Source organism: Mobula hypostoma, chromosome 19 (genome assembly GCF_963921235.1).
Source record: "Mobula hypostoma chromosome 19, sMobHyp1.1, whole genome shotgun sequence".
Classification (NCBI taxonomy): domain Eukaryota; kingdom Metazoa; phylum Chordata; class Chondrichthyes; order Myliobatiformes; family Myliobatidae; genus Mobula; species Mobula hypostoma.
Window position 1 is genome coordinate 33,315,968 of NC_086115.1, and position 141,828 is coordinate 33,457,795.

At 43.1% G+C, this 141,828-nt stretch overlaps 2 protein-coding genes across 6 annotated transcripts; one reads left to right on the forward strand and one right to left on the reverse strand.

Moving 5' to 3' along the window:
• Positions 1-330: 330 nt before the first annotated feature.
• stambpl1 (STAM binding protein-like 1) lies at positions 331-64,146 on the forward strand. Of its 5 annotated transcripts, XM_063071636.1 has the most exons (12): positions 331-598; positions 20,072-20,164; positions 38,824-39,041; positions 39,187-39,262; positions 42,968-43,063; positions 47,509-47,866; positions 53,789-53,913; positions 56,086-56,223; positions 56,504-56,616; positions 60,894-60,993; positions 63,538-63,642; positions 64,020-64,146. In XM_063071636.1, exons 2-11 carry the CDS (start codon positions 20,129-20,131, stop codon positions 63,592-63,594), a joined length of 1,317 nt encoding a protein of 438 aa, XP_062927706.1. In that variant the 5' UTR covers positions 331-598; positions 20,072-20,128; the 3' UTR covers positions 63,595-63,642; positions 64,020-64,146. The 5 variants fall into 5 exon arrangements, with proteins under 5 accessions (XP_062927706.1, XP_062927703.1, XP_062927707.1 ...); XM_063071633.1 differs by lacking the exon at positions 64,020-64,146 and having other exon boundaries at positions 63,538-63,984; XM_063071635.1 differs by lacking the exons at positions 331-598; positions 64,020-64,146 and adding an exon at positions 987-1,302 and having other exon boundaries at positions 63,538-63,984.
• A 41-nt stretch (positions 64,147-64,187) lies between these two features.
• On the reverse strand, positions 64,188-71,625 carry acta2 (actin alpha 2, smooth muscle). Its single transcript, XM_063071638.1, has 9 exons — positions 71,510-71,625; positions 69,972-70,116; positions 69,074-69,202; positions 68,828-68,938; positions 68,176-68,260; positions 67,924-68,085; positions 67,010-67,201; positions 66,052-66,233; positions 64,188-64,864 (listed from the first exon to the last, which is right to left on the reverse strand). The coding sequence occupies exons 2-9, from the start codon at positions 70,098-70,100 to the stop codon at positions 64,721-64,723; spliced, it is 1,134 nt and encodes a 377-aa protein (XP_062927708.1). The 5' UTR covers positions 70,101-70,116; positions 71,510-71,625; the 3' UTR covers positions 64,188-64,720.
• Between the last annotated feature and the right edge of the window lie 70,203 nt (positions 71,626-141,828).

Consider the following 141,828-nt stretch of genomic DNA (forward strand, 5'->3'; position numbering starts at 1 on the left):
GTCGTTCAATACTTTTCGGGACCTTGCAGCCAAGTGATACTAAGTTACTGACGAAGACAGTAACAGTGTTGTATGGTATTCGCTACGATTTTTAAAACGAAATGAAAGACGTAAATTTTTGACGTAAACAGAGAGGAACAGGACAATGCACAGAAAAGAGGCCACGAGAAACACAGGGAAATAAACTGCATACGCATGAAATCGGGACGTTGTGAGAAGTTACTCGATATGAGGTGAACCAAACCGAACCGAGTAAACCCCGGGGATTGGCACCGCCCGCGGTGTCAATCAGAGCGGTTTCAGGAGGAGGGGAAGCGGAGGGCGGGTTGGAGCGGGCTGCCTTGCTGTCGCATCTTTTCCGCTGCTGCAGGGGCAGCTGCTGGTGATGGAGATGGAGAAGGGGAAGGGGGAATGGAGCATGGGCACGGCTCAGTGTTGAGCGGGAATGGAACTACCGATGCGGCAGTGGGTTCAAGCAGCTCCCGAAGGATCTGAACCGGACTATCGCTGAATAACCCGGCCCGGATCGGCCCCGCCGGACAGATGCAAACCTCCTGCCCGCAGTCCGTCCACGTTTGTTCGAAGAGAACAGTGTCAGGTAGCGACCGCAGCTTGCACGTTTATTTGCGGTGTAGTATGATATCGTTCAACCATAACTAGCAATTTAACAAATAAAAGAAGCCAAAACATTTCTACAGCTGGACAGGAAAAGCCGGGAACGCTTGGTTTTGATTCAGTGATGCAAACTCATGTTGTGTGGCAGTTTTAATCTGCGGCAATTTTGTTTATGTGCATAGAGGAAATCGCCTGCATTTATTTCAAGGCGTAGATTTCGCTTGGCTACAGCCAATGAGCAGAAAAATCAACTCCAAGCAAAGAATCTTTTGTTGATGTTTTCGTATCGATGTGGTTAAAGGATTGGGTTACTGCATTCAATGACGCCAACTGTGATTGCGCTAAATCCGTGCATTTTAAATGGATTCACAAAAAATATGCATATTGGAGTGGTTTGATGCATTCGGTTACTCAACCTCCCATATCAGTACTTGGTTACACCCATTGTAGATATTGGTGTAATATTGGGTAGGCGAGATCAATAACAAAAGAATTAGGGGTACTAGGCGTGTCACGTGACTTCCAGCAGGAAACTATTGTGAGTTTTGTATCTCAAATGTTCTGGACTGGATGTTTAGCCTGCAGTCAGTGTGTGTTACACCGATACTCCAGCAACGTTTCTCTAAACCGGTTTTAATCTTCGTCCCGAGGCGTGAGCGTATGAAAGGAGCAGTAAACTCTAAAATAGTAAGTGTCTTGCGTGAGATGACCTTTGCTTTCGAATAGGGCAAACATGCGTCGCCCTTCCGTTTGTTTGCCGAGGGAAATCTGTGGTGTGCTGTTGATTGTTAAGATTACCGGGCGTGGAAAGTCGATTGCTCTCAGCACTATGCCTTAAGTGAACTCAACGCAGGGAGAAGCAGCATGTGGATCTCAAACTCTTGATGCTCGTTTTGTTTCTGTAACGTTTGTTCAAGTGTGAATCTGCCTAAGTGACGTTCAGATTGAGCCATCCAAGACAGGTGAGGCGGCCTGTTGTACACTCCCTGGGGGCGGGGGGGAAGGAGCGATGAAGTGAGTGTGTAATCGTATTAGATTTGAAATGCGTTAGCAAAAGAGCCAATACAGATAAGATTGAATTAATCAGGTAGATTCAGAATACCCTTGTGTTACTACAATCAAATTAGTGTTATATACCATAATACCAAATGAGGGTAGTGTAGTGATTAGTGTAACAGCCAACAGCTCCAGCAATCGCAGTCCGATTCCTGCTGTTGTCAAAAGTAGTTTGGACGTTCAAACTACCCCACCTCCGGGTGCTCGGGTGACCGTTCGACGTAGGGTCGGTAAATTGTGGGTATGCTGTGGTGACGCTTGCGGGCACACACAGACCCTCAAGCTGTTTGTTGTTGACGCAAATAAGCCATTTCTGTGTATGCTTCGATGTACATGTAAACAATAAAGCAAACCTTTAAATCCTTATGGATTTGTACAGGGAATGATTCAACAGATTCTCAAAACCAATAGCATGCTGAATTAGTTCTACTTAAAAATTCTCAGTGGTACCACTCAGGAGTGATTGATGCCACAAGCATATTATAATTGATTTTAAAAATGAATAGATCTAATGGGAATTACTGTAGGCATGAAATGGTACTTTAAGTTCAATAATGGCATATACAGCCACTTTGGATAGCTTTGTGCACAATTTAGTGGGAATTAGGATTTGAAATTTTTTATTGCATATCAAATTTGAACATTACATTGGCATTGTTCTCCAGCTGGTTTTAAATGTGTTGTGATATTAACCACCTGAATGCATTTATATTTCTGTTAGAATGTGAGTGATGAGAATTGGAACACTGGTTGAAATTGGATGTAGTTTTGAAGAAATTAACAGTGTTGAATCTGGGCATGAGCATACCCAGTTTTTTTCAAAGTATGGTACATTTAAATGAAATGGTTTCAAAAGAGTTTATATACATAAAATTGTTGTGATTTCAAGAATTATTTCAAGTGCAGCTTGTCATTATCAAAAGCATTTTAGTGAAAATAGCAGAATCGGATCTTAAAAAAAGTGATCTGGTTCAGTTTGTAGTTGAGATCACTTCATGTCACTCTCAGTCAAGCCCTCCACTCCCCAAGTGCTCAAATATAGAATGTATTGGGGTATGAGGTGCCTCACAGTAATGAAGAGAGTGTCACTAGTTATGCATACTGAGTTTGATTGATTATGGTCTGGTGCTGTTAGGCGTGACGTAGAGTTGATTCATGCTTCTGTAGTCTTTTTTTTCTACTCTTTGTTGTCTTATCATTTCTCTTGAAGGTGTCAATTTGTGAGTGGTTGTCATGGTAGCTCTTCAGTACATCATTCAAGTGTCCATTTTGTAATAGAGGACCTGAATATGCTGTCTCTGTCAGCCTTCATGCATGGAAATGGTGGCACTCTGAATGCTTGAACTCTTTAATGAGTTCACTGAACATCAGAAAGAAGCAAAGACTTCACATGATTGTTTTAATCTGGGAGGCTACCCTTGTTGAATTCAGCACTTGATGTGATCTTCTGGTGCAGCGTTGAAGGAACTTAGTGTCCCTGGGTTGCTTCCCTTGGTAGAGGGAATCCTCAGAGGAACTTGAATAAAATTGTTTCAGGTTGCAAAGATGTATTTAAATAATGATGGCTTAGAATACGTGACTAAAGAGGAAGCATTTCTGGTGGCAAAACAATTTGCTAACAGGATCACGTAGATTTACGATAACTGACATAAGAACCAGATCTGCCTTTAAGGATTTTTTTTTTGACATGACTGTATATTTTAGTGCAGTCTGGTACTCCGGACCTGTGGTCTCCAAGGCCTATATTTCCTGAACTTGAGGAAAATGAATGAGGATCTCACTAAAACATAGTAAGCCCTCATGGGGCTTGTTAGGCCAGACGTTTGATGTTTACCCTGGTTTTGGTATTTGGATTGAGTGGCACCAACTCTGGGGGAGAAAAAGAGGTTAGATATCCAGGACAGAGAGGAGAGGAGATTTTCTTTGTGTGAGTGGAACTTCCCGGTTGGCTGCAGAGGCTTGTCTGCTCAGCGCGTTCATTTGGATGTTAAGGGTTAATGCAGGAACTTTGGTTCTGAGCTAAAAAATTGCTGCAATTTATTTTGAATGCTAAAGGGGTTGAATGACCATTTTCTGCTTCTGTTTCTTGTGAGTCAATCCACGCTGATGATCAAACATTAATGTTAATTTTTAATGATTTCTGTCTCCAGAAATGTCAGTATTGTCACCTGGTTGTGTGAATTCTGCTGAAATTACCCTGCCACCCAGGCTATTAATAATCCCATTACAGCTGCAGCATCTCTACAGATCAGAGACAATCTAAATAGCCCTTGGGTGACCTTCTAATGCAGCATTTCATTAACGCTCACCAATTCCTTGTTTTTATTCAGTCAGGGTTAAACTGATATTATTTGTCTTTGTCAAAGGTATAAGTGCACTTTATGTAGATTTGATAGTTAATGGTGTGTTTTAAGCCTGTTTAATCTTGGTCTTTCTGTACTATATCTTGTTTAATTCTTCATTGTCATCTTGTTTAGAAGGATTACCCAATGCAGAGAGCCTTGGGTCAAGCATCAACTAGATAGAGTGCAGTTAAGCACAGGAGTGCATGCTATTGTGAGGGAAGTCCCTTTTCAGCTGTAAGCCACTCTCTCTGCTTTTTAATATGGATGTCATGGATTCTGTGATGGTATTTGAAGTGAACTCTCCCGTACACTGATCAACATTCTTAGCCAACCAGTGCCACAAAAACTGGCTTGCTCATTTGCTGTTTTTGGCTATTCAAGTCATACAGGAGATAACACACAGCCCTTTGACCTTGCTGACCATTAAATACCCATCTATATAATTCCATTTACCTGCACTTGTCCTCTGCCTTCTGTGCCTTGGCATGATGGTAATTGGACCATTCAAAATTTAGACCATAACACATAGGAGCAGAATTAGGCCATTTGGCCCATCGAGTCTGCTGTGCCATGGTTGATCCTTTTTCCCCTCCTCAGCCCCACTCCCCGACCTCCCCCCTCCCCTGATAACCTTTGATGCCATGTCCAATCAAGAACCTATCAAGCTGTACCTTAAATGCACCAAACGTCCTGGCCTCCACAGCTGCCTGTAGTAATAAATTCCACAAATTCAGCACCCTCTGGCTGAAGAAATTTCTCCACATCTCTGTTTTAAATAGGCACCCAACTATCCTGAGGTTGTGCCCAATATCTCCGAAATTGAAAATTTCGCTGAGTGGTGTCATAGCAACAACCTCTCACTCAATGTCAGTGAGATCAAAGAATTGACTGTAGACTTCAGGAGAGGGAAACCAGAGGTCCATGAGCCAGTAATCATCAGAGGATCAGAGGTGGAGAGGGTCAGCAGCTTTAAATTCCTTGGTGTTACTATCTCGGATGACCTGTCCTGGACCCAGCATGTAAGCATAATTGTTAAAAAAAGTGCAGCAGCACCTTTACTTCCTTAGAAGTCTGTGGTGATTCAGTGTGACGTCTAAAACGTTGACAAACTTTGATGAAGTATGCAGCGTATACTGACTGGCTGCATCACAGCCTGGTATGGAAACATCCATGCCTTTGAATGGAAAATGCTACAAAAAGTAGTGGATTCAGCCCAGTCCATAATGGATGAAGCCCTACCAACCATTGAGCACGTCAACATGAAACACTGTTGTAGGAAAGGAGCATGCATCATCAGAGATCCCCTCCAACCAGGTCATACTCTATTCTTACTGCTGCCATCACAAGGTACAAAAGCCTTGGGACTTCCAGCACCAGATTCGAGAAAAATTACTACCCCACAACCATCAGACTCTTGAACAAAGGGGATAATTACACTTATTTGCCCATCCATTGAGATGTTTCCACAACCAGTGATCTGACTTTAAGGACTCTTGTTATCTCATATTCTCGTTATTTATTGCTATTCATTTATATTTGCATTTGCACAATTTGTTGTCTTCTGTATTCTAGCTGATCTTTCATTGATCCTGTTAAAGACCGTACATCTTTGGAATATGGAGGGGAACCAGAGCACCTGGAGGAAACCCACACAGTCATGGGGAGAACGTACAAACTCCCTACAGGCAGTATTGGATTTGAAGCAGAACCCAGGTTGCTGACCTGTAATTGTGTTATGCTTACCTCTATGGAACCATGCTGTTGTTAAGGCATTGGAAAAGGTGTAAAGTAGACTTACTAGGAAGTCCCAGAACTGAGAGATGTACTCCACAGGTCCTCCCCAGGTTCTGAGTCCCTGACTTACAAACAAGGCTTGGGAGACTGGCAAGACGGACGGGGATGGCTTTGCAGGTTGCTGCGGCACTGAGGGCATTTTCTGCTGGGTGAGAATGCGACACCTCTGCGTGTCTTCCCTCTCCCTCCTCCCTCCTCCCCTAAAAGCCACAACAATGAAGATAAGGGTCAAGCCGATCAGAGCTGCTATTGCTGAGTAGATTCACTCATTCATTCACTGAGTCGGTGGAGTCAGCTGACAACTGCTCACCCCATGCTTGTTCATTCTGTCCCAGCTGTTGCTGTTTCTGTTTCTGTTCCGTTCCAACTTGTGGAAAGTTTGAGTAATGAACAGTTCTTAGGAACCAAACTCTATCACAACCTGGGAACTACCAGGGAAAATTGAAGACACTGGGACTTTTTTTCCTTCAGATAACAGTGGAGCTTTTTTTAAAAAAAAGTTATTTATTTTATTTAGAGAAACAGCACAGAATAGGCCCTTCTCGCCTTTTGAGCCTTGCCCCTGACAGCCCCAATTTAACCCTAGCCTAATCACAGTACTATTTACAATGACAAATTAACCTATTAACTGGTACGTCTTTGGATTGTGGGAGAAAACCGTAGCACCTGGAGGAAACTCATGTGAACATGGGGAAAAAAGTATAAACTTTCTTACACAAGATGCTGAAGTTGAACTCCGAACTTGTAACAGCGTCGCACTAACCACTGCACTACTGTGGGTCGTGAATGGACTGATGAGGAAGTACAAAAGATGTTTCAAATTGTAAATGGAACCAGAATTAGGGCTTTAAGTATAAGATGATCACTAGTAGCAAACTCCTCTCCCAGAAAATTTGAGCGTGACAGGGGGCAGAATTGAGTGTGGTTGATATTACTGAGGAGGGGGTTCATGGGAAGGTGAAAGCTCTAAAGGTAGATAACTTACCTGGAGGAGAAAGAGGTGGCTGAAGAGACTGGAAGCGTTAGTAGTGATTTTTCAAGAATCATTAGATTCTGGAATGGTTCTGGGGGACTGGAACGTTGCAAATATCACTTAAAGAAGACAAATGCTATATTAGCATTTATTTTGAGAGGACTAGAAAATAAAATCAAGGATGCAATGCTGAAGCTTTTAAGGCATTTGTCAGGCTGCACTATTGAGCAGTTTAGCGCACCTTATCTAAGGAAAGATGTCCTGGATTTGGGGTGGGTTCTGTGGAGATTCACAAGAATGATTCCAGGAATGAAAGGATTAATGTATGAGGAGCCTTTGATGGCTCGGGGCATGTAGTTGCTGGAGTTTAGAAGAATAAGGGGCGATCTCATTGAAACCTATCAAATACTGAAAGGCCGAGGTAGAGTGGATGTTGAGAGGATGTTTCCTGCAGTGGGGGACTCTAGGGCCAAAGGACACAGCCTCAGCATAGAAGGATGCCCCTTATAGAACAGGTGAGGACGAATCTCTTTAGCCAGAGGGTGGTGAGTCTGTGGAAATCATTACCACAGGTGGCTGTGGAGACCAAGTCGCCAGGTATACTTAAAGCAGAGATTGATAGGTTCTTGATTAGTAAGGGCATCAAAGATTACACATAGATGAAGAATGGGGTTGAGAGAGGTAATAAATCTGCCGTGACCGAATGGTGGAACAGACTCAAATCGGCCGAATGGTCTAATTCTGCTCCTATGTCTTACGGTCTAAAATGGTCAAATTGTAGATCTTGTTGCCATCGGTGCAATTTAGGGGAAGCAAGATAAATGTGAATGGGTGAAGAATAGAATATGATAATGGGGTTTGATAAGGAAAGATGAATGGATTATTAATAAAGGCATGAATCAGTAGAGTTGAATATTTATGGGCTGTGGAGAATACTGTGTAATAGCTTGATTCAAACCTCAAGTACCTGTTTTAGTTCTGGGAACGTGTATATTATTGGGGGAGGAGGTGGGAGAGATGTGATCTCTCAGGCACTTGGGCAATGCATTATTTAGTTTGCACTTACTGGGTCCTATGTAGTGATGTCAAGCTGATAATTTGCTTCAGTAATATTGGTTGAGTGATGAATATCACCTAGAGAACATGACCAGATGGAATAATTTAAGGGTTTGAAGTTGATAAACCAAACTTTAAATTCAGCAACATCAGCAGAATCAAAATTATGACCCTCTCCCTTGTGCCTTTTTATTTTGATGTCGAAACTTGGTCTTAAGAAGTGAACTGTAAAATTGATTTAACTGGAAACGTGGTAATCTTGTTCTTGAGTGGTCCTACTGCAAAGATGTTCGTGGAGTCATTTCAGGACATGTCTAGGGTTTGTACCCAGCTAACGGAGTAGTGCGTGTAGATCACCAAACAGAATGTGGTTTGCGGCTGTTTGGAGGGCAGTTGTACAAGTTGGTTTGCCAATCCATTATTTTGGCTCCTTCACTCGCTCAACATTTCAAGGGACAAGGTACTATGTGATCCAGGTGTTCCCCAACCCCTTCTTTGCCCAGGCAGGCTTTCTGATAGAGTTCAAGAGTAAAAAGCGTTGTTTGATGATTTTTTTAAATGTTTCTGAAGTCCAGGTTTCTGAAGCAAACTCTTTAATTTTTCGGTTGCTGTTGTATTAATAGAGAAGTCCAATGTGGATGGTGCGGAGTGAGGTGAGTTGCTTGGGGGATGTACTGGTGGGCTAGCTCCAGTGGGCTGGCTAAGATGGCCATTCACGGGTCTGGGCATTGGACAGTCAAGGGCTCTGCCTGAGCTGATGGCCTTCCCCACTTCTCTGGTTACATTCGTGCCTGAGTGTCCCTAGAGAGGGAGCATGCGGTTGCTCTGGGCGCAGTGGTGTTCTGAGAATGAATGGTGGGCCCTTCAGGGAATTGAGTATTTTGTGGATGATAGTAAATGCGTTTCAATTTGCAATTATAAAACGTTTTGAAAAATCACTTATTGTGTGTTTTTTGTGAGTGAAGAAACTTCTCTAGTTTTGTAAGTAATTTAAAAAAGAGTACTTCAGAGATCAAATGCTCATCCTTACACTAATCCTGCTTTAACCCATTCTGTTATTCCCACATTCCCATGAATGTGGCCAATTGAGCTATCAATCTGTAATATTTGGTCACGGAAAGCAAACTTCAGGCAGACTGCATCAGAGGTCATAATTGAACACCGGCCAGCTGACGCTGTGAGGCCTTGGGCCTAGATTGTGCTTTATCTGATTCTTTCAAACTTATTCACTGGATACCGCAGGAGCGTCAGGAAATGGTTATTATATTTAAGTCGAGATTTGTTTTCTTTGTATTTCACTCGGTCTCCACCTGCAAATTCATCACAGGATTGTTTTGTTTAATTTCAGCTTGGTGGAAAATTTTATTTTTATCTCATGTGTTGATCTTTAAGTGGTGTGCCACTTGGGAATTTATTTACACAGCCCTTTGTTATTGTGATTTTTCAGGCCACATGTGGGGAACTTGAAACAAAGGGCAGCTATTATATTACAGCAGTTTCATTTTAAACAAAACATCTATTCTGGTTGGGGAGAAAAAAAATCCATGTTCCTTTGTTCATCATAGTGTGAAAAATGGCAGCACTTTCATCATTATCATTGAATAAATCTGAGCTGTTTGGGAAATGAGCACTTTAAACAGTTTCACTTTGGCTGCAGTTTTTACAAACATAAGAAGATTTTACGGTCTGGAGTCAAAGTGGTACAAAAGTATACTGAAAGGTTGAAACAAAAGTAGGCTGTTAGGAGAAAATATTGAGTTTCTTTGTTAAGAAAATAGCCTATCTGAACAGTTTGCATCTTTTTATAAACTTGCAGTAAAATTGGAAGATTCAAGCATTTTTTGTCATATCAGATGAAGAAATTATGGCCTTGAAGTTTCTCTTATCTAATATTACTATACTTTGAAGGTTTTTAGATACCTGCTAGTAAAGATTATTTTTCAGATGTAAGGCAGCTGACGCGGTGCATATTGCAAAGACAAGAGCACCAAGTCTGCATCCTCATCAAAGTTGCTGGTGAACGCAGCAGGCCAGGCAGCATCTCTAGGAAGAGGTACAGTCGACATTTCGGGCTGAGACCCTTTGTCAGGACTAACTGAAAGAAGAGATAGTAAGAGATTTTAAAGTGGGAGGGGGAGCAGGAGATCCGAAATGCTAGGAGAACACAGGAGGGGGAGGGATGGAGCCAAGAGCTGGACAGTTGATCGGCAAAAGGGATATGAGAGGATCATGGGACAAGAGGCCTAGGGAGAAAGACAAGGGGGAGGGGGGGAAGCCCAGAGGATGGGCAAGGGGTATAGTGAGAGGGACAGAGGGAGAAAAAGGAGACAGAGAAAAAGAATGTCCGTATATAAATAACGGATGGGGTACGAGGGGGAGGTGGGGCATTAGCGGAATTTGAGAAGTCAATGTTCATGCCATCAGGTTGGAGGCTACCCAGACGGAATATAAGGTGTTGTTCCTCCAACCTACGTGTGGCTTCATCTTTTATAGTAGAGGGGGCCGTGGATAGACATATCAGAATGGGAATGGGACGTGGAATTAAAATGTGTGGCCACTGGGAGATCCTGCTTTCTCTGGTGGACGGAGCGTAGGTGTTCAGCAAAACGATCTCCCGGTCTGCATCGGGTCTCGCCAATATATCGAAGGCCGCACTGGGAGCACCGGACGCAGTATATCACCCCAGCCGACTCACAGGTGAAGTGTGGCCTCACCTGGAAGGACTGTCTGGGGCCCTGAATGGTGGTAGTGAGGGAGGAAATGTAAGGGCATGTGTAGCGCTTGTTCTGCTTACAAGGATAAGTGCCAGGAGCGAGATCGGTGGGGAGGGATGGGAGGGATGAATGGACAAGGGAGTCGCGTAGGGAGCGATCCTTGCGGAAAGCGGGTGGGGGGGAGAGAAGGATGTGCTTAGTGGTGGGATTCTGTTGGAGATGGCGGAAGTTACGGAGAGTAATATGTTGGACCCGGAGGCTGGTGGGGTGGTAGGTGAGGACAAGGGAAACTTATTCCTAGTGGAGTGGCGGGAGGATGGAGTGAGAGCAGATGTGCATGAAATGGGGGAGATGTGTTTGAGAGCGGGCTCCATCCCTCCCCCTCCTGTCTTCTCCTATCATTTTGGATCTCCCTCTCCCTCTCCCACTTTCAAATCTCTTACTAGCTCTTCTTTCAGTTAGTCCTGACGAAGGGTCTCGGCCCGAAACGTCGACTGTACCTCTTCCAAGAGATGCTGCCTGGTCTGCTGCGTTCACCAGCAATTTTGATGTGTGTTGCTTGAATTTCCAGCATCTGCAGATTTCCTCGTGTCTGCATCCTCGTGTTATTTTCCCCTAGTTTGTTCTTTGTACTGTGAGTTAATCAGGGTCATACAGAATAGAAACAGGCCCTTGGGCCCATAGTGTGTGACACGCTACGTGGACTAATGACCTGTAATTCCTTTTGTCTGCTCCTGGTCCATATCGCTTCATTCTCTGCATTTCCCTTGTGCCTCAGAGCCCCTTAAATACATCCGTTGTATCTGCCTCCACCTCCATCCCTGGCAGCACACTCCACACACTCAGCACCCTGTTTCTAAAGAAATTTGCCTTGCACATCTGGTTTGAACTTACACCATCACCTGAAATGCATGCCTCCCAGTATTGATCCTGGGAAGAAGATACTGGATGTCCCAGTATTCCTTGGCTCATTACGGTAGCATTTTCAAATCTCATCGAAGTTGAACTTCTTTTAATGCTATAATGAAAGAGATGTTTGGCATTGTGTGTAGGCGCGCATGCTTTCAGGTAACGAGGTGAGTGTGGAATGTTGGCCCCGATCCAGTTTGTCAGCAGTAAGTCTCCCAAGAGGACCACAGCCGTGGAGGATTGCATGCATCAATGACCCAGAGAGCTGGGTTGGCTGGAGTTGGGGCCTTGTGCTTTGGCTCTTGGTAGGGTCCCTCATGCCAAACAGGTCAAAGTGTAGAGGCCAGACTAAGTCATCCACCTCGTTGGACTAACTATCCTGACTGGTAAAAACAAAATTGTAAAGAAGAGTCCTTTTACATCTGAATGCGACAGTATACCGGAGTCTCCACCTGGGGCTTGTATGGCTGACAGTGCCGAAAACCAGGAGGAAGCTCCTGGCATGATGAAGGAAGCCCTGAACACTGCCAGGGATGGAGGATCTTCATTGCAGCCCGAAATGCCAGCACTGTAATGAGCAGTTAGTAAGGATGCAGCAATAAGGCTGTTTCACAAAGCTCCCACTTTATTCCTTTCATACACTTACGTCTGTAGTTAAATCCTAAAGCAGAGAAGATGCACATTTAGACTTGAAGCAGTGCTATACTTGCAGTGCACAACGTCTGCAGAGTAGAGTAAAAGACTAAAGATACAGGACAGGATGTTTAGAGATGACGGCTGGTGACAAATCAGGATGTTACATGGTGAATGGATGGCTAAGCCAGGTCATGATATTAGTGAGTGAAGAGTGCATGCAATGGATGACTCTGAACTACATGCACAAAAGAAATAGAAGCTGCAGTTGTCCATGGGAGCCTTTCAAACCTTATAAAGTATTTTTTTGGGACCAAGATATTACTGCTGAGGTCAACATGTGTTTGCGCCTTCCCAGTGCCTCTTGAAGTGGGTGGTATGCTAGGGCATTTGTGAAGATGTTTAGGTCAAGTCAGATGAGGATAGCTGACTTCCATTGCATCTTCCAGTCAAGATGGCGCCAACGACAGGCGACATCTTCCAGATACTCCATGAAACTGTTTCTTTTGCTTCTTTTTCCATTTTTAAATGTCTTTCTGGTGTTGTAAGAGCCTGCGATCAACAGTTTGAAGATCGATTGCGTGGCTTGGAATCTTGTCTCTGAGGAGATTCTAGGGCGAGAGGCACGAGGCCAGGAAGCTTAGAGACGGGGCACTAGCTCATGATCAACTCCATTTCTGACCGATTAAAGCATTGAGGAAGATTGAAATATTGAGGCGAGCGAGTGTTCTGCCAGCCTCTCGCTCACTGCTGCCGGGGGAAGGTGTCCGCGTTTGACAGCCTCTCATGAGGGTGGTTGACTTTGTTTGAGCAGCCTCCATAGTTTTCTTTGCTTCATGGCTGTCTGGAGAAGACGACTCTCAGAGTTATATATTGCATACATACTTTCATAATAAATATACCTTGAACTTTGAAACGCTAGTGTGATCGGTAGGTTTTCAGAACAAGTTATTGGCTTTTATGTCATTATTACTAATGATTAATTTGTTTTTACAATCCAGAATATAAACTCCACAACAACCACAGTGGATGTGAAATTGGGTCTCTTAATTATTAATCTTGATTCACTTGACTGCCAGGCCTCTGGATTATTATCCCAGTGATGTATTTATTGCACCATCATTCAGTAAAATTATTGTTGGTCTGATCTTGGCAACTTTTTATGTAGTCCACATATCCTTCTGTCTCAGTTTTGCCTCAGGTCTCCAAGATAGAGAGTTCCAAAGATTCATGATCCTCTAAGGTTTTCTTATCTCTATACAAAATGGAGGTTGTTTTATTATGAAATCGTGCCCCATGTGCTGGTGTCTCCCTTCAGCGGAAATAACCTCTCGCCTCTGATCCATCAAAAGCCTCTGGACAGCATGTTGTCTCCAGTTAAACAGAGAACAGCACAATACAGGCCCTTCGGCCCATGATGTACGTACCTCTTAACCTACTCAAGGATCAAGCTAACTTCCTCCTACATAGCCCTCCATTTTACTGTCATCCATGTGTCTAGCTGAGAGTTTCATAAATGTCTCTAATGTATCTGCCTTTACTATCACCTCCCGGAAGGTTGTTTCTGTGTAAAAACTACTTGCCTCTGGCATCCTCCCCCTACTATACTTTCCTTCAGTCACCCACCCCCCACCTGCTCCAGGTTTAGTTGTATCTTCCCTGGGGAAAAGTCTCTGGCTATCTACTCGATCTGTCTGTCTTATCATCTTGTACACCTCCATCACGTCATCTCTTATCCTCTGCTGCAGGGAGAAAGCCTTAGTTCACTCAACTTTTCCTCAAGAGACATGCTCTCTATTCCAGGCAGCATGCTGGTAGATCTCCTCTGCACCCAAAGCTTCTACCTCTTTACTATAGTGCAAGAGAATCTGCAGATGCTGGAAATCCAGAGCAACACACCTCAAAATGCCGGAGGAACTCAGCAGGTCAGGCAGCATCTACGGAGATGAAAAAACAGTCGATATTTCAGGCCAAGACCCTTCATCTTGGCCTGAAACATTGCCTCTTTTCCATAGGTGCTGCCTGACCTGCTGAGTTCCTCCAGCATTTTGTGTGTGGTATATCCTTCCTATAATGAGGCGACCAGGACTGCACCCAATATCCAAAATGTGATTGAAATGCTGTCTTTATTTTCCTTCTTCCTAAAATGGATAACATCACATCACATCTCCATCTCTTTAAAATTTTACCCACTTGAGCTATTTGAAGGACTGGGTGCTGTGTCTTTATTCTATCTTGATTTATAAGATGCTGAAAGTTTGACTTCCACTAAAACTCCGGTTGCTTATAATGTAGGCAACATGGTATCATTACGGGCCAACAGTATTTGTGTGGCTAGAAAACTAACGTTTGGAATAGAGTAACTGATTGTAGCTCCAAGGCTGTATTCACAGACACCTTTTTATATTGCTGAAGTAGTTTTGTTTGGCAAAAGAGCTGTCAGACATCAACTTAAATTGTGACGAGACTGCTATTCACTGTCTTATGTGCTATCTTATATTTTTGATACTGTTTCTACAGCTGTTTTAATTGTAAAAATAGGCATTTTAGTTAGTAACAATTATAAACAATATATACAATATATTTTTAGTTTTGCCATTTGATGTTAAAGTCTCTGAGAGTGAGATAGCCAATACTGCAAGAGTAATCATTCTTCACATAGCTCCATATTTTTAAGCCATGCTGCAATTTTTTTAGTGCCCTGTAGTTTTTGGTACTTGGGGCATTTGGATGTTGATGAGATACTGACTGTATTAACTCAATTATTTATGCTTGCAGACACATTTCAGGTTTAAGGGAATAATCTTTCTCACTGGCAATTTGCCTCGAGCAGCAGATGGTTCTGCAGCTGTGCTGTGACCTTCATTGACTGATGGGTGGAAAGAAGTTTTATATTTTGCAGGCTGCAGATTTCCTGTCATCTTCTAATGCTGGTACCTTATTATCTACACCCTTCTGTGCAATAATGACATAGCCACAGAGTTTCCTCTAACTTTTAAGTTATTACTTCCTTTTTTTTTCTGAAACTTTTTTGCCCAAATCAGTAAAACCAGATTTAATAATATCTGTAGACAGTCTCTCAGTACTGATCAACTTAATTTTGTCAGTTAAGGTTGAAGTTTAGCTTTGTCACGTATATTGAAGTATACAGTAAAATGTATTGTTTGCGTCAAATCAAAATTAGTGAGGATTGTGCTGAGCTGCCTGCAGTGTTGCCATGCTTCCGGCGCCAGCTGAATGTGCCCAAGATTCACACCTCTTGCGTATGTGAGAGAACCAGTGCCCCTGGAGGAAACCCATTTGGTCACAGGGTGAACACACAAACTCCTTAAGAGACAATGGCAGGAATTGAGCTCTGATCTTACAGCTGGAGCTGTAAAACATTGAGCTTACAGCTACGCCTCTGTGCCATCCTACTTAAAATACCTAAAGCAGGGTTCCAACCTTTTTAATGCCATGGACCCCTGTCATTAACTGAGAGGTCCATGGAGCCCAGGTTGGGAACCACTGACTTAAAGGATCTGCAGAACTTTCTCCCCTCAAGAGATGAGAACTTTTAAATGTTATCTGTCTTTCCAAGTTTCTCTTTACTTTTTGTTTCTGGTTTGCATGTACTTGTTGCTTTCTTATGTGTGTGGAGACCCTCTCTCACTCTTTCTTTCTCTGTTTCGTAAGTTCTTTTAGTATTCCATTAATTATTTTCAAATACAGATTCATAGCATACAGGTGCTGCATCAATTTTTTTTCTGAATATTTAGATTAGATTATGTGGACATGCTGTCCTCTTTTATTGTCATTTAGTAATACATGCATTAAGAAATGATACAATGTTTTTCCAGAATGATATCACAGAAACACATGACAAACCAAGACTGAAAAACTGACAAAAACCACGTAACTATAACATATAGTTACAACAGTGCAAAGCAATACTATAATTTGATAAGAACAGACCATGGGCACGGTAAAGTCTCAAAGTCTCTCGAAAGTCCCATCATCTCACGCAGACGGTAAACCTCCAGCGCCGCCAACTTGCTGATGCAGCATACTGGAAGCATCCAACCACAGTCCGAGTCTGTCTGAAAACTCCGAGCCTCCGACCAGCTCTCCGACACTGAGCACCATCTCCGCCGAGTGCTTCAACCCCAGCCCCAGCAACAGGCAATAGGCAAAGCCAAGGATTTGGGACCTTCCCTTCCGGCGATTCTCGATCGCACAGCAGCAGCAGCAGCGAAGCAGACATTTCAGAAGTTTCTCCAGGTGTTCCTCCGTGCTTCTTACGGCTGTCTCCATCAAATCCAGATTGTGCACGGCCCCCTAGTTAACACATACGATATTCATTCGGGACGGCCGCGCACGCTGTGTCGCACCGCCATCTCCTCCTCCCTCCTGAGAGCCCATTTTTTGATTTTAAGAGCACGTAGTAGAAAGATTTTAAAAAAATCATTAAGGATCTGAGCAATAAGGCCAGCCTGTGTCACCCTGTACTGACTGCCCAGGAGAAGGTGAAAGTGAGACAGCTTCTTGAAGTACTACGTACAGTCCTTCTCATAAAGGGACTTTGTGCGCTATTAGACAGGCGGTTCCAGGATATACACCCAGTAAAGATGAAGAACTGGCAAAGTACTTTCAAGATAGGAAAGGTGCACAACCTTTGGTAATGCAATAATTACACTCTAGCTGCCCTGATTATCCCAATTTACCTGCCTAACTCTATGACAGACATTCTCATTGTTCTATCTATCCTTTCAGCCTCATTCTCTGCAATGACATTTTTCACAGTTCTGATGAATGCTCTTTGATTTCATTTTCCAGAGTTGCTGCCTGACCTGCCGAGTATTTCCGGCGTTTTGAATTTATCTCAGTGTTCCAGCATCTGCAGTTTTGATTTTCCTTAGTTCAGATGTTATTTTCAAAATTTACATTTGATTCCATTTTCAATTTTTTTGCTCAGTTTTTTTAAAAGAATTGCTCAATTGTAATGGTGCAAAAGCAAATCGCCACAAAAGTTGGGCATCTGGTATAAAACGGAAAATGCTGGAAGAATTCAGCATATCAGGTAGCACCTTTGAATGGAGAAAGAGTTTACATTTCAGAACTTAGATGTTCGAGATAAAAACAGGTTTTAAGCTGGAGAGTGTGGGTGATGAGTGAGATGGCAAAAGGGAGAGTCAGTATTTCTTTGTTATTTTTAAGATTATTCATGTGAGGGACGTCCCACAATACAATTTAATCTTATCATGTTACTCACTGCATTATCTTCTGTAGGTTGAATAGCTAGAATTTAGGTTAATCTGACTTGAGACACAACTGTGCTTCTGCCAAACCTTGTTTTTCAGAAATAACTTTGACCTTGTACGAGGTACGTCTCTTCTTTTTGTGAATAAGAAATCCTACACTGATTCAGATTATCTGACATCACTTTGATCTTGTACTTTATGATTGACTTCCATCAGAAATTGATTTAGCCTTGAGGCATCTCTCAAAATGTGCCAGTTGTTGTTCCACATAAGTCATGTAACCTTTTGAGGTGGTATTGATTATTAAGCTGAGAAATGTGGTGCAGATCAAGGTTTCATACTCAGTATTGAGGTGAAGGAGTGTTAATAGCTTCTGGTGCCCCAGTCGATTAGGCTTCTGTTGATTTGAGATCTTTAACCTCTATTTGAAAGCTGAAGTAAGTAGTTTAATACAGCAACCAAATTCTAGAACCTTCAAGAGTACAAGGCTCTCTTCTGCATTACAGTGGTTTCAGATCAGGTCAGGAGATTTTGGATCCATTGTTACCTTGCCTGAGAGTACTTGCTTCTCTAGTGGGCTTGCATCTAGTCATGTGGCAAAGAGGTCAGTTGCCTTTAACTCTCTTCCCACGAGTTACATGGAGGTCTCTGCAACTTCAGTATGAAAGCAAGAATGATCAGCGCACGGGAGTACACTAACAGCAGAGGAGCCCACAATATTAAGCTTGCCAGCCTGACTGGATTTAAAGACCGGGTAATATGGACTTGCGCAAGATTCATTATGTCCTCCGTGGCTGCTCTGATTGAGAGGGTGAGCACAAGGGTCCTTCTCAGCCAGGTGAATAGAAAGGGATCTTCCTTCATGTGGTTGCCGCTTGTGACACAGCTCAGGGACTCACTTGGAGTTCCTTTGAATATTTTATTATGACATTAAACTGGAAAGAGTCCAGAGAAGATTTATGAAATGCTGCCAAGACTGAAGGACCTGAATTATAGGAAGATAATGGCAGGTTAGGACTTCATTCCGTGGAGCATAGGAGATGGAGGGACAGCTAAAAACACATAGTCGTCTTCCCAGGAAAAAGGACTTAGCAACCAGAGGACATGGGTTAAGAGAGGTGAAAGATTTAAAAGGGACCTGAGGGGCAACTTCCTCACATGGATGGTAGTGCATATATGTAGTGAGCTTCTGGAGAAAGGTACAATAACAAACATTTGAAGATATTTGGATAAGTACATGTATCAGAGGAGTTTTGGGGAATAAGCATCAAATGTGGACAAACGGGACTAGTTTGCTGGGCACCATAATCGGCATCGACATGTTGGGTTGAATGGTGTGTTTCCATGCTATGTACCTCTATGTCTCTATGACTTGCCATGGGGTTCCATTGACACCCTTTCAACCCGGCCAAGCTGGGCTGAAACCTTTTATAAAGTTGACGAAAATTGGTAATATCAAGGCTTAAAATTGACCCTGATGAGAGGAACATTGAATAACACGAAAGGCCTGGATGATAGAGAGAGGTGGTAACCCAGTGTGGCAGTCAGAGAAGAAACAAAGGTCTTAAGACCCATGAGCATGTTTCCTAAGCCTTTTATTTTGTTTCCAAATTCATTATAATATTGTCACACGGTGCCTTGCGGATTATTTACACAAAACACCGTACTGTTTATACATAGCATATTGTTTGATTAAAGGGTGCCAGGTTTTTGTTGTGTTCTGATGATCCGGGCAGATCACAGTCCATGTTTGTTGTGTTCACTAGGGGGAGAAGGTGCACAGGTACCGTCCTGCATTGGCTCTGTTCTTATTCATTGGCCACCACATGTGACAAGCCCTTACAACGTTCCTTTAGCTGTCAGCTATCATTTATAAGCCGCTGTTTCTGATTTGTGCATTTAATACTATTCAGAACATCTGTAATGCAAAGTCCAGTGTTCATACTCCCTTTACCTAGCGTCACCTATCACTTTCCAGCTTGTACTCATTTCCCTGCCCCCACCTTCTTATTCTGGCATCTTCCCCCTTCCTTTCCCATGCTGATGAAGGGTCTCAGCCCGAAACATCGACAGTTTATTCCTCTCCGTAGATGCTGCCTGACCTACTGAGTTCCTCCAGCATTAAGTTGGTATTTAAATTTGAGGTCTTCTTTCGGTGGCTGGTGAAAGGTGAGAAGATGTTGAATCTCTGAAATTATCTACTCCAGTAGGTTGTAATGGTGAGATCATTAGTGTTTTAAAAGAGGAAGAATTTATCCCTTTGAAAGGGGTTGAGGGCAAGGGGGGCTATCACAATCAGGAACAAAATCCTGGGGCAGGTCAGCCATGATCATATTGAATGACAGAGCTGGCCTGAGTAGCTGAGTAGTCTACTCCTGCTTTCCCCCGTTCCTGCAGCCAGGATGTTGATGTAGTTGATGTAGTTTGCATTCTTCTGTCTGACTATTTGTGACATTGAAAAGTGCTCAAAACTATTATAGCGGAAACAAAAACTATAAAAACACAATTCAGCTAATTATGCAACAGATTAGGATCTTCTCTAATGTATGCAGTGCATGTTTTTATTGTCTGTTTTTTGCATAATTGGTTGAATTGTGTTTTAATGAGAAAATGTTTTGCGTATCTTGATGTTAGTGTGATCATGATTTAGAACAATTCTTTGCCTCTGTCTAAACAGAATTACAACAGAACTGTTTGAAGAAGAGAATCTGCTAACTTTTGCTTTCTTCCTCATAGGTGAGGTGAGGAATCGAGGCGTTAAGAGGGAGCTCCGAAACTAATTCACGTACAGATATGGAGTTTGATCAGCCTTTTACATTCATCTCTCTGGTATTACTTATGTATTAATAATCATAGAATTAAAATTTACCAAAGTTGGCATCCAACCTTCTTTTAGAAATCTTTCAAACTGCCTTTACAGGATTTGTTGGGAATGTTTGTTCCTAGATTAGTTAGTCAGAAATACTGCTGTGGCAGTTTAAATTCTTCCCCTTGAATGTAATGATCTTGATCAAATTGCACTGGATTATCTCTCTTCCTGTTGGTGTTCATCTTCATGGTGCAATTTACTCAAGAAGATTTAGTGCAAGATGTAATTAGATGACATTTGGCTTTAAAGATTGAAAACAAAATGTGCGTTGTTAAAAGATGGAAGTAATAGAACGGGAGAAAAACATTTTTACAAGTCTAGTTTAATTCAGATAAACAATTGTTTTGGAAAGACCTTTCAAAATTTTCAATTCACCGTTGTATTTTTTTAAAGGGCGATCCATCTGACGTTGTTGACAATTATTTCAGTAGTTTAGAGAATTTGTGAGGGAAAAATTCCATTTATCTGCTGTTTGATGAAAAATTTGAGAGATTTCCTGTGCAGTAAATTACTAATAGCCTGCTGTCCAGGAATTCAGAATTCCTAAAGGCTCTGTGTCTGGCTGGGGCCAGATTATGTTTACTGCTCTCTTCCTCTCGCGAGAGACACAGTTCCAGTCCATCATTTCTACTCACCTGAGCATCAGTATTCATGTTCTCTTCAATGTAATTGAAGGGAATATTTTCACTTCCATGGCATTAGTGTGACTAATTGTTTAACTTGGCAAACAAATTATTTCTTCCATCACTTCTTTCCACAAGGAGCAGGTTCCTCTGCTTCCTCCTTGCTCTAATCTTTTGCTTCAGGAATTAGCCTCTTGGCTTCTCTCAGCATTGCTTTCAGTACACTGTTCTTTTGTTGTCTGGAGAAAGCAACATATTTCAGATGAGCTCTGACTAGAATACTCCACTTTAATCACAAACCTGTACCAGTGTTTTCCTGTCAAATCCACTTAATATTTGGTTTGCTTTGTTGTTGTTTCTCTGCTTTGCTGCTGGTTTTTCTGAAGACCTTTAGCACTCCTATTGATTCATCCTTAGTTAACTCAGTGTCATTCAAAGTTCAAAGTAAATTTATTATCAAAGTACGTATATATCACCATATACAACTTTAAGATTCATTTTTTTTTGGACGTACTCAATAAATCAATGGAAGACCACACCAACAGAGTGGAAAACCAGTGTGCGAAAGATAATAAACTGTGCAAATACTAAAAGAAAGAAATGATAATAATTAAGCAATAAATATCAAGAACATGACATGAAGAGTCCTTGAAAGTGAGTCCATAAAGTTGTGGGAACAGTTCAGTGATGAAGCAAGTGAAGTTATCCCCTCTGTCTGGTTTAAGAGCCTAATGTTTGAGGGGTAATAACTGTTCTTGAACCTGGTGGTGAGAACCTTTGTGATGTTAGCAGTGAGAGGAGAGCATGACTTGGATGGTGGGGGTCCCTGTTGATGGATGCTGTTTTCCTGTGACAGTGCTCCATGTAGATGTTCTCAATGGTGAGGAGGGCTTTAACTGTGATGCACTGGGCCATATCCACCGCTATCTTGTAGGATTTTCCGTTCAAGGACATTAGTGTTTCCATTAGTGATGCAGCCAGTCAATATACCATCCACTGCACATCTATAAAAGTTTGTCAAAGTTTTGGATGTCATGCTGAATTTTCTTTCAGAGTTTAGCTGTTCTTCGCTTTCTCTTGATGTGTGGATTATTTTAGACTTGTCTGCAGTAAGTTCCATCTGCCCTTTTCCTGCTATTTTGCCCTAAGCCATTCTTATAAGATTTAAGAGCAGTAGCAAGCCATCTGGCCCATTAATTCTACTCCACCATTCAGTAAGATCATGGCTGATCTTGCCGTGGGCTCAGCTTTACCTACTTACTTCTTCCCCATAATCCTCAATTCCCATACTATGGAATAATCTATTTAACAATATCTTAAATATATTAACTGAGGTAGCTGGTACAGCTACTTAATTCTCAATTTCTCAGCTTTTCCCCTTTGACACACTGCCTTCGTTTCTGTAGGTGCAGTAAATAGGCCAAGTTTGCAGGGGTTTTTTTTTGTGAATCACTTATGTGAAGGAGAGGCCTGCATACTCCAGAGGATGTCAGTCTCCTCAGGAAGTAGAGGCGACTCTAGCCCTTCTTGTACACAGCCTCTGTGTTGGTGCTCCACTCAAGTCTGTCAGCCAGGTGCACTCCCAGGTACCTGTAGGTTCTCACCACATCCACGTCCTCACCATCAATAGTAACAGGGAGTAGTGCAGGCTTGGTCTTCCTAAAGTCCATCACCATCTCCTTTGTCTTACTGATGTTGAGCTGTAGATGATTCAGCTTGTACCATTTGACAAAGTCCTCCACCAGGACCCTGTATTCATTCTCCCATCCTCCCTTTATACTCCCAACTATTGTTGAGTCATCAGAGAATTCCTGCAGATGACATGACTCTGTTGTATCTGAAGTCCGAGGTATGCAGGGTAAATATGAAGGGAGCCAGTACAGTCCCCTTTGGCACCCCAGCATTGCTTATAACGTGGAAAATATTTCTCCCTTTTTGTAACGCACAAAAATTGCTGGTGAACGCAGCAGGCCAGGCAGCATCTGTAGGAAGAGGTACATCGACTGTACCTCTTCCTAGAGATGCTGCCTGACCTGCTGCGTTCACTAGCAATTTTTATGTGTGTTGCTTGAAGTTCCAGCATCTTCAGATTTCCTCGTGTCTCTCTTTTTGTATTTCTTTTTCCCTCTGCTGGCTAGTTCTTGTCATCAGTCGTGTCAACTAGAAGATCAATCTTTTCAGTTAAGTTTATAACTTATTGGCTGAGTCATGAACAGAGTTATTTGTGAAAAGTGCAATCCAGTTGTGAAAGTCAGAAAAAGATTACAACATCTTATTGATTATACTAGTTGTACTAGACATCTTGGCACATGGCCAAGTGGTTAAGGCATTCATCTAGTGATCTGAAGGTCGCTAGTTCGAGCCTTGGCTGAGGCAGCGTGTTGTGTCCTAGAGCAAGGCACTTAACCACGCATTGCTCTGCGATGACACCGGTGCCAAGCTGTATGGGTCCTAATGCCCTTCCCTTGGACAACATCGGTGGCGTGGAGAGGGGAGACTTGCAGCATGGGCAACTGCCAGTCCTCCATACAACCTTGCCCAGGTCTGCGCCCTGGAAACATTCCAAGGCACAAATCCATGGTCTCATGAGACTAACGGATGCCTATAAATTAGACATTTTGAACTGCTTATACAGAATCAGAGTTGCATTGCTTGAAGAGGGATGGGCGCATTTGTTGTTCAGCAAAAGCAGAATGAATATTTCTATAAATTACTGAATTTACTACAGATAAGTCGGCCTTCAAGTCACTTGCACTAGTTAGTCTGGATGAATTAACGGGAAATACCCTTCTGTGTCGCCAGTGCTCAAACATTTATAGTTAAAATATCTCTGTCTGTGATAGTAAACGCACCAGGTTGGCATTCCGTCTCAGATGGAGTGCCTGTACTCCACACACAGGCCTCTTGGAGCCAAATACAGACTTCCACTGCGATGCAGTTCTGGGTGATTTTTTTTTTTGCCTCTGACTTTAATGTTTTATCTTGCACTTGGATCATAGAACGTAGAATTATACAGCACAGATCAGGTCTCTCGGCTCATGCTCTTATGTTAAACTCATTAAACTAGTAATTAAATGCCGAACTGAACTAATCCCTTCTGCCTATGGAGTCCTCAGCCCGCCATTCTCTGCACATTCATGTGTCTCTCTAAGAGCCTCTTACATGCCTCTATTGTATTTATCTCCTCTACCACAGCTGACGGTGCATTCCAGGCACCCACCACTCTTTATATAAAAAAAACTTACCCTGCACATCTCCTTTGAACTTACCCTTCTCATCTTAAATGCAAGCTCTCTAGTATTAGGCATTTCAACCCAGCGGGGAAAAAAGATGATACCAGATATCCATGAAGAGATGTACCACCCAGCCCTGGTCTGCTGCCTGCTCTGGATCTTTTCATTGCCAACTGCCGACGGAACATCAACTGTCTTGACTTCACCATCCCTCTCTCCAATTCCAACCTCACTCCTTCCATGTGCTCTGCTCTCCACTCCTCCCGTACTAATCCTAACCTTGCCATCAAACCTGCAGATAAGGGGGTGCTGTAGTAGTCTGGCGGACTGACCTCTACCTTGCTGAGGCCCAGCAACAACTCTCAGTCACTTCCTCTTACTTACCCCTCGAACAGGATCCCACTGAGGAGCACCAGGCCATTGTCTCCCACACCATCACTGATCTTATTAGCTCTGGTGATCTCCCATCCATTGCTACCAACCTCATAGTTCCTGCACCCCACACCTCCCGTTTCTATCTCCTACCCAAGATCTGCAAACCTGCCAATCCAGTTAGAACCATTATATAGCTTTTTGCTGACCCACTGAATGCATATCTGCATATCTCGACTCAATTTTATCCCCCTGGTTCAATCCTACATCCATGACACTTCACATGTTCTTGATTTTTTCAATGATTTCCAGTTTCCTGGCCCCGAGCATCGTACTTTCACCATGGATGTCCAGTCCCTATACACCTCCATCCCCCACCAAGAAGGTCTCAAAGCTCTCTGTTTCTTTCTGGACACCAGACCCATCCAGTTCCCCTCCACCACCACTCACCTCCATCTAACGGAACTGGTTCTCACTCTCAATAATTTCTCCTTTTGGCTCCTCCCACTTCCTTCAAAGAAAAGGTGTAGCCATGGGCACTCGCTTGTTTGTCGGCTGTGTAGAGCATTCTATGTTCCAAGTCTACACTGGTGTCACACTCTAACTTTTCCTATGCTACATCAACAAATGCATTGGCGCTGCTTCCTGTCCCCATGTGGAGCTCGTCAACTTCATCACCTTTGCCTCCAACTTCCCTGCCCTCAAATTTACCTGGTGCATTTCCAACACCTCCCTCCCATTTCTCGATGTCTCTGTCTCTGGAGACAGCTTATCTACTGATGTCTATTACAAACCTACAGACTCTCAAAGCTACCTGGACTATACCTCTTCCCACTCTGTTACTTGTAAAAATGCCATCCCCTTCTCTCAGTTCCTGTCTCCACCACATCTGCTCTCAGGATGAGGCTTTTCATTGCAGAATGACCTCCTCCTTCAAAGAAAGGGGCTTCCCTTCCTCCACCATCAACGCTGCCCTCAACCACATCTCTTCCAATTTGCGCATGTCTACCCTCGCCCCATCCTCCCGCCACCCCAGCAGGGATAGCGTTCCTCTTGTCCTTGCCTACCACCCCACTACACTCCGCGTCCAGCACACAATTCTCCATAACTTCCACCACCTCCATTGGGATCCCAACACTAAGCACATCTTTCTGCTTTCTGCAGGGATCGCTCCCTACGCAACTCCCTTGTCCATTCATCCCTGGCACTTATCTTTGCAAACGGAACAGGTGCTTCATCTGACCCTACACCCCCAGCCTCACTACCACTCAGGACTCCAAACAATGGTGACACTTCACCTGTGTGTCTGTTGGGGTCATGTATCTGGTGCTCCCAGTGTGACCTCCTGTATATCAGTGAGACCAGATGTAGATTGGGAGACCACTTCGCTGAGCACCTACGCTCCATTTTTTTGTTTTTATTTCAAAATATACTTTATTCAAAAATAAATATATACAATAAACCATTCAATAACTTTCCATCCTTTACATACGTTTCCATTAAACTCAGTATATATCCGTACTTATGGCCACCCCCGTGGCACTCCAGTTGTTGACCTTACCACATCATTGTTGAGGGGTATTCTCCCCACCACCCGACCCCTCCCACTCCCGCGGGTGAAGAAACCTATACCGTGGTCCTTCCCCACCGGGCCCTTGCGGTGCCAGGAAAAATGGGATCTCCCAGTGGCCACCTATTTTAATTCCACCTCCCATTCTGCTATGTCAATTCATGGCCTCCTTTACTGTCGCGATGAGGCCACACTCAGGTTACAGGAGCAACACCTGATATTCCGTCTGGGTAGCCTCCAACCTGATGTCATGACTTCCGGAATGTCCGGTAATGCCACTTCCCGCCTTTACTATTCCTCATCCCTATTTACCTCTCTCACCTTAGCTCTTCATCTGCCTATCACCTCAGTCTGGTGCTCCTCCTCCTTCTCTATCGCCTTCTGTCCTCTTCTGTCAGATTCTCCCTTCTCCAGCCCTGTATTTCTCTCACCAATCAACTTCCCAGCTCTTTACTTCCCTCCCGCCGCCCGGGTTTCACCTATCACCTTGTGTTTCTCCCTCCCATCCCCTCCCCCCCACCTTCTAACTTCGACTTCTCATCGTTTTTTTCTTCCAGTCCTGCTGAAGGGTTTTGACCCAAAGTATCGAGTGTACAGGTTTCTCCCGCCATCCGAAGGAAGAGCGTTCCTATGAAACGGTTCGTAAGCCGAAATGTCGTAAAGCGAAGAAGCAATTACCATTTATTTATATGGGAAAATTTTGTGAGCGTTCGCAGACCCAAAAATAACCTACCAAATCATGCCAAATAACACATAAAACCTAAAATAACAGTAACATATAGTAAAAGCAGGAATGATATGATAAATACACAGCCTATATAAAGTAGAAATACTTTTCCACAATCATTACTGACTGTTTTCCGTAGGGAAAATCTCACACAAGTGCCGTCGGCAGAAAATCTCATGCAAGCGCTGTTGGCAAGAACACTCTCCCTAGTAACGTTTAAGCTATGAAGTTGCCAAATCATACCAAATAACACGTGAAAATACACAGCCAATATAAAGTAGAAATAATGTATGTAGAGTGTAGTATCACTTACTGGAATTGGAACAGCTCTGAGCACACTGATGATGGTGTGTTAGGCTGAGTGGGAGTTTGGGTGGTGCATTGGCCCCCACCCTCCAGGCCGCCGACCGATACATTGCCGCGAAGCACGCAGGGCTCCAGCGGTAGCCGGAACACACCGCACATCTTTAAGAAAAAGCCGAAATAAACAAGCTAATTAATTAGGTGCCGCCCGACACGTAATTGTCGGCCCAGATCAATGCCGATTTCCAATTGCGTCGTCTCTGATCTGGGCCGACAATTACGTGTAGGCGGCACCTAATTAATTAGCATGTTTATTTCGGCTTTTTTCTTAAAGATGTGCTGTGTGCCTCCCGTCTACCTTTGCATTCTCCGCCAATCGGTATCTGTCCGTGGCTTGGGTGTTGGGGTGGTGGGACACTGGGGTGTCATCTCATCACCTGTTTCCATTAGAGCAGGCAGCTCATCTTCTATCTCTGCTCGCCTCGATGTCGAAGGTCGAGGTTCGTCGCCTGCTGTGGCTGATGTGGAAGGCTTGCTTGATTGCTGTGCCTCACGCATTTTTCTATCACACAGTTCTTTAATAAGGACTCAAACCATCCTGCAAATATCTCCTAAACCGACGTACCCTTTCAAAATTAAAGTCGTACTTTATCATTACTCATTTGGTTTCAATTGTTATCCTTTCCTCTCAGCTCTTCATCTGTCAGTTCTTGGTCATGGGATGCCAAAACCTCTTCAACATCATGTTCGTCAGCTTCCACAAGCCAAACTCACGTTGTCCTTACTTCATTCACCATGATCAAAACGCTTAAATATGTCTAGTTTTATGCTAAGTGTAACACCCTTACGAGCTCTTTCAGGCTTTACCGATACCTTAGAACTCATCTTGCAAACGGCTGCTCACAGGCACGTGTTAAAGCAATGCCGACGAGAATGCGGGGGAGAGCAGCTGCTCGGGGCGCGCTCTGCCTTTTATTGCGTGCTGAGTTTTTCGCGTGCTGATTTTTTATCATGCGCTGAATTTTTTTTCGTAGCAGTGAAAACACCTTCTGAAAGCGAAAACAGGGTACTAATGTAGGTCTTTCGTAGCAGTGAGGTTTCATAAAGCGAACGTTCGAAAAGCGGGGACACCTGTACTCTTTTTCCATAGATGCTGAGTTCCTCCAGTATTCTGTGCATGTTACCAGATATCCATTCTATCTATACCTCTCATAATCTGATTAAATTTTGTTCAAGCCTCCTCCACTCCAGAGAAGACAACCCAGTTTTGTCCAATCTTTCCTGACAATCTTCCCTCTCCATTCATTCTGGTAAACCTCTTCTACACCCTCTCCAAAGCCTCCACATACTTCCTGTAATGGAGTGACCAGAAATGAATGTGAGGGGGATCTGAGAGTGCGCACGTTGACAATGATGTTAAGAAGGCGTATGGTGTGTTGGCATTCATCAACAATAGGATTAAGTTCAAGAGTCGTGAGAAGAGAGTGCAGAGGAGATTTACAAGGATGTTGCCTGGATTGGAGAATAGTTTGTCTTATGAGAATAGGTTGACTGAACTTGGCCTTTTCTCCTTGGAGCAATGGAGGATGAGAAGTGACCTGATAGAGGTGCATAAGATGATGAGGGGCATTGATCGTGTGGATAGCCAGAGGTTTTTTCGCTGGGCTGAAATGGCTAACACGAGTGGGCATAGTTTTAAGGTGCTTGGAAATAGGTACCAAGGGGATGGCAGGGGTAAGTTTTTCATGCAGAGTGGTGGGTGTGTGGAATGCACTGCCAGTGGCGGTAGTGGAAGCAGATTACAATAGAGTCTTTTAAGAGCCTCTTGGATAGGTACATAGAGCTTGGAGAAATAGAGGACTATGCATTAGGGAAATTCTAGGCAGTTTCTAGAGTAGGTTACATGGTCGGCACAAAATTGTAGGCTGAAGGGCCTGTAATGTGCTGTGGATTTCTATGTTCTGTGAATGTAATACCTGTACTCCAGATTCAGCCTAACCAGACTTTCGATGAAGCTTTGAAAAGATATGAAATAACTGGAAAAAAGAAACAGAAGAAAATTTTAAATTTTATGGAAGGTCCCAACAACAATGTAATGTTGCTGTGTGATTCTTCAAAAGATATGCTGGCACCACTCAAAGTCAGTATTTCCTCACTGGGTGCATATCTTTCTTTATCAGATTCTGCTGGGTTTGTTTAGTCTCTTTGTATAATGTATATTAATTGTTTCGATGTAATCTACACTAGCCAACACTTGAAGCTGGTATCCTTGGTCTCAGCTCCAGAATTGGATAAAAGATGTTTAGATCATTGGGGCAAATACTGTACCCTTGCAGGCTGATGACATATTGGCTGTGCGTTTACTAACAGAGGATGTCTTGGTAGCTGGGCTAAAACTACTTTTCAAGTTGAGCAAACGAGAGAAAATGTACAGATGCTGGAAATCCAAGCAACACACACAGAATGTTGGAGGAACTCAGCAGGACAGGCAGCATCTGTGGGAAAAGTTGGGTAGTTAACCTGCATTTGAATTTCCATAATGGGGTGCTTTGATCATTTCAAAGCAAACGTTGGGTGAGTTTTTCATTCCAAATGGGATGGCCATGTGAGAGGATGAAATTGACAAGACTGTTGAGTAATTTGCTGTGAAATTACCATGTGGACAATAAACTGGAGCGCCACCTGCTGACCAAGCTTTGCACTTCATTCAGGAGGCAAGTGCGTAGGATTTAACGAGAAATGGTTTTAAATCATGTTTTTAGTGTCAGTGTTTAGTAAAGTGCATTTTTTAATAAGATATCTATATTCAGTAAAATGAATTATTAGGGCAGGGATTAAAATCCCTGGCTTTTTAGCCTGATACAGCTAAAAAGCGGAACTGCTTCCAAGATCAGTACAGTAAACAAGGATGTCTTAATGCATTTAGACAAACTATTGCTGCTTAAAATTGATGGAAGCAACTCTGACTGGACAGAAGTGCCCACAGAGGAAGTGTGGCTGTGGATCGGGATTAGAAGTGCGCTTTAGGAAATGAGGTTTTCACCTCCCAATACTGACTATCTTGCTGGCAAACGTACAGTCTCTGGTAAATAAAATCGACGATCTCAGAAATCAGAGGAACATTAGGAGCGCGTGTGTCCTTTGTTTCACGGAATCCTGGTTAACCCCTTCCATACTGGATGCAGCAATTCAGATTGATGGGTTTACTATACACTGTCAATATGGATCGATGGAGTCTCTCAAAAGCAGAGGTGGAGGAGTATGCCTCATGATCAACTCTTGGTGCACAAATATACTGTATCAGTGCTGTCCCAATTCTGCTCACAAGGCCTGGAATATCTAGCGGTTAAGTGCAGTCGTTTTTACCTACTACAGGAGTTCTCCGGGGTAATTTTGGTAGCAGTATACATTCCACCTCAGGCCAATGTCAATCAGGCTTGAGATAATCTGAGCAATGGGATCAACGTGCACGAAACAGCGCATCCTAACACCTTCACCATTGTTTTAGAAGATTTTAACCAGGCCTGTCTGAAAAAATCATTAATTAATTACCATCAACAGATCACTTGCAATACTAGAGGAAACAACGCATTGGACAATTGCTACTATGCTATTCCACGCCCTCACTTCGGGAAGTCTGATCACTCGGCTGTACTTCTACTCCCTGAGTATAGACAGAGACTGAAGTCTGCAGCACCAGTAGTGAGGACGAAGAAGGTATGGACAAGGGAAGCACAGGAGCGTCTCTACAGGACTGCTTTGAATCGGTGGACTGACTGTATTCAGGGATTCATGTTCGAACCTGGATGAGTATGCTGTTGTCGCTACGGACTTCATTAAAACCTGTGTGGATGAGTGTGTGCCTACAAAGACTTACTGTACATTCTCAAGCCAAAAGCCTTGGATGAACCAGGAGGTATGTCGTCTGCTGAAGGCTAGATCTGTGGCATTCAAATCTGGCAACCCAGGCCTGTAACAGGAAACCAGGTATGATTTGCAGAGGGCTATTTCAAGGGCAAAGAGACAATTTCGAATGAGGTTGGATGCAACATCGGATGCACGACAACTCTGGCAGGGCTTGCAAGACGTTAATTCCTATGAAGTGAAACCCAATAGCATGATTAGAAACATAGAAAACCAACAGCACAATACAGGCCCTTCAGCCCACAAAGCTGTGCCAAACATGCCCTTACCTTAGAAATTACCTAGGCTTACCTATAGTCCTCTACTTTTCTAAGCTCCAGGTACCTAATGGCAGCAATGCTTCACTACCAGATGAACTCAACGCTTTCTATGCCCACTTTGAAAGGGAGAATACAACTACAGCTGTGAAGATCCCTGCTGCGCCTGATGACCTAGTGGTCTGTCTCAGAGGGCGATGTCAGGCTGTCTTTTACCCTCGCAAGGTGGAAGGTCCCGATGGAGTACCTGGTAAGGCTCTGAAAACCTGTACCAACCAACTGGCGGGAGTATTCAAGGACATTTTCAACCTCTCGCTGCTATGGGTGGAAGTTCCCTCTTGCTTCAAAATGGCAACAATTATACCAGTGCCTAAAACGAATAACGTTACCTGCCTTAATGACTATCACCCAGTAGGACTCACATCGACAGTGATGAAATGCTTTGAGAGGTTGGTCATGACTAGACTGAACTCCTGCATCAGCAAGAATCTGGACCTGGTACAATTTGCCTATCACCACAATAGGTCAACGCCAGATGCAATCTCAGTGGCTCTCCACACGGCTGTAGATCACCTGGACAACACAAACATCTATGTCAGGATGCTGCTCATCGACTATAGCTCAGCATTTAATACCTTCATTCCCACAATCCTGATTGAGAAGTTGGAGAATCTGGGCCTCTGTACCTCCCTCAGCAATTGGATCCTCGATTTCCTAATCGGAAGACGACAATCAGTGCCGATTGGTGATAAAATATCCTCCTCGCTGACAATCAACATTGGTGCACCTCAGGGGTGTGTGCTTAGCCCACTGTTCTACTCTTTATATATCCATGACTCTGTGGCTAGGCATAGCTGAAATGAAGAAGAAAGCTCATAACTCTCAGTTGAATCATCGGGACACCGTCGTGGTGGCGTTTCTGTAGCAGGCTTCCTTGTTTTCACGAGGCTGAGTTGCTAGCTCGACGCTCAACCCAGCACAGATGGAAAGCGTGCAAAGGAGCCGGCTGGGTTCGAACTCGGGAGCCTTCGCTCCGAAGTCTGGCGCTGTTGCCACTGCGCCACCAGCCGGCATATTAGGTTAGATTAGATTAGATTCAACTTTATTGTCATTGTGCTGAGTACAGATGCAAAGCCAATGAAATGCAGTTAACATCTGACCAGAAATGCAAAGAATAGTGCTATTTACAAAATAACTGCGAATAAACAGTAAGTGCTACAGCATACAAATATAAAAGTACTGAGATGGTACAATATGGGTGCAATACTGCTTAGCGCTGTGATGAGAGGTTCAGCAGGGTCACAGCCTCAGGGAAGAAGCTCTTCCTGTACCTGCTGGTGCGGGAGTGGAGGCTCCTGTAGCGCCTACCGGATGGGAGGAGAGTAAAATGTCCATGGTTAGGGTGAGAAGCATCCTTGATAATGCTTTTCACCCTGCCCAGGCAGCATTTATGGTAGATATTCTCAATGGTGGGCAATTAGGTACCGATAATCCGCTGGGCAGTTTTCACCATGCACTTGAGTGCTTTGCACTAACAGTAGTAGTGAGGTCGGAGATGGTATTAAACAGGAAATTAGAAATGTGTGCAATAAAGGAACAGCAGTTATAATGGGTGACTTCAATCTACATGTAGATTGGGTGAACCAAATTGGTAAAGGTGCTGAGGAAGAGGATTTCTTGGAATGTATGCGGGATGGTTTTTTGAACCAACATGTCGAGGAACCAACTAGAGAGCAGGCTATTCTGGACTGGGTTTTGAGCAATGAGGAAGGGTTAATTAGCAATCTTGTCGTGAGAGGCCCCTTGGGTAAGAGTAACCATAATATGGTGAAATTCTTCATTAAGATGGAGAGTGACATAGTTAATTCAGAAACAAAGGTTCTGAACTTAAAGAGGGGTAACTTTGAAGGTATGAGACGTGAATTAGCTAAGATAGACTGGCAAATGACACTTAAAGGATTGACGGTGGATATGCAATGGCAAGCATTTAAAGATTGCATGGATGAACTACAACAATTGTTCATCCCAGTTTGGCAAAAGAATAAATCAAGGAAGGTAGTGCACCCGTGGCTGACAAGAGAAATTAGAGATAGTATCAATTCCAAAGAAGAAGCATACAAATTAGCCAGAAAAAGTGGCTCACCTGAGGACTGGGAGAAATTCAGAGTTCAGCAGAGGAGGACAAAGGGCTTAATTAGGAAGGGGAGAAAAGATTATGAGAGAAAACTGGCAGAGAACATAAAATCTGACTGTAAAAGCTTTTATAGATATGTAAAAAGGAAAAGACTGGTAAAGACAAATGTAGGTCCCCTACAGACAGAAACAGGTGAATTGATTATGGGGAGCAAGGACATGGCAGACCACTTGAATAATTACTTTGGTTCTGTCTTCACTAAGGAGGACATAAATAATCTTCCAGAAATAGTAGAGGACAGAGGGTCCAGTGAGATGGAGGAACTGAGCGAAATACATGTTAGTAGGGAAGTGGTGTTAGGTAAATTGAAGGGATTAAAGGCAGATAAATCCCCAGGGCCAGATGGTCTGCATCCCAGAGTGCTTAAGGAAGTAGCCCAAGAAATAGTGGATGCATTAGTGATAATTTTTCAAAACTCGTTAGATTCTGGACTAGTTCCTGAGGATTGGAGGGTGGCTAATGTAACCCCACTTTTTAAAAAAGGAGGGAGAGAGAAACCGGGGAATTATAGACCGGTTAGCCTAACCTCGGTGGTGGGGAAACTGCTGGAGTCAGTTATCAAAGATGTGATAACAGCACATTTGGAAAGCGGTGAAATCATTGGAAAAAGTCAGCATGGATTTGTGAAAGGAAAATCATGTCTGACGAATCTCATAGAATTTTTTGAGGATGTAACTAGTAGAGTGGATAGGGGAGAACCAGTGGATGTGGTATATTTGGATTTTCAAAAGGCTTTTGACAAGGTCCCGCACAGGAGATTAGTGTGCAATCTTAAAGCACATGGTGTTGGGGGTAAGGTATTGATGTGGATAGAGAATTGGTTAGCAGACAGGAAGCAAAGAGTGGGAATAAACGGGACCTTTTCAGAATGGCAGGCAGTGACTAGTGGGGTACCGCAAGGCTCAGTGCTGTGACCCCAGTTGTTTACAATATATATTAATGACTTGGATGAGGGAATTAAATGCAGCATCTCCAAGTTTGCAGATGACACGAAGCTGGGCGGCAGTGTTAGCTGTGAGGAGGATGCTAAGAGGATGTAGGGTGACTTGGATAGGTTGGGTGAGTGGGCAAATTCATGGCAGATGCAATTTAATGTGGATAAATGTGAAGTTATCCACTTTGGTGGCAAAAATAGGAAAACAGATTATTATCTGAATGGTGGCCAATTAAGAAAAGGGGAGGTGCAATGAGACCTGGGTGTCATTATACACCAGTCATTGAAAGTGGGCATGCAGGTACAGCAGGCGGTGAAAAAGGCGAATGGTATGCTGGCATTTATAGCGAGAGGATTTGAGTACAGGAGCAGGGAGGTACTACTGCAGTTGTACAAGGCCTTGGTGAGACCACACCTGGAGTATTGTGTGCAGTTTTGGTCCCCTAATCTGAGGAAAGACATCCTTGCCATAGAGAGAGTACAAAGAAGGTTCACCAGATTGATTCCTGGGATGGCAGGACTTTCATATGAAGAAAGACTGGATGAACTAGGCTTGTACTCATTGGAATTTAGAAGATTGAGGGGGGATCTGATTGAAACGTATAAAATCCTAAAGGGATTGGACAGGCTAGATGCAGGAAGATTGTTCCCGATGTTGGTGAAGTCCAGAATGAGGGGTCACAGTTTGAGGATAAGGGGGAAGCCTTTTAGGACTGAGATTATGAAAAACTTCTTCACACAGAGAGTGGTGAATCTGTGGAATTCTCTGCCACAGGAAACAGTTGAGGCCAGTTCATTGGCTATATTTAAGAGGGAGTTAGATATGGCCCTTGTGGCTATGGGGATCAGGGGGTATGGAGGGAAGGCTGGTGCAGGGTTCTGAGTTGGATGATCAGCCATTATCATAATAAATGGCGGTGCAGGCTCGAAGGGCCGAATGGCCTACTCCACCTGTTTTCTATGTTTCTATGTTTGCGGTCCGATACGGGTCACTTGCTATACCACACTGAGATGCAGTTGGTGAGTATGCTCTCAATGGTACAGTGGTAAAAGTCCGTCAGTATCCTGGGACAGAGGTGAGCTTTCTTCATGCTCCGCAGGAAATAAAGGCGCTGTTGTGCCTTTTTGATCAGGATGGAGTTCAGGGACCAGGTAAGATCCTCGGAAATGTGGACACCAAGGAATTTGAAGCTTGATACACACTCCACTACAGCTCCGTTGATGTAGATGGGGACATGAGTGTGGCTCCTCGCACGCCTGAAATCCACAATACTCTCCTTGGTCTTCTGGGTGTTAAGGGCCAAGTTGTTGGCACACCACGTGGCCAGTTGCTGGACCTCATCCCTATAGGCCATCTCGTCATCCCCTCTGATATAGCTCAAATATCAACTATAAATTTGCTAATGATATAACCATTGTTGGTAGAATCTCAGGCGGTGACGAGAGGGCGTACAGGAGTGAGATATGCCAACTAGTGGAGTGGTGCCGCAGCAACAACCTGGCACTCAACGTCAGTAAGACGAAAGAGCTGATTGTGGACTTCAGGAAGGGTGAGACGAAGGAACACATACCAATACTCATGGAGAGAGTGAGCAGTTTCAAGTTCCAGTGTGTCAAGATCTCTGAGGATCTAACCTGGTCCCAACGTATCGATGCAGTTATAAAGAAGGCAAGACAGTGTCTAAACTTTATTAGGAGTTTGAAGAGATTGGGTATGTCAACAAATACACTCAAAAGCTTCTATAGATGTACCGTGGAGAGCATTCTGACAGGCTGCATCACTGTCTGGTATAGAGGGGGTGAAGGGCTGCTATACAGGACCAAAAGAAGCTGCAGAGGGTCGTAAATTTAGTCAGCTCCATTTTGGGTACTAGCCTGCAAAGTACCCAGGACATCTTCAGGGAGCGGTGTCTCAAAAAGACAGCGTCCATTATTAAGGACCTCCAGCACCCAGGGCATGCCCTTTTCTCACTGTTACCATTAGGTAGGAGATACAGAAGCCTGAAGGCACACACTCAGTGATTCAGTAACATCTTCTCCTCTCCATCCGATTCCTAAATGGATATTGAACCCTTGGACACTACCTCACTTTTTTTTTAATATATCGTTTAGGTTGACCTTCACTAATCCGGCACCATTGGGACCTGAGGAGTGCCGGATTAGTGAAAATGCTGAATTACAGAAGGATCACATTAAGCATAATCAGTGCGGGATTAGAAAAGGAACCGAATTACAGGTAGTCGGATTAGTGAAGGTCGACCTGTATTTTTGTTTTTTTTGCCAGATTTTTAATATATAGATAGATAGACATACTTTATTGATCCCGAGGGAAATTTGGTTTCTTTACAGTTGCACCAACCAAGAATAGAGTATAAATATAGCAATATAAAACAATAAATAATTAAATAATAATATGTAAATTATGCCAGATGGAAATAAGTCCAGAACCAGCTTATCAGCTCAGGGTGTCTGACCCTCCAAGGGAGGAGTTGTAAAGTTTGATGGCCACAAGCAGGAATGACTTCCTATGACGCTCTGTGTTGCATCTCGGTGGAATGAGTCTCTGGCTGAATGTACTCCTGTGCCCAACCAGTACATTATGTAGTGGATGGGAGACGTTGTCCAAGATGGCATGCAATTTGGACAGCATCCTCTTTTCAGACGCCACAGTCAGAGAGTCCAGTTCCATCCCCACAACATCACTGGCCTTACGAATGAGTTTGTTGATTCTGTTGGTGTCTGCTCCCCTCAGTCTGCTGCCCGAGCACACAACAGCAAACATGATCGCACTGGCCACCACAGACTCATAGAACATCCTCAGCATCGTCCGGCAGATGTTAAAGGACCTCAGTCTCCTCAGGAAATAGAGACGGCTCTGACCCTTCTTGTAGACAGCATCTGTGTTCTTTGACCAGTCCATTTTATTATCAATTCATATCCCCAGGTATCTGTAATCTTCCACCATGTCCACACTGACCCCCTGGATGGAAACAGGGGTCACCAGTACCTTAGCTCTCCTCAGGTCTACCACCAGCTCCTTAATCTTTTTCACATTAAGCTGCAGATAATTCTGCTCACACCATGTGACAAAGTTTCCTACTGTAGCCCTGTACTCAACCTCATCTCCCTTGCTGATGCATCCAACTATGGCAGAGTCATCAGAAAACTTCTGAAGATGACAAGACTCTGTGCAGTAGTTGAAGTCCAAGGTGTAAATGGTGAAGAGAAAGGGAGACAAGACAGTCCCCTGTGGAGCCCCGGTGCTGCTGATCACTCTGTCGGACACACAGTGTTGCAAGCACACGTACTGTGGTCTGCCAGTCAGGTAATCAATAATCCATGATATCAGGGAAGCATCCACCTGCATCGCTGTCAGCTTCTCCCCCAGCAGAGCAGGGCGGATGGTATTGAACGCGCTGGAGATGTCAAAAAACATGACCCTCACAGTGCTCGCTGGCTTGTCTAGGTGGGCGTAGACATGGTGCAGCAGGTAGACGATGGCATCCTCAACTCCTGTTGGGGGCTGGTAGGTGAACTGGAGGGGATCTAAGTGTGACCTGACCATAGGCTGGAGCTGCTCCAGAACAAGTCTCTCCAGGGTCTTCATGATGTGGGAGGTCAATGCCACCGGTCTGTAGTCATTGAGGCCACTGGGGCGTGGCGTCTTTGGCACAGGGATGAGGCAGGACGTCTTCCACGGCACAGGAACCCTCTGGAGACTCAGGCTCAGGTTGAAGACATGGCAAAGTACTCCACATAGCTGAGGGGCACAGGCTTTGAGCACCCTGGTACTGACACCATCCGGTCCTGCAGCCTTGCTTGGGTTGAGACGTTTCAGCTGTCTTCTCACTTGTTCAGCTGTGAAGCCCACCATGGTGGTTTCGTGTGGGGAAGGGGTATAGTCATGAGAGCAGGGTGGGGGAATGTGAGGAGGGGTAGGAGGGGAGAGTGAAATATGTGTTGGTTGGGGGCCGACAACAGATGAATCATGTGGGGGGATGGGCAGGGGCCACAATGTCAAATCTGTTAAAGAACAGGTTAAGTTCATTGGCCCTGTCCACACTGCCTTCAGCTCCTCTGTTGTTAGTTTGCCGGAACCCAGTGATGGTCCTCATCCCTCTCCAGACCTCTGTCATGTTGGTCTGCTGGAGTTTCCACTCAAGCTTCCTCCTGTACCTGTCTTTAGCCTCCCTGATCCTGGCTTTCAGGTCACTCTGTATTGTCCTCAATACATGTATACTGTATAGAGTATACTGAATAAGATTTATTTATTATTATTATTTTATTTCTTTCTTCTATATTATGTATTGCATTGAACTGCTGCTGCTAAGTTAACAAACTTCCCGTCACATGCTGGTGATAATAAACCTGATTTTCATTCTGATAAGATTAAAATGTCTAAATTATTTTAGATTTCAAGAGTTTTTATTAGAAGTGTCTATTTAGCAATTCCTCACTAAAAGAATGTTAATTGTTCCACAGAAAAAACTGTCTGTTGCCCCCAGCCACATGGATGTCACCCTAACTCCACAAGAGCGAGTGAGGGCCCTCACCAAAATGGGATGTAATGTAGAGATCAGTGAGGTCGTTACTCCCCGTCGCTACTTTCGATCTGGAGTGGAGATGGTCCAGATGGCGTCTGTCTACTTGGAAGAAGGAAACCTTGAAAATGCCTTTGTCCTTTATAACAAGTTTATAACGTAAGAAACATTTTACTGAAACCCTTGCCGTTAATTATTGTGCAAACTGTGATTGAAAGAAGATTATAAGATAACTTGGTTTATTGTACTGTAAAAGTGGAGGGCTCTGCAGTCATCGTAATGACATATTGCTTTGTTTTTACAGTTTGTTTGTCGAGAAATTGCCAAAGCATCGGGATTACCAATCATGTGCAATTCCAGAAAAGCAGGATATTCTGAAAGTATGTATGCTGCTTCATCAACAATGTGATTATGGTGTCAATTAGAATGCAGAGGCTGTATGTTCCTTTGCAAACCATGTCTATAACCTTGAGTGTGAGCTCAACGTTTTTCTATCACAGTCAACACATATACCAGCACTCAGAAAAGGTTGAGTGAGCGAGGACTTTTTTCTTTGGAGTGAAGGAGGGTGAGAGGTGACTTGATAGAGGTGTACAAGGTGATAAGAGGCATAGATCGAGTGGATAGCCAGCACCTTTTTCCAGGGGCAGAAATGGCTAATACGAGTGGGCGTAACTCTAAGGTGATGGGGAGAAGTACAGGGTGGGATGCCAGAGGTAGGTGTAGGAGCCATGTACCTATCTTTGTATTTTGTGTTGTGTGTTTATTAATGTTTATTACGGTAGTTAGTCATATGAGTGTGGGCACATAGAAGCAAGGAGTTTATTTAAATTTTGATGATTTGTCTTGTGTTCAGTTGAACTAAGGGAGTGAGCTCGGGTGAAACCTTTTTGTTGAGCGCTGAGTTACATTTAAAGTAGCTTTTTGCTGGAGTTCACTTAATTACGTTGAAGCAAACTTGATTATATTTAATATGCTAAGACTATTTTTTTGTCGCTAGTTTTAGTTTCATTTAATTTTTATTGCTTCAAGATTGATTGAGTTGCTAGTTTCTTAATAATGATCGAATGTATTCTTCGATTTTGGAGCATTATAATTGGATTGGAGTGTATCATACAGAATCAGCACCCCCTCTTCACCATGCTTAATAATTATAATAGCAATCATAAGTAATTTATTGATCCCGAGTGGGAAATTCTTTCGTTACAGCAGCAACGTTTAAAAACACACTTAGAGTGCAAACTCAACTAATGGTAAAGTACAGAGTAATAATATACGCACTAATAATTTACCAATGTGCAATAATAATGAACGAAATAAAGCAGAGACTATTGTACTATGATGTGTGTTCTCCTGTCGCACAGAGTTTAGTCTCTAAGCGGTGTTGGTTTGATTGAGTAGCAGCTACAATAGGTTTTATACATAGAGTGATGGGTGTGTGGAACGTGCTGCCAGGCATGGTGGTAGAGGTGGATACTTAGGGACATTTAAAAGACTCTTAGCTGGGCACATGGATGAAAGAAAAATTGAGGGAAGCATTAGAATGATCTTGGAGTCGGTTAAAATGTCAGCACAAAATCGTGGGCTTAGGGGCCAGTACTGTTCTGTAGTCCACGTTCTACAGACCCTTTTCAAGTTAGTTTATGATTAGGGCAACAGGTTAATGCACATGTGCTTTTAATGCCGCCATGGAGAGAGCTAATGTAATGGCTGATGTTAGCATTCAGACTCGGATGCTCTGAATGGGAAATCCGGTCTTGCGACACTGAACCTGTGAGGACGTTTGGTGCCTGTGCCAGATGTTTACAAGGCTTGTAGACATGAACATTCATCTCTGAGCCAGAAAGGTTTTAAGTCCAGGTTCTAATCCAGAAGGTTGAGCTTAAAATGTTGGCTGCCTCTCCCAGTTAACGTTAAGGGAGTGATGCACAGATGGAGAACGTCATCTTGTAGAGGTATTATGAAAATAAGTTCTATTTTCAGTTCAGGTGGAATTAAAAGGTCCTGAAGGACAGGAAGAATTGCATATTTTCATTATTTTTTTTTTACATTTTCCACAATATAAAATTAAACAAGCTTCCGTCAATTTCATCAGATTCAGTCGCCTGCTTGTTTCTGTATAACCAGTGCAGTCCCACACGCCGATCACTTCCTAGTTCTCCAGCCAGCCACTTAAACGAGGGCTCATTAGCTAATTAAGCAAATGGCACTGTCTTTTGGATGAAGGACCTGGGGGAAATCCATGTGCTCATGGGGAGAACGTGCAAATTTCTTACTGACAGGACTGGAGGTCAGGATTGAAACCAGGTTACTGGATTAATGAGAGCCTTCCAGTGCTTAAATTGGCTGCTTTATTTCAGATACTACAACAATGACTACATGTCAAAATATCTCATTTGTTTTAAATTTAGAAACACTGCAAAAAGTTATTTTTTGATGAACAAATCATCTGTCTCTTAAGCTAAAACAACAAAGCTGCGAGCTTTCTTTAGGTTGTAGTCCGGACTGATTTTTATGCCCCAACAGGTCAGCCAGCATCTGTGGAAAAGAGTAAACAGTCAGTGTGGGGCTGAGACCCTCCACCAGTCCTGATGAAGGGTCTCAGCCCGAAACTTCGACCGTTTATTCTGTTCCATAGATGCTGTCTGACCTGCTGAGTTTCTCCAGCATTTTGTGCTTGTTGCTTTTGATTTCCAGCATCTGCAGATATTCTTGTCTTTGTGACTTTTGTGTCTGATCCAAATCTGCAGTTTATTTTTATCCGTTGTGTCGCAGTAGTGGTTACTTACCACTTCCCTCTCACATCAAGATATCCACCAGGTGATGACTGTTACTGTTCATTTATTTGCTAGTTGGTCAATACATGAACTGGCTACGTATCCCTATTGCAGTTGGCTGGGAAATCGTGCCATATCCAGTCAGCAAACCCTGCAGACCAGTTGAGCTGCTGCTGGTCATGTTTTGAGGTCGTATGTTTGCTTTCAGGGCCTGTCTCCTTCATTAACAAAAAGGATGCACTTCCTGTGGCAGTTGATACAATTACAACTTCCCCAGAATATATTGATGCAATTCTACACTGTCATCATTGGGAGCATCCTGACATCTGCCATTACTGTCTGATTCGATGCAGCACCCTCTCACAATGTACGAAAACTACAGTGAACTGTGGACTTGTATGTGTCCAGGAAAAATCATTGTGGACCCTACACACCAAGCAAACTGCCTTTTCCAAAAGCTCCCTTCTGGGAAATGTTACTAGTCAGTAAAACAAAAACTTCATGTCACCTTGAATGTTTCTCCCTCAGGCAGTTAATTGGATCAATCATTTTAGTTAGGCACCCTTCCCTCCTCTGCCTATTAACTCAGTCACTGCACGGTGCTGTTAGCACTTTACACCACTCTTCATAATGCTGTTTACATTGTAAATACATGCTGGTGTTTAAGTACTTGTGCACATTTTGTTCCATATCCACACTATAACTTCTCAGTTGCTTTTATATAATTCTTTATAATTGTTGAACGTTGTTGTTCATTGCCTGTCACACCAGCACACCACAGCAAATTCTTAATATATGTAAATATATATGGTGAATAAAGGTGATCCTAGAGTTACCATGACACCAAAGGAAGTCAGTAGACCCATCGGTCCATGCTGACTCTCAGCGCAAAATACCTGCGGTCCCATCCATCCGGCCCTTGCTTGTCTGTGACTTTTCTCACTCAAAATGCTGATCAGTTTCTCTTCAGTCACTTCCCTACACTGGGTAGTTTACAGCCAATAAACTCGTGTGTCCGTCTCTTGGGGTGTGGGAGGAATCCAGTGATTGAAAACCCAGTCACAGGCAAACTCCACATGGAGAGCAGTAGAGGCCAGGATCAAACCTGGGTCCTAGGAGCGGTGGACTCAGTGCCACCGTGCCCTGTGGCCATTTAAAATGCATTCAATTGAAAGCTGCACCTTGTAGGGCGTGAAAATGCCCGACGCAGGCCTCTCATGGTCCCCCTCCCCCAATTGAAAGTGATTGTATTAATTTTTAGTTTATTTTTATCAGAAAAATAATATCAATTTATTTGTTTAATCCAAGAAATTAAAGGAGGTTGCATTTCCAAGGGCAGAGGAGTTGAAAGCACAGCTTATTGCCAAATATGATGCTGAATACAAAGAATTTATGACTGCTCAGGTAAATTAAGAGTTTAATTTTTTCTTGCCTGCTGGTAATCTGTCCCTCTGTGGTTGGGACTGCCATCTCGCTCATTCGCTCAGTGTCTCTGCTGGTTGCTGGAGGTACTGTGGGTATTTGCGTGGTTTGTTTTTCTCTTTTTAGCAGCTCCTGCAGATCTAGTGCAGTCATTTGGTTTGTCAAATTACAGGGAACTTCTTCAGGTTACCACATCAATATTTATCCCTCAAGAACACCCAAAGCTGCTCGTCTCTGTGTGACCACATTACTGTTTGTGGTATTTAGCCCTTCACAAGCTGTACATTCTAAGTTTTACATCAGCTGTAATTTGCTTTTGGCTACATTTGCATTCCTTCGAGCACCAAGGAGACAAACAATAGGTCACATTGTAAACAGAAGATCAGATCTATAATATCATACCACTGATCCTTTGCAGTAAACTCTCTTGTAGAGCTCTCTGCCAGGATAACAGTTTATGAATGTTCTCTAGCATTATATTAAAAAAAAAAGTAAGTTTTGGGTCTTCGTACCACATTGCATCAGGGTGCCTGCAGAACTGAACATTTGTCAGCCTTGGAAGGAGTCACACGTGCATATTTTATGTTTTGGGTGGGGCTCAGTAACCTCACTTTATGCATGTTTATTTTGAATGATTGTGCCTTTGCCTTGTGCTTCCCTGCCTTTCCTCCTTGTCCCCCCCCCCCACCCAACTCCCTACGACTGAATGCACAACCCTTTCACAATCTCAGGATGTCTCGAAGCACTAATGACAAACCTCTGAAGTGTAGGCAGTATTGTAGATTAGAGATTAAAGCAATGGTAATACAGAGCTGACAGCCTCTTAAACAAAAATCATCAATTCTTTTTGTGGGGTTTTAAAATATGCAAATAATTATATGCAGTCATGCCTCTCCAAATACCCAAAATGATTCTACACCTTCCGCTCCAACGTCTCTTCTTTCTAAGGATTTGATTTAAATTTTTACCAACAAGACCACCCCATCCCCTCTGCCTACCTACCTGGCCTTTCTATACAATGTGTATCTTTGGATGTTAAGCTCCCAACTACGATCGCGTTTTCAGCTATGACTAGTGATGTTCACAATGTCATACTTACCAATCTAACTGTGCTTCGAGATCATCTACCTTATTCCATACACTGTGTGCATTCAAATATAAGACCTTCGGTCCTGCATTCGTCACCCTTTTCGATTTTACCCCCATGTTGCACTCATTCCACTGACTGGAATTTTGCTCTGACATCTGCCTGTCCTTCCCCACAATCTCACTACACACTGCATCTACTTGGACACCAACTGCCCCATCCCTAGCCCCAACTCTCTGGATCCCATCCCCCTGCCAACTTAGTCTAAATGTTACCCAACAGCTGTAGCAAACGTGCCCGGTGAGTTGTTTATTATGTCTCCCCGCTCGCTGGAAAATGGAGGCACTTTTTCCCTTATTAGGGAGAGAGAGGATCTGTGGTATGTCGAACACTGGGAGACGTGAAGTCTTTGGGGTGACTGCAAGACTGTGTCTTTGCTATTGCCTAGCTCACGCTTGAGTGCTCGGTGGCGGTGCGGAGGCTTGCCTTTTTTGCCGGTGGGGGGAGAGGGGATTGTTGCTTGCTGCTGCTTATGCACGGGAGGGAGGAGATGCGGGGGAACTTTGCGAGGGAGGGGAGCTGGACGTTTAACTGTCGCTCATTCTTTGGGGCACTTCTCTGTTTTCGTGGATGTTTGTGAAGAAAAAGTATTTCAGGATGTATATTGTATACATTTCTCTGACATTAAATTGAACCTTTGAACAAGGATATTGGTCCCCCTCGGGTTCAGGATTAACTCATCCTTTTTGTACAGGTCAACCCTTCCCCAGAAGAGACCCCAGTGTTTCAGAAATCTGAACCCCTGCCCCCTGCACCAATGTCTCAGCCACACATTCATTGTATTCTTACTCTCATTGGCGCATGGCTTTGACAGCAATCCAGAGATTACTCCTGATTTTCAGCTTTCTGTCTACCTCCCTACATTCTCTCTTCAGGACCTGCTACCATTTCCTACCTCTGTTCTTGATAGCAATTTGTACCACAACTTCCGGCTAGTCTCCTTCCCCTTTAGAGTGCAGTGGACCCGATCTGAGACATCCCTGACCCTGGCACGTGAGAGGTAAAATACCACCTAGGTGTCTTTTTCATGTCCACAGAATCTCCTGTCTGCTCCTCTAACTATGGGATCCCGTATCAGCACTGCACGCCTCTTCTCCTCCGCTCCTTAGTCACAGAACCAGATTCAATGCCAGAGAGCTGATAGCTGTGGCTTCCCCCAGCAGGTCGTCCTCCCCAACATTATCTAAAGTGGTATACTTGTTATTGAGGGTATGACCACAAGGGTTCTCTGCACTGACCACCTATTCCTTTTCCCTCTCCTGACAGTCACCTAGGTACTTGCCTCCTGTAACTTAGCAGCTCGGTGCACTTCATGCAGATGTAGTTATCAGGGAGAATGGCCCTCTTTGGCAGATGGGATAGAACCTGCCTTGTCCTGGTCCTGTGTGTTCACACAAGTACTGATCCTAGGTTTCTGTTTCATCACCAAATAGTATCATCTTTCCTGCTTTCCACAGGGTATCTTTCCCTCTCCCTCACCACCTCCCCGACTCCCTTGTCAGTTCATAGCTGCCTGCAGTCTCCCTCCTGTCACTTATCCCTGCAGGCGGGTTAAGTGTTACACCTGTTCCTTCACTCTGTCCTTCTCCACTGTTCAGGCCCTGAACAGGCCTCCAGCTCAGATGACACTTGCGATCATCATCTGTATCTGGTGTTCCTAGTGTGGCCTCCTCTACATCAGTGTCACCTAATGTAGATAGGGGGACTGCTTCGTTGAACATCTTTTTCTCTGACAGTCACAAGTGGCGTGTTTTCCCAGTAGCCACCCATTTTAATCCTACTTCCCGTTCCCATTCTGGCATGTCAGTCCATGGCCTTCTCTGTTACCACAATGAGGCTGCTCAGTTTGGAGGAGCAGCACCTCATATTCAATTTCTCTTAACTTCTGGTAATTTATTTCTCCTTCCCCTTCTCTCTTTTTCTATTCCCCATTCTGACCCCCCTCCCACCTCTTCTTTTCCTCACCTGAATATCACCACCTCTGGTGCCCCTCCTCCTTCCCTTTCTCCTATGGTCTGCGCTTCTATCAGATTCCTCCTCCTTCAGCCCTTCACCTCTTCCACCTATCACCTTTCAGCTTAGTATTTCATATCCCCTCCCCGCCCACCTACCTTCATCCTGCACCTGGTTCACCTATCATTTGCTAACTTGTACTCCTTCTCCCCCCCCCCCCCATTCTGGCTTCTGCCTGTTGCTTTTCCAGTCCTATGAAGGGTCTTAGCCTGAAACATTGGTTGTTCATTCCTCTCCGTAGATGCTGTCCGACCTGCTGAGTTTCCCAGCATTTTGTGTGCGTTGCTCAAGTTTTTCAGCATTTGCAGAATCTCTTGTGCCTAAGGGCTTTTAAAAATTATTTTTATAATGCTTTTAAGTGGATGGAGTGAGATCTCACAGGGATGCCAGGGTCTGCTCAGATTTTTCATTTTTATCCTATTTTGAGTTGTTTTGACTGGAATACACAGCTCCCTCTGGTGTCCTGATGCACAGTTTCATGGCAACATCCCTGACTACACAGTCCATCAGGCTGATAAGCTGTCTACTGTGTTGGTTACTGATCTAGCTAGCTTCCTAGATTACTATCTCCTCCATAATAATTCAAGAGCTCCTGCATTCCAGTTAAACTACATCATAATATAGTGGTATCAACTACCCCCAACCAGAAGTCATATCACCTTGGCTCAATAAAACACTCTGTTCCCCTTTAATCTACTAATCTATCATGCCATGTATTAAATAGCTACTAGATCAGATAGCAGAGGATCTTCCCGTCGTGAGTCATGTTGCCGACTTACGTCACGAACACTGTAGTTCCAACTTGTGCCATATACCAATATCATTTGAAAAGTGAAACCCAACACTGAAATATTTCCCATTTAACTTTTTTAGAATGATAGTTATTGGAAAAGATGTCCCTGCACATTCCTATCTGAGGCACACATAAACTAAATAGTGTTTCCAACTGTTTTCCCAATAATCTATTTAGGAAGATGGACTAAAATCCCACAAGGGGACTGAGACCTGTGCAGATTTCTCAGCTTTTTTTGCCCCCCTGTATTGATTGGAAGCTCGGGATCACTCTCAAGTCGAGACACTTCTTTTATTAAAACACCACTGAATGGTATCACAGCAAACACAGATGTACTTTGCTGCAGGGTTGATAACTTTGCTGCTAAGTAAGTTTCCTCTTGGATAAAGATGGGATTACAGGACTCCAATACGTTTATCCTTGCTTAGTAGCTATAGAGAAATACAGTATTGTGCTACTTTTCTGTTTTCACAGAACAAATCGAGAGAAGCTAAATTGGAGAAAGAGCAGCAAAATAAGTTGTTTGAGGAGGAGAAAATGCGCGTTGCTCGGATTCGTCAGCAGCAGTTGGAAGTGCAACAGTTCCGTATCTTTGAAGAGCAGCTTAAGAGGCAGGACCTTGTGAAGGAGAAGCAGAAAGAGGTAAAGTCACACATGACGGAACGGAACGATGGAGGGATATTGACATGCACCGCTGCTGCCTATGGAAGTTCCGAACCTTCCCTTCTTCCCCAGTTGGGAGCTAATGCTGCCGGACAGATGCCAGGTGATGCCCAGCCAGGATGGTGCCCTCCTGTGGATAGGTCGCTCAAGCCACAGAGCAGCTCCAGTAGTAAGTGAGCCTTCTCTGATTTTCAGATGGACTATTGCCGATTGCTTTCTTAATTGTGCTTATCTGTCTTGCATCCATACTTGCCCATCGTCAATCAGGCCAGCTCTCTTGTTACATTTGTGCAGAGCAAGAATGACAACAGAGTAATATGATTAAATGTTTTTTACTGAGTCACGTTAGTAATGGTACACACTGGGCAATGTCCAATGTTGCAGGTTATATCGGAGGGATAGGAAGGTAGGCAGGCGTGGCTCTGCTGGTTTAAAAAAAAAGGCATCAAATCATTAGAAAGATGGGACGTAAGACTAGAAGATGTAGAATCCTTGTGGGTTGAGTTAAGAAACTGCAAGGGTAATAGGCCCCTGATGGTAGTTATATACAGGCCTCCTAACAGTAGGTGGGATGTGGGACACAGATTACAACGAGAAATAGAAAAGACATGTCAAAAGGGCAATGTTAAGATATTCATGGGAGATTTTAACATGCAGTTTGATTTGGAAAATCAGATCGGTAATATATCTCAAGAAAGTGATTTTGTTGAATTCCTTCAAGGTGACTTTTCAGAGCAGTTTGTCATTGAGTCTATAGGGGATCAGCTATACTGGATCGGGTGCTATGTAATGAACTGGAGGTGATGAGGAGCTTAAGATAAAAGGACACTTAGGAGGCAGTGATCACAATATGATTGAGTTCAACTTGAAGTTTGATAGGGAGAAAGTGAAGTCTGGCATAGCAATATTTCAGTGGCGTAACGGAAATTACAGTGGTATGAGAAAAGAGTCGGCCAAAGTAAATTGGAAGGAGATGTTGGCAGTTTCTGGGAAAAATGAGGAAGGTGCAGGATAGACGTATTCCAAAAAAAAAGAAATACCCAAATGGCAAAATAGTACCATAGCTGACAAGGGAAGTCAAAGCTAATGTAAAAGCAAAAGAGAGGGCATACAACAAAGCAAAGATTAGCGGGAAGATAGAGGATTGGGAAGCTTTTAAAAACCTACAGAGAGCAACTAAAAGAATCATTAGGAGGGAAGAGGTGAAATATGAAAGCAAGCTAACAAACATATCAGAGTGTAAAAGCTTATATAGGATATAGGCGTTTGCCTGATGCCGGCCCCCTAGGCCTAAGTCGACGTAGTAGTAGTAGTATAAGGCCACTAGAAAATGAGGCTGGAGAAATAATAATGAGGGACAAGGAGATAGTACATGAACTAAATGAGTATTTTCCATCAGTGTTCGCTGTGGAAAACACTAGCAGTGTGCCAAATGCTGAAGGGTGTGTGGGAAGAGAAGTGAATGCAGTTGCTATTACAAGGGAGAAGGTGCTCAAAAAGCTGAAAGACCTAAGGGTACATAAGTCACCTGGACCAGATGAACTCACCCTAGGGTTCTGAAAGAGGTAGTGTTAGAGATTGTGGAGGCATTAGTAATGATCTTTCAAGCAACATGGCATGGTGTCAGAAGACTGGAAAATTGCAAATATCACTCCACTCTTTAAGAAAGGAGGAAGGCAACAGGAGATTATAGACCAGTTAGGTTGATGTCAGTGGTTGGGAAGATGTTGGAGTCGATTGTTAAGGATGAGGTAATGCAGTACTTGGTGACAGGACAAGATAAGAAACTCAGCATGGCTTCCTTAAGGGAATATCTTGCCTGATGAACCTGTTGGAATTTTTTTTGAGGGGATTGCAAGTAGGATAGATAAAGGAGATGCAGTGGGTGTTGTATATTTGGACTTCCAGAAGGCCTTTGACAAGGTGTCACACATGAATCTGCTTACCAAGTTAAGAGCCCATGGTATTATAGGAAAGTTACTGGCATGGTTAGAGCATTGGCTGATTGGTAGGAGGCAGGGAGAAGGAATAAAAGGGTCCTTTTCTGCTTGGTTGCCAGTGACTAAGTGGTGTTCCGCAGGGCTTGGAGTTAAGACTGCTTTTTTTATGCTGTATATCAATGATTAGTTGATGGAATAGATGGCTATGTTGCCAGGTTTGCAGATGATACAAAGATTGGTGGAAGAGCAGGTTGTGTTGAGGAAATAGGTAGGCTGAAGAAGGACTTAGACAGATTAGGAAAATGGGGAGAATATCCAAAATTCTGAGATGCATAGGGACTTAGGAGTCCTTGTGCAGAAAACCCTAAAGGTTAACTTGTAGGTTGAGTCAGTGGTGAGGAAGGCAAATGCCACGTTAGTATTCATTTCAAGAAGTCTAGAATATAAGAGCAGGAATTTGATGCTGAGGCTTTATAAGGCACGTGAAGCCTCACCTTGAGTATTGTGAGCAGTTTTGGGCTCCTCGTCTAAGAAAAGATGTGCTGGCATTGGAGAGGGTTCAGAGGAGGTTCACAAGGATGATTCTGTGAATGAAAGTACGATTATACGAGGTATGTTTGATGGCTTTAGGTCTGTGCTAGCTTTAGATGGATGGCGGGGGGCAATCTCATTGAAATCTTTCGAATGTTGAAGTGCCTAGACAGAGTAGATGTGGAAAAAATGTTTCCCATGGTAAGGGATTCTAAGACAAGAGGGCAGGCACAGCCTTAGGATAGAGGGGCGCCCATTTAAAACAGAAATACGGAGAAATTTCTTTAGCCAGAGGGTGGTGAATTTGTGGAGGCCGGGTCATTGGATGTATTTAAGGCAGAGCTTGATAAGTTCTTGATTGGACATGGCATCAAAGGTTATGGGGAGAAGTCTGGGGAGTGATTGTATAAACTAGTAATTGTCTATGAAAAATATCACTGATGACTCTAGAGCAGGGCAGCTCTTAATATTACTCAAGCAGCTCCCAGATGTAACTTTTGAGAGTTTATAATTCATCTGCTTCCCCACCACTTCCAGGCCATGCAGTCTACATTACAACTGGCTGCATGAGAGAATTGACTTTCTCCCAGTTCCTGCACTGATTACCTTAAATCTCGGTCCAATTTCTCTCTCAGAGAGGAGGTAGAGTGACAAGAGATTCGGCAGATTCTGGAAATCCAGAGCAACACAGGCAAAATGCTGGAGGAAGTCAGCAGGTCAGGCAGCATCTAGGGAAATGAATAAACATCAACTTTGATCCAAGACCCTTCAGCAATACTGGAAAGAAGGGGGAAGAAGCCAAAATAGAAAAAAGTGGGGGGGGGGTAAGGGTACAAGCTGGAAGTGGTAGGTGAAACCAGGTGAGGGGGAAGGTGGATGGACCGGGAAGGGGGTATGTGAGAAGTTGGGAGGTGATGGGTAGAAGGTGATGGACCGAGATGGGTGAGGGCTGAAAATGAAAGAATCTGAAAAGGAGGAAGGAGAAGCACCAGAGGGAATTGATTGCAGGTGAGGAGAAAGGAAGGGGTAGGAGGGGAGTCAGAATTTGAATGGTAAGAGAGAGAAGGGGAAAGAAATTACTGGAAGTTCAAGAATTCAGTTTTCATGCCTTCGGATTGGGTGCTACCCAAACGGAATGTGAAACATTGGTCCTCCAACCTGAGGGGGGCCTCATTGTGGTAGTAGAGAAGGCCATGGATCAGCATGTTGGAATGAATGTAGAACATAGAAATCTATAGTACATTACAGGCCCTTCAGCCCACAATGTTGTGCTGACCATGTAACCTACTCAGGAAACTGCCTAGAATTTCCCTAGTGCATAGCCCTCTATTTTCCTAAGGTCCGGGTACCTATCTCAGAGGCTCTTATGAGGCCCTATTGCATCCACTTCCACCACTGCCACTGGCAATGCATTCCACGCACCCACACTCTCTGTGTGGAAAAACTTACCCCTGACATCCCCTCAATACCTATTTCCAAGCACCTTAAAACTATGCCCCCTTGTGTTAGCCATTTCAGCCCTGGGAAAAAGCCTTTGGCTATCCTCATGATCCACACGGAATGGAAATGGAAGTCGAATTAAAATGGGTGGCCATCAGTAAATCCAGCCTGTTGTGGCAGATGGAACAAAGGTGCTTGACGGAGTGGTCCCCCAATCTGAATTGGATGTCACCGATATTGAGGAGGCCACACCAGGGCACCAGATGCAGTAGATGACCCCAACAGACTTGCAGGCAAAGTGTTGCCTCACCTGGAAGTGCAGATGAGGTGTGATTGGATGGAAGAGATTTTGGATGAAGATGAGGAGAAGTGTCATTCAGAATGTTCCACTTCCACAGAAAACTGTAGAGGCCAAGTAGCTGACTGCATTTAAAAACAAAGGATGTAGAAGGGTTTCTAGATAAAAAGACATCAGCTGGGATATTGATTATAAAGGATCAGCCAGGACTCTAAAGAAGAGTGGAACAGGTGTAAAAGGCTGAATGGCCTGTTGCCTGCTCCTGTTTTCTATGTTTCCTCTGGTCTACTTGACCAAGGCTTGCCTGCCTTAGTCTGAACTGAACACAGTTTTCATAAGTGAAATTACTGATTTCTGCACAATCAGCAGCTGAACACAGCCCGGTTTGCACTAATGTGCTCAATAGATCTCAGCAGGGTAGTACCAAAGCTCTGTGTACAGAGATCAATGCAGGCAAAGTTATCAGTCACTCTCCATCCATAAGAAGTATACGTGCTTTGCTACTGTTTTGTTGCTTGTCGTCCTACTGAGCATTGTGGGCACGCTATGTTGGCACTGGAATTTATGGCAACACTTGCAGATTGCTGCCAGTATACCTTTGGGTGTTAACGCAAACAAGTTTGAGTCTTGAATCTTGAAGATCGGAGAGATGTGATCAAAGTTACCACACTCGCAACAAAATCCATAGAAATTACGCCAGGTATGATCGATGGTGTGAATGGCCTGTTAATCTTTTATTGGTTTATTAATATCACATGCACTGAAATACAGTGATATGCTTTTGTTTGCATACCATCTAGTCACGTCTTTCCATGCATAAGTGCATCATCATACAAAAATACATCCTCTTTATGAAGTATTTATTTCATGGAAAACGTTCTGTATGAAATATAAATATGAAATCATTCTTTCACACACATTGCAAACACTCAATTTGACACCATAGAACTCCACTGATAATCTGCATTACAGGTAGCAGTTACTGATAAATAAATGTGCAGCACATTTTCTCCTTTCTAGTTCAGAGTTATCCTGAGTTTGAGTATTGATGAAGAATGGAAATAACCACATCAATTTATGTCTTATGAGGATTAGTTGAGTGAGCTAAGGCTTTTCTCTTTGGAGCGAAGGGGAATGAGAGGTGACTTGATGGATGATCGGAGGTGTAGATTAAGTGGACAGTCAGAGACTTTTCCCCCCAAAGGCTGAAGGGGCAAAATTATAAGGTGATTGAAGGAAAGTATGTGGGGGATATCCGAAGTAAGTTTTTTTTTAATACAGAGAGTGGTGGGTGAGTGGAAAGTACTGCCAACCGTAGTAGTAGAAGCAGATGCATTAGGGCCATTTAAGAAACTCTTAGATAGGCTCATGGATGATAGTGAATTGAGGGCTGTGTGGGAGAGAAGGGTTGGATTGATCTTAGAGTAGATTAAAGGTTGGCACGACGTCATGGTTCGAAGGGCCTGTACTGAGCTGTACTATTCTGTATAATCATTTGTTTTCAAAGCATTGCTCAAGCTGAGCTCTCCAGCATGGCGTGACAGTACGGTGCGTATGTGCTGTACTGCTACCGCAAGACAACAAATTTCACGTCATATGGGACAGTGATAATAAACCTGATTCTGACATCTCATTGAGCTCTTCAAAAAACAGCTGCCCACATCGTTCTGAATCTACGTTGCATGGGCCATTCTAGCCGAAGAGTGTTTCACTGTTATAAAAGTTTCGTATTGGCAGAACTATCATTCACCGTTCCACATTGAACTGAATGCATGCCAGACTCGGCAAGTTCACTTCTAAACCCACTCCGATGCACGCTGAACAAATGGAAGTCGTCGTTTTATTGGAAGTGTACAGCTGTTTGCTACTTAATATCTTGCAGAGCAAAATGTCGATGGGCTTCAGTATGTGGTCCTTCCAAAGAATCTTTGCCAACAGTTTTTGAAGCAGGCTGATGCAAATACAGCACGAGGAATAGAAACCTGTGGAATTCTTTGTGGGAAACTGGTAAGATTTTTTAAAAAAAATTATACGTTTAACTTCTGGTGCTGCTTTCCCGTCTTCCCTTTGATTTGTATCTGTGTAGGTTTAGTTACACTGAATTCTGCAACATGTTCAGAACAAAAGAAGAACAACATCAGACAGTAGAGGCAGGAGTAGGTCGTTCACCCCCTCCAACTTTCCCCACTGTCAGTCGTGGCTGATTGGCCCCTAGCCTTGTCTTCTATGCCCGTTAGCCCTCAGTTCTCTGACATTTCAAATATTTCTCTTTAAATACTTCCCATGATTAAGCCAACATATTCCTCTAGGGTAGAGACTTTCATTGTTGTAACCTGTTTTTCACAGATGGGGTAGAGATTCTTAGAGTTAGGGAGTGAGAGAGAAAGTGTTAAAGAGGGAGACTGTGTGGAAACAAGCCCTTTGACCCATTGAGTCTATGCTGATCATGAGCCACCCATTTACAATGATTCTCCATTAATCCTTCTATTTTCTTTCTCCTCTGCCATGCATCAACACACTAAAGGCAATTTTCAGTGGCCAATTACTCTACCAATCTGCGTGTATGTGGGATGTGGAGTACCTGGAGGAAACTCGTACAGTCACATGGAGAATGTGCAAATTCCACACAGACGGTATTGAACACGGGTCTCCAGCACTGAGGCATTGGCTCAACTAGCTGAGCCACTGCGTCACCTTGGGTTCTCACTCTGTTGTCCTTGTAGCACTGGGCTCTGCTAAAAGCATGTGCTTGCCTTCCAATAGTTGTACACTGGACAAAGGAACTGGCGAAGTAAGTGCAGAAGACAGGAAAGTTGGTTGTGGAGCTTTAGACTATACCTTGATGAACTCTGAATGACAATTGTAATTTTTTTAAAAATTCGCTTTGCATACAGCCTACGGGTAAAATTAAATGTAAAGATTGCCGTGAATTCTGTGATGTTCTTCAAGCCCCATGAACACAGTGGTTCACAATAAGTGTGTGGCTACAGCTGAATCTTCAACAGCAATGAGCTGATCTAGACTCATTGAAGGATAAGCTTCCACTACACTATCCAGATGCTGGGTGGCTTCTGCGCCTGCTGCATCTGATAGCGTAACGTGTGATAATAGAGTTGCCCAAAACTTAACTACTGAAAAGAATGGTTTTGCAAGCTGTGCAGTGTTAGTGTTGCACTACTAGCGTATACGTCCCACACTAGTGATCAGGTGGTCTTTTGAGCATTTACTGATAGTTGCCCATCAGATGACACAAAGGTTGGTTGTGTTGTGGATAATGTAGAAGGTTGTCGTAGGTTTCAGTGGGACATAGATAGCTTGCTGAGCTGTGCAGAGAAATTCAATTCAGAAAAGTGTGAAGTCGAGCTTGAGGGCAGAGTACAAGATTGACAGTGTGGAGGAACAAAAGGATCTTAGGATCCATGTCTGTAGATTGCTCAAAGTTGCCACGCAGGTTGACTGAGTGATTAAGAAGGCAGATGGAGTGTTAGCCTTTGTTAGTCAGGGCATTAAGTTCAAAAGGCACAAGGTGATGTTGCAGTTGAATGGAACTTTGATATTCTTGGTGTATTGTGTTCAGTTCTGGCCACCTCATTATAGGAAGGATGTGGAAGCTTTGGAGAGGGTGCAGAGGAGATTTACCAAGTACTGCCTGGATTGGTGACGACTTGATAAAGGTGCACAAGATGATGAGACATAGATAGAAGGAACAGCCAGAGACTTTTTACCAGGCTAGAAATGGCTATATGAGGGGCATAATTTTAAGGTGATTGGAGGAAACTATAGGTGGGATCTCAGCCGTAGATTTCTTACACAGAGAGTTGTGGGTGTGTGAAACATTTTGCCAGGGCAGATACATTAGGGAGATTTAAGAGACTATTAGATAGGCATGTGGATGAAAGGAAAAGGGAGGGATTAGATTGATTTTAGTAGGGTAAAGGGTCAATACAACATTGTGGACTAAAGGCCCTGTACTGTGCTGTAATGTTCTATGTTTATCAGGCTGCATGAAGTTGGTGTGCAGCCTACACTTGGATTAATTGTGTGTCGTGATTCCTGGGATCTGTTACATTTACACCTAAACCACCTGGACTGTTGTAACTTGGATTTGTCATGTCACTAGACTGCTTTAGTAAAATTGTTTTAATATTGATGCTTATTGCTCCAATATTCTATTTGCAGACGCATGACGAGTTTATGGTTACACATGTGATAATACCTAAGCAGTCAGGGGGACCAGATTACTGTGACACTGAGAATGAAGAAGAACTGTTTACTATTCAGAATAAACATGGCCTTATCACTCTGGGTTGGATCCATGTGAGTAAATGAAATGAATGCTTTGGGAATAGTAGGGGATTCAAACTTTGCTAATACTATCTCTGACACAATCAGATTAAAAATTTCTGAATGCATTCAAGAAGAGGTTTTTTTTTTAGCCTGTAGAAAGCCTAATGAGTGCACAAGTGAGGCCGGTGGATGAAAGGGTTATCAGTGACAAGGGAAGGAATGAAGGCAAAGTTCAGAGTTTTGGGTTTTTCTCGCAAGAACATTTTGCTTTTTGAATTAAACGTATGCATTTTTTAAAATCTGCTTGTAGACCCATCCAACACAGACTGCATTTCTTTCAAGTGTGGATCTTCATACTCATTGCTCCTATCAGTTGATGTTGCCGGAGTCCATTGCAATTATTTGTGCTCCCAAACACGATGAGTAAGTATACATATAAATATGAAGCCGGTAGTTATTTATGCCTTTACACTCATGCTAATAGTTGTGACTTAGAAACCGAGACAGATTTTTTGCCTGCCAGGTTGTAGAGCCTTTCCCGCTGGCGGCAAGTATTGGCAATTGGATTGTGCTGCTTTTGGTTGTAGTGGCACTCTCACTTAAAGTGTTGATGTTAGGAGTGCAAGACTTGAGTGCAAAATCTAGACTAATGTGCCGTGGAATTATTAATGATATTGTATGAACTGTCATCGGGTTATAAGAGGACATGATTTCAAAGAAAGCCCCTGAGGCCCCTCCATTTAAACAGGTGATTTGGCTCTTCAGCACGGCGAGATTGCCCACATCACAGTACTGCCTACGCTTTGAAAGTACTTCATTGTTGCAGTGTAATTTTGGGCATTCTGAACTTATAACAGATGCTAAATAAACACATATTCTTTCAATCATAAATTTGCCTGTTTGATTTTGAAGCATGGGCAGCCGTCAAATTTATAACGTATGCTGTTGTCAGCAGACTTTCCATTCAACGGTTAGGATCAGTGGAGCAACATTGAGAGTGCCTCAAATAAAGAATAAGGTGTGGACTCTTTCTGCAGTGCTTCTGTACGCCTCTTCCTCCCGTCCACTGCTACCCCAATAACAGTTTCTGAGATAGAGTCATCTCCTTCCCTTCAGGGACAGCTTCCGGGGTGGTCTGGAAGTGTTGGGACAGGAAAAGTTATTTCTTAAATTGTAAAAATATCCATAATTACATTCACTGTACATCCTGTAATGCAACGGGCCAGTACTAGAAGGTAGGACTCGGTAGGGTAGCCCTTTGATTAGCATGGACAAGTTGGGCTGAATGGCCTCCTGTGACTCAAAACAATCGAGTGGCACTGTGCTGACACTTGGGATCCAATTGAACTCCCTCCACTTTTCCCTTTTCTGACGAGCAGTTTATACTGTATTCCTCTCTGTTTTGTTTATCTAACCTTTCCTTAAACCACCTGTGCTATTTGACCCAACTGTTTACATTCCAAGTATTTTTTTCACCATTCTCTGGATGTGAATATTTCTTGTAGAAACGCGAGTTGATTTTGGGTTCCCATTGTGTATTAATGACAAGTTTTGCTCTTCCCACCGGTAAAGAATGCTGTCCCATGCCCCACTACTACACCCTCTCCCTCCTGCATCTCCCTTTTGTTTATAACTTTGTCCTTCCCTCCAGCTCTCTTTTTATAACTTCCTCCCTCTCTGTCTTTTTCTGTTTTTGTATCTGTCTTTCTATATGTCCGTTTTTGCCTGCATTCCTTTCTGAATCATCTGGACAAGCACTTGAATCACCAAATGGGAACTTGATGAACCAAATGGGATTAGATCTAGATAGGTTTTTGCTGGATGTCCGGGTTACAGGCACTGACCATGGGTCTGTGCTGCAGAAGGCAAAAAGAGAGAAGAAGGGAGCGGTAGTGATAGGGGACTCGATAGTGAGGGGGACAGACAGCGGATTCTGTGGACACGAACGGGACACCAGGATGGTATGTTGCCTTGTAGGTGCCAGGGTCAGGGACATCTCAGATCGCGTCCACAACATTTTGGAGAGGGCGGGGGAGCAGCCAGATGTCTTGGTACATATTGATACCAATGAGCTAGGAAGCAAAAGCAATGAGGTCCTGAAAAGGCAATTTAGAGAGCTCGGTAGAAAGCTGAGAAGCAGGACGTCCTGGGTAGTAATTTCTGGATTGCTGCCCGTGCCACGCACCAGTGAGGGTAGAAACAGGATTATTTGGCAGATAAACGTGTGGCTGAGAAGTTGGTGCAGGGGGCAGGGCTTCAGGTTCTTGGATAATTGGGATCTCTTCTGGGGGAGGTATGACCTGTTTAAAAGTGACGGGTTGCACCTGAACCCGAGGGGGACCAATATTCTCGCGGGCAGGTTTGTTAGAGCTGTTTTTTGGGGAGGGTTTAAACTAATTTGGCAGGAGGGTGGAAACCGGAGTAAAGGGACTCAGGAAAGGATGGATGGTAAAAAAGTAAAGATAGCATGCGGTCAGACTGTCAGGAAGGGCAGGCAGGTGATGGGACTTAGTTGCAGCCAACAGGCTGAGTAACAAATCATTAGGGATGCAGAGTCAGAAAGGACAGCAAATACGGCACTCAAGGTGTTGTATCTAAATGCATGTAGTATGAGAAATAAGGTGGATGATCTTGTTGCAATATTACAGGTTGCCAGCTATGGTGTTGTGGCGATCACTGAATCGTGGCTGAAGGATGTTGGGAGCTGAGTATCCAAGGTTACACATTACGTGTTATATTGAAGGGATAGGAAGGTAGGCAGAGGGGGTGTGGCTCTACTGGTAAAGAATGGCATCAGATCAGTAGAAAGATGTGACATAGGATCAGAAGATGTTAAATCCTTGTGGGTTGAGTTAAGAAACAGCAAGGGTAAAAGGACTTTGATGGTAGTTATATACAGGCCTCCCAACAGTGCCCGGGAGGTGGACCACAGATTAAAAAAGGAAATAGAAAAGGCGAGTCAAAAGGGCAATGATATGGTAGTCATAGGAGATTTTAACATGCAGGTTGATTGGGGAAAATCAAGTTGGTAATGGTTCTCAAGAGAGTGAGTTTGTTGAATGCCTAAGAGATAGCTTTTTAGAGCAGTTTGTCATTGAGCCTACTAGGGGGTCAGCTATACTGGACTGGGTGTTATGCAATGAACCAGAGGTGATTAGGGAGCTTGAACCCTTAGGAACCAGTGATCACAATATGATTGTGTTCGACTTGAAATTTGATAGTGAGAATGTAACGTTTGATGTAGCAGTATTTCAGTGGAGTAAGGGAAATTACAGTGATATGAGAGAGGAGTTGGCCAAATTAAATTGGAAGGAGCTGCTGGCAGGGATGTCGGTAGAGCAGGAATGGTGTGTGTATCTGGGAAAAATGAGGAAGGTGCAGGACATGTGTATTCCAAAAATGAAGAAATACTCAAATGGTAAAATAGTACAACCATGGCTGACAAGGGAAGTGAAAGCTATTGTAATCGCAAAAGAAAGGGCATACAACAAAGCAAAAATTAGTTGGAAGGTAGAGGATTGGGTAGTTTTTAAAACCCTACAGAGAGGAACTAAAAAAATCATTAGAAAGGAAAGATGAAATATGAAAGCAAGCTAGCAAATAATATCAAAGTGGATAGTAAAAGTTCTTTGCAAGTATGTCAAAAATAAGAGAAATGAGAGTGGCTACAGGACCGCTAGAAAATGAGGCAGGAGAAATAATAACGGGGGACAAGGAGGTAGCTGCTGAACTAAATGAGTATTTTGCATTAGTCTTCACTGTGGAAGACACTAGCAGTATGCCTGATGTAGTGTGTGAAGGAAGAGAAGTGGGTGCAGTTACTGTTAAAAGAGAGAAGGTGCTCAAAAAGCTGAAAGACCTAAAGATACACAAGTCACCCAGACCAGAGGAACTGCACCCTAGGGTTCTGAAAGAGGTGGCTTTAGAGATTATGGTGGCTCTGGGTCTGTACTCGTTGGAATTCAGAAGGGAGGAATCTCATTGAAAACTTTTGGATGTTGAAAGGCCTAGACAGAGTAGATGTGGATAGGATGTTTCCCATTGTGAAAGAGTCTACGACAAGAGGGCACAGCCTCAGGAGAGAAGGGCACCCTTTCAAAACAGAGATGCAGAGAAATTTCTTTAGTCAAAGGGTGGTGAATTTGTGGAATTTGTTGCTACATGCAACTGTGGAGGCCAGGTCGTTGGGTGTATTTAAGGCAGAGATTGATAGGTTCTTGATTGGACATGGCATCAAAGGTTACAGGGGGAAGACTGGGAACTGGGGTTGAGGAGGAGACAGAAAAAAGGATCAATCATGATTGAATGGTGGAGTAGACTCGATGGGCCACATGGTCTAATTCTCCTGCTGTGTCTTATGGTCTATGTCATGACCATGATAGGCCAAAAGAGCTGCTTCACTGCTGTATGACTGACGATTTGCTCTGTGAGGTTCCAAAGCTGATTTGTGTGTTGATCCTTGTTTCCTGTATAGAATGGGATTACGGGTTATTACAATAGACCAAGGTAACTACTGGCCTTGCAGACCTGCAGGTATTATTTTAATTGCAAATTTGTAGCCTGTAATGCATTTACTTTTCAAGTAACTGATGCCTTCCATTCTGACATTGTTAACTTGAATTGTTATCGATATTCAGTTACTTCACTTGGTCTTGAAGAATACCTTCATTTCTTGTTGACCAGTGTTTGCTACTTTCTAGGACTGCAGCCTTCCGCCTTACTCCTGCAGGGATGTTGGAAGTTTCCTCCTGCCGAAAGAAAGGGTTTCATCCACATTCTAAAGAACCAGCTCTATACCAAGTATGTGTCTAATATTATCATATAGAATTACTATTTCTTGCTGTGAACAGGTTGTGAAAAGAAGAGGTAACCGTAAGACCATAGGCTAATTAATTTCCCTCTCAGCCCCAGTCTCCTGTCTTCTCCCCGTATCCCTTCATCGAGAACCTATCCACCTCTGCCTTAAGTATACCCAATGACTTGGCCTCCACAGATGCTTCTGGCAACGACTTCCTCAGATTCACTGCTCCCTGGCTAAATAAATTCCTCCTCATCTCCATTCTAAATGGACATCCCTCTATTCTGAGACTTTGTTTTCTGATCTTAGACTCCCCCACCATAAGAAACATCCTCTCCCCAGCCACTCTTTGAGGCCTTTCAACATTCGATAGGTTTCAATGAGATCTCCCCTCATTCTTCTGAATTCCAGTGACTATAGGCCCAAGAACCATCAAGCGCTCCTCAAAGGAAAAGCCTTTCAATCCTGGAGTCATTTGAAACAGTGAAGCCATTTTACTACTTTTGCTTATGATGTCTTTCAACAAGATCATGGCAGATTTTTAACCTCTGTGTCACTTTGCTGCTCTACCCCCTTGTCCTTCATGTTAATATACCGACATCTATTTATCCCTGTCTTAAATTGCTCAATGACTGAGCTTCCTTTCTTTATTAGTTTGAGAAATTCAAAGATTCATCATTCTCTAGGTGAGCTGACGCTTCCCTGGGTTCCCTAATTCTAGACACCCCAGTAAAGGGTAAACAAATCCCTCTATCCTCTCCATTTTACTCAATAAGAATTTAATATTTCAGTCAATTTAATTCAATAACTAAGGTTGGAATGATATCTTCCAAAGGTTTCTTTGAGTTAAAAAAAAACTATATAAAGCTGTGTATATCTGACTTGCCTAATCTTCTGAGCATGGTGGGCCTTCTTGTGCTGAGTGTGGCTATCAGACTTTTTCCTTCCTCAGTGACCAGTCATATAAACCAAAGTGTCAGCCTAGCAGCCACTGGTCTGTGATTTAAGGCTTGACTTAGTCCAGAATATGTCATGACATTCCATTCAACAGGGATTTTCCCTGTGTTACATGGGGGGAGGCGGGGGGGGGGAAGTATTATGCAGATTCTGCACTTGCTCAGAAATTGGGATCTGAAGCCATTTGGATTAAATGGGTATTAATGTCTGCATATTAGGAGGCAAGGGGCATATCGAGCTTCTTAGACTAAATTGTTTTGACTTAGATTATGCCATTAATTATTTTTGTTTTCCTCTTGCAAATTTATTGAACTATTATTTTGTATTGCTTACCACAATTTTAATATTTTTGATTTAAATGTCTACACAGTGGAAACTTAACACAGGAAAATGTCGTATGGAACATGACATTGGGATAGGAGCTTGCTGGCAAATGTTAGCAATTCCGAATTGACTTGTTGACTGTGTATACCCATAAGTATAGGAAAGAGTGAGGCTCTGTTGAAATACCAAGTCCTGCAACTTGCAGGGTATTTTTTTTTGGGCTCTTCCAAATGCATTCCCAACTGGAGTGGAGTGTAAATTTGCTGCATGTCCCCGACGTTAGACGTTGCTGTTCATTTAGACCTGGCATGAGGGAAGCAAGTCCATTGACAGAGAGGAATGGGTCTGACTGAAGGGTAAATAATGGCTACAGTTATTATTTTTTTAATGACTTGCATTTTCAGTAATTTAGAGATAGATTTTATGGAAGCCAGAGGCAGTCAGAAACACTAATTTATGATGGGTTTGGCATCCAGTTAGGCAATGCTCTCTAAGAATGTGGGTGTAGTTTCCCCTGGCTCATATATGTGATGATATATTGTGCGAGACTCTGCCGCTGAACATCAGAATGGCTTCAGGCATCAAATCAAAGCTAGGGATCTTGAATAGCTACTCAACCTTATTGATCAACGCAAGCTCAGCAAATTGATAGCATTAATTCCACGTAGTTCAATTTATACTTGACCTTGTATGTATCTAATGGGTTTAGAATTAGTGAGGTCAAGGGACCTGATCAAAAAGGCTACTCTGGACAAATCAGATTGGCCCAAAGCATCGACTGTTTATATTACTCTCCATAGACACTGCCTGACCTGCTGAGTTCCTCCAGCATTTTGTGTGCTGTTATGCACCTTTCACTGTTTTGCCTTTCTGAAAATCTGTTGCATGGTTGGCTACGCCTGCTAGTCAACAGTCGGAAATCCTGATGTAGGTTCTCACTGCCTGCCAATGTTTATTTAACGGGGATTTTTAAATCTAGCGAATGAGTTAGTGAATTCCTGAGTTTAGAACAAAGATGGTTGATACCATGGTATTAATAGTGGGTCAGAGACACAAGACGCCAGACTGAAGGTTGTAACAAAGGTATAGAAGGTAGAAATGATGAAACCCTTGTATTATTAACAATAAAACTGAGTAGTTAAGAGTGAACTACTGTTGAAGAAATGCACCATATTCAATTGAGAATTGCTTCTGAGCGTTGCTTGTTTAATGCAGTACTCTGAATGGAACAATAAATGTCAAACTTGTGCTCAATTCTTTTTCAGACTTGCAAACACATCATTATAAAAGATATGAATATAATCATCTTGGACATGAGGTGATAACGTGAGACTACCACCGACATGGAATCGGAATAAGTTATTTCTATTGTAAGGACACAAACGTTACTTTCAAATTTCGATGGCCAGTTTTGGCCAGCTGGATTATTTAAAGCCTTTTTGTATATTCAAGTTACAAAAAGTGTATACCAATGATTAATATTTATTTTTGAAATGCAGTAAATATTTCACAGGTATAATGTGAGATGACAAATGCTAGTTATCCTCAAGAGTGTTTCTAAGTTGAACTTGGACTTCAACCAGAAACCAATAAATATGAATTTCTTTGGTACATGCATTTTTCTTAATTTTTTTTGAGTTTGGAACTATGGCCTATAATGAGAATAGACATTAAAAAGAGAAAAGATTCTATATTACAATGTATAAAGCTCCTATTGGTGTTAACCGCATTGATTTTTATGATGCAGATTTGTTGGCCACCAGCGATGTCAGTATTTCCAGTAGGATTTGCTTCAACCTGATCAGGGACATTCCCATGCGTTGTTTACTTGGACGTCAGACACCATTAAGAGAACAGGTCACAACTGAATTCAGAAATCTCCTGGACTGCTTTAAACAAGCATCTTGTACAACAGTTTCTGAAACCATTTTCTTTAATAGCAATAAATTCAAGACAATTGTATCCCCAAATGATGTAAAAGCAGAACACATCTTAGTGAAAGGAAACACAGGAAAATGTGGACAGGTTATAAGGGTAGCAATGGGAGACCTTTTAATCTGAAGTCAAAAGCTTCAAAGTAATTTTAAAATGAAACATGGTGCCACTGAACCATTGACATTTTGAAATAAATAAACCAAGGTGCAGGTTTAAATTTTATCTGGAATTCTTGCTCTGTTTATGTCAAAGTAGTTAGACATTAGCTAAATAAATAGGTATCTAATATATTTCAGGAAACGAGTCAATTTGTGAAAATACTGGCGGCACATTCTGACTTTATTTTAAAAACTCCCATTCGTTCATTTAAAGCTACAGGTAATGTTTGGTGACAGAGCAATGGAATGAAAACAGACAAATGTTTCTCTTGTTGCACTTTCACAGTTTTTTTGTTGCAACAAGATACGAAAGAGAGAAAAAGAGAGGGAGGCGGGGGAGAGAAGAGACAACAGTTTAAAAGCATTTGCGGTGTACAATAGATGGACCGGCCTCATCATATTCGGGCTTGCTAATCCACATCTGCTGGAAGGTGGAGAGTGAAGCGAGAATGGAGCCACCAATCCATACTGAATACTTGCGCTCAGGAGGAGCAATTATCTGTTAATAAAGCAACATAGCAAAGTAATAACTAATTTATGCTTGTACTTTTCAGTCACAGCATAATTAATTAATGTTTGTTTTGTATTTGACTCCTGGGCATTGACTGCTGTTGAAATTCTCATTTAACTTAAACTCTTGCTTCCCATCACCGATCGGACACAGACTGCCCTTGGGCCGCCCCCAGTAAAATGTTTACCTCCTGACTTTGAGCAGCAGCACACCCCCATTGTTGGTTGCAATCAAAAAACTGTGTTGAATTATCAAGATTTCCTAGTTATCCATAATGCAACTCGGGTCAAATCTCTAAAGTGTATTCAACATTAATTTTATCAGATCTGGGATGTAAAAACAAATGTCTTACATTAATACATAACCATTGTAGTGCTGTCTCTTGTCATTAAGTAAATAAATACAGTAGGTATTAAATAAGGGGCAGTACATCCCAGCAGTGGGGGGGGGGGGGAAGGCTCATATTAGCTTTTAACAGGTCATAAAATATATTCACTATTCAATTTTTCCAAGTTAAACTTTGTACCTGTGTTATATAAAAATGAAGGTAGCTTCAAAGTTGAGATTATAACAGAAATAAATTAAGCTAGTCAAATATGAAGCTGAAATAGTACAGTAATATGAAACTTGGAACTGATATCAATGTTAAATACTTCAGCTTTGAATACAAACTCTTAAGAAAATTTATGAATGCTATGACAAATGAACCAATTCTGTTACCCTAGGATCTATATACAGTTATATCTTGTTTCATTAGTTATTAAGTTGTATAAAGATGCCAAAGAAACTGCAAAAGCTAATGCAAAATCAAACCCAATACAAGAAAAAAATCAGTTTTCTCAATGACAGTTGTTTGACTACAGCAGAATTAGGGTTGATTTTGCAAAGTTCTGGCTTAACCATGCCTAGGAAAAAATCTAACCATTCCCACATCAAGCTGCTGGTCTGCAATTAAATGCCACAGATAAGGTTGAACTGGCAGGGGTTCCCAACACTTTTTATGCCACGCACCAATGCCAATAAGCAAAGAGTCTGGACCCCAGGTTGGGAACTCCTAGTTTAAGTATTGTTTGTCTGGGAGAAGATCATCAGAATTGATGGTATCAAGAGGTCAATAGTGACAAAGCATGAAATAACACTGCTGTTTCTTTTCCTTAAAAGCCCTTTCAACTGACCTTGATTTTCATGGTACTGGGAGCCAATGCAGTGATTTCCTTCTGCATACGGTCAGCGATACCAGGGTACATGGTGGTACCTCCAGACAGTACGTTGTTGGCGTATAAATCCTTCCTGATGTCGATATCACACTTCATGATGCTGTTGTATGTAGTCTCATGAATACCTGCAGACTCCATCCCTATCAAATAAGTGCTACAGTTAATCCATGGAAAATAGAAAAACTGAAAAGTCTCACATGAAAACGTTTGTAATATGTATCTCGGCATTTGGATTTGCCTCTGTAAGGATTTGAGCAACTCAGCATTTGGTGTAGGCTGTAAACACCAATGAATGAAGTGGACACCAAATAGGGTAATTACCTTGTTTATACATTGGCACCCCCACTCACTGTTTTATACTTTATACTTTATTGTTGCCAAACAATTGATACTAGAACGTACAATCATCACAGCGATATTTGATTCTGCGCTTCCCACTCCCTGGATTACATAGCAGTGCTCCAGTATTCTTGTGCATTTATGTCAAAGACCTACAACATTATTGATTTGGTGAGAGAGCTATCAACAACTGACCATAAGAATCTCAGTGTAGTAGCTTGAGGCTAGAGTAAACTGTTTGGTCCCTCAGGAGGTCTGTTCTATCAACCATTGTTTATAATTTGGTTGCAGGTCAACTCTAAATCTGTTTCTCGAAGTCTTTGGAATATAGTCTGGGCTGTGGCTGAGAAGAACTTTTTTGCTGAGTGATGAAATCCATTATTGTCTCAATCTCCAATATTTCATTTATTTGTGTGACAATTAAAATTAACTGTTCAAGTAAATTGAGTTTGCATCTGTGGCAGGGTTATGTGATCATTCCCTAATCAATTTTGCGGCAGAGCTGGACAGTGTGCATGTGTAGATCCTTCCAAGGAAATTGAAGTAGCAAATATTTGTAATTATAAAATCGACTCACCAATGAAAGAAGGTTGGAAGAGAGTCTCGGGGCAGCGGAAACGCTCATTGCCAATGGTGATGACCTGGCCATCAGGCAGCTCATAACTCTTCTCCAAAGAGGAAGAGGAGGCTGCAGTGGCCATTTCATTCTCAAAGTCGAGAGCTACATAGCAGAGCTTCTCTTTAATGTCACGGACAATCTCGCGTTCAGCTGTGAAGCAGAGGATTCGCACATAAGCTCTCTCTTAAATATAGTTTGCCATGAAACAAAGGAGCAGAATTTTGTCATTCGGCCCATCGAGTCTGCTCCATCATTTGATCATCCTTGAGATCCAATAAAGGGTTTATTTGATCTCACGGTCCGGCTAATTTTTAAACTGCAGAGGCTTCCGTCTATGCGGAGGGCGACATCACTAAAGTGAAATTGGTAAAAGCGTGATTTAAAAAAGTAAATATTGAAACTATTGTAACCGGTTAAATGTTAAAATCGAGATAAAAATTTTGCAGTTGGGGGAGTTGGAAGGACTGCATCCATCATCAGCAGAGTGTTGGCTTTGCTGGTCGGTATCCTGCTGTAGGTCCGGTTGCTGTTTTGATGGTCTATGCTCTTAAAAGGGGAAAGGTTGGACTTCAGTCAAGAACTCCCGGCCTGGAGAATGGAATTTAAAGTGGGCGAAGTTCTACCTCTGTTTTATTTTCCAAATTCTAGAAGGTGGGGTGGGAGTTGAAAAAAGGCTTGAAAACAAATAAAATTGCAGATGCTTACATCTGAAGCTTAAAAAAATACTGGAATTGTGCTTCTAAAAAGAATGATTTGAAATTAATGTTAAAATATCTTCGGCGGGAGTCTTGTGGCGCTGCAGTAATACCTGCAGTTAACGTGAGTTCATAGCAATTGGAGAGAAGGTTGTTAAATTAAAGACGGCCCGTTACCTGTAGTGACGAACGAATAGCCGCGCTCAGTGAGGATTTTCATGAGGTAGTCTGTGAGATCACGGCCAGCCAGGTCCAGACGCATGATGGCATGGGGCAGGGCGTAGCCTTCGTAGATTGGCACATTGTGGGTGACACCATCTCCGGAATCCAGCACTATACCTGCACACGGGCACAAGCACTGGGTCAGAAACAGCCAGGGGTGATTCCATCTCCCCAGTGATCGTACAAGGAAACGCTGCTCCCACTTACCGGTTGTACGGCCGGAGGCGTAAAGGGATAGAACGGCTTGGATTGCAACATACATGGCTGGCACGTTAAATGTCTCAAACATGATCTAGAAAACAACCAGCGATAAGAGTAATTACAAAGGTGTGTTGCATGGCTGGTTGCGCCTGCTGGTCTATCAAAAATCCTGATGTGGGTTCACATTGCCCGCCAATGTTTACCTAATGGGGATTTTAAAATCTAGCGAATGAGCTAGTCAAATAGAACATAGTATAAGGCCCTTCGGCCCGCTATGTTTCGCCAACGTTTACTAAAATCTATCTAACCCTTCCCTCCTATTAATTATATGATCGATGTACCTATCTAATGGTTTCTTAAATGTCCCTAATGTACCTGCCTCTATCACCTTGTTAAAAAATACTCATACCTCACATTCCCTCTATACTTTCCTCCAATCACCTTACAATTATGCGCCCCAGGATATTAGCTGTTTCCGTCCTGGTAAAAAGCCTCTGACTGCCGCTCCGTCTATACGTCTCATCGCCTTGAACACGTCTTTCAGTCACCTCGCTCCAAAGAGAAAAGCTGCTCCCCAACCCGGGCAGCCCGCACCCTCTCGGAAGCCTCGTCACACGGCAGAAGGAACATGGTTGGATTAGGCGGTTGGCTGTGGTACCTGGGTCATCTTCTCGCGGTTGGCTTTGGGATTGAGGGGAGCCTCGGTGAGCAGAGTTGGATGTTCTTCGGGAGCCACTCGAAGCTCATTGTAGAAAGTGTGGTGCCAGATCTGCAGAAAGAGTGACCATAGTCTCAAAATACTGCTCCGCCCAAGCGTACTTTAAGGTTTGACACCGATTACAACATTATATGTTCAGAATTGTTCTGGTTTAATGATTCAAGAAGCATGCAAATAATCCCTTGCCTTCTCCATATCGTCCCAATTTGTGATGATTCCGTGCTCGATGGGATATTTCAGGGTTAGGATACCTCTCTTACTTTGAGCCTCGTCACCTACATAGCTGTCTTTCTGGCCCATCCCAACCATGACGCCCTGTGGGATTAAACGGAACAGGTGTGATGCATGTGCTTAACTGTCTGAGGAGTCTTTGCATCTACTGTCCTAGCAGTCACAACATGCGCGCCGCACGAAAAGGTGAAAACAGAACCAAATGAATGTGCTTTAATGCATTTAGCAGCCTGTCCTCGATCCCCAGTTTGCAACTGTTCTCCGTTCTTTCCAGTTCTAGATATAATTCATCCCTTCTTACAGATGGCATGTTAAACACAGGAAAAAAAACAGATTACAAAACGCAGGGAATACCAAACAAATCATTTTTCCATTTCACAACCGCATCATCTTTAGGTTTTTAATTATGGGGATCTATCACCCGGTCCCAATTGTTCTTTCCCCCATGTTTCTTTTCCAAGATTTTATTGCAATTCCCTCCACAAATCTACCGTTGAATCTGTCTTCGTCCTCTCTCACTCTTGGTTTTACAGACCCGCAAGTGACTGCTTTAGGTCGTTGCTTAACCCCACGACTCATCTCTTCCAACACCGATCGCCGACCTCCTCTCCACAACCTGCTTGGTCTCTCGTTGCTTCCCCGGGTCCTCTGCGACTCAGTGGAAGTTCTAGTCCAATCACCACCCCCCCCCCCAACAACCCCTGCCATTCTAATACTCTGAACTCTCTTGCGGCAATGTCAACTGAATTCTAATGTACATCCAGTAAAATATAATCTTTCAATTATGCCTCTAGGATCTCGCTGCTGTTGCAGCCTCGCGGCCGAGACCCTGGGAAGGCTGAGAACGGCTAACCTGGTGCCGGGGGCGGCCCACGATGGAAGGGAAAACCGCGCGAGGAGCGTCATCCCCGGCGAAGCCAGCCTTACACAGTCCGGAGCCGTTGTCGCAAACCAGCGCTGTGCTTTCCTCCTCGTCACACATGGTCGACCTGCTGAGTCTAACGGAATAAAGGGGAGAAGTAACCAATAGTCCGACTCAGAAAATATAGCCAGTGGGTTCGTGTGTCTGAGTGGGCATGTTTACCTTCCCCCCTCCCCATAAACTCCTTAAATTAATATAATCCTGGTTCCACAATCATAATCTATCAAGAATGGGATCGGGACAAACTTGAACTTGGAGGTAATAAGCTTTGCATAAAATTGTATTCAAATGCCGTCGTCTCTTTTAACGTTGTTTGAAACTGAGCAGTCCTTGGATAATTTAAAATATCCATCAAAAAGTCTGAGGAAGTGCTCGTTCCACTGTACAGGTCCTTCAATGTGTTAAAGTCGGACTTTGCATTCCTCAAGTAGCCAATAAGTCCCCTGCTCAGACTGGAAGTCCATATACATGGAAGGGCCCTTCTTTAAACGTGTTTTTTCCTAATTAGGAAATCCCTGCAACCCTGCAAAAAAATTCTCTTTAAGTGTGTGTTTTTGGAACTTGGCTCACAGTAGCTGCTGCCTTTTCTCTGCACCGACTTCAGACTTGCAGTGCTAACAGTGACCAGAGAGGCGCTGGAGACGGCTGAGAAAGAACCATATTTAGTAAAAGAGTACAGTAATCCTAGAATCCACAGCACTGAGCGAAGCCACGGTAGTATATTTCAGCAATCGGGTACGAGACAAACTCGTCCAAAGTGATCCTCCGCCAGATTCTGTCCCGACTGGGCACATTTACCAGATATGGAAAACACTACTAAGAAGATTAACCGATTCCAGTTAAAACACACACGCACACACACTGGAATTCTGACTTTCCAAAGAAAATAGTGTTATAAATATTAAGTTGTCACTGCTGGGCATCCAGCTACTTGATCGCGGCCCACGCTTGTACTGTTACATAAGAAGCCTGGAACTGAGTTAACATCAACTCTGTGGTAATCTCTGAAAGGATCCCCCACCCAAAGTACCGAAACTCGACATAGGCAATTGCGGGGGAACCAAGTGCTATTTGGAGAGTCAGTAAAGGTAACGCATCGATGCCTCTTACAAATTCAGCGCACGCCAAAAAAACTTACTTCTGACAAATGTTTTCAAACACTGGTATTTATCAGTAAGAGCAAGACCAAATTCTTTCTTTCTCATGCATTGTCTTCTGAAATCACCCACGCTGCTTTAGAAGCTAGGCTATACTTCTGCTAATGTTAGTAACCAAGATCAGCGAACAAAAAACATTGAACTTCAATTTACATTTAAATTATTGCAACGAACTGGGTGCCGATTTCAATCTGTAAGCATACGGTTCTTTGACAAGCCCTCTGCTGCTTGCATTTGCCCAATTAATAAAACTGTTAATTGCTTGAAAATGAGTAATGTACAACTGCAGATTAACCCTTGCCTGGGACTCACCCTGTCGGTGCTTTGCCGGGGTCCTTTTACTCTGGGATGGTGCACTCTCCCTCCCTGGTTTGTTAAGTTTTATAGCCCGTGGGTCTCGTCACCCTTTGCCTCCACCCACAGCAGCCCCAAAAAAGGACCAGACCCCAAGCCTGTTTGCACGGATTCCTACAGCCATATACGGTTCTTACACAAAAGCACTTCGCTGGGTGGCCGAGGAGTTTCGGTGCATTTTACTGCATTCCAACTGCTCAGCCCCATCAAATTAACGGGAGTATCGGCGTCTAACATAAACAGTTCCGAAACGTAGGAACAGCTACAAATATACATTGACAGGCGTTGATATATCAACCCTGGAAACGCTCAATTATTCTCTGTAACCAAAAAGGCAAAATAACGTCCCAATGCAAACAGGTTAAACTCGCGTTATATTTTAAACTCGGGAATGGGAATTCAGATTTTTGCACATTAACTTTAACTTGTGCAGATTTTGCGGCAATGTAAAGTTTAAGTTGAATGAATAGGGTTCAATCCAATGCAGTTCGTAGGGAGATCAAAATATCCATAGATGGTAAAGACGAAGTGATGGCCACATCGCTTTTAATGGAAGATTTCAATTTTGGGGATTTAAAGTGGTAAGACTGTAAAGGACGTATTTCAGCAGTTATATTTCCTGAGGACCATTGCCTCGTTGGTGTTTTGACTTTAAAGCTCATTACTTAATGGTTTTGATGTCATATAGTACATCGAAGCAGTTGTCAATCACTGAGATTGGTGATAGGTAATTTGATCCAAATTTCACCTACCCACAGCGGATGTTGGATAAACAGCGAAATGCAGGTTTGGAAGTCTGCAGCCAGATATGATGACCATCATTCTTTCCAACAAGAGAGAATTTAAGTGCTTCTCCGGACATTTAATGCCATTGTTTTTGGTCAGTGCTCCACCATGAACACTTGGATTGGTAGGGAGGGAATGCAAGGTCAGGATCTCAGGTGGAATAGGCAGACACCTGGTGAGGCTTCCAAGCCAGAAACTGGGTACTTTGAGTAGTTCATCCCAAGTGTCTATAAAACCTCTCCGCCACTCAGATAGTATGTCAGTCTAGAAATTCTTTCATTGTTGCATTAAAAGCACCATATAATACCATCAGCACAGTGTACTTTGGCCTGAATTTTGGAGGCCATGTACACACAGTGATCATAAGACCATAAGACATGGCTGCAGAATTAGGCCATTTGGCCCACTAATTCTGTTCTGATACTCCATCATGCAGATTTATTGTCCCTCTGAGCCCTATTCTCCTGCCTTCTCCCTGTAACCTTTGATGCCTTACTAATCAAGAACTTACCAACCTCCACGTTAAATATTCTCAGTGTATTGCTCTTACTATATAGCACAGTTAGTATTGCCATTGACGGATTCATTCCTTCGCCATTTACTGGGTTAAGCATTTATTTGTTTTATTACCTGTTGTTTTGTGGCAGCAGAGAGTACTACATACGGGAAGAACTGTAGCAAGTCATGAACACTTCTTCAGTAGCACCTCCCAATCCATCAGGTCTCTATCAATGTTACTGGGTCAAAATTCTGGTTGCCCCATTACAGAAAGGATGGAAAGGGTTTGCCAGATTTACCAGCTGCAGAAGAAGTTTATCAGGATGCTGCTTGGGTGAACTGTAAGGATAGATAGGACGAAGTTGCTTTTGTTTTCTCTCTGGAGCATAGGAGGCTGAGGGGAAACCTGGTAGAAGTTTATAAAATTATGAGATGCATAGATAAGATCACCATCACTATAAAGAATCAGAGGTTTATATATACTTTTGTTTTATACATATATTTTATTTTCTGGCAACTAGACCAAGACATTTATACTAATGCGACAGCTAAGATTTGAAATCCATTATATGTGTGTCATGGTCCGGTCCGTGAAGTCTGCATTCTGGTTCATGGTCCAGTCCATCGATCCGTATTCCAGGTTTTCTGGTTTTCCCTGGTCCTGTTGTGTGCCTTAATTGAAGCATATGATTCTGATTTTGGGCTGGCTACATAAATAGCTCCTGGGTACAGCTTCATTTGCTGGACTGTTCCCTTCCCTTCCCATTCCTTCTGTAGCCTCGCCTTGCCTGTAACCTTCGCCTGCACTGCTATCAAGTTCAACTGCCGGAGCAAGATAAGGAACTGTCTACCGTTGTTTTGAACTGTCTCTGTGTCCACGCCTTCGCTAGGTAGGTCCAGCCGTTTGCCACTACCTAGTGTTGGGAACTGTCTCTGTGTCCACGCCTTCGCTAGGTAGGTCCAGCCGTTTACCGCTACCTAGTGTTGGGAACCGTCTCTGTGTCCATGCCTTCGCTAGGTAGGTCCGGCCGTTTGTTGCTACCTAGTGTTGGGAATTGTCTCGTCGTGTTCAGCATTCTGTGTAGAGTCCCGGCCCCAAGTCCTGTTCCCAAGGAGGGGTCCTGGCTCTGTGTTCCACGTCCCTGTGTTCCTGACTCTCTCAAGTCCAAGGCTCCATGTTCCCCTGCTCTAGACCAAGGCTCTGTGTTCCCATCCTCCCCAAGACCAAGGCTCTGTGTTCTGTGTTCCTGTCATCCCAAGTCCAGGGTTCCAAGGTTCCTGTCATCCCAAGTCCAAGGCTCGGCTGTTTCTGAGTACCAAGTCAAGGCTTCGTGTTCTCATCCTGTCCATGTGCCTTGTCCTGTCCATGTGCTTCATCCTGTTCTGGAGTTCCCTCGTCCTGTACTGGAGTTCCCTCATCTTGCCCAGGAGTCTCTCGTTCTGTCCTGTAGCCCGGCCTAGTTCTGTATTCCAAGATCACGTCACGTCTTTGCCTAGTTCCGGAGTCCGAGCCCGAGTCAAGACCCAGGTTCTGGGTTCTTGTCCAGTCTCTGGCTCGGAGTCCGAACCCAAACTTTGTCATGTCTTCGCGTCGAGGATCCCAAGCCTCGTCATGTCCTCGCCTCGAGGATCCCGAGCCTCGTCATGTCCTCGCCTCGAGGATCCCGAGCCTCATCATGTCCTCGCCTCGAGGAACCCGAGCCTCGTCATGTTCTCGTTTCGAGGAACCCGAGCCTCGTCATTGTCCTCACCTTGAGGAACCCAAGCCATGTCCAGTCCTGTAGCCACGTCATGTCCTTGCCTAGTTCCAGGGTCCGAGGCCGAGTCAAGATTTAGGTTCTGGGTCCTTGTCCAGTCTCTGGCTAGGAGTCCAAGCTTAGGCTCCTAGTTCCCAGTTCCTCATCCAGGTCCCGCTTTCCTAGTCAAGTCCTAGCCCAAGTCTGTGTTCTTGTCCTAGCTCCTGGTCTTCATCCAGTCCCGTCCCTAACTCTAGTCCAGTTCCTAGTACTTCAGTGTCTGTGTCTTGCATTTGAGTCCGCTCCCAGCAACAACCCCCCCCCCCCCTATGACAATGTGCTTTTCATGCTCACAATAAATGCTGGGCTCTAACAAGTTTTGTGGAACAAAGGGACCTAGCACATAGATCCATGAATGTGGAGACACAGGTAGTTAGTGCGGCGAAGAAGGGGTTTGCTGTGTTTGCCTTTGTCAGTCAATACAAGAGTTGTGTTGTCACCTTAGAGCTGTACAATATGTTGTTGAGGCTGCTCTACACAGTATGCAGTTCTAGTTACAGGATGTAGGAAGGATGACATTTATCTGGACAGAGTGCGAGAAGATTCTTGAGTATATTACTGGGACTTGAGTAATAAGGCGAGAGTGGATAGGCCAGGACTTCTTTCCCCTGGAGTTTGAGAGGTTGAGAATTGACCTTAAAGATGATTATAAGACCATGAGGGGTGAAATAAAGTGAATGGGCACTGTCTTTCATAGAATATGGAAATCTAAAACTAAAGGCCAATGTAGTTAAGACAGGTAAGGTTCAAAAAGGATGGGAGGGCCGGCATTTTCATGCAGAGGTGGTGAGTGTATGGAACAAGCTGTCAAAGGAAGTGGTAGTGATAGGCACAATTATAATATTTAACATAAATTTAGACAAGTTCATGACTTAGAAGTGATAGATATAGGTACATTACACTGTTTAATATACATTTAGAGGAACATCAGCCACCTGCAGGGAAATGTGATTTAGCTCAATTAGACAACATGGTCGGCATGAACGATTAGGACTGAAGGTTGTTGACATGCTGTGTAACTCTGTGGCTCTATGACTCTAATTTAGTGAATTCAAATCACCAGCTGACATCCTGTGTGCAGAATTATACAGCCTAGTTAGCTAAACCAGTATGATTCTATAGAATAACTAATCATACTGTACATGGCACAAAGTGACTGGTGCTGCTCCCTGCTTTTCTCTTGGAATTCCTGAATGGTGAAGATCATACCTATTATTCCATTAAATAGAATGGATTCCACACTGTAATTTGGGGAACAGCTCCTTGACCACTATTAGGGGCCAGTGGAGGACAACTCTGGCAATGACTTGCCCAGCAACAGAAATCCTGGAGACCCCTCTGCAGTGACCTTAAGACGGTCACAAATATGGCAGCCCTGATTGCTCACACATGTCCTCCTCATCCCAAATGTGGAAGGTGAAGTAATGGATTTGTAATGTAAGTTCCTTGTTGACAAGTTTTAGGACCCCTGAAAGGAAACCACATGTTCCTGAGGACTTCTGCATTTTATTTGGCATGTAGCCTTTCGGAACAGAGGTGCTCATATCAAAAACAGAGTCACATTTAGTCATACTCATAGTTATAGTCATACTTTATTGATCCCGGGAGAAATTGGTTTCGTTACAGTTGTACCAGAAATAATAAATAGTAATAAAACCATGAATAGTTAAATAGTAATATGTAAATTATGCCAGGAAGTAAGTCCAGGACCAGCCTATTGGCTCAGAGTGTCTGACCCTCCAAGGGAGGAGTTGTAAAGTTTGATGGCCACAGACAGGAATGACTTCCTATGACGCTCTGTGTTGCATCTCGGTGGAATGAGTCTCTGGCTGAATGTACTCCTGTGCCCAACCAGTACATTATGTAGTGGATGGGAGACATTGTCCAAGATGGCATGCAACTTGGACAGCATCCTCTTTTCAGACGCCACAGTCAGAGAGTCCAGTTCCATCCCCACAACATCACTGGCCTTAGGAATGAGTTTATTGATTCTGTTGGTGTCTGCTACCCTCAGTCTGCTGCCCGAGCACACAGCAGCAAACATGATCGCACTGGCCACCACAGACTCATAGAACATCCTCAGCATCGTCCGGCAGATGATAAAGGACCTCAGTCTCCTCAGGAAATAGAGACGGCTCTGACCCTTCTTGTAGACAGCATCTGTGTTCTTTGACCAGTCCATTTTATTGTCAATTCATATCCCCAGGTATCTGTAATCTTCCACCATGTCCACACTGACCCCCTGGATGGAAACAGGGGTCACCAGTACCTTAGCTCTCCTCAGGTCTACCACCAGCTCCTTAATCTTTTTCACATTAAGCTGCAGATAATTCTGCTCACACCATGTGACAAAGTTTCCTACTGTAGCCCTGTACTCAACCTCATCTCCCTTGCTGATGCATCCAACTATGGCAGAGTCATCAGAAAACTTCTGAAGATGACAAGACTCTGTGCAGTAGTTGAAGTCCGAGGTGTAAATGGTGAAGAGAAAGGGAGACAAGACAGTCCCCTGTGGAGCCCCAGTGCTGCTGGTCACTCTGTCGGACACACAGTGTTGCAAACTCACGTACTGTGGTCTGCCAGTCAGGTAATCAAGAATCCATGATACCAGGGAAGCATCCACCTGCATTGCTGTCAGCTCCCTCCCCAGCAGAGCAGGGCAGATGGTGTTGAACACACTGGAGAAGTCAAAAAACATGACCCTCACAGTGCTCGCTGGCTTGTCCAGGTGGGCGTAGACACGGTTCAGCAGGTAGATGATGGCATCCTCAACTCCTAGTTGGGGCTGGTAGGCGAACTGGAGGGGATCTAAGTGTGGCCTGACCATAGGCCGGAGCAGCTCCAGAACAAGTCTGTCCAGGGTCTTCATGATGTGGGAGGTCAATGCCACCAGTCTGTAATCATTGAGGCCGCTGGGGCGCGGCATCTTCGGCACAGGGACGAGGCAGGATGTCTTCCACAGCACAGGAACCCTCCAGAGCCTCAGGCTCAGTTTGAATACATGGCAAAGTACTCCACATAGCTGAGGGGCACAGGCTTTGAGCACCCTGGTACTGACACCATTCGGTCCTGCAGTTTTTGAGAAGATACTTGAAGCTGACTGCCTCTGTTCTTGATAAGGTCATCTCCATTATGGCTGCTCTTATAAGACCTAAGACATTGGAGCAGAATTAGGTCACTTGGATCATCAAATCTGCTCCTCTATTCCATCTTGGCAGATCTATACTCAATATCTACTTTATTAGGTATACCTGTACACCTGCTTGTTAATGCAAATATCTAATCAGCAACTCAATGCATAAAAGCATGCAGACATGGTGAAGAGGTTCAGCTGTTGTTCAGACCAAACATCAGAAGACGGGAGAAGTGTGATCTAAGTGACTTTGACCATGGAATGATTGTTGGAGCCAGACAGGGTGGTCTGAGTATCTCAGAAACTACTGACTTCCTGGGACTTTCACGCGCCACGGTCTCTGGACTTTACAGAGAATGGTGTGAGAAACAAAAGGAAACATCTAGTAAGCAGCAGTTCTGTGGGCAAAACATCTCGATAATGAGAGAGATCAGAGGAGAATGCCCAGATTGGTTCAAGCTGACAGGAAGGCGACAGTAACTCAAATAACCACACGTTAGAACAGTGCTGTGCAGAAGAGCACCTCTGAATGCACAACACATCAAACCCTGAAGTGAATGGCAGCAGAAGACCATGTATCATCCCTCTCAACTCCATTCTCTTGACTTCTTCCCATAATTTTGATGCCCTTGCTAATCAAAAATCTATCAAAGTTGCTGGTGAACACAGCAGGCCAGGCAGCATCTGTAGGAAGAGGTGCAGTCGACATTTCAGGCCGAGACCCTTCGTCAGGACTAACTGAAGGAAGAGTGAGTAAGGGATTTGAAAGTTGGAGGGGGAGGGGGAGATCCAAAATGATAGGAGAAGACAGGAGGGGGAGGGATGGAGCCAAGAGCTGGACAGGTGATAGACAAAAGGGATACGAGAGGATCATGGGACAGGAGGTCCGGGAAGAAAGACAAGGCGGGGGGGGACCCAGAGGATGGGCAAGAGGTATATTCAGAGGGACAGAGGGAGAAAAAGGAGAGTGAGAGAAAGAATGTGTGCATAAAAATAAGTAACAGATGGGGTACGAGGGGGAGGTGGGGCCTTAGTGGAAGTTAGAGAAGTCGATGTTCATGCCATCAGGTTGGAGGCTACCCAGACGGAATATAAGGTGTTGTTCCTCCAACCTGAGTGTGGCTTCATCTTTACAGTAGAGGAGGCCGTGGATAGACATGTCAGAATGGGAATGGGATGTGGAATTAAAATGTGTGGCCACTGGGAGATCCTGCTTTCTCTGGCGGACAGAGCGTAGATGTTCAGCAAAGCGGTCTCCCAGTCTGCGTCGGGTCTCGCCAATATATAAAAGGCCACATCAGGAGCACCGGACGCAGTATATCACCCCAGTCGACTCACAGGTGATGTGTTGCCTCACTTGGAAGGACTGTTTGGGGCCCTGAATGGTGGTAAGGGAGGAAGTGTAAGGGCATGTGTAGCACTTGTTCCGCTTACACTGTTAAGTGCCAGGAGGGAGATCAGTGGGGAGGGATGGGGGGGACGAATGGACAAGGGAGTTGCGTAGGGAGCGATCCCTGCGGAATGCAGAGAAATGGGGGGAGGGAAAGATGTGCTTAGTGGTGGGATCCCGTTGGAGGTGGCGGAAGTTACGGAGAATAATATGTTGGACCCGGAGGCTGGTGGGGTGGTAGGTGAGGACCAGGGGAACCCTATTCCTAGTGGGGTGGCGGGAGGATGGAGTGAGAGCAGATGTACGTGAAATGGGGGAGATGCGTTTAAGAGCAGAGTTGATAGTGGAGGAAGGGAAGCCCCTTTCTTTAAAAAAGGAAGACATCTCGTTTAAGAGCAGAGTTGATAGTGGAGGAAGGGAAGCCCCTTTCTTTTTTTCAGCCTTGTTTTTATATGTTAGTCCTTTTGAAATGAATGCTAACATTGCATTTGCCTTCCTCACCACAGATTCAATCTACAAATTAACCTTTAGTAGATCTTGCACAAGGACTCCCAAGTCCCTTTGCACATCAGATTTTTGTATTTTCTCTCCACCTAGAAAATAGTCAACCCTTTCATTTCTTCTACCAAAGTGCATGACCAACACTTCCCAGCACTGTACTCCATCTGCCATGTCTTTGCCCATTCTCCTAATCTAAGTCCTTCTGTAACCACTCTACTCCCTCAAAACTACCTGTCCCTCCATCTATCTTCATATCATCAGCAAACTTGGCAACAAAGTCATCAATTCCATCATCCAAATCATTGATGTATAACGTAAAAGGAATTGGTTCCAACACAGACCCCTGTGAAACACCACTAGCCACCAGCAGCCAACCATGAAAAGGCTCCCTTTATTCCCACTCTTTACCTCCTGCTAATCAGCCACTGGTTTATACAGACTAGAATTTTTCCTATAATACCCTGGGCTTGTAGCTTGCTAAGCAGCCTCATGTGTGGCACCTTGTCAAAGACCTCCTGAAAATCCGAGTACCCAACATCAACCAATTCTCCTTTGACTATCCTGCTTGATATTTCTTCAAAGAATCCCAACAGATTTGTCAGGCAAGATTTTCCCTTGGGGAAACCATGGCCTATGGTCTATTTTATCATGTACCTCCAAGTACCCTGAGACCTCATCCTTCATAATCGACTCCAACATCTTCCCAATCACAGAGCTCAGACTAATTGGCCTACAGTTTCCTTTCTTCTGCCTCTCTCCCTTCTTGAAGACTGGTGTGACATTTACAATTTTCCGATCTTCTGAAACCATTCCAGAATCTAGTGATTCTTGAAAGATCATTACAAATGCCTCCACGATCTCTTCAGCAACCTTTTTTTGGAGATTTGTATACAACTCCCATCAGCATCTTTTTACCCTTGCATTTCCTTAGCTCTGTCCACAATGATTCATCACCTTCTGACCCAATGTCATCTCTTTCCAATGATTTGATTTCATTTTTCACCAACAGAGCAACACTGCCCCCTTTGTCTTCTTGCCTATTTTTTTGATACAATGTGTATCTTTGGACATTAAACTCTGAACCATGGATTAAAGATTATAGCTCAGTGATGCATACAACACCATACCTGCCAATCTGCAACTATGCTGCAAGTTCACCTACTTATTCTGTATACTGTGTGCACTCAGATACAAGACTTTCAGTTCTGTATTTATCCTGTTAGGTTTTGTCCACATTTACGATGCAACTCATCCTGCTGACTGAAATATTCTCAAGAAAATTGCTCAAAGCTGAAGCATCCCCTTGAAGTGCAAATTGTGGTGGACTTCAGGGCAGTTTAAACTCTATTTGGAGATACAGCGTGGTGGCAGCCCAGTGACTCCACAGCCAATCAATTAAACCCATATGACAAATGCATGTCTTTGCAATGTGGGAGGAAACCAGAGCACCTGGAGGTAACCCATGCTTTCACAGGGAGAAGTACAAAGTCATTAAGGACAATACTGGAATTGAACCTAGGTCACTGGTGAGGTAATAGCATTATACTTGCAGCACTGCCACTGTACCATCCCTTGGGAAATCTGTAGAGACTTTAACATATTTGTGTTTAGGGATCAACAAGTTGTGAGCCTCTCTTTAGGAACAACTATTCCTGCATGGGTCTTGACAGCTTCAGTGTTAATTTTCTTACAGCAATGGGTTTATCTTTGTTGGTTTGGGACCAGGTTGATGGAGACAACAGAGTGGATGAGGTGGGAGTGAGGCTTCAGAAATTTTTCTCTATCTTACTCATGATGGCATGCATGCCATGATCCTAACCCGTGGGCCCACAATAGATTCAATCTCAGCAGGGACCGATCGAGCTGTACCATTGCCCCTACCATTTCTTGAATCTTTCTAGTCTCACCTCCATGACTGGAGTGAATCAAACGTACATGACAGATGGGATATGCATTGCCTACGGCACAGAATCAAGATCTATCCACAGTCCAACACAGAATCCAACCTTAGTAATCAATCTGAAGTTCATAGATGATATTGATGCTTGCTTGCACTTGGAAGCCAAACGTTATGTCATATTGATATTGAAGCCCGCCTGCATACTTCTAAGCTTGGACTACTAATGGCAGGGATTTCAAAACACTGGTGACACATCACGAATGTGGCCTCTGAAAAATCCTAGTTTCTTCCTCTCTGCAATAAGGTTTCTGATTGGTTCATGAATCCACAAACACTACCTCTCTGGACTATCTGTCTATCTAGATATTTAATTATTCATTGCAACTTGTAATATATTTTTTAAAGTATTGCACTGTACTGCTGCCACAAAACAGCTAATTTAATGATATACTCTGTGCCAGTGATAATAAACCTGATACTGGTTCAGACCAATGTCAAAATTCTCTCCTAGACCAACATATCCAGCAATGAAGCACCAAACTGTTGGATAGATTAAATATAACTGCTGTAACACAAACGGAGGTTTCATAAACATATCTGATTAAAATTCTATTGGTTACGAAGATTAAAATTTATCTTGTCATAGTATGGAAAATGGGCACCCCTTATTGAAGTGTGCTGGTTCACTACACCAGTCAAAGTCAAAGGAAATTTATTATCAAAGTACAGATATGTTACCATATACTACTTTGAGATACATTTTCTTGCAGACATTTACAGGAACATGAAGAAATACAGTAGAATTTATATAAAACTATACATAAACAAAGACTGACAAACAACCAATGTGCAAAAACAAGACAAAATGTGCAAAAAAAGTAATACTGAGAACATGGGTTGTAGAGTCCTTGAAAGTGAGTCTATGTGACAGACCATGATCAAAGTGAATTCATTTAAAAGGAGTAAAAAAGTTTAAAATAGCAAGACATGAGGGCTGACATCAGGGGATTCCAATGTAGTAACAGAGGATTATCCTTCCTTGGAAGATGTAGCATTCAACTTGGTTAAGTCTACTTTATAATATCATTCACTTCCACCAGTCATTTGTTTTAGGGTGTGAAACGAAGATTATTTTACCATTTATGTAATTATTCTATTCTCCTAGGCAGAACTTCCATCATGATTCAATGAATGTTTATGCCATTTTAAAAAAAAATCATAATTTTACTCTTTTGAGTAAAACAGGAGATAATTTAAGTAGAAACAGAGTCAAACTTATAAGGCCTGCTGTTATCTTCCGTACCTTCAGAACGTTAAACTAATTGAAAGGAAGACACGGGAGTGTGTAAAGAAGGCAATGGTGTCTGAAATGCAGGTCTAACTTCATGTTTATTTTAAGCAAGGCACACATGTATCACATGGTCATATGATGATAAATGCAACTAACGTATTTTTACATATAGCCCATAATTAATTATTTAAATGAACAAGAATACCCAATCAAACTATGTATAAATACAAGATTACTCAAATGTTAATTAAATATTAAATACACAACACTCCTCCTTACTTAGTTATAAACTCCAACACCATATAGAATGCATCTCAACTATACACACAGTAATATTTTATAATACAACTACTATATACAGACGTCCACAGCATAGTAAATTTTTAAATTGTCCCATTCAAGCCTGAAAATTTTAATTGCTGTGGAGGAGTTCTTACTCTTGTGGGACAACGTCTTTCAAGACTCTGCTTGATGGGTGAGGCTTGTGGCTGTGATGGATTTGGTTTTCAGGTTCTAGGGCCTCTCCGTGGTGGTTGTAGAGATTGACTTGGGGACTGCAGCAAGTGGTTCTGACAACAGTAGCCAACATTCATCTCTAACAATTGACTCTGCTCTCCTCAACTGATCAATGTGTCATCTCCAGACGATATCAGATGCAATCTCTACTATGTAGGAGAGTAGCCCAGTTCTGTTATTAATCCTTAAGAGTGCCCAAGTTTGAGCATCTCTGTGGTCCCTCGCTAGGACTGCTTGTCCAGCATTGAAATATGGAACCTCCTTGTTTGAGGAGCTTTCAATTTGTGGGAGATCCAAACGTGAGTGCAAGGGACAGGCCAGGAACAGCACAGCTGGTTATGGAGTGTGTTGCATTACGATTCACAAGGAAAAAATTGGTGAGCTTCTGGTTCTTCATTAGTGTAGTATGCTCCGCTGATATTGCTCGTAATGTGTTCTTTAGACTCTGGACAAACCTTTTCACCTTGCCGTTTGTAGCTGGATGGTACGATACAGTTATAACGTGTTTTATTTCATTCCTTTTTAGGAATAATTGAAACTGTTTCCCCCCCACCACCCCCCACAAACTGTAGCCCATTGTCACTGACAAAGTGTTCTGGAGCTCCAGTTTTGTGAGGAGGCTTCCCAACACACTACCAATGCATGAGGCTGTAATGGAGGCTATTGGAAACACTCTTCTAGCCACTTTGTAACCACACCCACTACTACCAAGAAATTTGTGCCCATGAATAGTCCGGCAAAATCCAGATGAATTCTCTGCAGGGACAGTTCAGGCCATTCCTTGGGATGGAGAGGTGCTGCTCTTGGCATCTTCTGGACTGGCATCCTGAACGATGTGTGATGAGCTGCTCAATCTGCTAATCTATCCCAGGCCAGCAGACAAAGCTTCAAGCTAATTCTTTCACTTTAACCACACCTTGATGACGGGCATGTAACTTTTTCAACACTTTAGCTCTCAGCTTGGGTGGTACGACCACACACAATCTCCATGTAAGGCAACCTCTGTAAGGGGCCAGTTCATCTTGGTGCTGGAAAAAATAGGGAAACTGGAGTTTTTATTGCACATTTCAGCCATTATGGGAGGCCAGGTAGACCAGAGACAGTGTGGAGTCTTTTCTGATTTCCCTTTGGAGCATTTCTGCCGTAATAGGGAGACTTTCAATTTGTGTCAGGGAGAACACGTCAAGGGGAGCATCTTTTTTAGTAAATTTTTCTGGTACTTCCTTTTCCAAGGGTAAACAGGAGATCTTGAGTTTGAATCCCATCCTTGTAGCCTGTATTATGTTTTGTATCTTCAAAACATTAAACTAATTTGAAATGTGGGTCTAACTTTGTGTTTACTTTAAGTGAGGCATTCATTTATCACATGGCGGCATGACGACATATACAACTAATGTATTTTTACTTATAATCTGTAATTAATTACAGTATTTAAGCAAACACAAATGCTTAATCAAACTATATATATACACACACACACACACACACACACATGATTATTCAAATATTATTGAAGTATTAAATACACAACACCTATGATCTTACATCAGAACATTTTAGGACATTGGTTCCTAGAAATCCAGCAAAGAAAGCAGAGAATCTACTCAGTGAGACATTTTAATAACTGGAGGAGGTAGTATTTCAAACCTGGATGCAATTAATATAGAAGTGGCCTATTTCCTATTCTAATGGAATGAGAATGTATGGTTGATACCAACCTGCTTGAGAAAACCCTTCTGCAGACACTTGCATTCAGTATGCAATCAGGACCTGAAACTTCTCATTGATCGTAATTCCCCATCTTCCCACCTCCCTGCCCTCTGCCTCCAACCCTGTTCCAACTAAGGTAAAAGTGAGTTCCAGGAACAGCACCTTGTCTTGTGACTGGGCATATATCGTCCATCTTCAGAGCTAACAATTTCTGATAACCTGCTACTCTGCCTCACGTTTCCAGATTCTTTTCCTTCTGATAATTTCAGATAATTCTTCAGCTTCAGGCATTCACAGCCCCTGAAAACTGACCTGCTCTTGTTCATTAATCTCTTTACTATTATATTTCACCCTACCCTATTATATTGTTTTTGCTATTTAATCTCTTCAGTCCTTCTGACCTGTCATAGTTCATTTCTTGCCCCTTTTGCACGGCCAGTTTGAATCCACACCTATTCCTTGGCACTTTTCTATAAATATTAATGCAATTGTGCTTGTATTATTAGCTCTTTGCCAAACTAATCCTATGCTTTAAGGATAGGATTAAAACTAATGCTTTAAGATGAGAGGGGAAACCTTAAGTGGGACGTGCGTGGCAAGTATTTTTTTCCACAGAAAGCTGTGCTGTAATGTTCTGTATTCTATGTCCTCTTCATGACAGGAGTGAAGGTAGGACTGATGAGAGATAAAGGTGGGAAGATGTACCTGGAGGCTGTGGAAGTGAGCGAGGTCCTCAATGAATAATTCTCTTCGGTATTCACCAATGAGAGGGAACTTGATGATGGTGTGGACAATATGAGTGAGGTTAATGTTTTGGAACATGTTGATATTAAGGGAGAGGAGGTGTTGGAGTTGTTAAAATACATTAGGATGGATAAGTCCCCGGGGCCTGATGGAATATTCCCCAGGCTGCTCCACGAGGCAAGGGTAGAGATTGCTGAGCCTCTGGCGAAGATTTTTATGTCCTCGTTGTCCACAGGAATGGTACCGGATGATTGGAGGGAGGCAAATGTTGTCCCCTTATTCAAAAAAGGTAGTAGGGATAGTCCGGGTAATTATAGACCAGTGAGCCTTATGTCTGTGGTGGGAAAGCTGTTGGAAAAGATTCTTAGAGATAGGATCTATGGGCATTTAGAGAATCACGGTCTGATCAGGGACAGTCAGCATGGCTTTGTGAGGGGCAGATCGTGTCTAACAAGCCTGATAGAGTTCTTTGAGGAGGTGACCAGGCATATAGATTGGGGTAGTGCAGTGGATGTGATCTACGTGGATTTTAGTAAGGCATTTGACAAGGTTCCACATGGTAGGCTTATTCAGAAAGTCAGAAGGCATGGAATCCAGGGAAGTTTGGCCAGGTGGATTCAGAATTGCAAACAACAGGAATTCTGCAGATGCTGGAAATTCAAGCAACATACATCAAAGTTGCTGGTGAACGCAGCAGGCCAAGCAGCATCTATAGGAAGAGGCGCAGTCGACGTTTCAGGCCGAGACCCTTCGTCAGGACTAACTGAAGGAAGAGTGAGTAAGGGATTTGAAAGCTGGAGGGGGAGGGGGAGATGCATCTCCCCCTCCCCCTCCAGCTTTCAAATCCCTTACTCACTCTTCCTTCAGTTAGTCCTGACGAAGGGTCTCGGCCTGAAACGTCGACTGCGCCTCTTCCTATAGATGCTGCTTGGCCTGCTGCGTTCACCAGCAACTTTGATGTATGTTGCTTGGATTCAGAATTGGCTTGCCTGCAGAAAGCAGAGGGTCGTGGTGGAGGGAGTACATTCGGATTGGAGGATTGTGACTAGTGGTGTCCCACAAGGATCGGTTCTGGGACTTCTACTTTTTGTGATTTTTATTAACAACCTGGATGTGGGGGTAGAAGGGTGGGTTGGCAAGTTTTCAGATGACACAAAGGTTGGTGGTGTTATGGATAGTGTAGAGGATTGTTGAAGATTGCAGAGAGACATTGATAGGATGCAGAAATGGGCTGAGAAGTGGCAGATAGAGTTCAACCCGGAGAAGTGTGAGGTGGTACACTTTGGAAGGACAAACTCCAAGGCAGGGTACAAAGTAAATGGCAGGATACTTGGTAGTGTGGAGGAACAGAGGGATCTGGGGGTACATATCCACAGATCCCTGAAAGTTGTCTCCCAGGTAGAATGGGTAGTTAAGAAAACTTATGGGGTGTTAGCTTTCATAAATCGAGGGATAGAGTTTAAGAGTCACGAGGTAATGATGCAGCTCTATAAAAGTCTGGTTAGGCCACACTTGGAGTACTGTGTCCAGTTCTGGTCGCCTCACTATAGGAAGGATGTGGAAGCATTGGAAAGGGTACAGAGGAGATTTACCAGGATGCTGCCTGGTCTAGAGAGTATGCATTATGATGAGAGATTAAGGGAGCTAGGGCTTTACTCTTTGGAGAGAAGGAGGATGAGAGGAGACATGATAGAGGTATACAAGATATTAAGAGGAATCAATTGAGTGGATAGCCAGTGCCTCTTCCCCAGGGCACCACTGCTCAATATAAGAAGACATGGCTTTAAGGTAAGGGGTGGGAAGTTCAAGGGGGATGTTAGAGTAAGTTTTTTCACTCAAAGAGTGGTTGTTGTGTGGAATGCACTGCCTGAGTCAGTGGTGGAGGCAGATACACTAGTAAAATTTAAGAGACTACTAGACAGGTATATGGAGGAATTTAAGGTGAGGGGTTATATGGGAGGCAGGGTTTAAGGGTTGGCACAACATTGTGGGCCGAAGGGCCTGTACTGTGCTGTACTATTCTATGTTCTATGTTCACTGTCCTTGTTCACTCTCCAGTTTCTTACATGTTTATTGCTTAACAATTCTTCTCATTAAAAACTGGAGTGAGAGTCTCCAAAAAAATCTACATTCTGAGCATTAATTTTAAATTTTGCTCCCTGGATGTATTTGACTGGAATATCTAGCATTTAGTTCTCATCCCAATTTACCTTGAATGTGGTCTCTTTGTTTGTGATATGCTGGTGTCTGTGTATTAAAGACCCTTCTATCCTCAAATCTCAATTACACTTTGTGACAAAGTACTCAGTGTTTTAATAATTGTCTGCATAGATGAATCATTTCCAATTACCCTTTATACTAATGCCTCTGAAGACATTCTAAACTTGGCATTTATCTCTATAAGGGATCTCTCCCATTCCTTGGTTTAGCAGATCAAACCTGAGTGTAGCAGAAAATAAATCAATATTGTGGTGGTTTTTATTTTGAATTATTTAGGATTGGATAAATTAAGAATGTGAAAGGATCAGTAATACTGAGAAAACCCTGCAGAACTGCTACGTTCTGCGGGCTCTCTGTTCAAAGCATAAAGTGACTGATACCTTTTAAGGAAATTTGGGAACTGTGGACCCAATAAATAAGTTCTGTTCACCCAGGTACAGAGTGGGGTGGAATCACATCCACTCTTTTATAACTCATCATTAACTTGTCTACAAAACTAAAACTCAAAAAAACAAAGAAAGGGTCCTCAAGATGGCTGGAAAAGTTTTGATATATCTTGTCTTCAGTTGTGTTTTTGACACTTTCCAGAGAAAAATTGCAAAGTATCTCTATTCAGAGGTCAGGTCTGTGCTTAGATTGATAGTGGAGAATTATGGGTTAACCTGAGTCCTTTCATTCTGTTCTAGTGTTTTCAAACCATTGTGGGTGTGGCTGACTGACTTCAGGGGACCACGAAAGGAGTTGGACAATTATAAATACACCATAATTTCTAATTAGAGAGGAGGAGACACAACAAAGAATAAACTTCCTTGAAGTAAGATGCAATGCAAACTTTGTGAATTTCTTCTTGATTAGTAAGTTTGCAGATGACATGAAAGTTAGTGGCATTGTGGATAACTAGAGAAGGTTGTTCAAGGCTACAGTAGGATAAAAGATCAAATGGAAAGTTGGGCAGAGCATTGCCAGATGGAACAATCCTGATAAGTGCAAGGCGATGCACTTTGGGAAATCAAAGAGGGATAGGACAATAGTTGTGTGCTAAGGAATGCTGATGAACAGAGATCTTAGGATTCAGGTACATCGTTTCAGAGGTGAGGAAGTCATGGAATCATAGAGCCATAGAACACTACAGCACAGAATCAGGTCTTTCAGCCCATCTAATATGTGCCAAACTATTATTCTTCCTAGTCCCATCAACCTACACCAGACCACGGACCTCTATATGCCTACCATCCACGTACCTATTCAAGTTTCTCTTAAATATTGAAATCGAAATTGCATCCACCACTTCCACTAGCAGCTCATTCCATACTCTCACTAGCTTCTGAGTGAGGAACTTCTGCCTTATGTTCTTCTTAAACCTTTCATCTTTCACCCTTAATCCATAACCTCTAGTTCAAGTCTCATCCAACTTCAGTGGAAAAAGCCCACTTGAATTTACCCCATCTATACCACTCATATACTTGTGTACCTCTATTAAATCTCCCCTCATTCCCCTACGCTTGTAAATTTTCTCTGCACTCTTTTAATCTTATTGACAACTTTCCTGTAAGTAGGTGCACACAATACTCCAAATCAACATCTTATAAAAGATTAACATAACTCCTGTAGTCAATACTTTGATTTATTTCGAACAATGTGCCAAAAGCTCTCTTTACAGCCCCATCTATCTGTGAAAATTGTGGCATGCTTGCCTTTATAGGTTAGAACATGGAATATAAGATTTGGGATGTTGCAATTTTACAAAACATCTCAGGCAACTTTGAGTACTATGTGCTGTCCTTGTTCTCTCACTATAGGAGTGATGTGACTGTGCTGGAGAGAATGCAGAGGATATTTTAGTTATGGAGGGAATTTGAGAGGCTGGGTTTGTTTTCTCTGGAGCAAATGTGCCTGAGGGATGACCTGATAGAAATATTTAATTTTATAGGGGACATAGTAGGTGGTCAAAGTCTTTTCACCTTGGTAGAGGTATCAGAAACAAGATGGCATAGGTTTAAGGTGAGAGGAAGTTTTAGAGGGGATCTGAGGGGGACTATTTTTCTGGAGAGAGTGGTTGGATCTGGAATGTACTTCTTGAGGAGGTGGTGGAATCAGATATTTTTGTTACATTTAAGAGATGTTTAGGCAGACACTAAACTTGGCAAGGCAGGAAGATAGGGTACTAATAAAGACGAATGTAATTGGTGCAGACTGGCAAAAAGGTTGCTGTTAACGCAGTTGGCCAAAGGGCCCATTTCTGTGCTGTACAACTTGTTCACTCTATGGCCAAATGATTCCACACCATTACGGTCTTTCACAAGAGCTAGGCTGGCTGATTTCATTCACAAAAATCATTGGTACTAAAGCACTAAAATGGTCAAATAAATTCTAACATCTGTCATGTTTCATTCAGTGTCATTGCCTACTGGTTATTATGAGTCAATTATGTTCAGACTCCATTTTTGCAGCCAAGATTGCATTGTGAAATATTTGTTTTAGCAAATTGCCAGCTGCAGGGAGCAAAGAGTGCCTGATGTAACATTTTGACAGATCAGGTAAAACAGAGTTAAGCAATGTGTTCATGTGAAAAATTCCTGCTTGGTAAACTGCTGCAAATTAAAATGAGATAGGATAAATAAAATAAAATACAACAATATAAGCAAATTATGGTGAGCATTATGGAGATAGAATGAAGGTGGAATGGGCAGAGTGGATGAAGAGTCTCAGTATGAAAAGTTAACAGTTTATTTCCCTCCACAGATGCTGCATGACCAGTCAGTTGAGCAGCATCTGTGTGTGGGGTCAGGGGAAGAAAGCAAAGAAATTGTCAGCATCTCAGGTCAAATCGCTGCATTTAATTAATTTAAAAATTCATACATTCAAGTTACTAAGATAATGAGTTACTCACCATTGAATTGAAATGTTTCCTGCACTTGGGACTGGGTTAGCAATGCCTGCAGTTGTCAGCTTTAGTCACACCTAGGCTGTCGGAAGCAGGTCGTTGGGTGACAGTCAGAGGGGGGAAAGCGAAGGTGAGCAGACAGGTAGTGCAGAGCACCCCTGCAGCTATTCCCCTGAATAGTAAGTTTACCGTCCTGGATACTGTTGGCGGGGACGACTGACCAGGGGTGAGCCACGGTGGCAGGGCCTCCAGCACTGAGTCTGACCCGGTGGTACAGAAGGGTGGGACGGAGAAGAGGAGAGCTGTCATCATTGGAGACTCTATAGTCAGGGGAGCAGACAGGAGATTTTGTGGACATGAGAAGGACACTCGCATGGTTTGTTGCCTCCCGGGTGCCAGGGTCCGGGATGTCTCTGACCAGGTGCACGACATCCTGGTACGAGACGGAAAGCAACCAGAAGTTGTGATACATGTTGGCACCAACGACATAGGCAGGAAGAGGGATGAGATCCTGAGTTTCAGGAACTAGGCAGAAGGCTGAAGAACAGGGCCTCAAGGGTGGTGTTCTCAGGATTGCTGCCAGAGCTACGTGATAGTGATGGTGAGAATTGGAGGAGATGGCAGTTGAATGCGTGGCTGAGGAGTTGGTGCAGGGAGCAGGGTTTTAGATATTTGGATCATTGGGGTCTCTTCTGGGGAAGGTGGGACCTGTACAGATTGGATGGGTTGCACCTGAACTCTAGGGGAGCAATATCCTTGCAGGTAGGTTTTCTAGCATGGTTTGGGAAGGTTTAAACTAATTTGCAAGGGTGATGGGACCCGGAGCAATAGAGCTGTGAAAGAAGTTCATGGAGTAAAGCAAGATCTAACATATAGAGAGGCTTTGAGGAAAGAGAAGCAGAATAAAGGGTGTAAAGGTAGTAAGGTAGAAGGGCTAAAGTGCATGTACTTCAATGCAAGAAGCATCAGGAACAAAGGGGATGAACTGAGAGCTTGGATATATACAAGGAATTATGATGTAGTGGCCATTACAGAGACTTGGCTGGCACCAGGGCAGGAATGGATTCTCAATATTCCTGGATTTCAGTGCTTTAAAAGGGATGGAGGGTGGGGAAGGGGTGGAGGGGGTGGCATTACTGGTCCGGAATACTTTTACAGCTACAGAAAGGGTGGGTAATGTAGCAGGATCCTCTTCTGAGTCAGTATGGGTGGAAGTCAGGAACAGGAAGGGAGCAGTTACTCTATTGGGAGTATTCTATAGGCCCCCTGGTAGCAGCAGAGATACCGAGGAGCAGATTGGGAGGCAGATTTTGGAAAGGTGCAAAAATAACTGGGTTGTTATCATGGGTGACTTTAACTTCCCTAATATTGATTGGCACCTGATTAGTTCCAATGGTTTAGATGGGGCAGAGTTTGTTAAGTGTGTCCAGGATGGATTCCTGTCACAGTATGTTGACAGGCTGACTAGGGGGAATGCCATACTAGATCGAGAATTAGGTAATGAACTGAGTCAGGTCACAGATCTCTCAGTGGGTGAGCATCTGGGGGACAGTGACCACCGCTCCCTGGCCTTTAGCATTATCATGGAAAAGGATAGAATCAGAGAGGACAGGAAAATTTTTAATTGAGGAAGGGCAAACTATGAGGCTATAAGGCTAGAACTTGCAGGTGAGAATTGGGATGATGTTTTTGCAGGGAAATGTACAATGGACATGTGGTCGATGTTTAGGGATCTCTTGCAGAATGTTGGGGATTAATTTGTCCCGGTGAGGAAGATAAAGAATGGTAGGATGAAGGAATCATGGGTGACAAGTGATGTGGAAAATCTAGTCAGGTGGAAGAAGGCAGCATACATGAGCTTTAGGAAGCAAGGATCAGATGGGTCTATTCAGGAATATAGGGAAGCAAGAAAAGAGCTTAAGAAGGGGCTGAGAAGAGCAAGAAGGGGGCATGAGAAGGCCTTGGCGAGTAGGGTAAAGGAAAACCCCAAGGCATTCTTCAATTATGTGAAGAACAAAAGGATAACAGGAGTGAAGGACAGATTAGAGATAAAGGTGGGAAGATGTGCCTGGAGGCTGTGGAAGTGAGCGAGGTCCTCAATGAATACTTCTCTTCGATATTCACCAATGAGAGGGAATTTGATGACGGTGAAGACAAAATGAGTGAGGTTGATGTTCTGGAACATGTTGATATTAAGGGAGAGGAGGCGAATGTTGTCCCCTTGTTCAAAAAAGGTAGTAGGGATAGTCCGGGTAATTATAGACCAGTAAGCCTTGCGTCTGTGGTGGGAAAGTTGATGGAAAAGATTCTTAGAGTTAGGATCTATGGGCATTTAGAGAATCATGGTCTGATCAGGGACAGTCAGCATGGCTTTGTGAAGGGCAGATCGTGTCTAACAAGCCTGACAGAGTTCTTTGAGGAGGTGAACAGGCATATAGATGAGGGTAGTGCAGTGGATGTGATCTATATGAATTTTAGTAAGGCATTTGACAAGGTACCACACGGTAGGCTTATTCAGAAAGTCAGAAGGCATGGGATCCGGGGAAGTTTGGCCAGGTGGATTCAGAATTGGCTTGCCTGCAGAAGGCAGAGAGTTGTGATGGAGGGAGTACATTCGGATTGGAAGGTTGTGACCAGTGGTGTCCCATAAGGATCGGTTCTGGGACCTCTACTTTTCCTGATTTTTACTAACGACCTGGATGTCGGGGTAGAAGGATGGGTTGGCAAGTTTGCAGATGACACAAAGGTTGGTGGTGTTATGGATAGTGTAGACGATTGTCGAAGATTGCAGAGCGACATTGATAGGATGCAGAAGTGGGCTGAGAAGTGGCAGATGGAGTTCAACCCGGAGAAGTGTGAGATGGTACACTTTGGAAGGACAAGATCCAAGGCAGAGTACAAAGTAAATGGCAGGATACTTGGTAGTGTGGAGGAGCAGAGGGATCTCGGGGTACATGTCCACAGATCCCTGAAAGTTGCCTCACAGGTAGAATGAGTAGTTAAGAAAACTTATGGGGTGTTAGCTTTCATAAGTCGAGGGATAGAGTTTAAGAGTCGCGATGTAATGATGCAGCTCTATAAAAGTCTGGTTAGGCCACACTTGGAGTACTGTGTCCAGTTCTGGTCACCTCACTATAGGAAGGATGTGGAAGCATTGGAAAGGGTACAGAGGAGATTTACCAGGATGCTGCCTGGTTTAAAGAGTATGCATTATGATGAGAGATTAAGGGACCTAGGGCTTTATTCTTTGGAGAGAAGGAGGATGAGAGGAGACATGATAGAAGTGTACAAGATAATAAGAGGAATAGATAGAGTGGATAGCCAGCGCCTCTTCCCCAGGGCACCACTGCGCAATACAATAGGACATGGCTTTAAGGTAAGGGGTGGGAAGTTCAAGGGGGATATTAGAAGAAGGTTTTTTACTCAGAGAGTGGTTGGTGCGTGGAATGCACTGCCTGAGTCAGTGGTGGAGGCAGATACACTAGTGAAATTTAAGAGACTACTGGACAGGTATATGGAGGAATTTAAGGTGGGGGCTTATATGGGAGGCAGGGTTTGAGAGTCGGCACAACATTGTGGGCCTAAGGGCCTGTACTGTGCTATATTATTCTATGTTCTATGTTCTATTCCATCTCACTGCACTTCTGGCATACAGTTTTTAGTCTTAATTTGCCAAGTTAACACAAAGTGCATAGTCCCACACACACAGAAGGTCAGAAATTGATTCATAATTTTAAATGGCTGAGAAGTGAAAAGAATACTAAAGTAATTGCAATTGCACAGTGAATCAGGCAGTATTTATGGAGAGTGGATTAGAATCAACGAGCTGAAATATCATACCTGTTTCACTCACTACAGAACTGAGTATTTTTATCATTCTCTGTTCCTAATTAAGATTTATGGCATCTGTAATATTATAATTTTGCAGTAACTGGAACTTGCTGCTTTATCTTAAGAAATGTATGCTTGCCAGTGTCTAATTTGCTTCACATGTGGGTTAAATAATTGGGTCAAAAGGATTAATTTAAAATACAACAAGTTTGGAGCAAAAAATAAAATTATTAATAAATAAAAGATAAATTGCATGGTTCCTGTGTACATGTACGGGTAAAAGGTCTTTATTCCCCTCAATATTTCGCCAATATTAATGTCCAAAGGGAAATATTGAGTACAAAGAAATTTGTATGTACCAATTTTTGGATGGTTGGGAAGCATCAGTATATCCATTGAAATATTAGCCCAGTTGTCCGACATACTGTTTTAATGAGCCAGTTTGGCCTCAGAATATCCCAGTGAAGGGTGGAAATAAAACGGACACTGTTAATGTAAGTTTAAGGTTGGTGGGCTTGTGCAGCAGAAACGGGGAGCCAGAGAAAATTTAAATAAGGCAAGGCAAAAAAACCTATGATGGATCAGATGTTTACATTTTACCTTGGTGAGGACAAGAACCGGCCTCTGCAAGTCTTTGGTTGGAGATAGATCTACTTTTCATTACCTTTTTTGAGGCTGTGGATGATGTTTCCATACCTCTTTCAGTCCGGGTAGACGTTCTTGACCCAAAATGTTGATTGTCCATCTCCCTCCATAGATGCCACCTGACCTGCTGAGATCCTCTAGTGCTTCGTATGTTACTCCAGATTCCAGCATCTGCTTTCCCTCGTATCTCCACCTTTGACCATAAGCCATCAGGTAATGGTCTTCCGAATAGAATGTCCTTGAGGCCTCTGTGTGTTGGAGATCATGTAGATGGTCTCAGAGTTGATTATCAAGTCCATTTTGCAGAATGCCTCATTGTTAGAACTTTCAACAAGCACAATGGCATTGCTTGGGTGGTGGCGAAGCCTTCATATATAGTCAGCATTTTAGCAGTACCACATCCTGCCGTCAAGGGGGCCACAGCAGAACAGAACCATCATCTGTCTCTTTCTGGAATGCACTTTAGTTTGGAAAACCTGAAAAGTGATGCAATTTTTCTCTCATGGGTCATCTTGAGCAGGTGTATAACAATGGTTTTGTCCCCACTGAGATAAATATTGACTGCAGTGACCAGCTGAAAGATGCACATTGGTCTGGCTAAAGCTTGGTTACAGAGTCGCTCAGCACAGAAACATGTCTTCAGCAACATGTCAACCTTCCTTCAAACAATATCATCTTTCAAGCAACAATTATTGTTCACAACCAATATCACAGTGAGGCCTCCATTGGTCAGAGTTGACCGTGGATGTTGTGTCCTAGCTGTCTAGATACGCAAGCCTAGGCAGTGCAACATGGAGAGCAAACTGTTAGCAATGTAGCAAGCACCCCCTCTCCACATATTTGATAAACCCAAAGGAATGGCAGACAGACACCAATACAATGTGGCACCAGCAGCATCGTAGGAGTTGTCATTCAGCATTGAACTCAAAGTAGGACTGTTTTAGGGACACCAGCTCTGGGTTTTCCCCTTGGGGCTTACTCCCGAAGCTTTTCCTATGAGCGAGTATAGCCGCAAGGCAACAGAGGTTTGAGATCTGAGTTTTTCTTCTCCTAGGTGAGCTGCCAACTACAGCTGATGACACACATCTGCCCGAAGCGACTGGTTTTAAAGCACCAGTAACCCACCTTTGCCTCTTCTCCTGTCAGTAGAAATGGTTCTGCTGGGCTTAGTAGCTAAGTCATATGTGAAGGTCAGGAGCTGGACTTGGTTGCTAGAGGCTATTTGAGACGCACACCATTGGGAGCATTTAATAGGCAATGGGAGCTTGTCCCCATTACCACCCCCGGCTATAATGACCTTAAGGAACCAACCAATATCACATATAACACAGTAAGACAGAACCATTTTAGTTTTATTTGAAGTATTATTTATTTATTTGCTAGTTATAGTGTAGATTTTCAATATGGATCAATGTTCACTAGTTAGACTGAGTCACAGAATAGACCAAAAAAGGAGAAGGGATGACCGAGACTTATCTAAATAGGCTGTTGAGTGAAGAACCGTCCAATCTCCAATCAGCAATTCCAAATTTCCACAGCAGATGCTGTATTTGGCTGCAAAAAAATGATGTCAGGGACAAAGCGCAGAGGAAGATTTATACTGCTTCTTCAAAAGGAAAATACTTTTGCAGTTCAGCACAAGTTTGGAAAACCAACCCAATAAGCCAGAGCAGTGGACCTTTTAGAACTTTGAGTTAAAGAGTACTGCACAGAAGTGGGTTACCTTTGGCTCACCATGCGCATGCAGACCTTTCAGCCCATTTGCGTCAATCCCATTGGATGAAATTAGGAGTGTATGCTTTGATGGCCGGCCTATTTATGCACCTGCCAAACATCCCTTAAACATAATGATTGTAACTGATACCACCACTTCCTCTACAACACATTCCAGATGTCAATTGCTCTCTCTGTAAAAAAAAACTTACCTCTCAGATCCCCTTTAAAATCTCTTCCTCTCACTTTAAACCTACACCCTGATGTTTTTGATACCGCAGCCATGGGGAGAAGATTTTGACTATTGATCTTATCATAATCTTATATATTTCTAACAGGTCACTCCTCAGCCTCCTTTGCTCCAGGTTAAAAAAGGCTTTGCCTATCAAATCTTCCCACATGACCCAAGTCCTCTAATTCATGCTGTTGATCCTCCAACACAATCACATCCTTCCTCCAGTGCAGCAACTAGAGCCCAAATGTGACCTACCCTTTAACCTATTCTAAGATCAATCCAAGCCTTCCCTCTCACATAGCCCTCCATTTTTATTTCATCCATCTGTCTGTCTAAAAGTCTCTTAAAGGTCCCTTAAATGTCTTTTAAATTTAGATTCTGTACTGAGTTAGAATTAACTTCAAAGGAAACCTATATCCTTAACTCATTATAGGCTGAATGCATTCAACATATGGTTTTTTCTCAGGAATTAACTCAGGTTTAATGAGATACTCTAAAGCTTATTTAAAGCAGGAATAGCTTAATGTGAAAACGGAAAATCATAGGAACTCTTAGCAGATCAGGCTGCCTCAGTGGAAGGAGAAACAGAGTAAAGTTTTCAGGCTGATGAACTTCCATCATAACCAAAAAAGTTAGAAATTAAACATAAACACAAGAAAGTCTGCAGATGCTGGAAATCCAAAGCAACACACACAAAATGTTGGAGGAACTCAGCTGGTCAGGTAGCATCTATGGAAATTAATAAACAGTTGATGTTTCAGGACAAGACCCTTCTTCAAGATTGGAGAGGAAGCGGGAAGACGCCAGAATAAAAAGGTGGGGAGGGGGGAGGGGAAGGAGGATAACTAGAAGGTGATAGAGTAAGGAAAAAGTGCTGGAGAGGAAGGAAGCTGATAGGAGAGGAGAGTGGACCACAGGAGAAAGGGAAGGAGGAGGGGACCCAGAGGGAGGTGATAGCCAGGTGAGAAGAGGTGAAAGATCGAGTGCTGAATAGAGGAAGGGGTGCAGGGGAAGTCTGTGTACCAGACGGAGAAATCGATGTTCACGTCATCAGGTTGGAGGCTGCTCAGGTTGAATATAAGGTGTTGCTCCTGCACCCTGAGGGTGGTCTTACCTTGGCCCCCCAGTTTACGATGGTTCTTACCAATGTAAAGGAGGCCACATTGGGATTGCCGGACAGAGTAGATGACCCCGGAAGATTTGCGGGTGAGGTGTTGCCTCACCTGGAAAGACTGTTTGGGGCCCTGAATGGGGGTGAGGGAGGAGGTGAGTGGGCAGGTGTAGCACTTAGGCCACTTGCAAGGATATGTGCCAGGAGGGAGATTAGTGGGGAGGGACGGATGAACAAGGGAATCATGGAGGGAGTGATCTCTGCGGGAAGCGGAGGGGGGAGGGAGGTAAAGATGTGTTTGGTTGTAGGGTCCCTTTGGAGATGGTGGAGACTGCGGAGGACAACGTATTGGAGATGGATGCTTATGGGGTGCTACGTAAGGACAAGAGGAACTCTATCATTGTTAGGGTGTTGGGAAGATTGGGTGAGCGCAGATGAAACTGAAACATCTTTTAAGATGCAGAGAAGAGGGTGGGGCAGGGAGATTGTGATATGAGGGGGGATCACGAAAGAGGTGTGAGAAAATAGTCCTGGTGCCACTGAGTGAGGATTGTTTCAGCTTTTTAACATGCCTTCAGAGGTGTTCCTTTTCTTACTTCCACATTCCCTCCCTGTTAATGTGAACTTTGGCCTGAGCCGTTAACTCCGTTCCTCACCCCACAGATGCTGCCTGGTCAGCTGAGTATTTCCAACATTCTCTTATTTTATTTCTGATTTCCAGCATCTGCTGAGTTCTGCTTTTCCTTAGATCTTCGGCAGAGCTACTGTACCATGTGCTTTAAAATCCTGGGAGGAATTTCCATGGCATTTTAAAGGTTCCCTGCCGATTGGGGCTGGGCGTAGATCTCCAGCAACAGCCGGATGAAGCCTTGCGCCCTGTGATGCTGACCGCCCCGTTACATGTCTGTCTTCGCCTTATTTGGATGGTTAACCCGGGCTGGAGCAAACCAGTTCTCTTCCTGCATTGGTTTCGGCGGTATGCGCCATCTAAAAAAAAACAAGACAATTCATTTGTATCTGTCACTCTCCGAATATTCACTTGGTTGCAATTGATATTGTCGGAAATCTTTCAGTGTGTGTGTGTGTCAATTGGCATTTCCAATAACTAGGAGGGGTGTAGGACACTCCCCTTTTTGGCTGGGATGCCTCTTTGGTTATGATCGCTATCCCATCTTGGGTAAAACAAGAGGCAGTGTACGGCGGTTTACTCAAGCATCCTATAGACCATGTGTAATCAGTTTGTGTTAGTTTAAACATATCCCTGTATGGGATCATTCGGCAGAGCTGTGTAGCCAGGGCATCCGCTTAGAGCGAGTCGATCCAGCCCGCAACTCTGGGCTCTAGCGTTCCGCAGTTCGGAATAGGTAAAAAAAAGTTCATTGACGTGTCTCCGAAACTGCCCGGTGTCGTGATTTTGTTTTTTTCAGTGTGTAACCAGGGAAATATGACACAAACCCGCAAACACATAGACACAGACACCGGCACACACATACTCGCACACACACACACACAGACACACACACACACACACACACACACACACACACACACACACACACAAACACACACAGACACACACACACAAACACGTACACATATATACGCACACGCACACGCACACGTACACAGTACTGGTTTAAGACATGTAAATGCTGGACAGAACAGAATACTTATACAAAATGAAACACAAATCTCAAAACTGGCCTGTCTGATCGCCCGTTCATTGACATCACTCAAATTAAACAGTGAACCACTTCTAAAATTCACTTCTTTGCGTGAATATAACCTTTCCGTGGACTCTGGAACAATTTGACATCTGAAAATATGTTTAACTTTTCTTGGGACAATACTGTAGATGTGGCAATTACACAATATAGCTAAAATTCCTCGCTAAAGTGAGAGCGACGGTCTTCCTCTTGAGAGTATAATGCCCAGGTTAAAATAATCTCCTTCCCATATGCATCATATAAGGAATGCATCAACGCTGATGACTTAATCCGTAAACAAAATCCAAGGAATTAAAATCATTTCTGACATTCTCTTCCTTATTTAGCCATTATACTGCAAAGAATGTGCAGGCTGCGGAATTCAGTAGTTGCACAATTCGAGTTATACGAGGGCAGCTATCTTGAACGACCCTCTCCGTATCCAACATTGAAAAAAAAACATATTTCAACGTTCCACGCTTTTCCTCATTATAGGATCCTTAAGCAAGCGGTCTTACCTAAATTGGAAGAGCAATAGCCACACTTAACACATCGACGAAATCAACCGACTAATAGCATGGGTTAAAAGCGCCGCGGAGAGCGAACCATTTACAACCGTAGTTGTAGCCACCTACTTGTGATCGGAGAAGATTCTCCATAAAAAAATAAGTGATTGTATTTTCCATAAATAGTCATCTGAGAGCTTTGGCTGCATCAGCCCATTAGAAAATCCTTAAAGCACCGTGGAGCTTTACCCACGAAGCAAGCCAAGTCTGGTCGCAAAACAAATACATACATACACTCCATTCACAGCGGGAAATAAAATTCCACAGGAAGTTTTACGTGTTGAAGAAGCAATGCACCTTTCTTAATTAGCAGTTTTAAAATGAAGGAAGGAACAATACTATAGAACTCTGGACATTTTGGGGTTCCCCATACAATGGCTCATCAGAAAGCCCCCTCCTCCCCCCATTTGCAGAACTCGTTGACTGATCTCTTGCTGAACTGCTTGTGGGTAGGTGGAGCCTTGAGAACCTCACCTGTACAATAAATATTGAAATATAAGTGAATCCCAAGGTCAGGGGTCTAGTTGTAATGGAGTGAGGGAGCGCAGCAACCCATCTGCACAAAATAAAGGGGAATGGAGAAAAACAGTCTGTAATGCCACAGTGTCCTGAGATAATTGCCTTTGATGGGGTAGGAGGGATATTGGAACAATGGGAACTGACCAAGGAGCAATGGATCAAGATGAATCTCAAGCAAAGCGCTTTTTTTCCCCAGTTACTCCAGGATCTGACACTAGTCGGAAATATGTAACCCACACAAAGTGCTGGAGCAACTCAGCAGGCCAGGCAGCATCTGTGGAGAGCAATAAAGAGATGATAATTCAGGCTTCATCAAGACTGGAAAGGAAGGGGGAAGGATCCAGAGTAAGAGGGTGATGGGAAGGGAAGGAGTACGAGCTGGCAGGTGATGGGTGAAGCCAGGTGAGAGAGGAGGTGGAGGGTGGTGGAGGCCGGCTTGTACTCCTTCCCTTGCTCCCTCCACCGCCTTCTTATTCTGGCTTTTTTCCCCCTTCCTTTCCAGTCCTGATGAACAGTCTTGGCCTAAAATGCTGTATGTTTATTCCTCTCCATAGATGCAGCCCAACTTCCTCCAGCATTTTGTGTGGGTTACTCTGGATTTCCAGCATCTCCAGAACCTCTTTTGGGCAGAAGTCTGTGTTGTCCATAACAGTGCATAAACTGTGATGCTTAGCAATTTAACAGGAGTTCGTCTGAAGCCTCATCCTAGATTCATTGCAAGGACGTAGTCAAAATATGACCATCTCAATGGCAATCAGTTGTCAATTAACGCTTCATATTTAAAAAATTCTGTTTCTCTTCATGGCAATTACTTGGCTACTTCGCTTGAGCACAGGGCAGGTTATCTCAACCAAGTCTGAAATTACCTACTTATGCCAGTTGTAAGTGTACTATTACTGACACACTTCCTTCAAAATGTTCAAATATGATTTTTGTTGGTTTTGCAATCAATACCCAAAATATAAGGTGTATACCTTATAATATTGTACCAATATTATATAATACCAATATTGTATTATTAATGCATTTTTTCTGAGGTTGTTCACATTCAATTGGAGGACTCATTATCATTTTGCTACAGGAATGCAAGGCAAAGTATTTTATTATTTTACTGTCTCTCACCATCAGCTTCTGGAGATTGCTGAGCTCCTGATCACCAAGAATGGCAAGAGATGTAGCAGGGAAACATGAACTGACCAGAAGATCATAAGTGCTTTGGAGACAGAGGTAGGTTTAGGCCATGTGCTCCATTGAGAATGCTTCACTGTTAAGTAAGATCATAGCTGATTTAATCTTTGCCTGAAATTCCTGTTCCTGTCTGTTCCACGTTGCCTCATCTCCAATAGCTCAAATATCCATCTTTCTTCGCCTGATTCAGTGACTCAGCTTCTGCAGCTTCCTGAGGATTCACAACCTTCTGTGAGAAGAAATTCCTCAGTTCCATCTTAAGTGGACAACCCCTTGTTCTGCAATGATGCCTCCTAATGTTAGATTCCCCAACCAAGGGAAGTATCCTCTCAGAAACTATTTTGTAAAAACCCTCAATAATTACCTTATTCAGTGAAATTAGCTTTCATTTCTCTAAACTCCAAACAATCAGGTATGGTATTATTAGAGTTTTATGGTATTGTATATCCTTGTAGATTCCTGTGACCTTTTCACAACTTGCCTTCTTGGATACCAGCAAATATGATGATGACTCCTCTTAGTCTTTTCAGATAACTCATTCTTGTAGATTGTAGCAAAAAAAAACATATTGCGGAAAGAATTCAAAGGGTCAGGCAGCCTCGATGGAGGCAGAGGGATAGTAGATGTCTTAGGTCAGGATCCTTCATCAAGATTGAGAGGGAGGATTGTCAGTATAAAGATGTAAGATGAAAAGATGAAGCAGGAGATGATAAGCTGTAGATAGAACCAGATGAAGCGGGAGTTGAATGGACAGGGGGTGTGGGAGGGTGGAGACAGAGACAGAGGCTGGATGGCCATAAATGGACACTACAAGGGCCGCAGATTTTGGAATCTGGTAGGAAGGAAAGGTAATGTGGAAACAGGTAAGGGAGTGATGGTGGGCAGATGGAGGGGGGATAGGAGACAGATTAGGCTTTATGTGTGGTGATAGGCAGAAGGAAGGTGGTGGGGAAGGGGAAAAGAAACAAACAGGGCCTGGTGTGGGTTAAAAGGGGGGGGAGCAACTGATGTAAATAGTTGTCATCCATGTGTCATTCCACTAGTTACATCTTGCTATCTGTGAGAACTCACTTATCGTGACTCTGTCTTCTGTCAACTGGCCAAATGTCTCTCTATGCTGAATGTCACTCCCAATGCTATGACCTCTTAACTTGTGTGATATCCTTTTATGTGGTATCCACTGATTCCCTTTTGTCAATGAATGTCATAAAGAAAATTATCAAACACAGTTTCTATTTCATGAAACCTTTTTAACTTGGCTGGTTGCATCATGGCCTTGTATGGAAACACCAAAGCCCAAGAACGGAAGAGTCTATAAAAAGTGGTGGACACAGCCCAGTCAATGACAGGCAAACCCCTCCCCACCACTGAGCACATCGACAAGGACTGCTGCCACAAGAAAGCAGCCTCCACTATTGCCACCATCCAGGCCATACTCTCTTCTCGCTGCTGCCATTGGGACGGAGATACTGGCACCTCAGGTCCTACACCACCAGCTTCAGGGACAGCTATTACCTTTTACACCTAGGTTCCTACACCAGCATGGATAACTTCACCCACCTCAGTTCTGAACTGAATCTACAACATATGGACTCAATTTCAAAGATTCTACAATTTATGTTCTGAGTATGTATGTATGTATGTATGCATGTATTCATTTATTTATCTGTCTATGTATTTATTTATCTCTCTATCTATTAACTATTTTTATAATTGTACAGATTAGCTTCTTTTGCACATTGGTTGTCAGCCTTTGTGTGTAGTTTTTCATTGATTCTATTATATTTCTCTGTTCCGTTAAGTGAATGTCTGCAAGAAAATGAATCTCCAGGCAGTATACGGTGACATACTGTATATGTACTTTGACAACAAATTTACTTTGAACATTGAACTTGTTTAATTATACTATGCTTTTCAAAATCATCTGCTCTTCATTCATCATGAATTCCAGCCTTTCTCAGTTACAGATGATGTGTAATTTCCTGATTTCTATCTTCCTCCTTCTTTGAGTATGAATATACTTCATTTGCAGTTTTCCAGCCAGCTGGGATCTTTCCAAAATCTAGAGTTTTGGAAGATCACAAGCACTGCTGCTACTATATTTGCAGCCCCTTACTTTATGACACAAGGATCACAGATTTCATACTCTTTAGTCCCATTGATTTGACTGTTAACTTTTCTTTTATGATAGCACTTTTCTTAAAGTTACTCCCCCTTTTCCCTCTTGATTTTCTACTGTTACTAGGATGCCCCATAGAAAGGCTTCCCTGCATTTGTGTTGCATTCCTCATGTAATAAAGGGATTCCCCCAATCATTCTCTAAAGAATCAATATGTATTTTAGCATTTACTCATTGCCCTTTCACAGATTTGTAGAAGTCCTTGCTGTCTGCTTTATTTGTATTGTTTGTTTGCTCCATTTACTCCTGTTTGCCTGTTCACTTCGCTTCTCTGTTTTTTTAGGCATCCTTTTATGGTTTCTGCTTTTTTTTTTACAGTTTTATGATCTCACGTTGATTTTCATAACATAATCTTCCTGAATGGACTGAACTGCAGCTGGCAGTTCTGCAGAAACACTTTGGCTAAAGGCATTGTACAGGCCTGTACATTGCAGGCTTCCACACTCATGCCCTGCGCTCTGGATGTCAGGAATCTGGAGTCCGATTCTGGTGCATCTGTCTTCTCGCTGCCGGAACATGGAGCTCAGCCAAACTTAGCTAATGGGCTTTGCTGGCCAGTGGCTGGTGTATGTCACGTAATTCCTTTCGTTTGAATGGTGTAACAAATTTGGACTAATGAAGTAAGTACAGGTAAGTATAAAATATAAAAGAAAATGTTGGAAATACTCATTAGGTCAGGCTGAATCTGTGGGAAGAGAACCAGAGATGACTTTTCAGCCCTAAGACCTTCCCTTCAGTCTCTTCCCTCATGAACTCAGGCTGCAAGAATCTTGCTACAGTATGGGCCTTGGTTCCTCCAAAGAGGCTGTAGCAGCAAAATTGATTCAAAATCAAAACAAAACAATTCCTGCCAGGCTACGACCTCAGACTGAGTTGTTTTACCTGCTCACAGGATTGCTCCAAAGAGTCAAATTCCCTATTTCGATCCTTTATTAGCAATTAGTAAACATACAATTAAGCATTATTAAGTGTTATTTCAGCAGTCAGCGAAGATATGACCTCCGCTGGCCCAAGCTACAAACTGTCACAAAATAAGCATGAATACATAACTTATCCCCTTCACTTTTACCATGCCCCCACTAATGTGACTACATAGAGATAGACATATAGATACTTTATTGGTCCCAAAGGAAATGTCAGTGTCACAGTAGCAGTACAAGTGCACAGATATAAATATCAGGGAGAAGTAGAAAAAATAAAAAATAACTTACCTCAAACAGTCCAACAGGAGGGGGCCATCACTTCCCTGGCTATAGGTTGACTCATAATAGAGCCTAACGGCCAAGGGTAAGAATGACCTCATATAGGGCTCTTTGGAGCAGTGCATTTGTCTTAGTCTACTACTAAATGTGCTCCTCTGTTCAGCAAGTTCGTATGCAGAGGGTGAAAAATATTGTCCAGAATTACCAGGATTTTTCATAGGGTTCTTTGTTCTACCACAGCCTCCAGTGCGTCCAGCTTGACTCCTATAACAGAGCCAGCCTTTCTAATCAGTTTATTGAACCTGCTGGCAACACCCATGTTGATGTCATTGCCCCAGCGCACGACTCACATAGAAGATTGTACTGGTGACAATAGACTGGTAGAACACGTGAAGGAGAGGCCTGCATACTCCAAAGGACCTCAGTCTCCTCAGGAAGTAGAGGCGACTCTGGCCCTTCTTGTACATAGTCTCTGTGTTGGTGCTCTACTCAAGTCTGTCATCCAGGTGCACCCCCAGGTACATGTAGGTCCTCACCACATCCACATCCTCGCCACCAATAGTAACAGGGAGCAGTGCAGGCTTAGTCTTCCTAAAGCCCATCACCACCTCCTTTGTCTTGTTGAGTTTGCCCCATTTGACAAAGTCCTCCAACAGGGCCCTGTATTCATCCTCCTGTTCTCCCTTTATACACTGAATTATTGTTGAGTCATCAGAGAATTTTTGCGGAGGACATGACTCAGTGTTGTATCTGAAGTCAGAGGTATACAGGGTAAACAGGAAGGGAGCCAATACAGTCCCCTGAGGGGCCCCAGTGCTGATTATAGCCATGTCTGACACACAGCTCTGAAGCTGCACATACTGCGGTCTGCCAGTCAGGTAGTCCATTATCCAGGATACAATGGAAGTGCCAATCTGCATTGAACGGAGCTTTTCCCCCAGCAATGAGATATTGGAGGCACTTGAGAAATCAAGAGAACATAATCCTCACAGTGCTGTCCTGCTTATCCAGATGGGAGTAGGCTCTGTTCAGCAGGTAGATGACAGCATCATCAACTCCAATATGCTCCTGGTAGGCAAACTGCAGGGGGTTGAGGGCTGATCTGACCAGGGGTCGGAGATGAGCCAGGACCAGCCTCTCTAGGGTCTTCATGATGTGTGAGGTCAGGGCCACTGGATGGTAGTTATTCAAGACATTTAGTTGGCCCTTATTAGCTATTGGGAACATACATGATGATTTTCAGTTGGGATCTTTTCCAGGCTGAGACTCAGATTGAAAATGCGCCAGAGAACTCCACATAACTGCTCAGCACACTCCTTCAGGACCCTGGTGTTCACACCATCCGGTCCCAATACTGTGCCATGTCGACGTCTCCCCAGAGCCCTTCTCCCCTGCTCAGTAGTGAAGGGGAGTTGATGGAAGGTGGGGCTGGGGGAGGGGAAGATCAGGACGATAGCAGTTGCTATGTGGAGGTGTGGATGGTCGGTTCAGGGCAAGAAAGGGATGTAGACAGTGGTAGCCCGTGTTGTTCATCCACGTGTTGAATTGGAGGCAGGAGAAGGGAGAAGGGGAGGTATTGGAGTTGAGGGAGCATTGGGTGCCTCTGCTCCTGGACTGGTGTGCTGAGGGGGGTATGAGCAGAAGGGCAATTGTCAAACCTATTGAAGAATTGGTTTAACTCAGCCTATTCACGGCTGCATTCTGAAGCTCTACAACTAGGCTGATTGAAGCCAGCAATGTTCTTCATGCCTCTCCACACCTCCCACGTGCCCTACTCTGCCCAAACTTGTTCTCCAGCTCTGTCCTGTATTCCTCTTTAGCCACCTTGATCTTCTCCTTTAGCTCCCTCTGAACATGTTTCAATTCCTCCCCGTCTCCTGATCTAAAGGCTCTCTTTCTGTGTTTGAGAAGAGCCTTTATATCACTGGTGATCCATGGTTTGTTGTTAGGGAAGCAGTGAATAGTCCTTGATGGTATTACAGTGTCCACACAGAAGCTGAAGTCGCCAGTGATGCAATCAGTAAGTCTGTCAATGTCCTCCACATATATTGTTCAGGAAGCATATTCCAGTCAGTAACCTCAAAGCAGCCCTTCAAGGCCTTGATGGTCTCTGGAGACCATTTCTTGTACTATCTTAGTTACCATAACACATATAATAAACACGCAACACAGAATACATGGCTCCTACGTTCTAGCCCCCTAATTATTATACTGTAATAATTATAAATATATGCTATTAAGACATCGGAGACATGAAATCTCAGCATTTACACAAATGTCCTCTTTTGATAAGCAGTCTTTCTTGGATTGTGCTCTGCCTGCCAAACCAGGTTGTCCCTCTTGACTGCATTCAGGGAAATCTGTTTTGAGTCACTGCTGCCAACGCTCATCCAATGGCAAAACTGAAGTCCCATTAACTGCCAGCTCTAGCCGAGGGGTAGACTCTTCTGCCATCACGGTCTCCTTTCAATAGTCCAGTTAACAGTCCAACCTAGCATTGTTCTGATTGCATAGGGTCCATCATTAACACTGTGAATCACTTGGAACAGCTCACACACCATAGACCCATTCATCCCTATCAACAGCTCAATTTCTGAATCAATTTCCAGCTAATAATCATGCTTCAGGTGAGACCATTCCTCTCTGACGAGGAATGTTCCCTTTGTGGACAGGCATATGTTCCTGTGTATAGATGTTAGGCAGTTCACAATAACTTTCACTATTCAAGCCAACCACTTCCAATTCTGAAAAAATACATAGCTACTCACAACATTCTCTTGGCCTATTGTGCATCTGAGAATGCATGTTTCTTTTCCTGTCAATTTGAGCTTGCTCGTGAGGCTCTCTGTGCAGAACATTGCTGTACTCCTTTGATCTATCAAAGCATAAGTAACCACTGTCTTGTTACTCTTCGTAGACTTCACCTGAACTGGAATTACAGGAATTTTACAATCATGATCACCAGCCCCCGTAAGACCATTAGGTACCAGGGTAGTACTCGCTTCATTTATGGCTTGTTCCAAATCTGCATCAGCTCTGGGCTCAGTTTCACTTTCTGCAGTAGCCATGGTAGCGACAGAGCAGCTTTCTTTAGTATGAGAACTAACTTGTGACCCAGTTTAGTTCACACTCTTACTTACTGCTGGCAATGTAGCTTTGCGTACTTTCCCACACACTGGATGTGTAATAATCTTTACTTACCTTTCAGTAAAGTGAACGGCATCAGCAAAATTAACTTTACAGCTGCACAGCCCATGCACCGATGATCTCCATTCCTTTCTAAGTTCAGTGGGAAATTTATCTGGGATAATTGATATATTAGCAGGCATGTTCAACTTATGCATGCTCTGCACATCTTCCATAGCATTGAAAAAGTGTTTGAGAAAAAGACTGTTGTCTTGAAGGGCTTTCACATCTTCTGATTGAACATGCCATCAAGAAAGAGCCTTTTCCATGTAGGCCGCAGTGATTATATGCTCATCACCAATATGTTCCTGTAGTAAAGCTTAGGCCTTTAGATATCCTTGCTCCGGTCTGGCCAGCTGGCAACTTTTGACAATGAAAGAATGCATTTATCATAAACACATTTTTGGTTCCTTAAAGATAGTCATAGTGGGGAGGTAGTGAGGATAAGCTCTCACTACCCATTATTTGCTTCCAATGGTGTGCATCTCAAATAGCCTCTGACAACCAAGACCAGCTTCTGGCCTTCACATGTGCTTATTAGGAATTGTTTCTACTGACAGAAGAAGAGGCAAAGGCGAGTTACTGGAGCCTTAAAACCAGTTGCTTTGGGCAGATGAGGCTCGTCATCCGTGGTTGGCAGCTCATCTAGGAGAAGTAAAACTCTGATCTCAAACCTCTGGGGCCTTGCAGCTATACCCACTCGTGGGGAAGACTTCAGATGTAAACCCTGAGGAAAAGAAATCCAGAGCCGGGGTCCCCAAGGCAGTCCAAAGTTGAGCTCAATGCTGACTGGCAATGGGTGTGACACCGCTGGTGCCAAACTGTATCAGTCTCTGCCACTCCATTGGACTCATCAGCTGCGTGGAGAGGGGTAGCCTGCTGCTTGCTCTCTATATCATACTTCCCTGGCTTGCATACCAGCTTGTGTATCACGTGGAGAGCTAGGACACCATATCCATAGTCGACCCTGACCAACAGAGGGCCAGTCATTTTTGAAAATAAATTTGTTGGAAATACATTTATCCAGTAATTTCAGTCTCTGAAGCCGATGAGAGTGTGTCCTCCTGGAGGGTAAATGTATGGAAAGCATCTGGTCCAGATGGTGTACCTGGCGAAGTACTGACGACTGGCTGAAGTGTTTCCGGACACCTTTAACCTCTTGCTTCAGCAGTCTGTGGTATTCACCTGCTTCACCTAGGCTTCAATCATACCGGTGTCTAAGAAGGATGTGGTAACCTGCTTCAAAGACTATATCATCAAATAACTATGTGATGAAATACTTTGAGGTTGGTCTTGAAGCACCTCAACTTGAATCTGCCTCAGCTTAACTCCCGTCGCAACAGAACAACAGGTCACTCAGCCCTGGAATGTGAGGATGCATGCATCAGGATGCTCTTCACTGATGGCAGCTCAGCATTCAACACTATCGTCCTCTCAAGACTAGTTAATAAGCTCCAAAACCTAGACCTCAATTACCTGCTTGTCTAACTGAATCCTCAATTTCCAGTTACATAAGGAGGTATCGAGCCCCTTCTTTTTCCCTTTCTCTCATGGTGCACATTCCTCTCCTTTTTCTTCAGCCCTTTACCTTCCCCACCCACTTGGCTTCACCCATCACCTTCTCGCTTGTCCTTCCTTCCTCTCCCCCCACCTTTTCATTCTGATGCCTTGCCCCTTCCTTTCCAATCCTAATGAAGGGTCTCAGCCTGAAACGTCGACTGTTTGTTCATTTTCACAGATGCTGCCTGACCTACTGAGTTCCTCTGGCATTTTGTGTGTGTTGCTCTGGACTTCTAGCGTTCCAGAATCTCTTCTGTCCTCAGCTTCCTCACCTGCGGATGCCAGTCAGTTCAGACTGGCCACAACATCCCCTCCACAGTCTCCATCAGCACAGGTGCACCACATGTCTGTGTGCTTAGCCCCCTGCTATACTTGCTTTATACCTAAGACTGTGAGACTAAGAGCAGCTCCAATAGCATATTCAAATTTGCTGATGACACTACTGTTGTTGGCAGAATCAGAGGCAGTGATGGATTGTATATTGGATGGAGACTGAAAATATCATCGAGTAGTGCCACAACAATAATTTCATTCAAGGTCAGCAAAACCAAAGGGCTGAATATTGACTACAGGAGGAGGAAACTAGAGGTCCATCAGCCAGTCCTTATCAGAAGATTAGAAGTGGAAAGCATGAATAACTTTAGATTCCTTGGCATTATCATATCAGAGGATCCATCCTGGGAGCACGTAAGTGCCATTACGCAGAAGGCACGGCAGCACCTCTACTTTCTTAGAAGTTTGCACATATTTGGCATGTCATCTAAAACTTTGACAAACTTCTATAGATGCACAGTGGAGAGAGTATCCTGACTGGTTGTATCATGGCCTGATATGGAAACCCCAATGCCCATGAACAGAAATGCCTACAAAAGTGGTGGATACAACCCAGGCTACCACAGGCAGAAACCCTTCTCGTCATTGAGCACATCTACAAGGGGTGCTGCCATAAGAAAGCACCTCCATCATCAATGACCCCCTTTCATCCAGGCCATGTTCTCGCTGCTGCCATCGGGAAGGAGGTACAGGTAAAACCTTAGGTCCCACGCCACAAGGTTCAGGAACAACTATTACCCATCAACTATCAGGCTCCTGAACCAGCATGAATAACTTCACTCACCTCAATGCTGAACTGATTCCACAACCTATGGACTCACTATCAAGATGGTGTGAAATGGTGATTCCTTTGCTTGCATCTTCGGAAACAGCCTTGTTTCTATTTTTAATATCTCTTTTTTTTCCTTTCCAGGGTGTCTGGGGTTCCTTTGAAGACCCCGAGTTGGAATTACACTTTGACTTCGGTTCTTCGCGGGAAAGGGACCCGCTCTCAGGGCCTCTCAACTGGCTGCTTTTTGATATCCCAAGGACGCGGCCTGGAAGACGAGCGCGCCTTCAGATTTCGTAGCTCCAGGGGAGTGCTGATCCTAGGCTGGTGCTCCTGACTGAAGTGTCGCAGGAGAACACAGAACATTGGGATCAGCTTGTTAGATGCTGGAGGTTGTGTGTCCGGAGAGCTGCGCCTTTCTGGTGCCGACTCTCTGGGCGCAGAGCTCAGAAAAAGTGACGCAACAGACTTTTAACATCATAAGTCAGCAAGTTGCTTGTTATATCACCCTTCTCGCTGTGAAACGGGACACTCCTCTGTTTTCGTGGATGTCTGAGAAGAAAATTCAGGATGTATATTGTATACATTTCTCTGATATTAAATGTACCTATTGAAACCTATGGAAATACTCTACAATTCATGTTTAGTAGTTATTCATTATAATTGTTTTTATTTTTGTATTTGTACATTTTGTCTTCTTTTGCTAAACAGTTGTTTGTCAGTCTTTGCTGTGCGTATTTTTTCATTGATTTTATTGTTTCTTTGTTCTACTGTGAATACCTGCAAGAAAATGAGTCTCAATATAATGTTTGATGACATATATATACATTAATAATAAATTTATTTTGAATTTATATGAAGTAAATTTGAGCTGGAGGTCTGTAATTAGTCGTGTTCCGCAAGGATCTGTGCTGGGACCTCTGCTGTTTGTGATGTATATAAATGTAGATGGGTGAGTTAGTAAGTTTGTGGATGCTACCCAAGATTGCTAGAATTGTGGATATTGTAGAAGAGCAAAGAATACAGCACCACATAGATCAGTTGCAGATATGGGCAGATAAATGGCAGATGGAGTTTAACCCAGATAAATGTGAGGTGTTGCACCTTGGTAGGGCAAATGCAAGGAGACAGTACACTGATAAGGGCAAGACCCTTATCAGTATTGCTGAACAGAGAGATCTTGGGGTCCAAGTTCATTGCTCTTGGAACATGGCTACACAGGTCAACTGGAAGGTTAAGAATGCTTGCTTTTATTAATCAAGACATTGAGTTCAAAAGTCAAGAGGTTATGTTGTAACTTTATAGAACTCTGGTTCCGCTACATTTAGAGTATTGCATATAGTTCTGCTCGTCCCATTATAGAAAGGATGTTGAGGCTATGGAGAGGGTGCAGAAGAGTTTTACCAAGATGCTATCTGGTTTAGAGGGCATGTGCTAACACAAGAAGCTGGACAAACTTGGGTTTCATTCTCTGGAGTGGTGGAGGCTGAGGAGAGATCTGATAAAGGTTTTTTTACGATTATCAGAGACATATACAGAGAGACAGGGAGCACCTTTCTTCCAGGGTAGAAATGTCTAATACCAGAGTACACACATTGAAGGTGAGAGGGGGGTAAGTTTGAAGGGGATGTGATGGGTAAGTTTTTTACTGAGTGTGGTGGATGCCTGGAATGTGCTGCCTGGTGTGGTGGTAGAGGCAAATACATTAAAGGCTTTTAAGAGATGTTTAGATACACACGAGTTTGAGGGATATGGACTTTGTGTAGGTAGGAGAGAAGTATTTGCTTTTGGTTTTTTAAAAAAATAATTACTTTTTAGCTGGTTCAGGGCAACATTGTGGGCTGAAGGGTCTGTTTCTGTGCTGTACTGTTCTACGTTCTATGTGCTATATTTTATTAGGTAATATATAAAAAAAACTTATTTACTCTTACCTTTCCAATCCAGTTTTATTTCCCAACATCATAATAATTCATTTAATTTTCTACCATAAATTTTCTGAAACATCCTCTCCATTTTTTTTTCCTTCCTGCACATTACTGCATACCCCACAGAGAAATCTTTTGTGACCCTCCTTCCTATCTGCATCAGACTGAAAGGCGGTTCATTTATGATAAAAATAGAACTGTGTTTCCACTTCATGTGTAATTGCCAATCTGTGCCAGCTCATGTGCAAACTAAACTCATTGTGAGAAATGTTTTCTTCTTCCAAAATTACAAAGAGGGAAATAGAAAACGTTTTTCTGAGTTGAGCAAACAGGGATTTACCAAATAATACATATTTGGTACTTTCACATAAGGATAACATATATACATTTTTCTTAATATAGCTACAGGTGGCAATTGGATTGACATTACAACCGAAAGTGGACAGTGGTTTTTAAAGCTTATGAAGGAAATATTCTTAATCAGTATTTCACAAACCATCTGCCGTAACCTTTATTTTAGTTTCCAAAAATTACATACAAAAACACACAAGTTAATTTCCTGGCAATAGTCAGGTAAGATAGTAAGCTTCTTAATCAATGTAAATACAAAATAAATCTACTAGCATTTTTAAGGTATGAAGACCCAGTTTAAGTTTTAGATACTTTATTGGAGACTAGTGATAAATTATCAGTCACTAGTGGAAACTCTCTGTGACTGATAATTTATCAAGAAGATGTCCCCAGATTTCTGGGCAGGAGGGAGTCCAACATACTGTAATGTTTTCTTAAGCACAAAAGACTATGAAAATTAAATTGTCCTCAATATAATTTGCACTTAATTTTCTTGAATTTTTACATTGATTCTGAATGAAGAAATCAGCACAACTGATCATTATCACTATCTAAGTTTATAGTTGTTCTGGGTCACATCGTTTCAGTGTCTTTTCACTAAACATCTGTGGGGTACATTTGATTCTCGTTTTGGACATAATTAATTTTCTCTCTACATGCAAATATTTGGCTTTCAGGCACCTAATTGATCTTTTCCACATCTGTACTGGCCATCCACATCTCCAATACCCCTCAATCACCTTCCCATTTCCATTTCTTAAAGGGATGGTTTACACCCTCAAAAAGGACAAGCTACACTTGAACCCTAACTGCAGTCAGTTTTGCTAGATCTGTTGGGGACAGTTTAAACTAATTTGACAGGGGGATGGAAGCCGGAATGATAGGGCAGAAGATAGGGCAGTTGTTATTGCAAGTCTGTAGTGAGGTTGTAAGGAAGGTTAGGCAAATGATGGGGCAAAGAAGCAATCCGTGGATTGGGTTGAATAAGTGTGCCTTTAAACTAAATAGTATGATCACCAGTTCAACAGTTTGGAAAAGTGAGGATAATATAAAAGGGAAGGAGGGTGCAGAAGAGGATATGAAAATCTCCAGAATAAGTAAAAAGACAAAAAGTTTAGAAAGGGATAAGAATTTAACTTCTGGTAACATGGGGGAAAAATTTAAAAGGGTGATGAATACAAGACTGAAGGTGTTATATTTGAATTCTTGCAGAATATGGAATAAGGTAGATGATCTTGTAGTGCTGTTTGAGATTGGCAGGTAAGATGTTAACATCCAAGGATACACATTGTATGAAAAGGACAGCTTTGTAGGCAGACATGGTTGAGGTGGCTCTATTGCTGGGTCCAAGAAAAGGAATTTGCAAAATCCCTATGAGATGACTTTTTAGAGCAGCTTGTGGTTGAGCCCACTAGGGAAAAGGGCAATTCTGGATTAGGTGTTTTGTAATGAACCAGATTTGATTAGGGAACTTAAGGTAAAGGAACCCTTAGGAGACAGTAATCATAATACTGTATGATAGAATTCACCCTGCACTTTGAGAAGGAGAAACTAATACTATCAGTGTTATAGTGGAGTAAAGGGAACAACAGAGGCATCAGCGAGGAGCTGGCCAAAGTTGATTGGAAGGGACACACATGAACAGGGGTGATGGCAGAATGACAATGTGCTCGAGTTTCTGGGTGCAATGTGGAAGGTACAGCGTAGATATATTCCAAAGATGAAGAAGTTATCTAAAGGGAGGATTGAGGCAACAGTGGCTGACCAGAGAAGTCAAACACAGCCTAAAAGCAAAAGAGAGGGCATCCAATATCACAAAAACTACTGGGAAGTTAGAGGATTGGGAAAAAAAAAACAACAGAAGACAACTAGAAGGCAGTAAGGAGAGAAAAGATGAAATATGAGGGTATGCTAGCCAATAATATAAAATAGGATACCAAAAAGTTTTCTCAGATTTGTACAGTAAGGAAGGGATGAGGATTGGTATTGGAAAATGCTGGAAAATGATACTGGACAGGTTGTAATGGGAGACAAAGAAATGGCAGAGGAAATAAATGTTTTTCCATTAGTCTTCACTGTGGAAGACACCAGCAGTGTGGCAAAAATTTGAGAGCATCAGAGGTCAGAAGTGAATATTGTTGCTATTACTCAGGAGAAGGGAGGGAATGTCAACTCAGACCATAAGAGGCCTGCGTCAGGCATTTTCATGTGTTACAAGGTGCAGATTGGAACTCCTCGCACAGACACTAGAGCAACGTGTGGTTACGTGCCTTGCTCAAGGACACAAACACGCTGCCACAGCTGAGGCTCGAACTAGTGACCTTCAGATCACTAGATGAACGCCTTAACCACTTGGCTACGTGCCCACTCGGGAGAAGGTGCTTGGGAAGTTGAAAGGTCTGAGGGTAGATAGGACATCTGGACAAGATAGGCTACATCCCAGGGCTCTGAAAGAAGTAGCTGAAGAGATTGTGAAGGCATTAGTAATGATCTTTCAAGAATCACTAGATTCTGGAATGGTTCCAGAGGACTGGAAAACTGCAAATGGCACTCCGCTCTTTAAGAAGTGACTTTAGAGGTTGGCAAGATATTAGAGTCCATTATTAAGGATGAGGTTTCAGGATTATTGGAGGCACTGTATAAAACAGCCTCGAGTCAGCATGAGGAAATCTTGCCTGACAAATCAATTGGAATTCTTTGTGGAAATAACAGGCATGATTGACAAAGGAGAGTCAGTGGATATTTTTCACTTGCATTTTCAGAAGGCCTTTGACATGAGGCTGCTAAACAAGATAAGAAACCATGGTATTACAGGAAAGATACTAGCACGTAGAGAAGATTCGCTGACTGGCAGGAGGCAAAGAGTGGGAATAAAGCGGTCAGTGACTAGTGGTGTTCTGTAGGGGTTGGTGTTAGGACAGTTTCTTTTCACATTATATATTAATGATTTGGAAGATGGAATTGATGGCTTTGTGGCCAATTTTGCAGATGATACAACAATAGGTAGAGGATTCTGCAGAAGGACTTGGACAGATTAGGAGAATGGCCAAAGAGATGACCAATGAAGTGGCAGATGGAATCTAGTGTATAGAAGTGTATGGTCATGCACTTTGGTAAAACGAATAAAAGATAGACTAGTTTCTAAATGGGGACAAATTCAGAAATTATAAGTGCAAAGGTGCTTGGGAGTCCTTGTGCATGATTCCCTAAAGGTTAACTTGCAGGTTGAGTCAGTGGTAAGAAAGGCAAATTTAATGTCAGCATTCAAAAGGACTAGAATATGAAAGCAAGGATGTAATGCTGAGGCTTTGTAAGAGGAATTGGTCAAACCAGCAGTTTTGAGCTCCTTATCTAAGAAAGGTTGTGCTGGGATTGGAGGGAATCAGAAGAGTTTCATGAGAATGATCCCAGGAATGAAAGGATTAACATTCTTCCAGGAATTTAGAAGAATGTGGTGGATCTCATTGAAACTATCGAATATTGAAAAGCCCAAATAGAGTGAACTTGGAGAAGATGTTTTCTATATTGGAGAAATCTAGGACCAGAAGGCACAGATTCAGAATACAAAGATGCTCCTTTTAGACTGATATGGAGAGGAATTTCTTTAGGCAGAGAGTGGTGATTATGTGGCATTCATAGCCACAGAAGACTGTGGAGGCCAAGTCATTGGGTATATATAATGTGGAGATTGATAAATTTTTGACTAGTAAGGATGTCAAAAGTTACAGGGAGCATGCAAGAGAATGGGGTTGAGAAGGATAATATACAAATCAGCCATTATGGTTTAGCAGATCAGCCTCAATGGGCCGAATGGCCTAATTCTGCTCCTATTGTCTTGTGGTGTTTTGTATTATCCTTTGATTGCTTTCCTACTTGAAAATATCTCAAGAAAACATTTAATTTAATCTTCTTTTTCTTCATTTGCTTCACATACCTTCCTGTCTCATGAAGTTATTTAGACGTTTTTGTGTGGGTGATAGGTTTCTATGTTAATCTTGATTTATTACCACGCGCAAAATAAGGGGATACTTCTGACCTGTATGCTGATATTTATCTCTGAAATGAAAGAGATTACTTAAACTATGCACTTCTAATTCTGGGCATTAAGCAATCTTCTCTTTAATCTTGAACATTTGGCTATGTGGGGTCCCTAACCTGTTAAACTGATCCCAGTATGGCATTTGATGCATGCACTGTCTTAAGCACTAGCCTCCCCACCATTGTGGACACCTTTAAAAGGCAATGTATCAAAAAGGCGACATCCATCATTAAGGGTCCCCCATCAGCCAGGGCATGCCCTCTCCTCATTACAAGCATCAGAGAGGAGGTACAGGAGCCTAAAGATACAGACTCAATGTTGTAGGAAAAGCTTCTTCACCCCCCCCCCCCAGCCATCAGATTTCTGAGTGGGCAATGAACGAATGCCGTCTACCTCACAATTTTTGCACTACTTATTTAATTTATATATATATTTCTTACTATAATTTATAATATATTTTATGTATTACACCGTTGCACTGTACTGCTGCCACATAACATAACATACATACAGTGTCTCAGTGATAATAAATCTACTTCTGATACCTACTCTTCACACATCTTCACAGCAAGACCTGTGTTGATTCATCTTATGGGGAAAGCGTTCACACTTATGGTGATAATGTTTGCAGGAAACATGCACGATTGGCAGATCATGATGTTCATCAGTGCAAAATATTGATATGTGTGCATTACTTTTAGATTAGTGCTCAACGCCTTACCTCTGATGGTTTTAGTAAGAAGAGGGCGTGTTTGGGATCATGGGGCTGCTTAATGACAGACATCACTGATGCATTCTGCTACAAGAGAAATGAGTACATTTGAGCCACCATGCTCGAAGGCAGGAGGAGATGAGAACATCTGGCTTTATGATTCTCCATAGTGCAACCCTGGCAAAAATCTAGCAGAAAGCAATCATGCCAATTCCGTGATGAGTTACGAAATGACCGTACACAACAAGGGATTGTTCCACATCCTAGGGAGGACAAGAATCATTTGTTCCTTGGCTGTCCCATCTCCTTGCATTTTCTATTAATGCCTGTGCTGGAGCTTCCAAACAGAGCTGCCCAGGCTGTTCCAAGTGTGGTGAATACCAGCAGAGCAAACTACAGATTGTCCTGGAGAGTGGCCTTGAGCTGCTCCAGCTCATAATTTTTCAGCATGGTGACTGGGCTATCTGACTGACAGACAACAGGGGCATTGTCAGAGTAATGGTACTGATGAATAATGAAGCTCAGAATTCTGAAAAAGGACATCAATTTGGTGCTTCAGATAGCCAACTGATTGCAGTTGAAGCTTTCACTGTGGTATTCAGATATCGGATGATTTCTTCTTGTGCTACAAAAGAAACTCAGGTATTGTCCATTGAGCTTTGTTGTGACTGGGCCCACAGCTATGCTCATGAATTTGCCCACCTCTGTTGGAAAGGATAAAGTCTAATTTCTGGGCGAAGCCCAAATTCACACTCTTCTTTTACTGATGTAGATTTTCTATTAGATTGTTGCCTAGTCTGCCAACACACAAACCATTTTTTATGTCTGACATCATTTCTCTTTTAGGCCATTTCTTTGGTCTTTATCCTTGGCTGCATTACCCTTGGGGCCTCACTCATTGCCTTTTCTGTCATGCTTTTTCCTTGCCATAGATGGAAGACCCTCTCACTCAGTAGCTCTTTATTTCTTGTATTTCTTTATTTTTTCTGAAAATATCTGCAAGAAAAAGGAATCTCAAGGTAGAATATGGTAACATATACATACTCTGATAATAAATATTACTTTGACATACATAAGAGCATGAACATTGTCTGTCCACAAAGAGCAGGGCAAATACAAAAACATGTTGACTTTGATTAGGAGGAGCATAATGGAAGTGGGGCAAAAATATGAAGAAAATATTAGCAAAATAAATCATTGATGTGAATTATTGACACAAATTTAATAGATACATTTCTGAATATCAATGCTTTTTTATCAGTTGTCTTGGTATCTACAAGATTAACATGAAATATTTATGACAATTAATTTTTCTGTGTTTCTAATTATTTTTGTTAGATCATACTAATTTTTCAGCTAATAAAACACAAAAATCAGAATCAGAATCAGGTTTATTATCAGCGGCATGTGACTTGAAATTTGTTAACTTAGCAGCAGCAGTTCAATGCAATACATAATCTAGAAGAGAAAAAAATATACAAACAAGTAAATCAATTATAGTATACATACATTGAATAGATTAAAAACAGGCAATAAACCAAAAAAACTGTATTTTATTTAGGAATCAAATGGCAGAGGGGAAGAAGCTGTTCCTGAATCGCTGAGTGTGTACCTTCAGGCTTCTGTACCTCCTACCTGATGGTAACAGTGAGGAAAGGGCATGCCTTGGGTGCTGGAGGTCCTTAATAATGAACGCTGCCTTTCTGAGACACCGCTCCCTGAAGATGTCCTGGGTACTTTGTAGGGTAGTACCCAAGATGAAGTTGACTAGATTTACAACCCGCTGCAGTTTCTTTCGGTCCTGTGCAGTAGTCCTCCCTTACCAGACAGTGATGCAGCTTGTCAGAATGCTCTCCATGCTACAACTATAGAAGTTCTTGAGCGTATTTGTTGACATGCCAAATCTGTTCAAATTCCTAAAAAATTATAGCCGCTGTCTTGTCTGCTTTATAATTAAATCAATATGTTGGGACCAGGTTAGATCCTCACAGATCTTGACATCCAGGAACTTGAAGCTGCTCACTCTCTCCACTTCTGATCCTCCTATGAGGATTGGTATGTGTTCCTTCGTCTTACCCTTCCTGAAGTCCACAATCAGCTCTTTCGTCTTACTGATGTTGAGTGCCGGGTTGTTGCTGCAGCATCACTCCACTAATTGACATATCTCACTCCTGTACGTCTTCTCATCACCACCTGAGATTCTACCAACAATGGTTGTATCATCAGCAAATTTATAAGTGGTATTTGAGCTATGCCTAACCACACAGTCATGTGTATACAGAGAGTAAAGCAGTGGGCTAAGCACACACCCCTGAGGTGCACCAGTGTTGATCGTTAGTGAGGAGGAAATGTTATCACCATTCCACACAAATTGTGGTCTTCCAGTTAGAAAGTTGAGGATCCAACTGCAGAGGGAGTACAGAGGCCCAGTTTCTGCAACTTCTCAATCAGGATTGTGGGAATGACGGTATTAAATGCTGAGCTAGAGTCGATGAACAGCATCCTGACGTAGGTGTTTGTGTTGTCCAAGTGGTCTAAAACCTCACATCCTGACAATTTTATGTCCTGCAAGAAAGTTCTATGTTGATAATGTTGTAAGAGACATCTTGATATTAAATAGCTGGACCTAAAAAGCTCATTAAGATGAAGAAATGTTTATAGGATTAAATAAGATATTTTCCTTTAGAGGTATAACATCTCCAAAACAGATGGTTGCTGAACGAGAAAGCTTTACCATCTGTGTTAACATCTGCATAAACATCTGTATAATCCCTTTGATATTCTGTGTCCCTGTTTGGAGTTGGCCATAACAAACTTTCAAGCTTTAAAATAGGATATTAATGAATAGAGCAACACACACAAAATGCTGGAGAATGTAACACCTCACGTTCCGTCTGCACAGCCTCTAGCCTAATCATATGAACATAAATTTCTCCAACTTCCACTAATTTTCCCCTCCCCTTTACTCTTCTTCACTTCTCTACTCTGCCCCTCCACGCTCCTTCTCTTCTCTTTATCTATCACCTCCCTTTGCTGCCCCTCCTCCCTTCCCTTTCTCCCATGGTCCACTCTCCTCTCCAATCAGATTTCTTCTTCTTCAGCCTTTACCTTTTCCACCTATCACTTTCCACCTTCTCATTTCGTACCCCTCCCCCACCCACTCTGCTTCACCTATTACCTTCTAGCTTGTACTCCTTCCCCTCCCCCCACCTCCTTATGGTGGCTTCTTCCCCCTTCCTTTCCAGTCCCGATGAAGGAACCCAGCCTGAGCATCGACTGTTTATTAATTCCCATAGACACTGCTTCCATACATGAGTTCCTCCAACATTTTGTGTGTGCTGCTCTGGATTTCCAGCATTTACAACATCTCTTGCGGCTATTAATGGAATAGATTTTGATTTCAGTATTTCGCCCTCTACTGGAGAGAGATGAAAACAACTGGCCAGAAAGAAAACTTATTTCTCCGGAAGTTGCAGTTGCAAGTTCTCATTTGCAAACAGTGCTTTCATTTACAGTGGCATGCAAAAGTTTGGGCATCTCTAGTCAAAATTTCTGTTACTGTGAGTAGTTAAGTGAGTAGAAGATGAACTGATATCCAAAAATCATAAAGTTAAAGATGAAACATTCTTTTCAATATTTTAAGCAAAATGAATATTATTTTTATTTTGTACAATTTTAGAGTGAAAAAAAAGGAAAGGAACACCATGCAAAAGTTTGGGCACCCCATAGAGATTTGAGCTCTCAGATAACTTTTACCAAGGTCTCAGACCTTAATTAGCTTGTTAGGGCTATGGCTTGTCCACAATCATCATTAGGAAAGGCCAGGTGATGCAAATTTCAAAGCTTTATAAATACCCTGACTCCTCAAACCTTGTCCCAACAATCAGCAGCCATGGGCTCCTCTAAGCAGCTGCCTAGCACTCTGAAAATTAAAATAAATAATGCCCACAAAGCAGGAGAAGGCTATAAGAAGATAGCGAAGTGTTTTCAGGTAGCTGTTTCCTCAGTTTGTAATGTAATTAAGAAATGGCAGTGGAGGTCCAGTTGAGGTCTGGAAGACCAAGAAAACTTTCTGAGAGAACTGCTCATAGGATTGCTAGAAAGGCAAATCAAAACCACTATTTGACTGAAAAAGACCTTCAGGAAGATTTAGCAGACTCTGGAGTGGTGGTGCACTGTGCAGCGACACCTGCACAAATATGACCTTCATGAAACAGTTATCAGAAGAAAACCTTTCATGTGTCATCACCACAAAATTCAGCATCAGAAGTTTGCAAATGAACATCTAAACAAGCCTGATGCATTTTGGAAACAAGTCCTGTGGACTGATGAAGTTAAAATAGAACTTTTTGGCCACAATGAGCAAAGGTATGTTTGGAGAAAAAAAAAGGTGCAGAATTTCATGAAAAGGACTCCTCTCCAACTCTTAAGCACGGGGGTGGATCGATCATACTTTGGGCTTGTGTTGCAGCCAGTGGCACGGGGAACATTTCACTGATAGAGGGAAGAATGAATTCAATTAAATACCAGCAAATTCTGGAAGCAGGCATCACGCCGTCTGTAAAAAAAGCTGAAGATGAAAAGAGGATCTTCTACAACAGGATAATGATCCTAAACACACTTCAAAATCCACAATGGACTACCTCAAGAGGTGCAAGCTGAAGGTTTTACCATGGCCCTCACAGTCCCGCAACCTAAACATCATTGAAAATCTGTGGATAGACCTCAAAAGGGCTGTGCATGCAAGACGGCCCAAGAATCTCACAGAACTAGAGGCCTTTTGCAAGGAAGAATGGGTGAAAATCCCCCAAACAAGAATTCAAAGTCTCTTAGCTGGCTACAGAAACCATTTATAAGCTGTGATACTTGCCAAAGGGGGAGTTACTAAGTACTGACCATTCAGGGTGCCTAAACTTTTCCTTTGGGCTCTTTTCCTTTTTTGTTATTTTGGAACTGTAAAAGATGGAAATGAAAAAGTAATCTTGCTTAAAATATTAAAGAAATGTGTCATCCTTAACTTTATGCCTTTTGGAAATCAGGTCATCTTTTACTCACTTAGCTATTCACAGTAACAGAAAATTTGACCAGGGCTGCACAAACTTTTACATGCACTCTATCTGCATTCTATGAAAACCAGAGATAAATATAGCTAACACGAGGAAATCTGCAGATGCTGGAATTTCAAGCAACACACATAAAAATTGCAGGTGAACACAGCAGGCCAGGCGCATCTATAGGAAGAGGTACAGTCGATGTTTCGGGCCAAGACCCTTCGTCAGGACTAACTGAAAGAAGAGATGGTAAGAGATTTGAAAGTGGGAGGGAGAGGGGGAAATCTGAGTTGATAGGAGAAGACAGCAGGTAGAGGGATGGAGCCAAGAGCTGGAAAGTTGATTGGCAAAAGGGATATGAGAGGATCATGGGTCGGGAGGCCTAGGGAGAAAGAAAGGGGGAGGGGGAAGCCCAGAGGATGGGCAAGGAGTATAGTGAGAGGGACAGAGGGAGAAAAAGGATAGAGAAAAAAAAATTAATAAAAATAATAAATAAATAAATGACAGATGAGGTACAAAGGGAGGTGGGGCATTAATGGAGGTTAGAGAAGTCAATGTTCAAAAATAGCTGTTCTAGTCTGAACTGGGCCATACCTCCACCACTGTCGGTATTGGTCTATACTGCACTGACCTACATTGTGTATACTAGCTTTATTGACTTCTCCTGCACTAGTTATCTTTCCCGATTCATTGAAACTGTGATAGTCTCAGCAATACTATTTCAGATACTTGGTACTAATAATAGTACAGATTTCACTTACAATATTTCAAGAGTTTAAAATACAAAGATAAGTACTAACAGAAATCACTAATTTGAATGATTACCCAGTTGTAAATGAACTACTTGATCGCCCACATATCTACCAGCTGCTTTTGCTCGTGCTGCTTTGGGGAGTTCAAACTAGAGTTCAGAGAGGTGGGAACCAGAAAGGCAAGACAGCAAATGGAATGGCTTTGGGGAAAGTAGATGTTACACCTACAAACAAAGATTATATTCAATTAGATTAGATTATCTATTATGGCACATGCACATCAAAATATCAAAACATACAATGAAATGCATTGTTTGCATTAATGGCCAACACAATTTGTGCTTGTGCTGGGAGTGGCCTGCAAGTGTTTCCAACACTTCTAGCGCCAACATAGCATGCTCATACATAAGATAACCACAACATAGCAAGCTCACAAGATTGAACATGTTGAGACCAGTGTTCTGAGATGTGTGTAGTTCGAGTATTATAGGTAAGGCAGATGAACTTGGAATGCGGATCAGCAAGTGAGACTTGGATGCAGGAGGGGCAATATTCAATGGTTTCAGACATGATAGAAGGGGAGGCATTAAAGGGTTGGGTGGTATTACTCATTTGGGAAAATGTCATGACAGGACAGTCTGGAGGCAATACTGAGGAATAAGAAAGTGAAGACCATACAATGAGATTATATTATAGTCTTCCCAATAGTCAGTTGCATTTAGAGGAAATTAATACCAGACAGTTGCAAGAAGTATGAGGTTATGATAGAAGGTGATTTCAATTTTCCACATATTGACTGGGACACCCATTCTATAAAAGGGATGGGATAGAGTTTATAAAATGTGTTTGGGATGGCTTATTTTATTAATATGTAGAGATCCCAACTAAAGAAAGCATAAGCAACACACACACACACACACACACACACACACAGTACTGGAGCATCTCAGCAGGCCAGGCAGCATCTATGGAAAAGAGTATAGGTGAGTACAGAGAAAAGGAGTAGATTTAAAAGGTGGAGCGGGGCGAGTGGGGAGGGAGAGAGAAAGACAAGGTGATAGGTGAAACTGGGAGGGGGAGGGATGAAGTAAAGAGCTGGGAAGTTGATTGGTGAAAGAGGGCTGGAGACAGGGGAATCTAATAGGGAGGACAGAGGGCCTTGGAAGAAAGAAAAGGGAGGAGGAGAACCAGAGGAAGGTGACGTGGAGGTAAGAAGACAAGGCAAGAGAGGGAAATGGGAATGGGGAACAGTGAAGGAGAGGGTAAAGAGAGGCCAATACTGGATCTCCTGTTAGGGAACAAGAGATGGCAGAGAAGAAATGTGCAGGGGAAAACTTTGGATCTTGTGATCATAATTCCATTTGTTTCAAGATTAATTATGGATAGGATAGGACTGCTCCTTTAAGAAAGGAGGGAGGAAAAAGACAGGAAATATGACTTCAGAGGTTGGCAAGATATTAGAGTCCATTATTAAGGGTGAGGTTTTGGGATTCTTGGAGGCACTGTGTAAAACAGCCTCGAGTTAGCATGGGGAAATCTTGCCTGACAAATCTGTTGGAATTCTTTGTGGAAATAAAAGGAGAGTCAGTGGATGTTTGCTAGACAATCTTGGGAAAAGGTTACCAATATCTCACTGCTGGCATGATCAAGCAAAGCTTGCGCAAGCAAGGCGGTGTCTGCATTCTTACCCTGGCAGCCTCATGGCCCAAGTCTTGAGCAATACTTAGCTAGTTAAGCTTGACAACACATTTAATTCAAAATTTAATTTTCTGCTTAGTTTTCTTCCACAAAAAGCAATGATGTAATGCTCAGACTTTGTAAATAATCAGTCAGACCGCACTTGGTGTATTGTGAATGGATTTGGGTGCATTATCTAAGAAAGGACGTGTTAGCATTGGAGAGGCTTGAGGGGAGGTTCACCAGAATGATCCCATGAATGAAAGGGTTAATGTATGAGGAGTATTTGTTGACTCTGGGCCTGTGCTCACTGGAATTTAGAAGAATATTGGCGGGGGGGGGGAGGATGTGGAACCTCATTGTGACCTAGAGTGGATCTGGAGAGGATATTTCCAAAAATGAGGGAATTCAGGACCAGAAGACACACCCCAGAATACAAGGATGTCCCTTCAAAACAGAGATGAGGAGGAATTTCTTTCGCTAGAAGGTGGAGAATCTATGGAATTCATTGCTACAGACAGTTGTGGAAGCCAAGTCATTGGGTATATTTAAAGTGGAGATTGATAGGCTTTTGATTAATAAGGACACCAAAGGGTATGGGGAGAAGGAAAGAAAATGGGGTTGAGGGGGATAATAAACCAGCCATAATTGAATGCCAGAGCAGACAAGATGGGCTGAAAGGACAAATTCTGCTCCAATGGCTTATGGTCTTATGGCCTTCTAGTGGGTATCAGAGATGATTGCCTTTGTTGACGTTGTCTCTAATTCTGATGGAATTTTAACCTGCACAGAATTTTAGTGTAACCACGACACAGAGGGTAATGGTGGGAGCTTCAAGAGCTGATACATCTCAAGAGAATACTGTCAATACAAAATGTGGGTCTGATGGGAGATTCTGTTCCCATGACAATGGGAATCATTCAGCAAAAGTATTTTAGTCTGGCACTGCAGGATGTTTCAGCTGGAGAAAGATAGTGCGTAGAGCCTCAACTTGCAAAAAAAAACTGAAAGGCAGTCAAGCAGCACCCCAGAGGGATGGAAATACTTACAGAAGAAACCACAGAAGGCAGCTTTACAGGACATTGTGGCAGATGAGCAATGTAAGCAGCAGGTTTTAAATTGTATGTGCACTATGTGAAGTGATTAAAAAATGATTTCAGACTTATAAATTTGAAATGAAGATGTCAATGTAAATATTGACATTACTATTGACTGTTTCTGGGTAGTCATCTTCCAAAATTATTTAGACTTCACAGAGATTGGATAGTGGCAAATGTAAATCCACTATTTAACAAGAAGGTAGGGAAAGATAGGGAATGACAGACCAGTGGGGCTGACATTAGCGGTGAAGAAACTGCTAGACTATGTTATACAAGATTATACATAATCTAATAGAAAAGACAAAAAGGATAAAGGATAACTTAAAAAAATATTAATGGTTGAAAAAAAGTCAGCATGAGCTTATGAAAGGGAAACCATGCATAACAAGGCCACTGGAGTTTTTGTTTTGAGGATTTAAAGATTAGAATGGTTAAGGAAGAGCCTGTTGATATGTATATTTGGACTTTCAGAAGTCTTCTTGATAAGGTCTCACATACAAAGTCAGTAGGTAAAATTAAAACACAAGTGAATGGTTGTATTTATTGTTCCCGTGCAGTGTGCTGAAACTCTGACTAAGCACCAAGTTAATCTGGCGCCAATGAAGACAGAGTCGTAGTAAGGTTAACCATTTACTGTTCACTCTTCCACATTAACATTGTATGGTGAAAACTGTTGATAAAAAAATACAAACATATACAGCGTCTGTTTCATTCTGGAGACCAGGCGCGCTCTCTTCTTTTAGCGAGTGTCTCCAGCCGCCCCGAGTAGCGGGCGAGGGGGAGGTCGCGTCAAACCGCCATCGGGCTCGAGCCGACCCCACGTTTGAAATTGAAAAGCCAGCACGCATGCCACCCCAACTGCCACTTCCTTAACAGAAACCGCGTTAATATTTTTACTTCAAATACATTTTTATGAACTTACGGTGTTGCTTCTATAGTGTTACTTTGTGGGTAGAAACGGAGCTCTTCACGACCATGCCGCACGCATGGCACCCACCATTACACCTTCCGGAACTGGAGGTTACACGTAAGACGCAGCGAAACCGGAGATGACGTCATCACATGCCATGATATACCATAGACAATGAACTTACCTTTGTTATACTGTAACTTAATTATCAACCTTTAACTTTAACTAGAAAATAGTTACAAACAAATCATTCAAAGCGTAGACCCCACAAAGTCAAATAAATGCCTAAGGGGCAACACACTCGCTACCTGACCTTTGTAAGGTCACTATAAACATGGTATAGAACTTTAGTCTCTAGATCAGTCTTTAGGTAGAAGTAGAATGACCTCTGTAACTGGTCTCAGGTTTCCTTTGTTGTGCTTTCTTTATACACATAACACTTGTGGAGGGCTGAGAAATTGAATGGCGGCCACTCTCTAGCACGTTAGTCTTGAGAGCGTGTTAACTGTCGATTTGTGTACGTTGCCAGGGCACACCTCTCCTATCACCACCCAGCCCAGATCCAGGCATTGGGCGAAGGGGGCGTTGTGTGGTCCATTGACCTGTTGCCTGACTTTGTGCACCCTAAGAACGTCTCTCCCAAATAGCAGGAGTATTTCTGCTTCCGGATCCACTTCAGGGATGTGCTTGGCAATGTCGTAGAGATGGAACTGGTGTAGCACTGCGCTTGGCGTTGGAATCTCGGATCAGTTATTTAAGATCTTATTGCACTCTAAGAGTGGAGGGAGACTGATGACGACTTTGCCATCCAGCGACTCGAGCTGGAAGCCTTCTGCCTTCCTGCCATATGTTTCTGCGATGCCAGAGCAAGTTCTGAGGTAGTATGGGAATGGATTACCCTTTACGCTGAACAACTCGAAGAATTCTGGTCTCACTAGTGAGCGGTTGCTCTGGTAGTCCAGAATTACATAGGCCTTTATGGCTTTGTCTTTGGCTCCCTTAGGGTATACCTTAGTGCGGCAGATCTTTGAGCACGAACGGCTTGACTGACCTGAACTGCAAACTTCTGTGCAGCTTGAGCTGACAATAGTTGTATCAGAGTGATGCTCTCCCTCCCCGCCATCCTCCTGTGGGAGTGGAGGAGCCTTGGCAGTTTGTGGTGATGGGCCGGGATGCATGGCTCCATCGTGATTAGTGCTGTTACATTCGGAGCACTTTACGGGGAACATACATGCTTTAGCGAGGTGGGAGGTAGAGGAACAGCATTTAAATCATATACTTTTTTCCTTGAGAAAGGCCTTTCTTTCGTCAAAGGGTTTGCTTCGAAACAGTCTGCATTTTTGAGGGGGTGGGGTTTGTTGTGCAATGGACAATTCTTGCTCGGGTCATTGTTGATTGCGGAGACTTCGGTTTTATGCACTGAGACGGGTTTATTGATGACAAAATTGTTCGAAATGGATTTGACTGGGTTGGTGTGAGTTGTAGTGTTGCCTTGATTCATGAAGCTAGGGCCGTTTCACCTCTTCACCTCCTTGCACACAAACCTACTAAAATTCTCAAAGGGAGGGAATCGACCACCGTTCTCTTCCTTGTACTCTGAGCCAATAGACACCCATCTTTCCTGCAGCCCAAATGGAAGCTTGTCCACAATTGGTCCAACTCCGCGTGAGGTATCCAGATACGACAGGCCAGTTAAATAGCCATCTTCTTTAGCACCTTGAATCTCCACGACTAAATCTCTGAGTTCTCGTAATTTAGTGTGGTCCTTGGCTGACACCCTAGGAAAATTGTCCAGCCGTTGAAATAGCGCCTTCTCAATAATTTCAGGGGCCGCACAGCAGTCCCGAAGTCTTTCCCATGCTTTGTGTAAGGCTAGATTAGGGTTGTTGATGTACACTGAGCGTATGCGTTTCATCTGTTCACTTGATTCCTTTCCCAGCCATTTAGTCATAAGGTCCATCTCTTGGATTGCTGTGAGCTGGACTCCGCTGGTGGCACTGGTGAATGAGGAGTACCACACACGGTAATTTTCAGGCTTATCGTCAAACTGGTACAGTCCTGAATTGACGAGGTCTTGTCGCACTGAATACTGTGCCAAGGGTTCAGCTGCAGGTGGCGTGCTAGCTGGGGGAATATGTTGCGGGACATATGACTGAGCGTTTATGTTCATGATGGGACTTGATGTTCTGACTTCAGCCTTTGTCTCTGATCTCGCCGGAACTGGTAAGTTTGGTTTCGAGAAGTATTCGTAGTCAGCCCTTTCATACTTGAGTTTGTGGCAAGGTTGCAATTGTGAGTTGCCCTCCCCAGGTGGACGCGATGCAATGAAGCTTCCCTGTGGTTTCACATGAGATGGGACACCAACAGGCAAGTATGGAGAGGGAGAATGAATCTGCAGGTCAATCTGAGATTGGACATATTTGCTGGTGCGTTCCAATTTGGTCCTTTCTGATATAGATTTTCCTGCTTCGTCTAGAACGTAGATTTCTTCAGCGTTTTCCAACACCTGTGCTTCAACTGTGGCCGCATCAGCTTCTCATTGTGGCATCAGCACTTCTAACTCTGTATCTATCCTTGCCTTTTCCAACTGGTTTTCCGCTTCTCTGGCAGCTTTTTCCATTTTCAGTTTTGTTTCTAGGTTAGCGTATGACGCTCGCACCTTGGCGGCTTCTGCTTTAGCTCTTGCGAGGGCAGCCACACTTGTCGACGTCCTACTGCTCTTGGCGCTGAGTGCAAGCGACTTGCTGCTTGATCGTAAAGCCATCGTACCACTTGTCGAAACGTCTAATGATTTCACCTTTTCACTGTAGTGTTCTGGTGCAGTGTGTTGAAACTCTGACTAAACACCAAGTTAAACTGGAGCCAATGAAGACAGAGTCGTAGTAAGGTTAACCATTTACTGTTCACTCTTCCACATTAACATTGTATGGTGAAAACTGTTGATTAAAAAAAATACAAACATATACAGCATCTGTTTCATTCTGGAGACCAGGCGCGCTCTCTTCTTTTAGCGAGTGTCTCCAGCCGCCCCGAGTATCGGGCGAGGGGTCCCGTCAAACCGCCGCCAAGCCCCAGCCCGCCCCGCGTTTGAAACTGAAAAGCCGACACGCGCGCCGCCCCAACCCCCGCTTCCTTAACAGAAATCGCGTTAATATTTTTTTCTTATGAACTTACGGCGTTGCTTCTATAATGTTTCTTTGTGGGTAGACACGAAGCTCTTCACGACCACGCCGCACGCATGGCACCCGCCTTCACACCTTCCCCGAACCAGAGTTTACACGTAAGACAAGGCGGAACCGGAGGTGACGTCATCACATGTCGCGCTATACCATAGGCAGTGAATTTACCTTTGTTATACTGTAACTTAGTTACCAACCTTTAACTTTAACTAGTAAATAGTTACAAACAAATCATTTAAAGCGTAGACCCAACAGTCAAATAAATGCCTAAGGCAACACAATGGTGGTAATACACCAGTTTGTATCGAGAAGTGTTTGACGGACAGGGAATAGATCGGATAAATATCTTTTTCCAACTGGCAGACATGAGTGGTGGGGTGCCCTAGGGACAAGTGCCTGGACACTAGTCATTCACAAAATATGAGAAGATAGGTGATAGATGAGGGAACTAAGTGTAAAATGTCCGAGTTTCCAGATGACACAAAGCTTGGGGATAATCTGGCTGTGAGGAGACCCCAGTACGACTTAGACAAGTTGGTCGAGTGAGTAAACACAGGTGTAGTTTAACACAGATAATTGTGAGATTATCTACTTTGGTTCAATGAACAGAAAGATAATTTTATGGATAGTGATACAATAGTAAAAAAGAAAGTGCAAGAAGATCCGAGGATGAAATTTCTCGTTATGAAAGAAGTGCAACAGAATTTTAATTAGACTAATTTCTGAGATGGAAGGACCAGTGTTAGAGGAAAGATTGCATCAGTTACGCCTTCTTCAGTGAGAATATAGAAGAATGAGAGGGGATTTCCAACATTAACGAGAGGTGCATTAAATTTGAGAACAAGTTCTGCTGAGACTCTTAAAAATGTTAGGACAAATTGAATATGTCTAGAGTCACATTAATTCATACAGCACAAACCAATCATCAAAAGTTTATTTGTCCAGTAACATATTATGAGATTGATTTGCAGGAAAAAAAGTGGAAGATTTGTTAGCTTTCATATTTTTATTTGGGCATGTGTCCTTGGATGTCAGCTATGAGTGCGCTGGATTAAAAGGTAGAGTGTATAGTCTATGTATGCTGATGTAATGTTCGATGGGAGACTAACTTGTTAGGAGGACACAGAGTATCTTCAGAGTGATTATAGACAAGTTAAGTGAGAAGGAAGAGTGTGGCAATGGAGTATAATGTCAAAAAGTGTGAGATTGTAACCTTTGGTTGAAAGAATATAAATATGAATGCCTTTTAAATGGAGATAAACTAGTTTGTTCTTGTTTGGAGGCATGTGCATTTGCTGATTTATGTGAAGGAGAAAGAAAAGCAGAACTTTCAGCAAGTAACTACAAAAAGAAATTCTATGTTGACAGTTATTAAAAGGATGTGAAAATGTAGAATTGAGGAGGCTTGCTAAGAGAATTAATGGTTTAGTGAGAACTACAGCACAGTACATGCACCTTGGCCCATGATGTTGTGCTGACCTTTTAACCCACTCAAAGATCAATCGAACATTTCCCTCCCACACAGCCTTCCATTCCTCTATCATCCAAGTGCCTTTCTAAGAGCCTCTTAAATGTCCCTAATATATCTGCCTCTACCACTAACCTAGTAGTGTCTTCCACACACCCAACACACTCTGTATACAAAACTGAACCTCTGACTTCCTCTCTATTTCCTCCAATCACTTTGAAATTATGCTCCTCGTATTAGCTACTTTGGCTCTCGTTAAAAGGTACTGGGTGTCCAATTTTATTTCTCCTTTGCAGCACCCTCTGAGGCTTGGATCTCCATTCCTAAGGGGATCTATATTTACCTTAGATCTGGTGCAGAGAAGATCCATTAGTTTGATCCATGAGATGAATGGCTGTTTCTATCAGAAAGATTGGCCTATTCCCACTGGAGCTTAAAAGAATAAGAGAATATTTTATTGGGAGAAATAGAACATAAGAGAGCACAGCATAGCTTGGGCACTTCGGCCCATGATGTTGTGCTGATCTTTTCAAGATTCTGCTCGTGACTAGTAAAGTGAGAAGCTGAGAGACTGTTTCCTCTGAAAAGAGAAACATCATCTGGGGGAGAGCAGCCTTAAATGAAGTGTCAGCCATTAGGATTGTTGTGAGGATAAATTTCATCATAAGGAAGATTGGAACTCTTTAATTCTGTAGGTTAAAAAGATTGTGGGTATTCAGGTATTGAAATTAGTTAAGGTTGAAATAAATTTTTGGGCACTCGTGAAAACAAGACTTGGAGATCAGGTTGGAAATTACAAGATTGGCTATGATCTTACTAAACCAAAGTGGCTCAAGGGGGTTCTGCTTCTCACTCATATACTCATACTGTTTCTATTCCTCAACACTTGGTGGGTATTTGCTTGTGGTCCACTTTAGTGTCTCTACCCCTTCCAAAGGGTGCCATCCAATTCTAACGCTCATTAGGCCATATCTAGATATCTTAAATGAAGGTAGTATTTTTGAATATGCTATGAACCTGAATAATGAACTGTCCTAGTCACTTCTAAATGTTGGCTCCATTCCAAGGCAGCAATCTTATTTTTCAATCAAAACTGCAATGCTCCAAGACTCAAGGTCAGTTCAAGAGCCAAAAATTTGAATATCTATGGAAACCTAGAGGACTTCCTCATCAGGCAGGATAATTTCATGTGGAAGATTCTTTACGAACCACCTTCTACAACTGCTTTATCCTCTCCGGTGCACAGCTTCATCAATTCCTATCTGGCTGTTTGTGCAGCTCTAGGATGATAGATAGCTGGTCCGATTGTCTCTGCTGGAAATCCAGCAATCCGTGCCTGGCAAAGCGGAATATACCAAGCAACAAAGTAACAAAGCAACAACAGTGAAACAAATCCCATTCCTTCCTCCCACCCACGATATACAGAGTCCTCAAACCTCAGAATAGGCCATCTTGGCAGTCGATGATGGAAATACTTGAAGTTCACCATCAATACAATAGGCAGAGCTTAGGAAGCTTAATGGTGTCTAACGGTGACTCCTTTGCTTGCTTCTTTGGAAACAGCTCTATTTCCATCTTTAATATCTCTATTTTTCCTTTTCAGGGTTCTTTTGAAGACTCTGACCTGGAGTTACACACTGACTACAGTTCTTTGTGGGAATGGGACCCACTCTTGGGGTTCCATAACTGGCCATTGCTCGGCATGCCAAAGGCTCGGCCTAAGAGTCAGGCTCGGCCTAAGAGTCTGGCTCGAATTCGGAAGCCTAGTATCTCAGGGCTCTGCAGATGGTTGAGCGTCTGTGTCATGACAGGACACCCGTGTGTTGTCTTGGGAGTCAGGATATCTGTTGTGTGGAGACCCGGGATATTTGCGATCTTCAGGCACAGAGCTTGAAAAAAGCGACGTTGAGACAGTTCCCACCAAATGAAGATTTAATTCATTGAGTATATCCCAGCTCTATTTAAGAGCAATGAGCATTGCAACTGGAATGGGCTGCTGGCGGCAGTGGTGGAGGTGGAAATGATAGGGCCTTTTAAGAAACTCCTGGATGGATACATGGAGTTTAGAAAAATAGAGGGCTATGGGTAGGCCTAGGTAGTTCTAAGGTAAGGGCATGTTTGGCAAAGCTTTGTGGGCCGAAGGGCCTGTATTGTGCTGTAGCGTTTCTATGTTTCTATGTAATGGATTTTAACATTGTAAACCAGCGATGGTTATGTCTCCCACTTGCTGGGAAAATAGAGACACCTCTTTCTCCCTTATTAGGGAGAGAGAGAACCTGTGGTAAATCGAATACCGGGTGAACCGCGAAGTCTTTGGGGTGACTGCAAGTCTGTGTCTTTGCTATTGCTTTGCTCACACTTGAGTGCTCGGTGGTGGTACCGATGCTTTTTTTGTGCCTGTGGGGGTGGGGGTGAGGATTGGTGCTTGCTGCCGCTTACATGAGGGAGGGGGGAGCTGTGGGGGACTATGGGGTTCTAACATTTGACTGTCATTCATTCTTTGGGGCACTCCTCTGTTTTCGTGGATGGTTGCGAAGAAAAAGCATTTCAGGATGTATATTGTACACATTTCTCTGACATTGAATTGTACCTTTTGAATCTATCACAGAATTCTTCGATGTGTTATCTGTATAAATACTTATAGCTCCTCCCTCCATTAATAAAATAGCTTTGAGAGCATCATCTATAGCCGCAGTGCCCAGCAAACCCCAACAAGCTCGATTGAGCCCTAAACTAATCATGGGACAATTTACAATGACCGATTAACCTACCCAGTCAGTCTTTGGACTGTGGGAGGAAACTGGATCACCTAGAGAAAATTCACAACGTTCCACAGGGATGATGTACAGAGACTCCTTACAGAGGTTGCTGGGATTGAACTGTTACACACCAGCAGCAATAGATGTCATTTATTCACCTCTACTCAAAAACATAGAAAAGTAAACAAATGACTAACTGAAACTGAACTTAACAGTGTTATGCATCTATAGTTATCAAACAGTCGAACTTAGAGAAAATTCTTAACAGATCTTATTCAAACACAGTCTTAAGGTGGTAGTTCAAAGAGTCCAAGTGATTTATGAACTAAGTGAGAGGAGAGAGTTCCAGAACCAGCGATGAAGAAAAGACAAAACTGCTGACGTAGATTCCAGCTGAGAAATACCTTGTCCGAAGAGATCACGAAGGATAAGATTTCTCACAGCAACTCACCTTTCGCAGGAGGTGGTCACCACACAACCCCCGAGACCGTGCAGGGGTTAACCAAAAGTGTGCGCCACAATACCCATATGGACCATACCGAATGTCAATCACAGAACGCCGTTGATTTCTTTGGTTTGTACGAAGCTGGTAATTCTTCACTCTCTCTCTCTCTCTCTCTCTCTCTCTCTCCTTCTTCGATTACACAACCACTGACTGTGACTCCCCAACAAAACAACTACACAACAAACTGCGGTCTCCCCTTTTATACCCGTTGGAACATGCCATCACGTGACATCACATCACCCGACTATCACGACAATTACATCATGCCAATATCACGAGACAATTACATCATGCTCACGAAATACTCACAAGACAGGTAACAGAACTCTGTCCTCTGACACCCTGCGCTGTAATGGCATTGCGCTGACCACTATGCTAATGCGTGTGTTGAACTGGGGTTCAGTTTGCACTTGAAATCAATGGATAATGAATGCCTGGTGTTAGTTACCCTGCATTACAAAGGAACAAACTGACTCATACCATGAAGGCAAGGCAGGAAATCTATACTCACCCATGCAAATTTTTTAAATTAATTCTGCAAGGCTTATCCTGCAGTGGTGCAATCACCAATCAATGTGCAATCAATAACATTTACTTGTAAACTGCTTGATGCAGAAGGAAAACTGAGATGCATTAAATAGACTGATCACATTACATTACACACAAGATCCGAATCATCTTAACATTAAAATATCTGGTGCTTGCAACATGCAGCAGTTGCACAAGTTATTTGCCTATCTGATGGCAGCTGTGTTGAAACAATTTGAAGTTGCCCAGTTAAATATAGAAGTGCTTTGTCATTTAGTGAGTCCATCTGTTGCGGGGAGACTGAAGTTATCTGCTTGGTTCAAGACCTTGATGGTTGATAGATAATAACTGTTCCTGAACCTGGAGGTGTGGGTCCTGAGGCTCCTGTACCTTCTTCCTGATGGCAGTAGCAAGGAGAGAGCATGGCCTGGATGGCGGGAGTCCTTGATGATGGATGCCTCTTTTCTGTGACAGGTATCCATGTAGATGTGCTCAGTGGAGAGGAGGGTCTTTACACGTGGTGGACAGGGCTGTATCATTACTTATTGAACTATGTTCAAAGGCATTAGTATTTCTATTTCTATACCAGGCTGTGATGCACCGGACAATATACTCTCCACCATACATTCACAGAAGTTTGTCAACATTTTAGCTGACAAGCTGAATCTTTGCAAACTCTTAAGGAAGTAGTGGCACTGCTGTGCTTTCTTCATAATTGCACTTATGTGCTGGTCCCAGGACAGATCTTTCACGATGATAACACCAAGGAACTTAATGTTACTAACCCTCTCTACCTCAGGCCCTCAGAAGAGGACTGGCTCATGGACGTCCGGTTTTCTCCTCCTGCAGTCAATAATTGGCTCCTTGGTCTTGATGACACTGAGAGAGAGGTTGTTGCTGTGGCACCGCTCAGACAGATTTTCAATCTCCCTCTTATTTGCTGATTCATCACCACCTTTGATTTGGCCAACAACAGTGGTGTTGTCAGCTCCAATTATAGCATTAGAGCTGTGGTTAGCCTCACTGTCGTAAGCGAAAAGTCAGTGGAGCAGGGGGCTAGGCACACAGCCCTGTGGTGCATCTGAGCTGATGGAGCTTGTGGAGGAGATGTTGTTGCCAATCCGATCTGACTGGAGTCTGCAAGTGAGGAAATCAAGGAACCAGTTGCACAAGGAAGTATTGAGGCCTAGGACTTGAAGCTTATTGATTAGTTTGGAAAGGATGATAATATTGAATGCCAAGCTGTAGTCATTAAAAAGGATCCTGATGTATGCATTCTGATGGTCCAGTGTTGAGTGAAGAGCCAATGAAATGGCATCTGCTGTTGACCTTTTGTGATAAAAGGCAAATTGGAGCAGATCCAGGTTGCTTCCCAAGCTAGAGTTGATATATTTAATCACCAACCTCTCAGAACATTTAATCACTGTGGATGTAGGTACCACTGGACAGTAGTCATTAACGCAGGTCACCATGTTTTTCTTAGGCACTGGTGTAATTGAAGCCTGCTTGAAGCAGGTGGGTACCCCAGGCTGCAAAAGTGAGAGGTTAATGATATCAGTGAACTCTTCAGCCAATTGATCAGCATTGATTAGCCAATTGATACCCTGGTATCAACTGGGCCAGATGGTTTCTTGACTTCATCCTCCTGGAGGATGCTCTCACATTGATCTCCGAGTCTGAAATCACAGGGTCATTGGGAGCTGTGCGAGTTCATGAATGCTCCTCCATGTTTTGGTTGTCAAAGTGGGCATAAGACGCATTGATCTTATCTGGGCATGAACTCTAGCTGTCACCTATGTCGCTTGGTTTTGCTTTCTAGGAGGTGATAACATTCAACCCCTGACACAGCTGTCGAGCATCCTTTAGTAATTCATGTCAGAATCAGAATCAGGTTTACTATCACTTGCATGTGACGTGAAATTTGTTAACTTAGCAGCAGCAGTTCAATGTAATACATAATAGTGAAGAAAAAAAATAATAAAAAATAAATAAATCTTACTCAGTATACTTTATACGTATATTGAATAGATTAAAAATAGTGCAAAAAACAGAAATACTATATATTTAAAAAAGTGAGGTAGTGTCCAAGGGTTCAAATGTCCATTTAGGAATCGGATGGCAGAGGGGAAGAAGCTGTTCCTGAATCGCTGAGTGTGTGTCTTCAGGCTTCTGTACCTCCTACCTGATGGTAACAGGGAGAAAAGGGCATGCCCTGGCTGCACGGGGTCCTTAATAATGGACACCGCCTTTCTGAGACACCACTCCTTGAAGATGTCCTGGATATCTCACTCCTGTTAAGCCCTCTTATCATCACCTGAGTTTCTACTGTTACATACACGCAACAGTTCAAAAGAACCGGCAGCAATAGAGCACACCTGGAGTCTGGTTTTGATGTTAAAAACCACTATTTATTAGTAACTACTTAATATAGTAATTTAAACCAGGTAAATCAAAAGTTAGCAGTGTTGTGCATGTACATGTGTGTAAATATAATTCCCAAACTCATTCAAGCTCGGGTGGCAAGATTTAAAGTCTTACAATGGTAATGGAAGAAAGTTAAGTTCAATGCTCGAAGTCGTTGTTGTTGTGAGAGACAGGTATTTGTAAATCAAGGTGAAATCCACGAAAGGAGGTAAACAAGTAAACAGGTCTTTGGTCATCAGCTCCGAATCCACTCACGAAGTATCACTGACAGTGACCTTCACAGAATATCCTTTCTCACAAGTGGTTACCACAATACTACGTCCGAATTCAGCTATGGGTCATCCCAAAGTGGTGGCCACAGGATACTCAAACCGAATCCACTTAGGGATTATCACCAACAGTAGCTTATCACAAAGGGTACCATCTTCAAGGAAAAACTACCACCCAGGCAAGGGTAAACACACTGGTTGATTCCATAAGGTTACCCCAATCACACAAGATGATAGCCACTTATCCAGTCCCACGACATACAAAGTAACTCCAACAGTGATTTGCCACGGGGGTATCTTCTTCAGTGAACTACCACACCCAGGCAAGGGTTAACACACATGTGGTATTCACAAAGGTATTCCCTAACTGGGGAAAAACTCACTCCAGTGGATCAAACTATGTGACAATCACACATTTATATTCACTGGATCAATGACCAAACCCACCCTTGTGGGCATAGGAGAGTCCAAACAATGACCGCTTGGCCACTAGGTTCTTTGCTTGAAACATTCCAGGTTCTTTTTTTCCCCCGTTTCTGCAACAGTGTGTCTGTGTGAGAGTCATCTGACCTTGTTTAAATAAATATGCTGCCAGCAACTGTAAACATCAACTGTCCATCAAATAACTCCACATCTCTCTCACCCTAGCAACCCAGAAGCAGGCAGCAGTAGTCAGTGTCCTTGCATAAGTCCAAACACGCTTTGAGCTGTGTAAACACTTTGAAAGGCAGGCTCCGCCTCTCTCTCTCAGTAGAAATCAAACAGAATCCAAAAAAAAATGGCTGACACTCAGCACTCTTTTTTGCATCTTAAAATGACAGTCCACAGCAAAATGAACCCTAAGGGTTCATCACACTACCAACAATGGCTGTATTGTCAGCAGATTTATAGATGGTGTTGAATTGCCATTTTGCACACTAGTTGGCTTTCCAGAGATCATATCTAGTCCTCTTGTATTTTATTTGGTTGCCAGACCTGATTGGCAGTGATCTGGCCCTCAGTAGATTGTAGATCTCATGGTTCATCCAGGGTTTCAGGTTGGCCTAACGTCGGTGGTGGGGAAACTGCTGGAGTCAGTTATCAAGGATGTGATAACAGCACATTTGGAAAGCGGAGAAATGATCGGACAAAGTCAGCATGGATTTGTGAAAGGAAAATCATGTCTGACGAATCTCATAGAATTTTTTGAGGATGTAACTAGTAGAGTGGATAGGGGAGAACCAGTGGATGTGGTATATTTGGATTTTCAAAAGGCTTTTGACAAGGTCCCACACAGGAGATTAGTGTGCAAACTTAAAGCACACGGTATTGGGGGTAAGGTATTGGTGTGGGTGGAGAATTGGTTAGCAGACAGGAAGCAAAGAGTGGGAATAAACGGGACCTTTTCAGAATGGCAGGCGGTGACTAGTGGGGTACCGCAAGGCTCAGTGCTGGGACCCCAGTTGTTTACAATATATATTAATGACTTGGATGAGGGAATTAAATGCAGCATCTCCAAGTTTGCGGATGACACGAAGCTGGGCGGCAGTGTTAGCAGTGAGGAGGATGCTAAGAGGATGCAGGGTGACTTGGATAGGTTGGGTGAGTGGGCAAACTCATGGCAGATGCAATTTAATGTGGATAAATGTGAAGTTATCCACTTTGGTGGCAAAAATAGGAAAACAGATTATTATCTGAATGGTGGCCGATTAGGAAAAGGGGAGGTGCAACGAGACCTGGGTGTCATTATACACCAGTCATTGAAAGTGGGCATGCAGGTACAGCAGGCGGTGAAAAAGGCGAATGGTATGCTGGCATTTATAGCGAGAGGATTCGAGTACAGGAGCAGGGAGGTACTACTGCAGTTGTACAAGGCCTTGGTGAGACCACACCTGGATTATTGTGTGCAGTTTTGGTCCCCTAATCTGAGGAAAGACATCTTTGCCATAGAGGGAGTACAAAGAAGGTTCACTAGATTGATTCCTGGGATGGCAGGACTTTCATATGAAGAAAGACTGGATGAACTGGGCTTGTACTCGTTGGAATTTAGAAGATTGAGGGGGGATCTGATTGAAACGTATAAGATCCTAAAGGGATTGGACAGGCTAGATGCAGGAAGATTGTTCCCGATGTTGGGGAAGTCCAGAACGAGGGGTCACAGTTTGAGGATAGAGGGGAAGCCTTTTAGGACCGAGATTAGGAAAAACTTCTTCACACAGAGAGTGGTGAATCTGTGGAATTCTCTGCCACAGCAAACTGTTGAGGCCAGTTCATTGGCTATGTTTAAGAGGGAGTTAGATATGGCCCTTGTGGAACATGCAAACACCATACAGACAGCACCCAAGGTCGGAAATAAACCCTTGTGCTGTGAAGGTTAGGCTCTAGGACAGCGTTTCCCAACCCTTTTATGCCATGGACGAATACCATTAGGAAGGGCGGCTGGGAACACCTGCTCCATAATGCATTTTTATTTAGTTTTCAGTGGGTTTAGTTATGATTGTTGTAGGCATCACGCAGCATGATCGTACATTCCCCGG

Bases quoted from the DNA above. Each gene is read 5' to 3' on its own strand.
- stambpl1 (XM_063071636.1), top strand. From the start codon at position 20,129: ATGGAGTTTGATCAGCCTTTTACATTCATCTCTCTG. The intron at 39,042-39,186 runs GTAAGAAACATT...TTGTTTTTACAG, and splicing joins CTTTATAACAAGTTTATAAC to TTTGTTTGTCGAGAAATTGC. The intron at 53,914-56,085 runs GTAAGATTTTTT...TTCTATTTGCAG, and splicing joins GAATTCTTTGTGGGAAACTG to ACGCATGACGAGTTTATGGT.
- acta2 (XM_063071638.1), bottom strand. From the start codon at position 70,100: ATGTGTGACGAGGAGGAAAGCACAGCGCTGGTTTGCGACAACGGCTCC. The intron at 69,203-69,971 runs GTTAGCCGTTCT...TTAATCCCACAG, and splicing joins TGGGCCGCCCCCGGCACCAG to GGCGTCATGGTTGGGATGGG. The intron at 67,202-67,923 runs GTAACGGGCCGT...TCTGCTTCACAG, and splicing joins CTATTCGTTCGTCACTACAG to CTGAACGCGAGATTGTCCGT.